Genomic DNA, 144,179 nt, shown 5'->3' with positions numbered 1-144,179 from the left:
AGAATCAGCCACTTTGTCGGACAAAGGGTAATGATCGGGAATGCACTCTCTCTGATGGAAACCAAACTGCCGGCAGTTGATTTCAATCGTTGGAATTTTGTTTTGCAAAATTAATATACTTATATTATATGTACGGTTTCAAAATGTTTGCAAATGGTTTTAATTCCCGGGATCCATGTGAGAGGAGAGTGCGGCGCTGTTCCTTGCAGCCGAGGGAGAGGTCCTCTCTTGTCGGGCAGTGCTTGATCATTAAGGGCTGAGAGGTTAAGTGTAAGACCATTTAGGATAATACCTGATGGGCTAATCATGCACCTGCCCACAGTCCCTGGGTTTTTATAAGATGGCTTGGCCCAGGGACCACTTAATGTAAGTGTTGGGCCCATAGGGTCCATATGATGGACTCAAGGGGTTCATTGAGTTTTTCAGTGAATTCGGCTGGGCCTTGTATTAAAGGCTGGGCCGAACCCATGTGGCTGGTGTGTAGATCAATGCTTGGGTCCCACGCCATACAAAGAAGCCCAACTGGGCAGCAGATTGGAAACTGATTAAACACTGAATACTTAATGGGCCAAAAGCCCATTTTGAACTGGGCTGATATGATCACCCAAAGATGGGGCGAATCTGAGATTAATGTTAGTGAAAAGGATGAGGCTTTTAACCTTATCCACTCTGGGAGACCAAATTCAAATCAGATTTGAATCTGGTAACCTCCTGATAAGATCAGGAGTAAACTAACTTTATCTGCAGATAGGATTAAGATGATCCTCTATCCAGATACTGATTAGGATTGGGATAACTCCTGATTAGGAGGTTTCTTAATCAAGAAGAAAGGAGGAGAAAAACAAGAAAGAGAATTTGAACCAAAAAAAAATCGCAAGAAAGGTTCCTGCGAATTTTGAGATCAGATCTCATACTCTCTAGAAAAGGAGAAAAAGCAGTTCAGCTTTTTCGGTTTTGGTTCTCTCCTCCTGCCGCCGCCATCTGCCATTGCAAGATTGGATCTTTGCAGAAAAGAAAGTCAAGAAATCTGTTCTTGACATCAGTTTTGCAAGAAAGACTGAAAATGTTACAGTGTTTAGTTCTTCCAGAGGATTCTTGTGAAGGATCCAGTGTGTAGGACGCACCCTGCTGGTTCTATTCCATCCACAGTTGTGTCATCTTCAGCAGGAACAGATCATGGAGCATTCATTGGGCGTGAACACCAACTTTGGGAGATACTGCTTCTCCGGATCAGGTATATTCCTCCCATTTACCTTTTGGTACAGATTTGGTTTGATTATGGTTCAAGTAGGATCCTTGAATGTTGTATTCTAAATTTAGGGAATATGATTCCCAATTGGGAGAAGGTAGGAAATTTTTGAAATTCGCCCACCCATTCCGCAACCTTTATGGCGTCCATTAGATGGATCCTACCATTCTTTCAGTGGTATCAGAGCCACAGGTTTGAATCTTGAACCAAAAGAAAATCAGATCTGACCCTGCGCAGATGGATAGAAGGTGTTCTTTCAAGATTTGCGCAGATTGTTTTCTTTATTTCAAGAAACTGTTTCTTGTTAAGGGCGATTGATCTGAAATTAATTTTTATTAAATCCAAAATTTATTTAGAATTGTTCTTTATCTATTTTGATTTAATGGACTATTCAAACCTGGAGATCGCAGTGCAGATTTGGCGCAGATGGTCTGCGCACCCTTTTTTTCTTTTCTATTTATTTCATTTAATTCGGTCTGTAAATAATTTTTTTTTATTATTTTTAGACTGAATGTATAGGATTTGATCAAGAATGTAATTAATAGAAATAGGATTTCTGTTTTTTTTATTTTTCTTGATTAAAGAAGAAGGAAAAAGATGGCGGCGCTGGAGATTTGCAGTTGGAGAAATCGCTTTCTGCGATTTGCAGTTTGTGAAACTGCAACCCTTGTGATTAACCTCTGTTTTGCAGGTGGTGCGAACAGTCCATAGATTGATTTGTGAATGTTTGAAATCTAAATTAATAATTTCAGATCTTTCATGAATTAATTCTTGAATTGAAAATCAGTTTTGGATCCACTCGGACTAGATTGGACCAAAACTGTTTGGACCGAATCTGGGGTTCGACAGGGATTGTTTTTCAGTCCATATTTCTCACATTTATTGTTCCAAATCGGATGTTCAATAACAGGGATTAATTCGGCCCACCTGTAAAGCCCAGTTTTAAAGGGTTAAAACTGCAAAAGCCCATTATTGTGAGATGAGCTGTATGGGCCGAACTGCTATCTGCGATTCAGCCCATACACCTAGTAGACATTAATTGTTGATGACTTGGATTTTAAATGGGCTGTTCAATGGGCTTTACAGCAGTTAATTGATTGGATCAATTCCTCCTTTACATGTGATGTTTGGATGTTTGATGTGCTGCGACCATGGGCCATAAGTGCTTGGCCCATGAAGACTCGTTAGTGGCTCTTGCGCACACCATGGCTGAATGCACATCATTGCCATGGTGTCCCTAAAGGTCATTGGATGACCCCTCCTTGCTTGGTGGGCCCCACAACCCTGAAAAGGGATGCGTACGGAACCCCTAGCCGATTAAGGCCCACCAGAAATCTGACTTTATGAAAGTCAGTGGGAGCCACTCTGGTTTGACCTAAATTAAAAATAGGGTGTAATTTTGTTCCCTCCGGCAAATATGAATGCATGTGATAGGGAGATCCATATGATGGACTCTCTAAAGGCCTTCCGTCATTAGCACAATGATAGGTCCTTCAGTAATGAGGAAACGCACCATAAAATTGGGCTATCCATTTGCTGTTGGATCTATTAGAGTGTTTCATAAGATGATAGGGGCGTCATAGACCGATGTGGGAGAGGCTTCACCAGAAAATGGGAACTCTCTCACGGTACCTTGGCGTAACCTGAATATGATGGGTGTGCACTCACTGGACAGAAAGGTTTACCTGAAAATGGCTCTGAACCTTGTCTGACAGAGGCCAAAGGGAAACTCATTTGATGAGTGGATATGATCCGTCACAGAAAGGTGGTGGGGTTATGTAGCTGAAACAGTTGGCTTCACGCACCCCATGTGATTTCCCACATTTCCAGAGACATTTCGTCGTCTCCATCGCTGAGAAAGGAGGGAAATCTCAGAGATGAACAAATGGAAATGGAACATAGATTAAAAGCCATATCTATGTAGGTAGCATGAATCAAACTAAGGTTGTGGACAAATGATTTTGCTGTTTTATCAGAAAATGGCAAACGGTCAATTTGCAAAGCTTCTAGACGATAACAAGCTTAAGGGCCCAAACTATGCCGACTGGTACAGAAATCTTTTGCTAGTCCTAACTTCCAAAAAGTTAGACAAGGTGGTGAAAAATCCTGCCCCGGAACGTCCGGGTGATAGGGCTTCTAAGGCCCGTAGGAGGGACTACCAAGATTGGGAGGATAAGAACTCCCTAGCCCGCTGCTTTGTCATTGCCTCATTAGACAACTCAATACAGAGGCAGTTCGATCAGATCGAACTAGCCAAGGACATATTGGACAGTCTAAGGACAATGTATGAAGAGCAGAACCGTTCTACTCGACAGAAGGTCCTGAAATTGTTCATGACCGCGCAGATGACCAAAGGGCAGAAAGTTCATGACCATTATCTTCGGATGATGGGATACATTAACGAACTTGAAGCTCTTGGATCCAGGCTAGATCTTGGCACGCAAGTGGATGCCATCCTAAATTCTTTGCCCTCTTCCTTCAATGCGTTCACTATGAACTACAATATGAATAAGCTGAATGTCAGCGTCCAGGAACTCAGCAATATGTTGCAGAGGGCCGAGGATTTACTCAAGAAGGATGAGCCTGTGGTTATGCTTGCTGAAGCTAACAAATTGGGCAAGAGAAAGAGATAGGCAAAGAAGACCCAGAAGAAGACTACCAAACCTAAGAAGCAGAAGAAGAACAAGGCATCTGATGTCTGTCACTTCTGCAAGCAGACCGGCCACTGGAAGAGGAATTGCCCTGCCTACCTAGAATCTAAGAAATGTAACATCGAAACTTGTGTCATAGAAACTAATATGATAGTTACTTCTCTGTCCTGGTGTGTTGACTCCGGGGCTTTGACTCATGCATGTAACTCACTGCAGGGGTTCAAAGTTAGCAAAAGATTTAGTGAAGGTGAAGTGACACTGTTCTTGGGAACGACTGCAAGTGTTGCAGCTGCGGCAATAGGAACCGTAGAATTAGTTTTTAAAGAAGGAATACTTGTACTTAAAGATTGTCTTTACATACAGAACTTGAGAAGAAATTTAATTTCTATTTCAAAATTGTGTGTTGATGGATATGCTGTTTATTTTAGTAATATGATTACTGTTAAACGGAATAATAAATTCATCGCATGCGGGGAACTTGAGAACGGTCTCTATGTTCTACATCCTTCTCTGGAAACTAACTTAACCGAAACTACGTCGGTCGAAAATCCCAAGAAAAGGAATCGTGATACAATAAGTCCCACGTGCCTCTGGCATTACCGACTTGGCTATATCGGTATTGACCGAATCACAAGGCTGGTAAAGGATGGTCCTTTGGATTTTCTAACCGTAGAAAATCTTCCCACTTGTGAACCTTGCCTTCAAGGTAAAATGTCTAAGCGGCCATTTGACGGTAAGCCTGAAAGATCTGAAGGCACACTTGACCTGATACATACTGATGTATGTGGTCCCCTGAGTGTTAGGACACGGAATCAACACGTGTACTTCATCACCTTCGCAGATGATTTTTCACGATATGGTTACGTGTACCTAATGAGACATAAGTCTGAATCATTTGAAAAGTTCAAAGAGTTCAGGCAGGAAGTCGAGAAACAGTTAAGGAGAGAAATTAAGGCCCTTCGATCAGATCGAGGTGGCGAGTATCTCTCTGACGAATTCAGGGACTACTTAAAGGCCAATGGGATAGTGTCACAACTAGCTCCTCCTGCTACACCTCAACTCAACGGTGTTTCAAAGAGGAGGAATAGGACCTTGTTGGACATGGTCCGGTCGCTTCTCGTGCACTCACAATTACCCAAATCCTTTTTGGGGATATGCATTAGAGACTGCTATCTACGTGCTGAATCGGGTTCCAACCAAATCAGTTCCGAAAACTCCATATGAACTTTGGACCAGAAGGAAGCCAAGTGTAAGACACTTGAAGATTTGGGGTTGTCCTGCACACGTTAAAAGAACAAGTGCGGACAAGTTGGAAACTAAAACCAGCCGTTGCCTGTTTATAGGCTACCCAAAGGATTCGGTGGGTTATCTATTCTATGACCCAAGTGAGCAGAAAGTGTTCTGCACTCGAAACGCCCGATTCTTAGAATCCGATTACATCCTGGACACTCATCGTTAGGAAATAGTTCTTGATGAGGAGAGCTCAGGAGCAGTGGGAGATGTCCCACAAAATCCAAGTAATCACCAACCTAGAAGAACCACCCGGGTATCCAGACCACCAGTCCGATATGGCTATGACCAGGACAGTTACCTGGTGGAAGCCTTGACTAGTGAAGAGGATCCCGTGACTTACGCGGAAGCTATGTTAGACATGGACTCCCAGAAGTGGGTGGAGGCCATGAGAGCTGAGATGGACTCAATGGAGACCAATGGAGTCTGGATTCTAGTGGATCCACCCTCCGGGGTAAAAGCAATTGGTTGCAAATGGATCTACAAGAGGAAGAAGGGCCCCGATGGCAGGATTGAGACCTTTAAAGCTCGTTTGGTGGCGAAAGGGTATACTCAGAAAGAAGGCATCAACTATGAGGAAACCTTTTCGCCCATGGCCATGCTTAAATCCATTAGGATCCTGCTAGCTGCAGCAGCGTACCATGACTACGAGATTTGGCAAATGGATGTCAAAACAACGTTCCTGAATGGAGATCTTAGTGAAGATATCTACATGCAGCAGCCGCAAGGCTTCATTGCTGCTGGTCAGGAACACATGGTATGTAAACTTAATAGATCCATATATGGACTTAAGCAGGCTTCTAGGAGTTGGAACATCCGTTTTGATTCTGCAGTCAAAACGTTTGACTTTGAGCAGAACCCGGATGAACCCTATGTTTACAGGAAATCTAGTGGGGATAAGATCACCTTTTTGGTCTTGTACGTGGACGATATCCTACTCATTGGGAATGATGTAGGAATGTTGACTTTGGTCAAGGTATGGCTATCATAGCAGTTCTCCATGAAAGATCTTAGAGAAGCTTCATAGATACTGGGTCTTCGACTCTATAGAGATAGATCGAAGCAGATAATTGGATTATCCCAGGCTGCTTATATTGACAAAATTGTCAAAAGATACAGCATGGAAAACTCCAAGAAAGGAAACTTTCCTTTCAGGCACGGAGTCACTCTCTCCAAGAAGATGTCTCCCAAGACTTCTGAGGAGATTGAGAGCATGAGAGACGTTCCCTATGCCTCAGCCGTGGGGAGCATCATGTATGCCATGCTGTGCACTCGCCCGGACATAGCTCAGGCGGTGAGTGTCGTAAGCAGATTCCAGGCAAACCCAGGGCAGGAGCATTGGACTGCTGTGAAGAACATACTCAAATACCTTCGAAGGACAAAAGAATTTTGTCTAGTATTAAGATGATCCTCTATCCAGATACTGATTAGGACTGGGATAACTCCTGATTAGGAGGTTTCTTAATCAAGAAGAAAGGAGGAGAAAAACAAGAAAGAGAATTTGAACCAAAAAAAAATCGCAAGGTTCCTGTGAATTTTGAGATCAGATCTCATACTCTCCAGAAAAGGAGAAAAAGCAGTTCAGCTTTTTCGGTTTTGGTTCTCTCCTCCTGCCGCCGCCATCTGCCATTGCAAGATTGGACCTTTGCAGAAAAGAAAGTCAAGAAATCTGTTCTTGACATCAGTCTTGCAAAAAAGACTGAAAAGGTTACAGTGTTTAGTTCTTTCAGAGGATTCTTGTGAAGGATCCAGTGTGTAGGACGCACCCTGCTGGTTCTGTTCCATCCACAGATGTGTCATCTTCAGCAGGAACAAATCTTGGAGCATTCTTTGGGCATGAACACCAACTTTGGGAGATACTGCTTCTTCAGATCAGGTATATTCCTCCCATTTACCTTTTGGTACAGATCTGGTTTGATTATGGTTCAAGTAGGATCCTTGAATGTTGTATTCTAAATTTAGGGAATATGATTCCCAATTCGGAGAAGGTAGGAAATTTTTTAAATTCGCCCACCCATCCCGCAACCTTTATGGCGTCCATTAGATGGATCCTACCATTCTTTCAGATGTGGCCAAGTCGGTAATGCCACAGGCACGTGGGATTAACTATATTACGAGCTCTCTTCTTGGGGATTTCAGCCGATGTAGTTTCAGTTATGTTAGTTTCTTGAGAAGGATGTAGAACATAGAGACCGTTCTCCATTTCCACGTATTCGATGAATTTGTTATTTCTTTTAATAGTAATCGTATTACCAAAGAAGACAGAATAACCATCTGCACACAGTTTTGAGACAGAAATCAAATTTCTTCTTAAATTTTGTACAAAAAGGCAATCTTTCAGTACAATAGTTCCTTCTCTAAAAAGTAACTCCACGGTTTCTTTGGCCGCGGCTGCAACAGTTGCAGTAGTCCCCAAGTAAAGCGTGACTTCTCCTTCACTCAGCCTTCTGCTTACCTTGAACCCCTGCAGTTAGTTAAACGCATGAGTTGAAGCCCCGGAATCAATGCACTAGGACGCAGAAACTACCAATAAGTTGATTTTTATAACACAAGTCTCGAGATTACCTTTCTTGGATTCCTGGTTGGCAGGACAGTTCCTTTTCCAGTGGCCGGTCTTCTTGCAAAAATGACATGCATCTGATGCCTTGTCCTTTCTCTGTTTCTTGGGTTTGGCAGCCTTCTTCTGGGACTTTCTCTTTGCCTTCCTTTTCTTGCCTGATTTGCCAGTTTCAACAAGCATGGTAATGGGTTCATCCTTTTTAATCAATTCTTCGGCCCCTGCAACATATTGCTGAGTTCCTGCAAGCTGACGTTCAGCTTGTTCATGTTGTAATTCATGATGAATGGATTAAAGGATAGAGGCAGAGAGTTGAGAATAGCATTGATTTGTGTTACCAGATCCAGCCCGGATCCAAGAGCCTCCAGTTCATTGATTAAGCCTATCATCCAGAGACAATGGTCGTGAACCTGTTGGCCCTTGGACATCTGCGCGGTCATGAACTGTTTCAAGACCTTCTGCCGAGTAGAACGATTCTGCTCTTCGTACATTGTCTTGAGACTGTCCAATACGTCCTTAGCAATTTTGATCTGATCGAACTGCCTCTGAATTGGGTTGTCCAAGGAGGCAATGATATAGCAGCGGACAAGGGAGTTTTTCTCCTCCCATTCTTGGTATTCTCCTCTCCGGGCCTCAGAAACCCTATCTCCCGGACGATCCGGAACAGGATTCTTGGCTACCTTATCCAATTTCTCAGAGGTTAAGACCAACATAAGGTTCCTATACCAGTCGGCATAGTTTGGGCCCTTCAACTTGTTGTCATCAAGCAACTTTGCAAATTGTCCGTTTGCCATTTTCTGATAAAAAAGCAAATATCAGTCCACAACCTAATTTGATTCATGTTCATTACATAGATATGGATTTTAATCTACGTTCCATTTCCATTTATTCATCTCTGAGATTTCCCTCCTTTCTCAGTGACGGAGACTACGGGTTGTCTTTGGAAATGTGGGAAATCACATAGGGTGCATGGAGCCAATTGTTTCAGCTGCATAACCCCACCACCTTTCTATGAAAGATCATATCCACTCATCATATGAATTTTCCCTTTGGCCTCTGTCAGACAAGGTTCAGAGCCATTTTCAGGTAAACCTTTTTGTCCAGTGAATGCTTACCCATCATGTTCGTGAACGCCAAGGTACCGTGAGAGAATTCCCATTTTCTGGTGAAGCCCCTCCCACATCGGTCTGTGACGCCTCTATCATCTCATGAAACATTCAGACAAGCCCAACAGCAAATGGATAGCCCATTTTCTGGTGTGTTTCCTCATTACTGAAGGACCCATCCTCATGCTAATGATGGAAGGCCTTTAGAGAGTTCATCATATGAATCTCCCTATCACATGCACTCATATTTGCTGGAGGGAACAATCAATTACGCCCTAGTTTGATCTAGGTCAAACCCAAGTGGCTCCCACTGACTTTCATAAAGTCAGATTTTGGTGGGCCCAAATTGGCTAGGGTCCTGCACGTAACCTCTCCATGAGGTGTGGGGCCCACCACTGAGGGAGGTCATCCAATGACCAAAAGGGACACCATGGCAATGATGTGCATTCAGCCATGGTGTGCACAAGAGCAACTGTCGATTGAGCATGGGCCAAGCACTTATCGCCCATGTACGTAACACATCACACATCCATACTTCACATTCAAGGATAAAATGAACCAATCAATTAATTATCTGTAAAGCCCATTTGAAGCCCATTTTAAATCCATAATATTAACCATTAATATTATCTAGGTATTTGGGCCGAATTAGGGTAGATGGTTTCGGCCCATATAGCTTTATCATCAAAGTGGGCTTTTAGCAGTTTTAACCATTTAAAACTAGGCCTTTACAGGTTGGGCCGAATTAACCATTTAATTAAATATCAATCATCAGGCCCATTAGTGGGAAAATAGGGGCTGACTTTCAGCCTTGATCGAACCCTAGATTTCGTCCAAACGATTTGAACCAATCTTGGTTCGAATGGGTCTAGGGTTTGATCTTTAATTAAATCTTTAATTCAAGAAAATAATCTGAAATTAAATTCTGATAAAAGAATAATCAAGAATCAGTCTCATAGGGCTGTTCGCACACTCCATCCTGCAAAACAGAGGTTAGATCACTGGTTGCTGTTTCATAAACTACAAATCGCAGATTGCAATTCTCTCATCTACGAAATCTCCTTCTCTGCGAAATCTCCTTCTCTGCGCCGCCTTCTTCGATCCAAAATATAATAAATAGAAATCCTAATTTCTATTAATAATTACATCAGATCGAATACCTATACATTCAGTCTAAAAAATTAAAAAAAATTATTTTACAGACCAAAAGTAACAAAATAATCCATAATCTGCAAAATCGCAGGTTCCCTATGCAAATCACGATTTCGATCTCCTTTTGTACGAACAGCCCATAAATCAGGAAAATCATAAAAAACAATTCTAAACAATAATCAGATTTATATAAAATTAATTTCAGATTATTCGCCCATAAATTTTGGGAACAAATTTCCCAAAACCCATATCTGCGCAAATTGGGTAGAACGCCTTCTGCCCATTTGCGCAGGTTCAGATCTGAAATAGATTGGTTCAAGATTTGAACCTGGGCTCTGATACCACTGAAGGGATGAGAGATCCATCGTATGGACACCCAAATCTTGCGGAATAAAGGGGCGAATTTCAAAAATTTTTCTCTCCCTTTCAACTGGGAATCGCATTCCCTATTTAGAAAATCATATTTTCAATGATCAATCTTGAACCATAAACTGAAACAGATCTGAACCAAAAGGAGTAGGAGAGGATTATACCTAATACGGAGAAAAAGTATCTCCCAACGAAGGTGTACATGCCCAAGGAAGGATCCAAAGACTACTCCCACTGAAGATGGCACAGTGCAGGATGGAGCAGAATCAGTAATATTCTTCTCCAAGAATTCTGTCCTTCACAAGAAACAGCAGAATGGCACATGAGCACAGCTTCCTATCAATTCTTTCTCAACAAACTGATGTCAAGATCGAATCTTGACTTCTCCCACAACTGGAGATCGAACAATATGTCTGGCGGCTGCAGGAATGAGGCGCCAAGAAAGATCTTTTGCAGGGACTGCAGAAATCTTCCTTCTCTGATTTCAGCTGTGAAGAGGATCTGATTATGTGATTCTTCAAATGGCTGCCGCCCCCTTCTGTTTTGTAACCCTAAAAGATCAGCTCCTAATCCAATTAGGAGCTGCTGATCCAAATCATATTTGGATCAGACCTCTCTTAAGGTGATAAGGATAAACCCTTATCAAATCTATAGATTAGATCAGCTTACTCCTAATCTCATTACGAGGTTTCTAGATCTGAATCATATTCAGATCTGGAATCTCTGAGTTGATAGGGTTAAGACCCTATCCTATCTGCTGATCCATCTCAGAATTCGCCCATATTTAACTTATTAAATAAGTCCAGTTCGAAATGGGCTTTAGGCCCATTAAGCTTATGATCTCACTTAACCATCCTAACTGCTGCCCAGTTGGGCTTCCTTGTATGGCGTGGGACCCAAGCATTGATCTACACATCAATCACATGGGTTCGGCCCAGCCTTTGTTACAAGGCCTGGCCGAATATACTGTTATGGACAGTGCACCCCCTGAAACCCATCAAATGGTCTATGGGCCCAACACTTACCCTAAGTGGTCCTTGGGCCAAGCCACCTTGTAACACCCAGGGACTGTGGGCTGATGCAAGATTAGCCCATCGGGTATTATCCTCAATGGTCTTACACTTAACCTCTCAGCCCATAATGATCAAACACTACCCAACAAGAGAGGACCTCTCCCTCGGCTGCAAGGAACAGTGTTGCACTCTCTACTTATATGGATCCTGGGAATCAAAACCCTTTTGCAAACATTTTAGAAACCATAATATATACTTTTATATCTCATATAAATTATATTTTGCAAAACAAATCTCAACGATTGAAATCGGCTGCTATCAGTCTTGGTTTCCATCAGAGAGAGTGCATCCCCGATCATTACCTTTGTCCGACAAAGGGGCTGATCATGTCACTATCATCACCCACTCAGATGAATTCTCAAACTGTCCCAACATACCCAGGTTTTGACCCCCGCTAAGGATCTCACTGATTGGTACATCAAAGACAGCCCAATCCGACACCCAGTGCAGTATCATAATCGAGTCTAGGGGTCGGGTGTAACTTTCCAGTTTTGCCCATTAATCTCCAAGGTCCAGGGCAATACTGGAAATCTGGTCCGACTCAAAGATTCAATTAATCCTACACTGCATGTGCCTTGGGTCTCACCCTAGCGGCTGAGACAGGCCACCCCAACCGACTTGGTGGCACATCAGTGTCAGCCTTATCAGGATAGGTCTCCCCAGACCGACCCACTGGCTGTGAACATTCTAAACTAACACGAGTCTCATTAAGTGTCCAATTTAAGGGTATTACACAGAAACACACCACAGGAACATGAATCAAATGTGTACTTTATTCATTTACAATAAACTCATAATGTACATCATTTTGATTGAAGCTAAGAGCATACAAAAACTGTCTAACAACTCCCACTTGCACTCAGGTCCAATCTGGTACAAGTCAGAGTCCCATGTGTTAGACAGTTTTGTATGCCCTTAGCTTCTATCCGATTTGATGTACTTTTGAAATTTAGTGTAAATAAATAAAGTGCATGTTTGATTCATGTTGTTTGGTATAGTTCTGTGTAAGACCCTAAAACTGGACACTTATAGATACTCGTGTTAGTTTTAAATGTTCACAGCCATTGGATAAGTTTGGGGAGATTTATCCTGCCAAGGCTGATACTGGTGTGCCACCTAGTGATGGGATGGCCAGTCTCGGCCACCAGGGTAAGACCCAAGGCACATGCAGTATGGGATTACTTGAATCCTTGAACCGGACCAGATTTCCAGTATTGCCTTGGACCTTGGAGACAGATGGGCAAAACCGGAAGGTTACACCTGACCCCTAGACTCGATTATGACACTCCACTAGGTGTCGGATCGGGCTGTCTTTGATATGCCAATCAGTGAGATCCTTAGCGGGGATCAAAACCTGGGTATGTTGGGACAGTCTGAGAATTCATCTGAGTGAGTGATCATAGTGACAAGATCAGCCCCATTGTCGGACAAAGGTAATGATCGCTAATGCATTCTCTTTGATGGAAACCAAACTGTCGGCAGTTGATTTCAATTGTTGGAATTTTGTTTTGCAAAATTAATATATATATATATATATAGATATTTGTACGGTTTCAAAATGTTTGCAAATGGCTTTAATTCCCGGGATCCATGTGAGTGGAGAGTGCGGCACTGTTCCTTGTAGCCGAGGGAGAGGTGCTCTCTTGTCGGGCAGTGCTTGATCATTAAGGGCTGAGAGGTTAAGTGTAAGACCATTTAGGATAGTACCTGATGGGCTAATCTTGCACCTGCCCACAGTCCCTGGGTTTTTATAAGATGGCTTGGACCAGGGACCACTTAATGTAAGTGTTGGGCCCATCGGGTCCATTTGATGGGCTCGGGAGTTTACTGAGCTTTTCAGTGAATTCGGCTGGGCCTTGTAATAAAGGTTGGGCCGAACCCATGTGGCTAGCGTGTAGATCAATGCTTGGGTCCCACACCATACAAAGAAGCCCAACTGGGCAGCAGATTGGAAACTAGTCAAGCACTAAACACTTAATGGGTCAAAAGCCCATTTCGAGCTGGGCTGGTATGATCACCAATTTATGGGGCGAATCTGGGATTGAAGTTAGCAAAAGGGTTGGGCCTTTAACCTTATCCACTTTGGGAGACCAAATTCAAATTAGATTTGAATCTGGTAACCTCCTGATAAGATCTGGAGTAAGCTATCCTAATCTACAGAGAGGATTAAGATCATCCCCTATCCAAATACTGATTTGGATTGGGACAACTCCTAATAAAGGGGTTTCTTAATCAAGAAGAAAAGAGGAGAAACTCTAAGAGAGATCAACATCAGATTTCGAACCTAAGGGTTTTGAAAAAGCAAGAAAGCATCCTGCGAATTGAGATTGGATCTCATACAGACTCTAGAGAGAAGAGAAGTTATTCATCCATCTTCGCCCCAGGAGTTCTCCTCCAGCCGCCGCCATTCTTTCTTACAAGATTTGATCTTTGAAGAAGAAAGAAATCATGAAATTGTTTCTTGACATCAGCTTTGCAGAAAAGATTGAAAAGATTTGGTGCTCAGAGTTTCCAGAGGATTCTTGCGAAGGATCCAGTGTGTAGGACGCACTCTGTTGGTTCCGTTCCACATACAGCTGTGTCATCTTCAGCAGGAGCGGATCTTGGTGTCCTCTTTGGGCGTGAACACCAACTTTGGGAGATACTGCTTCTCTGGATCAGGTATAATTCCTCCCATCCCTTTTGGTTCAGATCTGGTTCGATTATGGTTCAAATAGGATCCTTGAATATTGTATTCTTAAATTAGGGAATATGATTCCCAGTTGGAAGAAGGTAGGAAAATTTTTGAAATTCGCCCACCCAATCCGCAACCTTCATGGCATCCATTAGATGGATCCTACCATTCTTTCACCATGCTTTCCACGTGCTTCACAAACACTTTCTGTGATAGTGGCTTTGTCAATGAGTCTGCCACATTCTCCGTTGATGCAACCTCCCGTTGTCACACAATAGTGGAATGGGTGATGTGCTGAATTCCAAATTCAGGAATGAACACTTACGGCAATGTGTTCGGCTTGGGTTGTGGACTGTTAATTTGCTACATAGGACCCCTGTTCGCTGACATTCAGGAAGCAACATACGATCCTATCGTGAAAACATACACAGATGTAGACTTTCTATCATCTGATTTTGATTGGAAATTGGCATCAGTATACCCATGGATCTGTAGTGAGTTATCATCGAATACCAGACAAAACTCTTTTGTCCTTCGAAGGTACTTAAGTATGTTTTTCACAGCAGTCCATTGCTCCTGCCCTGGGTTGGTTTGGAATCTGCTTACCACACTCACTGCCAATTCTGAATGTGATTCAGATCTAGAAACCTCCTAATGAGATTAGGAGAAAGCTAATCTAATATGCAGATAAGATAAGGGTTTATCCTTATCACCTAAAGAGAGGGCTGATCCAAATATGATATGGATAAGCAGCTCCTAATTGGATTAGGAGCTGATCCTTTTGGGTTAACAAAAGAAGGAGGGGGCGGCAGCCACATAATCATCTTCTTGAGATCTGAAATCACAGAAAAAGAATTAAGCAACCCTGCTGAATTCCTTCTTGCCGCCTCCCTGTTCTTGCCGCCCTGTTTGCTAGTTCGATCTCCAGTTGTGGGAGAAGTCAATATTCGATCTTGACATCAGTTCTTGGAGGAAGAATTGATAGGAAGTTGTGCTCACGTGCCATCCTGCTGATTCTTGCGAAGGACAGAGTTCTTGGAGAATAACACTACTAATTCTGCTCCATCCCGCGCCATCTTCAGTGGAAGCAGTCTTTGGATCCTTCCTTGGGCGTGAACACCTTCGTTGGGGGATACTGTTTCTTCGTATCAGGTATAATCCTCTCCTACTCCTTTTGGTTCAGATCTGGTTCATTTTATGGTTCAAGAATGATCCTTGAAAATATGATTTTCTAAATAGGGAATGCGATTTCCAGTTGAAGGGAGAGAAAAATTTTTGAAATTCGCCCCCTTATTCCACAATCTTAGGGCGTCCATACGATGGATCTCACATCCCTTCAGTGGTATCAGAGCCAGGTTCAAATCTTGAACCATTTTGTTTCAGATCTGAACCTGCGCAAATGGGCAGAAGGTGTTCTACCCGATTTGCGCAGATATGGGTTTTGGGAAATTTGTTCCCAAAATTAATGGGCGAATAATCTAAAATTAATTTTATATAAATCTGATTATTATTTAGAACTGTTCTTTATGATTTTCTTGATTTATGGGCTGTTCGTACAAGAGGAGATCGAAATCTTGATTTGCACAGGGAACCTGCGATTTTGCAGTTATGGATTGCTTTATTACTTTTGGTCTGTAAAATATTTTTTTTATTTTAGACTGAATGTATAGGTATTCAATCTGATGTAATTATTAATAGAAATTAGGATTTCTATTTATTTTATTTTGGATCGAAGATGGCAGCGTAGAAAGGGAGATTTCGCAGAGAAGGAGATTTCGCAGATGGGAGAAATACAATCTGCGATTTGCAGTTTATGAAACTGCGAACTGTGATCTAACCTCTATTTTGCAGGATGGATTGTGCGAACAGCCCTGTTTGACTAATTCTTGATTTTTCTTTTATCAGTAATTAATTTCATATTATTTTCTTGAATTAAAGGTTTAATTAAAAATCAAACCCTAGACCCATTCGAACCAAGATTGGTTCAAAATGTTTGGACCGAATCTAGGGTTTAATCAAGGCTGAAAGTCAGCCCTAATTTTCCCACTAATGGGCCTGAGGATTGATGTTTAATTAAATGGTTAATTCGGCCCAACCTGTAAAGACCCAGTTTTAAATAGTTAAAACTGCTAAAAGCCCACTTAACACATAAAGCTATATGGGCTGAACCATTCAGCCCATATACCTAGATAATATTAATGGTTAATATTATGGATTTAAATTGGACTTCAAATGGGCTTTACAGATAATTAATTGATTTGATCAATTTATCCCTGCATGGCTGAATGGCTCTTACGCACACCATGGCTGAATGCACATCATTGCCATGGTGTCCCTTTTGGTCATTGGATGACCTCCCTCTGTAGTGGGCCCCACACATCATCAAGAGGTTACATGCGGAACCCTAGCCGAATTAGGCCCACCGAAATCTGACTTTATGAAAGTCAGTGGGAGCCACATTGGTTTGACCTAAATCAAACTAGAGCATAATTAACTATTCCCTCCAGCTAATATGAGTGCATGTGATAGGGAGATTCATATGATGAACTCTCTAAAGGCCTTCCATCATTAGCATGAGGATGGGTCCTTCAGTAATGAGAAAGCGCACCAGAAAATGGGCTATCCATTTGCTGTTGGGTTTGTTTGAGTGTTTCATAAGATGATAGAGGCGTCATAGACCAATGTGGGAGGGGCTTTACCAGAAAATGGGAACTCTCTCACAATACCTTGGCGTTCACGAATATGATGGGTAAAGCACTTACTGGACAGAAGGTTTACCTAAAAACGGCTCTGAACCTTGTTTGACAGAGGCCAAAGGGAAAACTCATATGATGAGTGGATATGATCCTTCACAGAAAGGTGGTGGGGTTATGCAGCTGAAACAGTTGGCTCCATGCACCCAATGTGATTTCCCACATTTGCAGAGACAACCCGTAGTCTCCGTCACTGAGAAAGGAGGGAAATCTCAGAGATGAATAAATGAAAATGGAACGTAGATTAAAATCCATATCTATGAAATGAACATGAATCAAATTAGGTTGTGGACTAATGTTTGCTCTTTTATCAAAAAATGGCAAACGGATCATTTGCAAAATTGCTTGATGACAACAAGTTGAAGGGCCCAAACTATGCCGACCGGTACAGGAACCTTATGTTGGTCTTAACCTCAGAAAAGTTGGATAACGTAGCCAACAATCCTGCCCTGGATCGTTTGGGAGATAGGGCTTCCGAGGCCCAGAGAAGAGTATACCAAGAATGGGAGGAGAAAAACTCCCTTGCCCGCTGCTATATCATTGCCTCTTTAGACAATCCAATTCAGAGGCAGTTCGATCAGATCGAACTTGCTAAGGACGTATTGGACAGTCTGAAGACAATGTACGAAGAGTAGAATCGTTCTACTCGGCAGAAGGTCTTGAAATAGTTCATGACCGCGCAGATGTCCAAGGGCCAATTGGGGGAAGAATTGATAGGAAACTGTGCTCACGTGCCATCCTGCTGATTCTTGCGAAGGACAGAGTACTTGGAGAAGAACATTGCTGATTCTACTCCATCCTGCACTGCGCCATTTTCAGTGGGAGCAGTCTTTGGATCTTTCCTTGGGCGTGAACACCATCGTTGGGGGATAATGTTTCTCCGTATCAGGTATAATCCTCTCCTCCTCCTTTTGGTTCAGATCTGGTTCAGTTTATGATTCAAGAATGATCCTTGAAAATATGATTTTCTAAATAGGGAATGCGATTCCCAGTTGAAGGGAGAGAAAAATTTTTGAAATTCGCCCCCTTATTCCGCAATCTTTGGGCGTCCATACGATGGATCTCTCATCCCTTCACTGCCCAGTTGAGCTTCCTTGTATGGCGTGGGACCCAAACATTGATCTACACATCAGCCACATGGGTTCGGCCCAGCCTTTGTTACAAGGCCTGGCCGAATACACTGCTATGGACAGTGCACCCCCTAAAACCGATTAGATGGGCTCTATGGGCCCAACACTTACCCTAAGTGGTCCCTGAGCCAAGCCACCTTGTAACACCCAGGGACTGTGGGCAGATGCAAGATTAACCCATCAGGTATTACTCTCAATGGTCTTACACTCAACCTCTCAACCCATAATGATCAAACACTGTCCGACAAGAGAGGACCTCTCCCTCGACTGCATGGAACAGTGCTACACTCTCTACTCATATGGATCCCGGGAAATAAAACCTTTTGCAAACATTTTAGAAACCATAATATATATTCTTTTATATCTCATATAAAATATATTTTGCAAAACAAATCTCAACGATTGAAATCGGTTGCCGGCAGTCTTGGTTTCCATCAGAGAGAGTGCATCCCCGATCATTACCTTTGTCCGACAAAGGGGTTGATCCTGTCACTATGATCACCCACTCAGATGAATTCTCAGATTGTCCCAACATACCCAAGTTTTGACCCCCGCTAAGGATCTCACTGATTGGTACATCAAAGACAACCCAATCCGACACCTTGTGCAGTATCATAACCGAGTCTAGGGGTCGTGTTTAACTTTCCAGTTTTGCCCATTAATCTCCAAGGTTCAGGGCAAAACTGGAAATCTGGTCTGATTCAAAGATTCATTTGGTCCTACACTGCATGTGCCTAAGGTCTCACCCTGGCAGCTGAGACAGGCCACCTCAACCGACTTGGTGGCACATCAGTGTCAGCCTTATCAGGATAGGTCTCCCCAGACCGACCAACTGGCTGTGAACATTCTAAACTAACACGAGTCTCATTATATGTCCAGTTTAAGGGTATTACACAGAAACATACCAAGGGAACATGAATCAAATATGTACTTTTATTCATTTACAATAAACTCATAATGTACATCATTCTAATTGAAGCTAAGGGCATACAAAATTGTCTAACAGTGCTCCTGACCAGCAGCAATGAAACCTTGCGGCTGCTGCATATAGATATATTCAGTAAGATCTCCATTCAGGAATGCAGTTTTGACATCAATTTGCCAAATCTCATAATCATGGTATGCTGCTACAGCTACCAAGATCCTAATGGATTTAAGCATGGACACAGGCGAAAAGGTTTCCTCATAATCGATGCCCTCTTTCTGAGTGTACCCTTTCGCCACCAGACGAGCTTTGAAGGTCTCAACCCTACCATCGGGGCCCTTCTTCCTCTTGTAAATCCATTTGCAACCAATTGCTTTGACCCCGGAGGGCGGATCTACTAGAGTCCAGACTCCATTGGTCTCCATTGAGTCCATCTCAGCTTTCATGGCCTCCACCCACTTCTGGGAATCGATGTCCAACATAGCTTCCACATAAGTCACAGGATCCTCCTCACTAGTCAAGGTTTCCACCAAGTAACTATCCTGGTCATAACTATAACAGACTGGTGGCCTGGATACCCGAGTGGATCTTCTAGGTTGGTCACTTCCTGGAACTTGTGGGACATCTCCCACTGCTCCTGAGCTCTCTTCATCAAGAACTACTTTCTTCTGCTCACTTGGGCCATAGAATAGGTAACCCACAGAGCCTTTTGGGTAGCCTACAAATAGGCAACGGATGGTCTTGGGCCATAGAATAGGTAATCGAAGGGCTTTAATTTCTCTCCCTAATTGTTTCTCGACTTCTTGTCTGAACTCTTTGAACTTTTCAAAGGATTCATTAGGTACACATAACCATATCGTGAGAAATCATCTAAAAAGGTGATGAAATACACGTGTTGATTGTGTGTCCTAACACTCAGGGGACCACATACATCAGTATGTATAAGGTCAAGTGTGCCTGTACATCTTTCAGGCTTATCGTTAAATGGTCGTTTCGTCATCTTACCTTGTAGGCAAGGCTCACAAGTGGGAAGATCTTCTACAGTTAGAAAATCCAAAGGACCATCCTTTACTAACCTTGTGATTCGGTCAACATCGATATGGCCAAGTCGGTAATGCCACAAGCACGTGGGATTAACTACATCACGGACTCTTTTCTTGGGGATTTCAGCCGACGTAGTTTCAGTTATGTTAGTTTCTAGAGAAGGATGTAGAACATAGAGACCGTTCTCTAGTTCCCCGTATGCGATGAATCTGTTGTTTCTTTTAATAGTAATTGTATTACTAAAGAAGACAGAATTACTTCTCTGTCACTCAGTCTTTTGCTTGTCTTGATCCCCTACAATGTATTACATGCATGAGTAGAAGCCCCAGAGTCAATACACCAGGATGCAGAAGTGACCAACACGTTGTTCTCTATGACAAGGAATTCGAAATTACCTTGTTTCTTGGTCTCTAGGTATTGTGGATAATTCCTCTTCTAGTGCCCAATTTGCTTGTAGAAGTGGCAGGCATCTGATGTCTTGTCCTTCTTCTGCTTTTTAGGCTTTCTAACTTTCTTCTGAGGTTTCTTCTTTGCCTTCCTCTTCTTCTTGCCCGATTTTCCACCTTCAACAAGCATGGTCATGGGCTCATTCTTCTTTATTAGTTCTTCAGCCTTTTGCAACATATTGTTGACTTCCGAAAGGCTAACATTTAGCTTGTTCATATTATAATTCATGATGAACTGATTGAAGGAAGGTGGCAAGGAGTTCAGGATGGCATCCACTTTGGTGACATGATCTAGCCCAATTCTAGTTCATTAATGTATCCCATCATCTTAAGACAATGGTCATGAACCAGTTGGTTCTTGGACATTTGAGTGGTCATAAACTGCTTTAGGACCTTTTGGCGAGTATAACAATTCTACTCTTCGTACATGGTCCTTAGACTATCTAAGATGTCCTTCTACACTTCGATCTGATCGAACTGTCTCTGTATCTAATTATCTAAGGAGGCTATGATGTAGCATCGGACAACAAAATTTTCTCTTCCCATTTTTGATATTCCTTCGTGTGGGCCTCAGAAGCCCAATCACCCAGACGATCTAGAGTAGGGTTCTTAGCAACCTTGTCCAATTTCTCAGACGTCAGAACTAACATAAGGTTACAGAACCAATCGGCGTAGTTTGGGCCCTTAAGCTTATTATTGTCCAACAGTTTAGCGAATTGTTCGTTTGCCATTTTTGATAAAAGGCAAAGCAAATATTAGTCCACAACCTAATTTGATTCATGTTTACTACATAGATATGGCTCTTAATCCATGTTCCATTTCCATTTATTCATCTCTGAGATTTCCCTCTGATCTTAGTGACGGAGACGCAATCATGTCTCCGGAAATGTGTGAAATCACATACAGTGCATGGAGCCAACTATTTCAGCTGCATAACCCCACCACCTTCTGTGAAGGATCATATCCACTCATCTTATGAGCTTTCCCTTTGGCCTCTATCAAACAAGGTCCATTGCCATTTTAGGTTAAACCTTTTTGTCCATTAAATGCTTACCCATCATATTTGTTAATGCCAAGGTACCGTGAGAGAGTCTTCCATTTTAGGATAGGCCCCTCCTACATCAGTCTATGACGCCCCTATCATCTTATGAAACAATCCAATAGACCCAACAGCAAATGGATAGCCCAATTTTATGCTGCATCTCCTCATTACTGAAGGGCCCATCTTCATGCTAATGATGGGAGGCTTTTAGAGAGTTCATCATATGAATCTCCCTATCACATGCACTTATATTTTACTAGAGGGAACACAGTATTATACCCTAATTCTGATTTAGGTCAAACCAAAGTGGCTCCCACTGACTTTCTCAAAGTTAGATTTAAATGAGCCCTAAATGGCTAGGGTTCCGCATGGTTCCTCTTGCGGAGGAAGCTGATGTGGGCCCATCAAGAAGGGAGATCATCCAATGATCTTATGGACACCAAGGCAATGATGTGCATTCAGCCATGGTGTGCGAAAGAGCCACTATCAAATTAACATGGGCTAAGTGTTTATGGCCCATGTACGTAACACATCACATGCATGAAACAAATTGGTCCAATCAATCAAAACATCTGTCAAAACCCTAAATTAATTAGATTAAATCAGTATCAGCCCAATAAAGCCCATAATATTATCAAATAACATTATCTAGGTATATGGGCTGAATTGCAAACAACAGTTCGGCCCATATAGCATTTATGCTGATTCAGGCTAACGCAGTTTTAACATATTAAACATGGGTTTTACAGAGGTGGGCCAAATTAAAACTTGAAGTGGGCCATCAACCCTCAGGCCAAAATCAAATTTGGGTCAGAAAACTAACCCCATTGAACCAAGAATTCGATCCAACCAACTTGGACCAAATCTGGTGTAAATCGGCTAAAGTTTTGGTGTCTAGTTCAAGATTTAATTCAAGAATAATGATCTAGAAAATAAATTAAATCAAGATAATCATAATTATCATGAAACCAAAATCAGAGGGCTGCACTATGATTATCTTGGACATCCTGCAAACCTGCAAAGAAAAATTAATCGCAGATCACAGAATCGAAATTTTTCAAATCGCATATCGTAGAACTTCTTTCTGCAAACTCTTCTTCTCCTCCGTCGCGTTCTCCAGCAATTTCTAGATGAAATAAAATAGAAAAAAACCTAATCTTTCTATTATTACATCACATTAAATCCTATACAATTTGTCTAAAAATAAAAAGAAATAATTATTTACAGACCAAATCGAATAGAATAGAAAAAGCAGGGTCTGCAAATCTTGGCACCAGAAAGATTCGATCTCCATCTCACGTGCAGCCCAAGACTTCAAGAAACATCCATAGAAAAATTCCATAAATATAACAGAATAATAAAGATTTATTTTTCAAATCATTCGCCCAAAAACTGGGAACCAATTCCCAGGAAAAACTATTAACTATGCAAATCGGGTAGAACGCCTTCTACCCATTTACTCAGAATCAGATCTGATCTAATTCAGTTCAAGACTTGAACCTGGCTCTGATACCCACGAAGGGATGGGAGGTCCATCATATGGATGGTTGAACCATGAAAGGTGGCTGGGTGAAATTTCAAAAATTTTCTTGCTCCCATCCAGGAATCGTATTCCCAATTTAGAAAACTGCATTTTCAAGGTTTGTTCTTGTAACCAAATCGGACCAAATCTGAAACCAAGATTAGGGAGAGGTATACCTGATATGGAATCCACGCAAAAATCTCCTCTCAACGCAAGTGTTCACGCCCAAAGAGAATACCAAATCCTCCCTCCACTGAAGATGACACAACTTAGGATGAGGTAGAATCAGCAAGTGGTTCTTCACCAACAACCTCTGATTCTTCAGCAAGAATCGAATGGGGTAGTGAGCACAGCTTCAAAATTGTTTCTTCTAGCAAGCAACAATATCAATATCAAATCTTGATCACTTCCAAGAGATGGAGATCGAACAGGGTAGGGCGGCAAGAGCAGAGAGAGAGAGAACTGGAGGCAGAAACAATCAAACTATGTAACCCTTTTCATGTCTACCCTGCTCTTTATGTATAGCCCTTAAAGAGATGATCTCCTAATCTGATTAGGAGTTTCTTGATCCAAATCTTTATTTGGATCTGAACTCTTTAAGTGATAAGGATAATCGTTTATCTTATCTGCAGATCAAGATCAGCTACTCCTAATCAAATTAGAAGTTTCATGATCCAAATCTCTATTTGGATCTGGACTCCTTAAGTGGATATATCCTCATCTGCTAATCCATACCCAGATTTGCCCCTAATTAATTAATCTAATTAACCCAATTCAAAATAGGCTTTAGGCCCACCAAACTTTCAGGCTCACTTCCTTTTAGTGAAGGCTAGCTTGGCTCTCTTAGTATGGCGTGGAACCCTATCATTGATCTACACATCAGCCACATGGGTTCAGCGCAGCCTTAGTTACAAGGCAAGGTAGAATTCACTGTACGACACAGTGAACCCCTGAGCCCATCACCATGGGCTCTTAATAGGCCCAACGTTTACACTAAATGGTCTTTGGGTCCAGCCATCTTATGAAGGCCCAAGGATTGTGGGCAGATGCAAGATTAGCCCATCAGGTATAACCCTCAATGGTCTTACACTTAACCTCTTAGCCCATAATGATCCAACACTGCCCGACAAGAGAGGACCTCTCCCTTGGCTGCAAGGTACAGTGTTGCACTCTCTACTCACATGGATCCTGTGAATTAAAACCTTTTGCAAACAATTTGTGAAAACACAATATATAAGTATATCTATATAAATATATTTTGCAAAACCAAATTTCAAACACATTTGAAATCCACTGCCGGCAGTTTAGGTTTCCATCAGAGAGAGTGCATTCCCCGATCATTCACTTTGTCCGACAAAGGGGCTGATCCTGTCACTATGATCACCCACTCAGGTGAATTCTCGAACTGCCCCAACATACCCAGGTTTTGACCCCCGCTAAGGATCTCACTGATTGGCATATCAAAGACAGCCCAATCCGATACCTAGTGCAGTACCATAATCGAGTCTAGGGGTCAGGTGTAACATTCCAGTTTTGCCTATCTGTCTCCAAGGTCCAGGGCAATCACTGGAATTTGCCCATCTGAGATGCATTGCGTGTACCTCAGGTCTCACCCTAGCAGCTGAGATAATTCTCCCCAACCAACTTGGCAGCACATCAGTGTCAGCCTTGGCAGGATAAATCTCCCTAGATCTATACAATGGTTGTGAAGATTCTAAACTAACACAAGTCTCATTAGTGTCCAGTTTAAGGGTATTACACAGAAACACACCATAATGACGGATAAATTTGTAGTTTCATGCCTTAAGGGAATCATTTTAAGGGTATTTTAGGCCTTGGAATAGTCAAAATCTCCCCTTTTCCCGATTAAATTCAATATTGTGACCTCTGAGGGTCTCTATGCAAATCTTGGGGAAAAGTGGGTAAGTTTCAAGGCTGAAATGTAGTTTTTGGGAAGTTGGTGTAAAGGCCAGTTAAGAGAGGGGGTGTTTTTGTGAAAGACAGAGCACAGGAGGGCGCCTCCTATCTACTAAACCCAGAATGGCGCCCCTCCTACTGTATTATTATACTCCTCTCTCCTTTGCAAACCCTAGGGCTCCTTTTTATCCTTACCAAATCCTAGCTGCTTAATCTCCACCTTCCATCTCTTTTAATCTCCACCATTCATTCTAGGGCACTCTCATTTTAGCTTTCTAACCCTAGGGCACTCATATTTTTGCTTAAACCCAGCTGCCACCCCCCTCTTTCTCTCTAATCCCAGTTTTATCCACCCTTCTCTATAAAAAGGACCCAAGGGCTCATGAGAAGGGGTTGGATTCTTCCCCAGGTAAGATGGAAGGCTAATCTTGAGAAGTTCAAGGGTAGAGGAAGAGGAAAATGCCCAAGCAAGAGGAGGGGTTCCTGCTTGTAGTTCGCCAAAGCCACTACTGCCACCTCTGGAATCGGATCCCAACCTTTTTAATTTAGTTTTAGATTTAACTTCTGTTCTTTAATTTCCAGTCTGATTTTTCCTTCCTACAAATTTACTTTTATTCAGTTTAATTTTTTCTTTGTTTCTTTTTTGCAGATCTGGAATTCAGCTAGGTAAGACGAAAGGCCTAGCTCGAAAAGTTCGAGGGTCAAAGGAAAGATTCAGAGACTACTACCTCTGATCGGATTATAGACTTTTTTTATTTAATTTCTTTTATTTATTTAATTTCTGTTATTTATTTATTTGTATGCACTTTTAACTTTCAGCAGTGTTTGAATTTTATTTTTAATGAATTCCAATTTAATTAATTAAAGTTTTGTGATTCTGCAACTTCCCTTTATGTTCTTTTATCCGGATTAAAGTCTATAACGATTTGTCCCTCGCTTCCATGTGGATACGACCCCTTCCTCACCACATACTACGTTGTTTAAGGTTATGTGAGGATTGAAAAAAATTATAAATTATTAAACTGGTGTTCCGAAGGGGTTAACGACACGCTTCCGCCAACACCAAGTTCTTGGTGTCGTTGTCGGGGAAGCGATAGAGAAAAATTTTTATTTGCTTTGTCCAGATTTGTTTCATTATTTTTTTATTTTTGTTTAATTACTTGATCTGTGATCTCATTTTAATTCTTTTTTCTCTTTGATTTTGTAGGACGTAATAGCAAAAGGTGGGGTACTGGAGAATTGTCGGACAGCGGAAGAAAAGATAAGAGAAGAGAAATTGGATTGCGTTTTAGGTGTAGTCGTCTCATTTTATTTTTGTTTAGTTTTTTTATTTTTTACTTTTGAATTCTTTTTTTTGGTAAAATAGTGATTTTCGAACTTTTAGTTAATTTTTTTATATAGATCCGATTTATTTTATTATTTTTTTAGTATTATTTTTCTATCGTTTTGTTTTTAGATCTAGTTTTTTTTTCTTTATTTTAATTTCTTAAGCAAACTTCTGTTTAATTAGGTTCATTTTTTTATTTTTTTTCAGATAAAAAATATATAATAAATCCACTTTGTTTATTTTATTTTATTTTTTTATTGCCGCGTAATCTTTTTTTATTTTATTTCCGGTTTAATTTTTAGAGTAACAATTTTTCTTGTTAGAATTTATTTTTGTAGTTGTTAATATTTTTTTAGCATAACTAATCATTTTATTTTCTGTTTGTTGCAATTCTTGGCTGCTTTATTTAATTGCCCTTTAATTAGTTATTTAATTGAATAATTAATTGTAATAGGAAATTATTCAAATTTTTGAATTTGAGTTTAAATTTCAAATTTGAATTAAAAATTTAAATTTTAATTCAAATCTGAATTTGAATTTGAATTTAAATTTAAATTTCAAATTTCGAATTTCAAAAAATAAAAAATAAAAAATAATTTAACTAATATTTTAAAATTTTTGCATTTGCGTTCCAACATCTAGGGTTTGATATGTTTTAGAGCATGCATCATATAGGATTATTCAATTGTTGAAATTATCTTGTTAGTTGTGAATGTGTTAGGTTTCCTTTTTATTATTATTTTAATTACTTCTTTTGCTTAGTTTATTTTATGTTAAATTGCTTAATTGCATATTAGAAATAATTGTTCATGCATTGTAATTAGTTGCATTTATTTTATTTATTGTGTTTTTTTTTTCGTTAATCCATTTAAGGGAGCCTCACATTTGGTTCAAAAGTGTGTTGAATTTTAGGGAAGCTTGTAATTACTTTCCATAACTGGCGGTTGGTGTCTAATCAAAGAGCTTAAACGGCTAAGCCTAAGCGGATTTTGTGGTTACTTAATTCAGTCCTTGCGAGAGCAAGGGGAGCCTCCCACATCCCCACCTCTTACCTGGCTAACTAAAGAAAGTGGTGTAATTCCAAGTGAACCTAAGAGGATTCACATTGGTTGAACCACTAGTTTAGGAAACCTTAGGTCAACTCGTAGGTCATGTGTTTGAATTTCTTAGATTTTTTGTTAAAATTTAAAAATTCAAATTTGAATTTAAATTTCAAAATCTGAATTTGAATTTAAATTTCAAAAATTTAAATTTCAAATTTCAAACAAAAAAAAAGAGAAAATCAAAAAAAAATTAAAAATTCAAATTTGAATTTAAATTTCAGGAATTTAAGTTTCAAAATCTAAATTCGAATTTAAATTTCAAAAATTTAAATTTCAAATAAAAAAATAAAACATATAAAATAAAAGGAAAAAAACAAAATTTAAAAAATTCAAATTTGAGTTTGAATTGTAGGATTTAAATTTCAAAATCTAAATTTGAAATTAAAATTCAAAATTTAAATTTCAAATTTCAAAAAAAAGAAGAAAAAGGGGGATTAAAACAAAATAAAATAAAATGAATTTAATGGCCGGAGTTTGTGGAATGAGAAACTACTTCCAACTTGAGCCACGGATAAATTGGAACCATGTGTCTCAACAACTACATAAGATTAATGGGATGGCCCAAAGACTTGATCAAGTCCTTGCATTTCGTCAACAAAGTGGCCCATACCCAACCTTGTCATCCTATCCAACATGTTCCATCTGTGCAAGCCCAGTCCATCATGTTAGCCAGTGCCCTGTGGTGGACCCATGTCAACCAGTCATGCCAACCCAATACTAACCCATTCTTTCACTCATATAACCCTAGGTGGGAAAATCAACCCAACTTCACTTATAGGGCCCAAGTCCAAGAAACCACCCTGTCAGATATGCACTCTCAATGGTCTGAAGCCCAGACTCACTGCAAGTACAATGATTACACTAGGACTTAACCAGCTCAACCATGATAAACCTTCACACAGTTCTAGCAGTACCACCCATCTAACTACATGGCCCAGCAATTTTAAAGGCCACAAGTGTAGAGTCAATTCTAGCAGATGTACCCTAGGAACCAACCGGTCCAACCTTATTAGGCTTACCCACAACCTCCTTAGACCCATACAGTTGATGACCAATTCATGCAGCTTCAATAGCTGATTCTAACTCAGCAGCAATCCATCAATAGACTAGAGAGCCAAATAGGACAGTTAGCCGAAGCCAAAGCAAGGAGAGAAGTAGGGCAACTACCGAGTCAACTGGTTGCGAATTCTAGAAATCAGCCACTAGGTTTTCCTCCATAGTAGATTCAACCACCTCCTAAGAACCCTCAGTTTGAAAATACCAAGGCTATTACAACCTTAAGGAGTGGGAGGATTTTAGAGGACCCGTATGAGACAAAGAAAGTTGAAAACATCAGTGAAGAAGAAAGGAGTAAGAAGACCATAAGTTGGGGGGAAAGAAAAAGGAAAAGAAAACTTAGAAAAAGAGCCAACAGTGATCCAACCTGTAGTTCCTTTTCCAACTGCACTTACAGTCGGGCCGTTGCGAAAGATGGAAGAGACTCGCAACGAGGAGATCAGGGAGTTATTCAAGCAAGTCCATACTAACATCCCTCTCCTTAACACGATCCAACATGCCCTGGCCTATTCCAAGTTCTTGAAAGAGCTATGCACTCAAAAGATGGAGCCACGATTGGCCCCACAAAAGGTGATGCTCTCGGCAGATGTTAGTGCAGATCTCCTAAACCAACTTCCCTAGAAAATGAAAGACCCTGGTGCTCCTCTCATAAGCTGCGTCATCTCTGGAATCACTCTCAATTGGGCCCTATTGGATCTTGGGGCCAGGATAAATCTGCTTCCATCCATTATTTACAACAGGTTCAGGATCGGTGAGTTAAAATCTACCCCTGTAATTCTGCAACTTGCTGATCGGTCAGTCAAGACTCCTCGAGGTGTTATTGAGAACGTCATTGTCAGGGTAGAGGGTTGTCACTTCCCAGTGGATTTTATCATCCTAGACATGACCCCAACCGAGGAACTAAACCATAACCTGATAATCTTAGGATGTCTATTTCTAGCAACGGCCAATGCAAACATCAACTGTAAATTGGGAGAATTGGACATTTCATTTGGGGAGCAGAAAGTCCAGTTAAATGTTTTTAGTGCCTCTAAGTATCCAAACCTAGGGAAAGATGAGTGCAAGGTGGATGCAGTAGATGATCTTTTAGATGCCCTATCTACCCCTTGGTTAGCCCAATCTGAGCCCTGTATGTGTGAGGAAGAAAGCGAGTCTGGGAGTGTAGATTAGAGAAGTGCATGAATGTGTCCGGATGAAGACATTAAACTTAGCACTGGTTGGGAGGCAACCTAATATAGTTTTCAATTGGTTTTTCTCTTAGGATTAGAGTTTTTCTTTTCTTGATTCGAGACCAGTTGGCAAACCTTGAACCCCTCAGGAAAACCCTCTTGATTGTTCCCTTTGGCCCAAGTCCCTTTTAGATCATCCTAGTCATACCATTGGGGACAATGGCACTTAAGTTGGGGAGTGAAGAGAGAGAGAGAGAGAGAGAGAGAGAAATTGAAAAGCTAAGCCTTTAGAAATGCAGAGCTAAAAAATTTACTAAGAAATTTTTAAAACTTTTCCATTAAAAGAGATTCCCAAACAGAAAAAGTTGAGGAAACTGATAAAAGAATATTGAATTTTGTAGAAATTGGTAGCAAGTGATAAGAATGCCAAAGACAATCACCTAATACTTAGTAACCGGGTCTCTTCACCTAAGGCAAGTGTCGAGATTTGTGCCAAACGGTAGAAGGTAGCAATAAAAATAAGTGTGCGTCTCAAGTTTAGGGGTAGAAATCCACTGTCAGAAATGATAATATCCGCCTGATTTTAAAAATCAATCTCAACTTATCGAGACAATCTGCAAATGGAAGGGTATATAAGATTTTTTAAGCCAAGTTTCTATAATGTTTAAAACAAGACAGTTTTACCCCTTTAGCTCAATACATCCGATCTATACAAAGTTTGAGAATTCTAAAATCAAGATACTTGGCTAATTTTGTCAAAGATGATCTGTCAATGGGAATGATTTCTTTACTCAGTGTAATTTTAAGGCTGCATTGCTAACGGACTAGCAATGGTTAAGTTGGGGGTGTGATAACTTTGTAGTTTGATGCCTTAAGGGCCTCATTTTAAGGGTATTTTAGGCCTTAGAATAGTCAAAATGTCCCATTTTCCTAGTTAAATTCAATATTGTGACCTTTGAGGGTTTCTATGCAAATCTTGGGGAAAACTGGGGAAGTTTCAAGGCTGAAATGCAGTTTTTGGGAAGCTGGTGTAAAGGCCAGAAGAGAGAGGGGGTGTTTTTGTGAAAGACTGAGCACAGGAGGGCACATCCTATCTACTAAACCCAGAATGGCCCCCCTCCTACTGTATTAGCATACTCCCCTCTCCTTAGCAAACCCTAGGGCGCCTTTCCACTCCTCCTTTTCATCCTTACCAAACCCTAGCCGCCCCTAGCTACTTAATCTCCACCTCCCATCTCTTCCAATCTCCATTTATTCTATGGCACTCTCTTTTTATCTTTCTAACCCTAGGGCACCCATATTTTTGCTAAAACCCAACTGTTGCCCCCCTCTTTCTCTCTAATCCCAGTTTTATCCACCCTTCTCCATAAAAAGGACCCAAGGGCTCCTGAGAATGGGTTAGATTCTGCCCCAGGTAAGACGGAAGGCTGATCATGAGAAGTTCAAGGATAGAAGTGAAGGGATGAGAGATCCATCATATGGATGGCTGAACCCAGCAGGAAGGTTGGGCAAAATTTCAAAAATTTCTCTCTCCCATCTAGAAATCGCATTCCCTATTTTAGAAAACTGCATTTTCAAAGATCAATCTTGAACCAAAACCGGACCAGATCTAAAACAAAAAGAGAGGAGAGGGATATACCTGATACAAAGTAGCAGTAACTCCTAATGAAGGTGTTCATGCCCAAGGAGAAAACCAAAATCTGCTTCCACTGAATATGACACAGTGTACAGTGAAGCAGGATCAGTAGGATGACTCTTCAGCAAGAACCGAATTCTTCAGCAAGAATGGAATAGATGGCTACTGATCACGACTTTAGATTGCTTCTTTTGCCAATGAGAAATATCAAGAACAATTCTTGATCACTCCCACAAGTGGAGATCGAACTGGGTAGGGGTGGCAAGAGCAGGGAGGAACTCTGCAGATTGTTGTGTTGTGTGTAACTGAGGAATTCCAATCTATCTCCAAGGTCCAGGGCAAGACTGGAATTTTGGTCTGGTTTAGGATTTCAAGGAAACCCACACTGCATGTACCTCAGGTCTCACCCTGGTAGCTGAGACAAGCCACCCCAACCAACTTAGCGGCACATCAGTGTCAGCCTTGGTAGGATAAATCTCTCCAGATCTATTCAACAACTATGAAGATTCTAAACAAACACGAGTCTCATAGGTGTCCAGTTTAAGGGTATTACACAGAAACATACCAAAACACATGAATCAATTATGTACATTCATTTACAATAAATGTCATCAAGTACATCAATGTGATTGGAGCTAAGGGCATACAATGTCTTACAGCTCCCACTTGCACCTAGGTCCAATCGGGTATAAGCCGGAGTCCCATACTTTCCACGTGTTTCTCAAACACTTTGTGTCAGTGGCTTAGTTAATCGGTCTGCTACATTTTTGTTGATGCTACCTTCTGAATCAAGACGTCCCTTCTTCCAACTATCTCCTGCAGTATATGGTACTTCCTCTTGATGTGCTTCGACTTCGAGTGGGCTCGTGGCTCCTTAGTCTGAGCAATGGCTCCAGTGTTGTCACACAACAATGGAATAGGTGATGTGCTTGATGGAACTACTCATAATTCCTGAATGAACTTCTTCATCCAAACGGCTTCCTTGGAAGCTTCACTTGTAGCAATGTACTCGGCCTCGGTTGTGGAATCTACCGTGGACCCCTGTTTGCTGCTTTTCCAGCTAACAGCACACGATCCTATCGTGAAGATATAACCAGATGTAGACTTTCTATCATCTGGATCCGACTGGAAATCGGCATCAGTATACGCCTGGATCTGTAGTGAACTACCATTGAATACCAGACAAAACTCTTTTGTCCTTTGAAGGTATTTTAGTATGTTTTTCATAGCAGTCTAATGTTCCTGCCCAAGGTTAGATTGGTACCTACTTACCACACTTACAGCCTGAGAAATGTCAGGACAAGTGCACAGCATGGCATACATGATGCTCCCTACACCAACTACGGTACTGCCTCGGGATGTGAGCCACTTGCTTAATGGGCATAAAACCCATGATTAATTGGATTAATCAAATAGTCACATGACAGCTTAAGCAGTCATATGACTTGGACGAATCATGGGCATAAAACCCATGATTAATTGGATTAATCAAGTAGTCACATGACAGCTTAACTTAAAGAATCCAAATCCAAATAAATATTTGGTTTAGGAACCTCCTAATTCAATTAGGAGTGGTGATCCTTAAGGCTAAGAAAAGAAGAGATCGAATCTACTCCAGATAACTCTGCTCTCATGTCTCTCTCTGTTCTCGTCGCCCCAGAAACCCTAATTCGACCTCCAGTTCTTGAACTGATCTTGATCAGTTCTGACTTCTGATTTTTGCAAGAAAATATCAGAACCAATTCATGCTCACCTCCCTTGTTCGACCCAAGGTGTTGGATCACAGTTTTGCTGAAAACTGTGTTGTTGAACTGACTTCAATGCAAACTGCACCATCTTCAGTGGAAACTGGTCTTGGAACTTTATTGGGCATGAACTACCACTTTGGGAGCTACATTTGTGGATTCCGTATCAGGTATACTTCTCCATTTCTTTTGGTTTCAAAACGGGTCCAGTTTTGATGCAAGAACAACCCTAGAAAAATGCAGTTTTTCTAAAACTAGGAATACGATTCCCAGAAGGGTGAAAGAAAATTTTTGAAATTCCGCCCAGCCACCTAGCATGGTTCAACCATCCATATGATGGATTTCCCCTTCAAAACCGAAATACCGAACCAAAATTTTTTGTTTCAATTTTTTTTGTTCGGTTTTTTTAGTTTTGAAGTAATTTGGTTCAGTTAGTTTGGTTTTTAGGAATTTTGGTTTTTGGTTTCAGTTTTCGATTTTCAAAGTTAGAAATTTGGTTAACCAAAAAATCCGAATTAACCAAAATTCATTATATAATAATGTAATATATAATATACAACATATAACATATAATATATAATATGCTATATATTTATATATTAATATATTATATATAATGTATTATAATTAAATTCAATTTCATAATATATATTATAGGTTATAATACATAATATTTTATATATATTAATTAAATTCAATTTTTAACAAAAATAACCGATAACCGAACTGATTTTTTCGATTCGATTTTCATCTTTTTACTTCGATTTTTAAAATTTTGGTTTATTTGGTTCAGTTTTTAACCAAATAAACTAAATGCTCACCCCCAAGAACATCATTGGCAAGTAGCAAGTGCGAAATGTAAGGAGCTTCTCTACTCACTATAATCCCCAAGGTTTTTAAAACAGAACCGGACAACAACCCATTCAGGGGTCCAGTTCCTGGGTCAAATGGTCCGACCGTTCAAACCGAATAGATGGTCTGTTCTGACAAAAAAATTAAGAAAAATAGAAAAACGACCAAAAATCACTGGACATTTCAAACGGTTTGACCGCCCAGGTCAACGATTTGCTGACCAAATCAACGGTTTTTAGCTAAAATGATGGTTCTAAGGTAAAAAGGAACCAATCAGGTGACCCATTCCCGGTTTTTCCAATCCGACCGTCAGGTCCGGTTTTGAAAACCATGATAATCCCCATTAATTTATTTTCCTCATTTGCTTTCAAAAAATACTGATGCATTCATACAATCTCGGTATAGATGAATGATATGGCAACTAATTAAGAAGCAATCTATCCACTCTTGCCCATACCATCTTGGCACGTGATACCGAACTCTTTATTTCACTAGGATACCATTGATGTATTTACCAATTATATCAACTGCTCAAGGGTCATTCATAATGGATGAAATACCAGTCATCCATGATCCATCCACGATATTGTATTATTCTTAACAAACTGACTTGTATAGAATCTATAGATGACAAAAGATATTTAGTCGCTTATTTTCATCGGCTCAAATATGGTATTTGCCCCGCATGCAACACCATAAGCCTGATATCAATTTAAACAGTTCTCCCCATCCAGAGAACACAAGTAGAAAACGATAACTTCACGGGGGAGGGCGGCCAGAAGAAATTAGAAGTTTAGAACAATGGAAAACAGAAACACAAAAAGGAACTGAAATATGGGGGAAAAAAACCCTACTAACCGGTACAAACTCCTTGAAGTCAAAAAAAAAAAAATCAAAATAACACAAATACATGTGCCAAGCCACAGCACTCAAAGACAATTCAGGTAAATCCATTCCTTGGCTGCTATACAAAACCATCTTCAGCTTCCAATGGCAACTACAAAGCTTCTATCCATAAACCACATCTTTAAAACACCAACTTTACTTGTACCATCAACAATCCGTCCCAGAATGCACGTCAAATTCACCATCTTCATCACCGAGCTTGTATCCACTGAAGTGATTGACCCTGAACTTCCATTCCCCTTTGACAGGGTCATAGGACACAAACTCTGCACCTTGGTCTCGGGCCTTCTTCACTAGCATCTCCTTGTACTTTTCTACTCTTGGCCCTTCTGTATACTGCTTTCCTGTCTTTTTGTCGAAGCATTTTATGTTGAGAAGAGTTACTTCAGCAGGTTTGTTAAGGCCTTGTCCTACTGGTGGCTTCTTGCTTTCATCGAGATATACAATCACCTCCCGATTATTAAACTGGACAAGGGATTCAAGATCAAGCCGTCTTACATCAGTCTCACCCATGAACTTGATGCTGCCATAGCCATGCCTTCCAATCACAAAATCTTTCACCCGGCGGCAGAACCCTGGCTCGGCCCTTTCCTTGGCTGCCAGCTCTTGGATTCGGGGTTCTGTGTAGTAATCAAAATGTCGGAGCTTTGGCATCAGTGCCTCGATGTCTGCACCATGCTCATATACAATTGCAGCCTCACCAGCTCTGTGCCCAGTTAGTGTTATGTATGATTCCCCCCTTTCTATGTTATTATCATCATGTGAGCCATTTGGCTTCTGATTTATTTTGACTTTGACTGCACCATTTTCAGCAAAATTCTCTGCATTAAGTTTAAAAGCAGAAGAATAAATAAGACACTAATAAACCAAGCCATTTAACGATAAAAAAACAAGTGGAAAGAACAAAAAACATGAAACATTAAAATGTATAACCATTCATGAGGTCAGCATAATATCACTGCACCAATGAATACTACACCTTGACACCCATTACTTTTCCTTCCCATAGTTCAATTATTAGTAGGTAAAAAAAAATTGAGGGGGCAAATTTCCCTATTATAGTGTACTTCTCAAAAAAGCACAAAAACAAACTAGTTGTATTACTTCAAGGAATCACAACTGCGGAAATAATTAGATGTTTTGGGGTTTGCATCTCTTCGAACACCATGCAATGGCTAAAACATTTATATAAAATTCACCTATATATTGCACATAGTATTAGAAATTTGTGTAACATAAATGAATATATATTAGCTATTAACTAATACAATGAATTATTTTCTGAATTGACATATAACTGCCTTTTATCTGTTTTTTTTTGTACAATAAAGAAAAAACAGAAATTATGCTCCATATGAGGTATCCTTTTTTTGTCATTTTTCAGTTGTCCTTGTTAACTTCATAAAATTTTCAGTTCCATTTTCTTTCTCTAAACTACTTCCCATGCGAATGAAGTGAAGTTCTGCCAATTAATGTTACTCCTACATACAGTTTTAGCCAACATTTTTTGACTTGTGGAGTGGCAGCTCTTTACTTGTATATTAAACTTTATTCCTTATTAATAATTTTTTTCCATCAAAAAGAATCACCCTACACCCACAAGAAAGTCGGATGTCTGGTCAATCCTTGGGACTAGGGAAGCTTGCACAGGAACACCGTAAAAATAACAAAAGTTAACATCTTGCAGACTAAATTTTCATTCATTTTATAATACCTTCTGCACTCTTTTTTCTTTTGGCTTGTAAAATGAAATTTTATTGATTGAGATAAAAGAAGTATTGTGTTACAAAAGCTTGCACAGGAACACTGTAAAAATAAACAAAAGTTCACTTCTTGCAGACTAAATTTTCATTCATTTTATAATGCCTTCTGCACTCTTTTTTTCTTTTGGATTATTGTAAAATGAAATTTTATTGATTGAGATAAAGAAGTATGTGTGTTACAATCCCAGATGTTAGGCTCCATTGATTTTATAATCAAAATATAACTACATTGTAACACCACAAAACAATTTTTCCCTGTTAACCCCCTGCTGCTAGCCAGTGAATATGCTACAAAATTCGCTGATTTATGCTTCCAACTCCACACCACTCCCATTTCTCTAGCCAGCTGTTTAGCTTGACTTAAAGTGTGCCAAAATTGCCATGTACCCTGAGAATCATTTTGAAACCACCCTATCACAGTTTTGGAGCCTCCTAACCTCTTACAGATCTTTAGTCATTGCAGAAGCACTTATATTTCTGCTCTTGTGGAATCTCCTATTCCAATTGGCCCTGAAAAAACCGCAATTTATGAACCTGAATTGTCCCTAAGAACTCCAATAATACCAAAGGGTCCTGGATTTCCAATGTTGCATCCATCAAAGTTGAGCTTAAATTGTTTCATGGCTGGCGGACAACTGTATGTATAATTGTATTCTTTATACATTTTACCTTACAATTGCATTAAAATAATCTGGGGCAAAAATGTTCAGATGTCTACCTAATGCCTCTCAAGCATCAATGACAAACTCTCATTCTCAGCCAATGCACAAGTAGAATCTAAAAAAAAGAAGTTTATGTCCTCTCACTTTGCACCTTTTTTTTTATCAGCATCTCGCTTTGCACCTTTCAACTCAATGCTTTTATTTAGAACCAAATTAAGAACTAAAGAAGCAAACAAACAACTTACTAACAGGAACAATAACACAAAATAGAGGATAAAAAACAGCACACAAACACACAAAGGGTGAGAACTGAACATCTTAGGAGCATAACGAAGTCAAAAGCACTTACTATCTTTATCCTGGGATATAAAGCCATTTGTGGAAGGAGCAGACACCTCTCCAGATGCTTTTCCTGAATGATAGAGTATTGTGTCAAAACAAAAAGGACAAAAGAAAGGCAGTCAGGTATGGATCTTAAGAGTATCCCATATTCTTAAGAAAATTGTAGTTAAAAGTGAGAACATAGGCCATTTCTGGTTGATCAGAATACACAACAATTAAGTTAAGAAAACAGAAACAATTTTCTGACATATTATTAGAATGCCTCTATTCAGCCCTATAAGTTAAGAATATGGAAACAATTTTCTGACATTTTATAATTAGAATGCCTCTGTTTGGCCCTCAGAAAATATAGGTCACACAAACTTTCTTAATTCCATTGAATTATCGAACACTAAGTAATTAGTTCTTATTTGTCAAAAAAAAAGTAGTCATTTCTTTTGTATAAAATCTATTGAAAAAGGCAAAAAGGAAAAAGAAAAAACCTACAAATACAGCTGGTGGAAACCATCATTAAAATTTTCATATTACAAAATGGTGACTGAAAATCAGTGAGGTTCACAAAATAATTTTTTAAATCTCAGTTAGAAACTGCTGTTTTAACATTAAAATGGTTCAAGTAATTCAGAGAAAATTAAAATATTTTCTCAGATTTCTGACAATTGACAGTCAAACAATTGTCAGAAATCTCAAGATAATAAACTGGGATATGCCACCCTCAACATAATCTCCATTCTTGGAATTCCAGACCAAAGCATGCTAGTACCACATGAATAAAATCTGAGGAAGTCAAACCCCAGACCTGGGATTCATCCCCATCTCTAAACACTCCCCCAATTCCTGCTAGGCCCAGATTGCACAAAGAGCTTCCTTTAAAAAATAGTTTAAACCTGTGACTTGCCACCGGTTGCCACTCCATTATAGCCTTCCCCTTTACTTTAGAAGAGTTTGAAACTTCACCCTATGCTCTTAAAATATCATCCATCAAGAAAATCTCTAAAAGCCTCCAGAGTTTTCACCCAATGCACAACCTTTATCTTTATGTTCTCCACTATTTCTTCTATGGAGCTGGTTTTTTATCTCTGAAGATTCTTTCATTTCTCTCCTCCCATACCACACATAATGTTTCTGCCCTTAGCCCATTACTACCCTTCACATTATCCTACCTTTTTTCTTAGGCTGCCTTATGAAGTTCAAACTGAACAAGCTTGCCACATTTTGAAGAGCTTCCCACCCTGACATCCCAACCATTGAATGACAAGATATGTTTTGGTTGGCCACCCTTTTGTCTAAGAAAATACATTAATTCTTTTTATATACTTCTCTCCTTTTTATACACTAGCAAATGTGCACATGCATTGCACATGGCAATTTCAGATAACAATAATAATTTCAATATCTTTATTAGAACCCATTAAAAAAGATAAGTAACTAAAACATGGTGTGCTGGTGGATTTAAATTTTGTAGTTTATTTCCATTGTTAATAAAAATACTTCTTATTTATCATATTTGTTTTTGTTTAGGGAAATTGTCTAAAACTCACAACTTTTCAAAATGTCTAAAACTCACCATGTTACTATTTTGACGTTAAAGAGACTAACTGGTGTTAAATATTACCATTTTAACCTTCATAGAAAAATATAAAATGTATACAAAATAAATTAACGGGTGTTAATATATTACCACTTTAATATTTAGACAGGAAAAAAAAAGGAAAAAGTTCAAAAATATTTTCAAATATAAAATACATAAAAACATAGAAATTATAAAGAAATATAAAAAATTACAGAAAATGTAAACAAAATAAAAAACCAATTTTCAAATTATAGAAACTATAGAAATTGAAAAACAAAACCAACAAATAAAAATTGTAGAAAAAACACCAAAAATTATAGAAAAACACAGAAATTACAAATAAATAACAAAAAATACAGGAAAATTTATAGATTGTACAAAATAGAAAATGTAAAAAAACAGAAATTATAAAAAACATTGGAAATTATAACAACACTAAAAATGCAAAAAAAAAACAAGAAAATTGAAAACTGAAAAAGACCATTTTTCCTCTAACTCGCCATTCAAGGGTAATTTGGTCATGAAAATTGTTATTTATGCTGACATGGACACCTCTGTTAAGAAGCATTAACGGTGCACTAACGGAAGGTGAGTTTTGGAAAATAAAAACTTAGTGGCAAGGTGAGTTTTAGACATTTTGAAAAGTTGTGGTGAGTTTTAGGCAATTTCCCTTTTGTTTAATATGATATTATGATAAACATATAATATTAGAGGTTTGCACAATTTTTTTGACAAATTTCCTTATTTTCTATAATTTGTTATTTCCATCTACTTTTTGAGTTTTTATAATGTAATAATAATTATGACATCATGTTTTAACCTATTTGACTTGAAAGAGAAAACAATCTCATTTTTGGAAAATTTTAAATTTTCTATTCTATTTCCATAATTAATTTTAAACTATTCTTGTTTATCACACATTCACACTTATCTTTGTTTAATATGACAAATTTATAGTATTTTAGATATGTTAAAATTTTCTATAAATTTTCTACACTTATATTTCTGTAATTCTCTCTACTTTTATTTTTTATTTTTTATTTAATTATGACATTATTGGTTGACCCATTTTACACAAATAATTGGACTGTTAGGGTCAATGTTATGCAGGTTAGGCTGAGTTTGTGCTCAACCTAGGCCCAACCCTATGCTTTGGGACTAAGGCTCAAGCCCAAGTTCAAGCTTGATCTGCCCATGGATTAGGTTTGGGCTTGGATTGGTCAATCATCCCTATGGTAAAATTTGACACAAAATTATGTGTATATGTATACATATATAAAAATATTTGTCCACATATACATGTATGCAAGTATGTATATAATCAGGCCAGGCTCAAGATAGTGAGATACCTAAGGCTAGGCCTGGTCGCAACTCAAAAAATAAAAGAGCCCAAACTCAGCCCAGATCCAAAAAGCCAAGCTAGTTTATCTAAAACTGCATGCTGGATTGGTAGCCCAGATTGAGCCTGCGCAGTTTACATCTATATGGGTCACTAACCACCAATTAAATGGAAACTTTCTTCGAGTTAGTTTAAATTTTTATTCTATTTCAATCATTAACGAAAATAACTCTGATTTATCACACTTATTTTTGTTTAATATGATGAAATACATAATATTAGAGATGCACCCAAATGTTTTCTATGAATCTTGTATTTTTAATATTTTTTGCCTCTATCTTTTTTAAAATTTTTGTTATTTTATTATCACAATGTGGGTCAACCAATTTGACATAAAAGTTTGAGCCATTGACCCACCAGTTGAATATGAAAATAGTTTTATTTCAGCATGAGTTTCATCTCATTTTCAAAATAAAAAAGATTTAAGTTTTGTATTTCATTTCCATCATTAATAAAAATACTTGTTGTTTATCATACCTAACTTTGTTTAACATGATAAATATATAATTTTAGAGATATGCCTAAATTTTTTTGTAATTTTTGTATTTTTTATTTTTAAATCTTTATTATTTAACTATGAGACTATCAGTTGACCCATTTGACCTAGATAGTTCAACTATGTACACTGCACATGGACAGGACAGTTTAGTTTTCAAATTGGGTTTGAACACATAGGTTTTGTATTGTTAAAATTATTGCCTATAGATTTAATTAGTAGAATTTGTTGGTAAAAATCAAAAATACTTCAAAAGGGATCTAAGGAGGGAGAATGGGAGATAACAACTTAATGAGAAAGAATTGAATGAGTGAAAAGTAATAGTTTAAATTACAATGTATGCCCTCACAGTTAGAGAAAGACCAAATTCAAAAGTAGGGGTATTTTAGTCAAGAAAAGTCCACAAAACTTATTTATTTAATATACAGTAAATGTAGGATTGAATGAGAGGGGATGGGAGTTAATGCCTTAAATATAAAACTTAATAAGAGGAAATGGAATGAATTTAATATAAATAGTATATCAAATTACATTTTTGTCCTTATAATAAAGAGAGACTGAATTCAACAAAAGGAGTACTTTAGTTGAGAAATTTTCCAAAATTAGACCTCATTCCCACTTTTAATAGTAATATAGGTATAGATTTACCAACCCAAAATTAAAACTTTACCTAATTTCGACCTTACCTCTTATTCTTCTTTTGCCATTTTGCTTATAATAATTATGCTACCACTGCTTCATACATGCTGAGCAGTTGATTTAATTTGACCTCTAGTAAAAAGAAAAATCAGTATTTTTCATGTCCAAACAGTTACTTGGATACCCTTGTTTCACATTGGACTGGTGATGGTTTAGATAGATAACAAAAAGCTAATGGAAGTGACAAGGGAAACCGGAAAGGATGAAGTGGTCATAGTTAAAGATGGCCATGGTAGCTCAGCTTATAAGGGCCAGTTGTCTAGACATTTAATTATGGTTAGCATCTTTTATTCTGCACCTTGGTGATTGGAACAGGTGCTTCCAAGATATTTAGCTTTGTATAGAACCATTTTACATATAATGATTATCTTTCTTAATCAGTTACCTTACTCTTGAAATAGATTTGCTCTTTTGTCAAGACCACTTACTTTGCTGTAATCTATCAGATATTAGTGCCTTTTCAATTGGGCTTACAAATTATTTTATCATTAATTCATAGTTGTTTTTTGTCTTCTCTTTCTTTTCTTTTTTTTTTTTTTGATCAGTAAAACAGAAGAAGCTTTTATTGATATAAAAAAGAATTTACAATAGTGAGCAGCCTCAGCTACCCTTGTAACAACAACAAGAAAACAGTAAATGCCCCAGAGTTCAGGTCTTTAAATTACAACCATGCCCAAAAGGTCTATTGCTTTTTTCTTTTGTTGAATGCATGTTTTCACTTAAGAGAAGATAAATTTTCTTCCTCTTTCCAAAGAAAATTTCAGCAGCTTTCCTGCAGTCTAATTGGTCTTTGCTTATACTTCTTACTTGGATAACCAAAAAAATTGCTATCACTAAGCACAATTTGATGTCATGCGTTATTCTTTTGGTTGTATAAAGCCAAAGTAGCCTATTAAGAATGTAAACTGCAGGCTTGGCTTTCTAATGGTGTTTTCTTTCTTGCTTTTCAAATATTGGGTTCTTCATTGTAGAAAACAATATTCAAGTTTTATGAATTTCTTTATTGGTAAGTTTGATGAATTGTTCCTGGATACAAATGGAGAGTTTACCTATGTTCCTATTACATGTCTTAATGGGATTATGTGAGACCAAGAAGGCCGTGGAAACACTGATATGCTCAAATCATATGTGTGTGCACTTCTCATTCATGATCAATACTGCATCATGTATATCTAGTTGGGTGCAGAGACCAAAAAGAGAAAAGATTACCATTTTCCTCATGGAGAGAGCCATTCGCCTCCTTGAGTAAAGACAATTTCTCTATACTGGTTCTTGAGGGCCACTGGTCTGTGGGCCGAATAACTAGTGCTCTTGGATTTTCTCTTGGGATAAAAAGAGCATCCGCCTTTGGTGTGCCAGGCACCTCTTCATCATCACCAAAAAATGGTACCTGCATAAGGAGAGCAATTAGAGTTTTTATTTTTATTTTTTGCAGTAATATCTTCCATACCTGGAACAGGATCCTAAAAAACAATAAACTCAAGTTGGGGATGAATCCGATGAGCTACATTATCAAAATAATATCACAAAAATCTTCTACCAAGCTTCCTCAACCAAGTTCTTACCTTTGGACCATCACTTTTTGGATGATACTTCCTTGCTGGCAACCGAATCCTTCTTTGGGACAAGTGTCGAGAAGTTAATAATGAGGAAACTCTAACTGGAGTAGGTTTATCAGCAACCTGTTTGGGAATAATGTCAAGTCAAATGAATTAAGCAAGGAAACACTACATGAATATGGCACATGGGCATAGAGCTTATGCACCAGATCTACATTTTACTTTTTCTGTACATCCTTCTAAGTTTGTTAACAAAACTTTTGATAACTCATCAGTGGATCTACTAAATAGAAGCCTTGTGCAGTGGATCTACTAAATAGAAGCTAATAAGAACATTCCTCATTAGTATGTCACCAAGCTGGTGTTTCCTTTGCAAAGCCTTCTATTTAGTAGATTACCAAAAAAAGGGCAGGAGATTAGTAGATGGTTAAAGCCTTGTGCAGTGGATCTACTAAATAGAAGCTAATAAGAACATTCCTCATTAGTATGTCACCAAGCTGGTGTTTCCTTTGCAAAGCTAATGGAAAAGGCTTTAACCATCTACTAATCTCCTGCCCTTTTGTTGTAAGCCTCTAGTAAAAGAATTTTTATCTTTCTGGATGCAGGTGGGCAGTGCCTCTGCAGATTGGTGGACTCTTCGACCCAAGTAACTTCAGGTGGGGGAGAGTGTTGTGGAGATGTGCTAGGGCTGCTTTGGTATGGATATTTTAGGAGGAAAGAAATTCTAGGATCTTTAATGATAAAGAAAGGGATGAGGCTACTGTTTGGGTTTGCATTTTGAACAGGGCTATCAATTGGTCTAAAGCTTTGGGTATTTTCTCACAATTCTCCTTTGTTGACCTTTGGAGAAACTGGGAATTGATTGCTAAATCTTCTTTGGTCAAGGAAGAGCCCATAGTAGCTTGGAAGCCCCCTGAAGAAAGCTTTATCAAGCTAAATTTTGATGGTAGCAGCCTTGGTAACCCTGGGCTCAATTGTAATCTTGATTTTTTTTTGAGGCTGCAAGCTCACGCTTCTTTATGGACTTTTTATGTTGTATCCTTTGATGGTTCTTATTTGATCTTTAACAGAATGCTTCTTATTTTATTTATAAAAAAAGGCAAATATAGCACATCATGCACTAGCGAAACAAAAGTACATTCCCCAATATAATATTCTATAGGATCAATCAAGACCTTATTACATAAAGACCAAATTATATTGTAGGCAAGCTATACCGGAATGCTCGAAATCCCATATTGAATTGAGGGTGCAGAGCCAGAGCAACCAATAGATACTTGAGGCATTGCAGGTAGAGTTCCAAACGGATTGGAAACAGGTGCTGGTTGCACAGCAGCAGTGCTCTGAGTTGCAGACCTGTTAAAGATATAAATATGAGCCAATTTGAATCATTCAATCAAAAAGACATGAGAACCAAACCATGCAACATAATACAGAAAAAAGAAAGAAAAATAGTAGGTCCTATTGTAAGCACACTTGAGTCATCATCATCTAAGCCTTCTCCCAACTATATGGGGTCAACTACATGAATACTGTTTTGCTATTCTGTTCTGTTCAATGCCATATCCATCATTAAATTATTAGCACTTAAATCATTTCTTATTACTTCCACCCAAGTCCTTTTTGGTCTGCCCCTAGCTGGCTAGCTCTTCTAGCCCCTTCAATTTTAACAGATCACTTTTCTAACAGATCATCTATGCACGTGACAAAATTATCTCGGCCTACTTTCTCTCATTTTATCACCTATTGAAGTTACTCCTAGGAACTATGGCTTCATTTCTAACCCCCACCTTTCTAGTTTCTCCATATTGTAAGCACATTTAAGTGTTTTACACTTTTCCCTTCAGATATGATCTCATTGGATTAGTAATACCAAAGGAAACAACTTTCCATGTACCACTAACACCATAGAGATACATAAATACAATTCACCCAACAAAAGGCATGCTGACAATCTATAACACCAGTAAGAAGAACTAACTTATTGCAAGTTGAAGGATCTAGAAGAAAGGTACAAACCAAAAAGGACATGGATTGCTATGGGTTGCAGTAATGAGATTGAAAGAGATGAATTGCAAGGTGTGCTTCAAGAGTTAAAAATTTGTAAAATGCTAAACCTGAAAATATAGAGATGCAGCGATAGGGTGGCTTAAAAACAATGTAGCAGCACAAGGTATACTTTGAGACACACTATACATAGGAGTGGCATGCTTGTGGACACACAGAGCAAGCAAACAGCGTAGCAGTTCACTAGCAAGGCAAGGGATGAATAGGGAAAGTTTATGCTGGGGTAAACTTTTTTTTTTGGGTAAAAGTGCTGGGGGTAATCATGGACTTGTTTTTTGCCTTTCTCCAAACAGTGTAGCCAAACCCCATATGGAAATTAAAAATATATACAAATATCCTTCAGTTAGGAACTAAGGATTCCACACATCCCACAATCAACAATCCTACTATACAAGTTGCATTGTAGGCCACCCATAATTCAACTATATCAAACTAAAAGATCATATCTTATGGTGAAACTGATCAATTTGGTGATTCTAACCACCTGAACTAATGTAACTTTTTGGATGGCTAAAAATTAGATACTGGTCAAGAGAGAGTAGAAAAAACAAAGAACATACGATTGCCCAAAGGTACCCTGACCAAAAATGCTTGATGCACCACCAAAGCCACTTGAAGCTGCTGAAATAGAAAGAATTGGAACTGTAAGCTAAAAATAAATTAATATGGAAGATGGAGAAGCTATATTATCTTAAAATACCTGTTTGTGTCTGCCCAAAGCTTCCAAAGGAAAATGCCCCTGTTGTCTGGGCAGGTTGTGCTGACTGAAAAGGAGTAGAAAGAAGAGGCTGCAAATAAAGAGAATATAAAACAAAACCAAATTTACTGAATGCATAACAAGCAAAAAGATAACCTTTAATCAGATTATAATAATGAAGAAACCTAACTGAGATTAAATAAAGTGTAGACTGTGACAAGAAAATTGTTGGAATATAAGAATAATCATCAAAGAGATTGCAAAATGATTTTGGTCATGTCATTGATAGACAGTCTTGTGGCATTATTAGTTGGGTTATGCTTATCATATGTTTCTTTTTTTGGTGAGAAAGGTATTGTATTAATGTCAAAAAAGAATAGACCATATACATCCATATGATAGCATGACCATACGGCTTGATAGCAATATATTAACAAAGAAACAAAGTGTCCTTATCAAAAAACCTGCGGTAACCCAGCCCTTTGAACTTATGAGATGACATCCAAGAGCAAAGCACTCCTTTGATATTGCATAGCGGGACCTGATTATCTGAGCTTAAGCTCTTTAAGATTTGGGAATTCCTTTCTCTCCAAATACCCCAAAAGAACAGCAATTGGAATTTAAACCCCAAAGGACTTTCCTCTTTTTCTCAAACCTTTCAAATGCCAACTCCTAAGGAGGGAGAGGATAGAGGATGGAAAGCAACCAATCCAACCAAATGATTCAAGAACCACACTCCACACCTTATTTACAAACAGGCAGTATAAGAAGATATGATTGGTTGTTTCCAAGTTCCAACTCAGCAGAACAAAAAAGACAACCAATCTGATCCAGAACCATCTTCCTATTTAGAAGATTATCATTAAGTAGCCTTTCCTCAAGGCAGCTGTCAAAACAAAGAATTTAACCTCTGAGGGAGCACTGTTGTGCCAAATCCTGATTGCAGGAAAGTCATTAGGGAACTCCCCAACTGTTCTCACCATTCCACCTTCTAGAGTCCTGTGAACCCAATTGAGGAGAATGAAGCTGGAGCAGCCAAAGCATTACCATCAATTGATCCATCTCCCAATCATTCAAATTCCTTCTAAAAGTTGGGAACCAATTGACGGCATCATTAGAGAGAATAGCAATCTCTAATCAACACCTCCCTATCCTGAGCAGCCATGAATAATGCCAGGAAAACATCCATGCTTATCATATGTTTGCTCATACTAGAAGAGCCAATCCTTTGAGCTGAAATACCAACTTGTTTGAACCTACATTTTTCCACAAGTTTCTTTTTTTCCTTTTATTGGTAACTAATTTTTTCCCAGGTTTGGGGCTAATATAACCATTTAACATTAAAATCCCTCCTTCAACCAATAGTAAATTTAAAAGGTTTAAAAAAATAATCCTTCAACATGAACTGAATCAGAAACTAGCTCACCCTCAAGTCAGCCAATCCAGCCACACAGCCCACACCCAGTCCAACTGGGACTTTACCACATCCCACAAACAAAAAATGAATAAATAAAGCAAGAAAAAAAAAGAAGGCAAAATAGAATAAAAAACAAATAAATCAGTGATTATTCTGTAGCCAGGAGATAATACCGACCCTCATTAACAAAGTTTCTGATAACTGTACGTGTACCAAATGGAAAATTTGCTAAACAGTAACCAGAATGTACCATGTACCCTGACAGGGGATGGCATTATTACACAGAGGTGCCTGAATTTTGAAATATGCAATTACTGAAACACCTTCAACAACCACACCCTGTGCGTCAACAGTAACCCTCTTCAGGGTGCACAAGCCCCCTGATTGCCTACATAGCAAATTCAATATGGTGAATGATACAGCATACTCGAACTCAATTATCAGGTCAGGTGCAAATAGAGGTTTCCCAACCTCACCATCTCAGCCCCTTTCTCATATGCAGCATCAAGCAGAGTAGGAAATTTAGAAGATGTTATTGATAAACATATTGCATAAAGGACTTACAGTTGTTTGACCAAAACCCAATGGAGTGCTTGTAGAAGGCATTGATGGGGTGCTTGAGAACAAGCTCCCTCCAAAACCAGTTGATGGTGTGCTGAATATGCTTGGCTGACTGAAGGAAGGAGTTGTACTCTGTCCAAAAGTAGTAGTCTGTCCAAATGTAGAACTTGTCTGCCCAATTGGAGGCGTGGTAGACTGGAACAATGAAGATGGCTGGGTATTACCAAAAGTCAAGCCAGAACCAAATGTTGAAGTTGTTCCTGGAACAGAAGCAGACCCAAAAATTGAGGGTGATGACCCAAATGCAGATGTTGTTGATGAACCAAATAGTGATGGGGATGAACTAGTTCCAAATGTAGGGGTTGAGGGTGCTCCAAATAAAGATGGTGTAGATGATGAAGTTGTCCCAAATGGGTTTACTGTTGATGATGAGCCAAAGGGTGAAGAGCTGAATGCTGGAGTAGATGAGGTACCAAAACCTGTTTTTGGAGCAAATGGGTTAGAAGATGTTGAGGTGGAAAAAGGATTTGAAGAAGACTGTCCAAATGTGGGTGAAGCACCAAAAGGACTTGGCTGCGAAGTAGGGGAACCAAAACCAATTGCACTGGTAGGCTGAGTAGCAGGATTTGGACCACCTGAAATATCACATATTTGTGCAGAAGTATACAGAATTAGTAAAATGCACTTAATGAGAGCAAAGATAGAACATCTCAAGGTAATTCTATGACTGTAGATAAAGCATACCTTTATCCCCCAACTGATAATCCTCCCACCTCAATTCTTCATGGCTTTTATCCTTGTAGGAAGGCATAGCAGATATTGACTCCAGCTTTCCAGCAGGCTGAGTACCGGTGCCGCCATCCACCTCAGCTGTCGGGGTGTAAGGTGTAGCTCTACTTCCCCCACGTTGAGCTCCAAAAGCTGATTGTCCAAATGTGGTGCCTCCAAATGTTGGTGTCGTTGTCTGGGCTCCTGCATGTAAGTTTCAATAAATCAAAAGCCAGGTATTTATGGAACAAAGATCAAGACATAATGCATGAACCACTAAAAAGTTTTCCCTGAAGTCCCTAATACTCTGAAATAGTACGTAAATCAACCTTGACATTCCAAAGTGTTAAACAACCAATACAGGAAAAGCACTAACCAAAAGGAGAACTCTGAGCTCCAAAAGGAGATGCAGTCGTCCCAAATGGACTGCTACCAAAAGCAGAAGCTGATTGGCCAAAGGCTGGACTTGAACCAAAACTAAAGGAAGGAGTACTTGATGCACCAAAAGCAGGAGAACTTGAAGCACCAAATGCAGGGGTGCTAGAAGTCCCAAATGCAGGGGTGCTCGAAGTCCCAAATGCTCCACCAGAACCAAATGCTGTGCCTGTACTACCAAATGTTGTAGTTGTTGTACTTCCAAAAGCTGGGGTACTTGTGGCACCAAAGGCAGGGCTACTTGTAGCACCAAAGGCAGGGTTGCTTGTAGCACCAAAGGCAGGTTGACTTGATGCACCAAAAGGTGAAGAGGAACCAAATAAACTGCTCCCAAAAGCTGGTTGTGTTTGTTGAAATGTACTTCCAAATGGACTTGATTGAGTAGGAGTTGACCCAAATCCTCCAAATGCAGGCTTCTGCCCAAATATAGAAGACCCTATAGAAGAAGGAACAAGTAAAAGAATTGCCAGTCAAGAAAAACAAACAAAGTACATAAATGTATAACAAATACACAAAATGGCAACAAATAGTTTCTTCATTTGGTGAATGAAGGTAAAGAGGTTTTAATCTGATAAAAACGAATAGAAATAGATGTCAGAAAAACAAAACCAAACTAATAAATAATTGATAGAAGTTCAAATGACAAATGAAATGAATGAATATAATTAATGACGATATGTGGTTTCTTCCTTTTGGAGAACTCCACATTGTCTCAAGTTTTGCCAGCATGGCCTGCTATTGTCTCAGGATCAAAAAGTGCTATTAATAGGATAGATTTTAAAGTCAAACATGAAGATATAGTTTGTATTGATAATACTGTTTGCTGCCTTCTTGGTGTCCAAATATAAAATGCACACATTCTAATGGAGGATGTCTTGTCCTCAATTTGTACATTTTGTCATACATATTAATGTATAAAATATGTTGATGTTACATGTAATTCTCAAAAAAAAATGAAGAAAATATGCAGAAGACAACGGAGAAATGTACAACTCAGTAGTCAACCATCCAACTACAAGGGCATTGAAAACATAATATTCTACAGGGATGCAGAGTTGACCTTTTCGATAAGTGAAGGTTGACTTTATGAAATAAGATGATAGAGAAATGTACAACCTAGTGATCAACCACCCAAGTAAAAGGGAATTGCAAACAGAATATCCTACAGGGAGGTGGAGTATATCTTTTCAATAGGTAATATTCTACAGGGATGCATAGTTGATCTTTTTTCATAAGTGAAGGTTGATTTATGACTTAAGATGATAAAGAAATGTACAACATAGTGATCAACCATCCAAGTACAAGAGAATTGCAAACAGAATATCCTACAGGGAGGCAAAGTTGACCTTTTAAATAGGTAATATTAGTTGTATTAGATAAGTCGAAAGGTAAAAGTGGCATTGCATCATATCAGGCACTTCTGACCAAGTCTACAGTAAATCAGAGGCCATTCAACTTAACCAAGTAAATTTTGGTTGAAAAATGTAAGTTTTTGGCACTGTTACATGGCCACAGACATGGAAATCAGAATCTAGCATATATTTTCTGCAGTCTTGGCAAGATGAAGAGACAAGGACTCATGAACATGTCTAAACTCTAAAGAAAAGTATAAACTATTAAAGTGGTCTGTATTTTGTTGAATTCTTAACATTGTAAACCTATAGAAAAAGGTCTAAAGATTATCTTTGTTACCTAATTCCAGAAAGGCAGAATTTTTATCTGCTTTCACTGACCTTCATATAGCTAGAGACTTGGGTATTCTGCACCTAACTAATTGATGAGATTCTGCTAACACCATCAAGTGGCTAGAAAAAAAGGACAGGGACCCTTGGAGACTAGCTCTCTACCTGGATGAAACCAGAGATATCCTGAATTCTACGGTTGTAAATCAGTTTTGGATTCCTAGGGAACAAAACACAATTACAGATGGCCTAGCGAAATCTGGTGCTTTGGATTGTCTTTATAGTGCAAGCTCCCTGCTAGTGCAGTTTTTTGGCTGGCCTTTTGCTCTTCTATGTACATCATTTTATGTACTTTTCTCTTCAATGAAATTCATTATCTTTTTTCAAAAGATATAACATTTGTAGGAAAAATGGCAGTCATTTTGTACATAGCTGTTCATTTATATTGAGTAAGGAGAAAAAGAAAAATGTCACAAAGAAGTGTCCTTCAAGAATTCGTGGAGTGTTAGAGTCCATAGCTAGCATGTCTGATACAGACATTTCAACCATTTAGGAGAGTCCATGCAACATAGGACTTGGAGGGCTTCATACAATAAGGATTGGAGGTTAAAATTATGTTTTATGTACTGAGAATAATAAAAATCAATATCACAATGTCCAAATTATCAGGAAATTCATTAGCACAGTGCAGGACAGAGTAGAATCAGAACACCAATACAAATTACAGGTTAAAAAGGGTTACTTATTATCAAAAGAAATAATATAGAATATGAAAGTTCAACCATATGTCACAAATCATACTTTTTCTTTAGGATGCACCTAAGTAGGTTATAGGTAGTATCTTCATATCATACTTACCACCAAATGAAGATGAAGCACCAAATGTAGGCGTTGAACTTCCAAAAGCTGGAGACGACGAAGCACCAAATGTTGGTGTGGAAGTTAGAGGTGAAGAAGATTGAGTAGCTCCAAATACACCAGTTGATGTGCCACCAAATATGGAACTCCCTGTCTGTGAACCAAATGGTGTGGTACTACCAAAGGGTTTGGGAGAAAAAGGATTGGTGCTAGAATTGCTGGTCTGCCCAAAAATTGATTGGGATCCAAACGGGCTACTGGAAGACTGCCCAAAAGCTGTAGCAAGATAACGAATGAACATTTATCAGTTATAGCAACAAAATCCAGAAAACAACTAGAGAAAGAAAATTCTCCAAGAGCAGAAAACCATGAGAAATAACACACCAAAAGAAAGGTAAACAAGTTGCAACCATATCTATGTAGAATCATAGAAACATCCTTTTGACAGTTCTTTTGCTCGAAGATACCCACTCGATAGTTGGTTAAAACTTAAAAGTGAACTAATGCATACAACAAAATTCGGAACGCATCCAAAATCTGAATTGCCAAAAAGGGTGGCGAAAGATTTGTTCAAATAGATAATTTGATACCTTGCAACATCGAAACTCATAATTATAACCCAAATTCCAGAGATTAACCTAAAAACAATATCGGAACCCAAAAAAAGGATTGGTGGAGAGGAAGAAATTCACAATGTGAGACCTTGCATCAAGTAATAAATGCAGCCAATATAAGAACAAGAAATCAGAAGAAACACTAAAAGCTGTTAGATATTACTTACTAAACTATATGCAGAGGGAGAGAGAGAGTGAGAGAGAGAGCGCAAAATCTTAAAAGAATTCAAGCAATTTTTCAAATAGACGCACAGGATGAACCCGACAACAAAATGAATCGAAATGCAATAAATAAAGACTTACGGTTACTCGAACCAAACATTTTGCTTCGCGTTCTTCAATCCAAACCGACTTAGTTTCTGCAATTCGAAGACACAGCGAGAGAGAGAGAGCATGAATCAGAGAAAGTAAAACGATACGATAAGAACTGAATCTTCTGATATTTATAAGCATTCCAAGTTTCCTTGTTTCGATCGGTTAACGCGTGCTTAAATCCAACGCTAATTAAGTCATCCTACATGAAATTATTATATTTCAATCAATATAGACTTGTACCTGCTTACGCAGTCCACACGCAGTGGATCGAACGAAACCGGTTAAGGGGAAGTTGCAATAGTTTCTTATATTAGGGATTTAGGGCAGACGAATCAACCGGAAAAAAAATGGGGATTCGAGAGGGTTTAATGCAGGAAAGAAGAGACCAAGAGGGATGGGGAACGATGGATTGGTAAGAAGCCCTTGATTCTGTTTTTTATTTGTTATAATTTTATTTAATATTATTATATTATCGTATATTAAAATTTTGGAAAAATGCTGAAACCTCCTTTGAGATATCTGAATTACATAGATATACCCTAGATTTTCTAAACCGACTCTGACAACCGATGAGATGGGACCCTCCGTTAGTTTTCGTTACTTACTCGTAATGTTTGAATTCTTTTAAAAGTGCGGATCTCCTATGTCCTACAGACAACTTATTCTACCCACACCTATCCACGTGATATATAGCAGCCACACATGAGGAATATCTCACGTTTTTACATATTATTATGCATGGGAGATGTTTCAAATGCAACGGAGGTAGTGCTGTGGAGTTTACATCTTCGCCCCATAGCACATTCTCGCCGTGTATTGAGAGCATCTCTCGATGACGACATCATCAGTTCTAGTACATCATGGGGAAATGCTCCCATGGAGGGATGTGCTGTGGGGCATTGTGGGGCGACGATGTGGTCTCACTGCTGTGTGGGTAGAGTTCTTGTGTGTAGGAGAGCTGGTGTCGTCCTCACGTTATTACATTATGTGAGTGATTTGTCAATAAAATAGACATGAAATACAGAAAACTACATCTCTTATTGTGCATATATTAAAATGGAATGTGCAAGGTGGCACTTTCCTGTTTTATGGTTATTTTTTATAACCATTTATCTTTTTTTTCTGGTTGTTTTTAGAAGCATTTATCTTATTTCTAATTTATTTGAATTTTTTATTTTAAAATTAAACAAAATAACCCAAAGTGGCTAATAAGTTCTAAAACTTTTAGCTCCTCTCATTAACTCACTATTAACTCATTTAATTATATATTCTCATTATTTATGTCATTAGCTCACTTATTCAATAACTCATGCCATTAATTCTTTCCTCTTTATTACTCTATTAAATTGCCTAAAATTCAATATCAAATGATGATGATGATGGTAGTCAACAACCAAATGACCTTATTGGTTGAACCATTAACCTATTTAACAAGAAAAATAGAATATGATTAAGACATTAATTCATTTTTTCTTTGTATTTTAGCCATTTCTATCTTTACTAACAATAATTCTTATTTTTCAAACATATTTTTGTTTAATATGAAGAATATATAATATTAATGCATGTTCAAATTTTTTATAAAATTTATAAAAAATTCTATATTTTTATTTTTTATTATTTAATGTACGAGATAATAAAAATTACATATTCACCAAGAAGAAATGCAATTCCAATATATTGGTTTTTAATATTGTGGTCAAATCAATTATATATATATATATATATATATATATATCATTTATATATAATATATATGTTATTTATTATATATATGTTATTCATATTGCATTTCTGTAAACTTCTTATATGATTAAAATAGTTGAAAAAATACTTATATTTTTGTTTTTCTTTGTTTCAATTATTATATTTTCTTTTCCTTTTAATAATTTATTATTATTTTTAAATTAAATTGGGTTGTATCAGATTTAGATATCCAACATATTGATCAAATTCAGATTTGTATCAATATTTATGAGATCCAATTAGATCTTTGGATCGAATTGAATTCAAATATACCTTGATTCAAATCCGATCCAATCTATTTGCATCCCTACCAAACCACTTGCCTACAATGACCTATCTAATTAAATCATTAAACCATTTGACACGGTTAGTGGGGTCATGTGTAAGACATTAATGCTCTTTATTTTTGTCCTATTTCTATCATTAATGAAAATAATTTTTATTACACACTTTTTTATACGATGAATATATAGTATTATATATTGTATCCATAATTATCTACAAATTTTTACATTTTCTATAATTTTATGTATTTTATTATTTAATAATAACATCATGTGTTGAACTATTTGACATTGATAGTTGAACCACTAACCCACTACTTGGATGGAAAAACTATTTTTTCTTTTTCGGTTGATTTTAAACCATGTATTACATTTTCATCATCAATAAAATTAATTATTATTTTTGCATGTGGCAGTACCAAATGATGGTGATGATAATAATCAATAATCAAAGGACCTTACTGGTTGAACCATTAACCTATTTAACCAAGAAAATGGGCTATGATTAAGACATTAATTCATTTTTTTCTTTGTATTTTAGTCATTTCTATCTTTACTAACAATAATTCTCATTTTTCAAACATATTTTTTTTAATATGAAGAATATATAATATTAATGTATGTTTAAATTATTTACAAAATTTATAAAAATATTCTATATTTTTATTTTTTATTTATTTAATTTATGAGATAATAAAAATTATTTATTTACCAAGAGGAAATGAAATTCCAATATATTGTTTGAACATTGGTTTTTAATATTGTGGTCAAATCAATTATTTATATATATAGTGTATATATATTATTTATATATAGTATATATGTTATTTATTATTTATTTATAAATATGTTATTTATATTGCATTTTTGCAAACTTTTTATATGATGGAAATAGTTGAAAAAATACATATTTTTTGTTTTTTATTTCAACTGTTTTCTTTTTCTTTTTCTTTTTCTTTTTCTTTTAATAATTTATTACTTTTTTTAAAAATTAAATCGGATCGTATCAAATTCGAATATCTGACATCTTGACCGAACTCGGATTCGAATCAATATTTTTGATATCTGGTTGAATCTTTGGATTAGATGATATTTGAATATACCCTAATTCAAATCTGATCTGATTTGTTTGCATCCCTACCAAACCACTTGACTACGATGACCTAGCAAATTAAATTATTGAATCATTTGACATGGTTAGTCGGGTCATGTGTTAAACATTAATGTTTTTTTTTATTTTTTATCCCATTTCTATAATTAATGGAAATAATTCTCATTAATCACACTTTTTTATTTGATGAACATATAATATTATAGAATATACCCAAAATTATCGACAAATTTCTACATTTTCTATAATTTTATGTATTTTATTATTTAATAATAACATCCATTTGGCATGGATAGTTTAACAACTAACCCATCACTTCGATGGAAAACCACCTTGCTTTTTAGGTTGATTTTAAACCATATATTCCATTTTCATCATAGATAAAAGTAATTCTTGTTTTCACATTTTTTTTTGTTTAATATGGTGAATATATAACAATGTAATTGTAATACAAAGCTTATATTTTTCTTTGAGTTTATATATGTATGGATGTATTTATGTATATATTTAATATCCGTTACTTAGTTATGACATCATAAATTGACCCATTTGACCCGAAATGTTAGATCATTGACCTACCTACCTTCTAGATATGAAAATGGTTTCATTTTCAACCTGGTTTTAAATTTTGCATTTCATTTATATCATTGATAAAATAATTATTATTTATCATACTTATTTTGTTTATATTATTAGTATATAATTGATGAGGGCGGATTTTGCCCTCCAATGACATTGTGACACATGGCACCTCAGAACAACTAGGTGACACCCGGAACCACTTTGGCAACATCTTGCCTTAGCCAAGTTGATGGTGTCCCACCACAGGCGCGGCCTGGCACAGGCGCAACCTGGTGGCCTGGCCCTGGCACGACCTGGCCCTAGCGCGAGTTGGCAACCTAGCACAGGCACGAGCTGACAACCTAGCACAGGCGCGACCTGGTTGCCTAGCACAGGCACCGACCTAGCGGCCTGGCCCAGGCGTGACCTGGCGACCTAGCGACCTGGCGGCCTGGCACAGGCGCCGACTTGGCGACCTGCGAGACGTGCTCACTAACAAATTCGGCATGCATATCCTAACACTCCCACGATCCTTGGAAATTGGCCCACGTGTCGAACGATCTGGAGGATGGTCAACGTGCACGGCGGTTACCTCCAAGAATCTCGAACCACTTAGATGACCTCGCAGAAATCTCGGATATGGTGCGTGTAGCCCACGCCAAACAATGCCTATATAAAGGCACCAACCTCAATGGAAAGCGAGCAAGCAAGCAAATAAGCAAATTCTAGCTCTCATACTGTGTGATTTTTAGCTCGCAGTCTACTATGAGAGTACTGACTTAAGCATCTGAGTGACCTCGCCGGGTTAGCCACCCCGAGTCCTCTGACATTTGGTTCCTTGCAGGTCTCTAAAGAGCAACGAAGCTCATCAATTCAGCTCGCCACCAGGCAGCTCGGCCCTCTAGTCAACTCGGCCCCCTGGTCAGCCCAACACCTCACAGGCAGCTCACCACCTGGTCAGCTCAGCACTATAGTCAGCTCGCCACCTAGCCTGCCCAGCTTAACTCAGCTCGGCAGCCAAAGTTCTCCACTTCGGCCTGAGTCATCAGCCACTTGGAAGCAGACCAAATGATGAGGTACTTAGCCAAAAGATCGATACATCAATAAAAATTGATTCATCAATTGGCGCCGTCTGTGAGAAACGCTACAAAAAGCTAAGTTCTCATCCTCCGAAAGGCTAAGTCCTCTTCTTCCAGAAAGCTAAGTTCTCACCTTTTAGAAACTAAAAGCTTTCACTTTTTAGTTTCCATTTTTTATGAACTCAAAGACTATGCAGGAAGTTGATGGCCAACAGACTAAGCAGCTTTACCAACTTTATTTCAACTCGGATAAAGCCTCATCAGTCCTCTTTGCGAGGTACCCTCTACAAAGATGAGCTCTTCATGGCTTTCGCGGGAGTAGGCGGCCAGCACTGCATGGACGCCCTGAAAGGGATGGTAGAATCCACCGTATGGACGCCAAAAGGTTGCGGAATGGGTGGGCGAATTTCAAAAATTTTCTACCTACCTTCCAATTGGGAATCGCATTCCCTATTTTAGAATCAAGATTCAAGGATCCTACTAGAACCAAAACTAAACCAGATCTGAACCAAAAGAAAAAGGGAGAGAATATACCTGATCCAGAGAAATAATATCTCCCAAAGTTGGTGTTCATGCCCAAAGAAGACACCAAGATTTGATCCTGCTGAAGATGACACAACAACTATGGAATAGAACCAACAAAGCGCGTCCCACACACTGAATCTTTCACAAGAATCCTTTGGGATACAATGAGCATCAAACTGGATCAGCCTTTCAGTAAAGACTGATATCAAGAACTCTTTCTTGATCTTTCCCTGGCAGAGAAGTCGAACTACTGTAGATGGTGGCGGCTGCAAAGGGAGGAAGCTAGAGAAGAAGATGGCGAACTGCTTTTCTTCTCTAGGGTTTCTGAGATCCTATCTCAAAACTGCAGGGTGTGTTGTGTGTTCCCTAGGGTTCGAATTCTGGTAGTTCGAATAGGGTTTCCTCCAGCTGCCTAATGATTAAGAAAAAAATTTCCTGATCATATCAGGAGTTGCCCTTATCAAAATCTGTATTTGGATTAAGACTCTTCTTAATCCTATCTGTAGATTAGATAAGCTTTTGGCCTCATCCTAATATCAAATCCGCCCCTTGTTAATGACTGATCAAATCAGCCCAGTTCGAAATGGGCTTTAGGCCCAATAAGAATCAAGTGCTCAAAAGTCTTCCAAACTGCTGCCCAGTTGGGCTTCTTTGTATGGCGTGGGACCCAAGCATTGATCTACACACCAACCACATGGGTTCGGCCCAGCCTCTGTTACAAGGCCTAGCCGAATTCACTGGAGAGCCCAGTGAACCCCTCGAGCCCATCATATGGTATGGGCCCAACACTTACACTAAGTGGTCCCTGGGTCAAGCCATCTTATAAAAACCCAGGGACTGTGGGTAGGTGCAAGATTAGCCCATCAGGCATCATCCCAAATGGCCTTACACTTAACCTCTCAGCACATAATGATCAAGCACTGCCCGACAAGAGATGACCTCTCTCTCGGCTGCAAGGTACAGTGCTGCACTCTCTACTTACATGGATCCCGGGAATTAAAACCATTTGCAAATATTTTTGAAACCATACTTAGGTATATATCATATATATAAATTTTGCAAAACCAAAATTCCAACGATTGAAATCAACTACTGGTAGTTTGGTTTTCATCAGAGAGAGTGCATCCCCGATCATTACCTTTGTCCGACAAAGGGGCTGATCCCGTCACTATGATCACCCACTCAGATGAATTCTTAGACTGTCCCAACATACCCAGGTTTTGACCCCTACTAAGGATCTCACTAATTGACATATCAAAGACAGCCCAATCCGACACCTAGTGCAGTACCATAATCGGGTCTTGGGGTCAGGTGTAACTTTCCAGTTTTGTCCATCAATCTCCAAGGTCCAGGGCAATACTGGAAATCTGGTCCGATTCAAGGGTTCAAGTAATCCTACACTTCATGTGCCTTGGGTCTCACCCTGGCAGCTGAGACAAGCCACCCCAACAGTTGGCAGCACATCAGTGTCAGCCTTGGCAGGATAAATCTCCCCAGACTTATCCAACGGCTATGAACATTTAAAACCAACACAAGTCTCATTAAGTGTCCAGTTTTAGGGTCTTACACAGAAGTATACCACACAACAAGAATCAAACATGTACTTCATTTATTATCAAAAGTACATTATAATCGATTGAAGCTCTATACAAAAACTGTCCAACACGCCCCTACCGGTCAAGCCTTCCAAGGCTCCTGTGCGAGCTGGTGACCTAAAGTCAGTAGTGTTGTCCCCGTAGGTCGAGTTCCTAGTAGCTTCTTGTAGGAGTGGGTAACCAACGTCACTAACGAAGCTGATGCAGCGCAGCTGTAGCCCAAGTGCTGCCCTGGCGCAGCCTGGCCCAGGCGCGACCTGGCGGCCTAGCACAGACGCCGACCGAGTGGCCTGGCCCAGGCGCAAGCTGGCGAGCTGATAAAAGACTTCGGCACCACATAAGTCCCAATCGCCTCCCTGGCATGGGCATACAAGTCTCAGTCGCCTCCTCGGCATGGGCACATAATACATAGTCACCTCTTCGGCATGGGAAAAATCAAGGGTAAGGAGAGTGGGCTACGAGTCACTTCCAGAGCCTAAGAGCCAAAATACCGAACTAGCGAAGACCTCCTCACCACATAAGACCTAGTTGCCTCTTCGGCATGGGCAAAATCAAGGAGCGAACTGCGAGTTGCTCCTAGAGCCTAAGGAATTGAATCGACGCTTACGAGCTCATCGAATTATTCATCCCGGGCCAAAAGGAGAAATTTACTCCCTTCACCGAGTTACTTTCACCTCGGGAGTGGGGGGGACAAATGATGAGGGTGGATTTTGCCCTCCAATGACATTGTGAGGGAATGCCTATATAAAGGCACCAACCTCAATGGCAAGCGAGCAAGCAAGCAAGTAAGCAAATTCTAGCTCTCATACTGTGTGATTTTTAGCTTGTAGTCTACTATGAGAGTACTGACTTAAGCATTGGAGCGACCTCGCTGGATTACCCACCCCGGGTACTCTGGAATGTGGTTCCTTGTAGGTATCTAAAGAGCAACGAAGCTCATCAATTCAGCTCGCCACCAGGCAGCTCAACCCTCTGGTCAGCTCTTCACCTCACAGGCAGCTCGGTCCCCTGGTCAGCCCAGCACCTCACAGGCAGCTCACCACCTGGTCAACTCGGCACCTCATAGGCAGCTTGGCACTATAGTCAGCTCGCCACCTAGCCTGCCCAGCTTGACTCAGCTCGGCAGCCAAAGTTCTCCACTTCGGCCTGAGTCATCGACCACTTGGAAGCAGACTAAATGATGGGGTACTTAGCCAAAAGATCGATACATCAATAAAATTTGATTCATCAATAATATTATAGATGTGCCCTAAATTGTTTCATATTTTTTGTACTATTCTATTTTAAAAAAATTATTTTTAACTATACATCATGGGTTAACCTATTTGACTTGTTCCTTCAAATTACCAAAATACCCCTTCTTCCATTTTTTTAAAGCTCACCCTAACCAAATGACCAAAATACCCTTCATTCTCTAAATTACCAAAGTACCCTTTAAGCAAATTACCCAAATACCCCTTCAAACCCTAGGTTACCAAATTATCTTTTATTCCCCAATTTACTAGGTTGCCCTTTTATCCTAAATTACCAATTTACCCCCAAACCTTAATTTACAAAATTACCCATTTCTAACCCAAATTTTCAAACCAGCCTATCTCTCCAAATCTCAACTTGCTAAAACCCCCCTTCCATCTTAAAAGTTGGCAGAACCTCCCCTACCTCTTATTATAAATAGGAAGTTCCATTCCCAAGAAAAAGTGGTTGGTGGAGAAAGGGAGGAAGGACCTGAATTGAGCAGGTGAGAGGAATTTGGAAGTCGAGAAAGGTCAGATTGGTGGAATTTGAAGAGGAGGTCGGATGAGAGAAAATTTGAGAGGGGGGACAAATGAGAGAATAGAGGCTAAAGGAAACCAAGCGAGAGTGGAAAGGAGAGAAGGCTTCGAGAGTAGAGAAGATACGAGAGAGGGAGGGAACGGTTCATAGTCTTTAACCTTGCGACAAATATGGAGAAGCGACGGTGGGCGACCAGACTCCTCTCTCTCACCATTGCCATAGACTGGATTTCTCTCTCTTGCTGCTACTACTTGTTTTAGCGATGGGCTTGAACCTAGCCAAAAACAACTTGGGCATTCCAAAATAGCACTGATCAGAACGATTTCCCTTCTTGCATAACCAAATCAACCAAGAATGTGTAGTCCAATGTAGTTACTCTCATGTGACCAATTTCCCATAAATCTCACTTCATCAATGTCAGCAACGTTCAACCCTTGTTTGGAAGGCCACATCGAGGTAATACCCTTGACTTACATTCTGTCATTTTGATTCAAAATTTTACTTCTTGTTAGATAGCTTTGGGTTTAGTTCATTCAACTTTTCTTTTATTGGATTTTTTCTTTTTCATTATTTCTCTTACTTTCAGTTTCTTTGTTTCATTCACATCTTATCTCTATGAGTATGAGAATAGTTGTGTTTTTTAGCGTCTAGAGGGGTAGATATGCTCTCGTAACACGTCCGACCAGCTAACCGAGTTTGAAAGTGGGGATTTTGATAGAAAAGGGGTGGGGTTTCCTACCCTTTTTCTCAGGCCCTTGCATCCAAAAGGTGTTGTTCTGGAAGTGAAGGAGAGTGTTTTTCATATCCTTTTCAGTTGATGGAGAGCATAGATTCACAACTTGAATTTGAATCCAAAATAACAAAGGGGAATTTCGCATTCATACTCACCAGAGAGAGGGGTGCCTAACCCCTTCCCTCTCTCCCTCTCAACTTATCCAAATCGGCCTTGGCCTTGGTTGATTGATATGGAGTCACTAGCATCCGATTACTTTTGAGAAATGCAACTTCGAGAGGCCCATCACTCCCAACTATCTATTTTGGTGGGTGGCAACTCCATCTAATCGGCCATGATGTGAACTGCTGGGATTCTTCCAACGTTCATAGTAGGACAACAAGCAAGCAATGACTAAGGAGATAAATAAACAATGAAAAAGAAAAGGAAAAGGAAAAAAAAATGAAATAAACTGCCTATCTAATAAGAACTTCAAACAATAGGAAGAGGATATGAGGCAAGGGATTTTACCTCTTGTGGCCTGAAATGAATAACAATGTTGCAGAATAGTTTGGAAAGTTCAGTCTCTTGGCAAGCTCTTTTTCAGTAATGGAACTTCAACTTGGGTTCGAACAGAATGGCTGTGTGGATGGAACCATCAACGACAAGATGCAACAAGAGAAAAGAAAATGAAGAAGAGAAGAATCGCTTCTTTCACTGAAGCATTCGATTAGAGGGATCTTTTTCTAGGGTTTGATGAAAACCTAGAGGAAGAACCGACAAGCAGAGCTCCCTTAACCTCAATTTGCCATTTTTTCTTCCTTGAAGAACCTTTCTTTCGTCTCTCTCTATTTCTTTCTCTCACGAAAAGTGTCTATCTTCAATAGGAAAAAGAAAAAGAATGGCCAAATCCCTCTCTCACTTACTTCGCCTCTTTCAAGAGAACGAAAGACCTCTGAAGTTCCTCTCACTGGCTCAATTTGGGTCCTTCCTCCCTTTGTCCTCCAACCTCTTCCTCTTCAAACTCCAACCCTCCGACTCCTTGTCTTGGGAATGAAGTCTTCTATTTATAATAGAAGGGATGGGGTTGCCAACTCTCAAGATGGAAGAGTGGTTTTATCAAGTTAGGGTTTAAAGGGATAGGATGGTTCAAAAACATGGGGTCCAAAAGGTAATTTCATAATTTATGGTTTTTGGGGTAATTTGGTAATTTGGGATAAAAGGATAATTTAGTGATTTGGGTTTAGAGGGCAAATTGGTAATTTGTGGTCTGAAGGGGTAGGCTTAAAGGGGTATTTAGGTAATTCAAGGAATGAAGGGTATTTTGGTAATTTTAGGTTTGAATGTATTTTGGTGATTTTGTACATGAATATTTTGGGAATGAAAGGTATTTTTGTTATTTGACATGATGTATATTTTTGGAAGTTTGGATGGAGGGATAATTTAGTAATTTAGTCAAGGTATTTTGGTAACTTGGTCAAGGGTATTTTGGTAATTTGGGCAAAGTGGATTTTGGGGATTTAGGGAATGAAGGGTATTTGGGAAAATTGGAATAAGTGGTATTTTGCGGACTTGGCCAAGGGAAAATTAGGTAATTTGGTATAAAGGTATTGTGGAAAGAGGGGTATTTTGGTAATTTGGGCAAGGGGTATTTTGGGAATTTGGAAGGAGGGTTATTTTGGTCAAAGGGTATTAGGTGAGATCAATAGTGGATCTTGAGGATTTGGGTTCTTCAGATTCTCTGGGTTTTGGCAGGATCGGAATGGTTTGATCAGTGTTCGAGGGTGAGTTGAGAGTTCAGAAAGAAGACCAAGCACAAATCAGGTGTTGATAGCTTCCCCTCTTTGTTGTGAGGTAGCAAGCTATGAAACAACAAAGATCCAAAAGAAGCACATAGAGATTTTTGCAAAGGGTAGGTTTTGAAGAGGGGCAAAACAAGGAAGGGGGATTAAGGTGAGGGGAAAGGCGAAGAAGAAGAGTTCGCGTGCAAGATTGTTTCATCATATACAAGACATTTTATTCTTGGCGAAGTGACCCCTCCAAGATATTAGAAACCTTACGGAATCAGGGTATATTTGTTGTAGAGGAAAGCATTGAAAACAAGCAAAACACAACATTGAAAGCAGCTCAAGAACAAGATATTAAGCTTATTGCAAAAAGAAAAAAAAAACAAATGCAAGTATTCTTCAAAAAGCATTTTAAAAGTTTTAGTAAAACATTTTGAAAATTTAACGTAGGTCCTGTAGTCAATATAACATAATTGCTCTTTTGTAAGGCAAGAGGCATCCTTCCATGCTATAGTAGTCCACACTCAAAAACTTTGACAAAACACTCGATAAATCTAATGATGGTGCAAAGTGTTATGCTTTCAAGTGTGCTACAGTATTCATTAAGATAGTAATGTATGATTAAAATGATTCCTCAAGTTAGTAGTCTTGCTTACGCTCTTTGGGGGGATGATGGGGAATTTGCAAATTCTAGACATGCTGCCACATTCTTAGAGAAAGGTGGTGAACTGTTATCAAGCTTCCATTATCATCACTTCCTATCTTAAAGTGACTCCTCCTAGGTATTAGAAGCCTTACGGAATCATGGTATATTTTCCGCAAAGAAAACCATATCAAAAGCAATTTAAGGCGTGTAAGCTATTTATTATTTTTTTTTGGAAAAGTGATCCATCCTAGGTAAAAACCTTATGGAATCGGGATATATTCGTAAAAATTGTATATTTTTTTTTGGAAAAATGACCCCTCCTAGGTAAAAATCTTACAAAATCTGGGTATTTGTGAAAATGGTCTATTTTTTGGAAAAACAACCCCTTTAGGTAAAAACCTTACGAAATCAGGGTATATTTGTGAAAACCATTTATTTTTTGGAAAAATGACCCCTCTTAGGTAAAAACTTTATGGAATCAGGGTATATTCATGAAAATTATCTATTTTTTGGAAAAGCAATCCCTCATAAGTAAAAATCTTACATAATCAGGGTATATTTGTGAAAATAATATATTTTTTGGAACAACGACCCCTCCTAAGTAAAAACCTTACAGAATTAGGGTATATTTGTGAAAATAGTATGTTTTTGGAAAAAACGACACCTCCTAGGTAAAACCTTACGGAATCAGAGTATGTTTGTGAAAATAGTTTATTTTTTGGAAAAACGACCCCTCCTAGGTAAAAACCTTAAAGAATTAGGGTATATTTGTGAGTCCAGTCTATTTTCTAGAAAAACAATGACTCCTTCTAGGTAAAAACCTTACAGAATTAGGGTATATTTGGGAAAACAATCTATTTTGTGAAACAATGACCCCCTTTTAGGTAAAAACCTTATGGAATCAGGGTATATTTGTAAAAATAGTCTATTTTGTTTGGAAAAACGACCCCTCCTACATAAAAACCTTACAAAATCAGGGTATATTTGTGAAAACAATCTACTTTTTGAAAAAATGACCCCTCATAGGTAAAAACCTTATGGAATCAAGGTATATTTATGAAAATAGTCTATTTTTTGGACAAATGACCCATCCTACATAAAAACCTTATAGAATTAGGGTATATTTGTGAAAACAATCTACTTTTTGGAAAAACGACCCCTCATAGGGCAAAACCTTATGAAATCAGGGTATATTTGTGAAAACACTACATTTTTTGGAACAACGATACCTTGCAGGTGAAAACCTTACAGAATCAGGGTATATTTGTGAAAATAGACTATTTTTTAGAACAACGACCCCCTCTTAGGTAAAAACCTTACGGAATCAAGGTATATTTGTGAAAACCATTTATTTTTTGGAAAAATGATCCCTACTAGGTAAAAACCTTACAGAATTAGGGTATATTTGTGAAAACAATATACTTTTTAGAAAAATGACCTCTCATAGTTAAAAACCTTACGAAATCAGGGTATATTTGTGAGAATAGTATATTTTTTGGAACAATGATACCTCATAGGTGAAAACCTTACGAAATTAGGGTATATTTGTAAACATAGTCTATTTTTTGGAACAATGACCCCCTCCTAGGTAAAAACCTTATGAAATTAGGGTATATTTGTGAAAACAAATTATTTTTCTGGAAAAATAGTTCCTCCTAGGTAAAATCCTTACAAAATCAAGGTATATTTGTGAATACAATCTATTTTTAGCAATGACCCCTTATAGGTAAAAACCATATGGAATCAAGGTATATTTGTTGTAAAGAAAAGTTATAAAGGACTTTAATGGTGCAATGGACTTTGATGTCACAAGGATCTTTAATGCCATAGCAGACTTTGTTGCCACATGGGACTTTGATGCCATGAGGGTCATTAATGCCGTAACAGACTTTGATGTCATGAGGGTCTTTAATGTTGTAACGGACTTTAATGCCACAAGAGACTTTGCTTCCACAAGGGCCTTTAAAATAGATTTAATTCAAATGAATGATTTTTAACTAAAACTTGATGAGAAAATTATGATCTTTAGTGGAAATAGTAATGATTTCTATATCATGATGCAATATGCCATGAAACAAATGCTATGCCATGATGCAATGACAAAAAAAGACATTGGTACTTTGCTGCGAGAGACTTTGGTGCCATGAAGGACTTTAATGTTGTAATGGACTTTAAAGCAGATATGGTTATCATGATTAAGCAATGATTTCTATGCCATAAGGCGGGGAATGATATGATTATCTGGAAGCTGAATGATTTCACAAAACATGATGTAATTAATTGAAAAACATAATTCCTCATATGATGAATGACTTTCAAATGGAAATTTTAACTGATCAATTAATTAAAAAAACACAATGCATATTTTTTCCTTGCAAACAAAATGATGTATGATTAAGAACCCAAACACAATAGAGATAATATGAAAAATGTCACATTTAGATGATTTAAAGTAATGGATACTCAAAGATAGAGTTCCATTAGGTTTTTTGCTAAACTTGAATAAGAGATAAAAGTAGCCACCTCCTCTTTGGAAAATAATGATCAATATATTTCAAATCTCGAAGACATAAACAATGGATATGCAATGATTGGCGATCAAAGATTCACATCGAGAAATGCCTATCTGAAGGGGGGTTGCCCCAGTTTGGATCAATTAAGAAGGACCACAGACAAAGGGGATAACTGTTCAATTTTGCACAAAGAAGATTATGATTCATCAAAATGGTTGCTTAACACAGGTTTCAAATGAGGGATCAAGCTAAATTTGCTCAAACTGGGTTGATTGGTAATCCTATCACACTTCAGGTGATTGATCACTTCACTTGCTTGATTACTCAACTTTCCAATGCACGGTACTTTAAAGAGGAGATTCTTCTTTTGGACCATTTGTCCCTAATTTTAGAGGATCATCAAGCTTGACTTCTTTTCTTTTTCTCTTCTTTTTTTTTTAATTCCTTCATCGCTAGCCCACTTAGGTATGTCCAGTGCTATTTGCCAATGCATTAAGGATTGATGAGGACTTCAAACTAGGATGAAACATGGCCGAGGACAAGGGTTCTGAAACAAAGGATAAAAGGCTCAAGAAACTTAAACTATAATGGGTATCAGATGCTTGTATCAATTTAGGTCTTTATTAAAGATTATGCTCTTGCACTCTTTTTTTTCCTTAATTAAACAGTCTCACAGTCATAAATGAAGCGAAGAGCTCTTCATGTCTTTCAATACCATGGGTAATACATTCAGTTGATCAAGGAGGATTTTGTTTTGGGACGAAATGTAAATAGGTAAGGTTAGAATGGAGATGGATGTCACTTCTAAAGATCAGTTTATCAATTTAATTACTGTACTTGCTCCAATTTCTCTTGCTTGCTCTTCTCTTCCTTTTTCGTAGCAATTGGCTGCCCCAGTTTATTTTTACAACCTCCTTTCCTTTTTGCTTCTTTATTTTTTAATTTTATTTTGCGCATTTGCCCTAATTTTCATATTCATTTCTTCCTTTATGTTTCTTCTCAATTGATTGAGATTCACATGCAGAATTGAACATTTGGCATCCACCTCTTAGGAGAGTTTATTTGAAGGAATAGTTATTACAAAGGCTCAAAGAGATAATGTGGAATGAGCAATAAAGGGAGTTTGACGAAAAAGGATAAAGCAAGTGACCAAAAGGGAGCTTCCTATAATTTCTTTATTAAATGCATAACACATAGGGAAAAATGCATGTCAAGCACAACTAGCATTTAACTAACTCAAGGGTATTTATGTCATTTGACACTTCAATAGTTGGGAATTTTGAGGTTTCCCAAATGAGAGTGATTATTTTTCCTTTCTTTTCTTCTTTTCTTTTTTTTTTTCTCTTTTTTCTTTCTTCTTCCCCTTTTTTCTCTCTTTTTTAGAAACCTTTTTCTATCCCCTTGGGAAGAAGCATCCTAAGAATTTGATTGGTTTAGCAAATAAGAAAGGTCAAATTAATCAACTTAATAGGCTAACTAGAATTGTTGATAGTGACAAGGGATTCAGGGGAATAAAAAAATGGCCGATAATGGCCTCCAATCTTTTCCCTAATTAATCGACAAAGCACTAGGTTAATATGATGCATCCATTCCATGCTGAATTAGGAAACCTATCCGAAGGAGTATATCTCATCATTTGTGGACATGATTGGGAATGGATATTACTTCTTTTGGTATGATGGGATTGCCCCCTCTAATGGGCATTTCTACTGATGGATCTTCAATTAACATTTTTTTTTCATATAGTTATGCCCTTGGGGTTTATTTTAATTTCATAATTAGAGAGAAACGTTCTCATGCAATCATTTCAAGGGAAGTGGTGACTTTATCTCTTTACAAGGTTGGGAAGCCCCTTTCTTATTACAACTTATTACTTTATTACGAAAAAAATGTTTCCAATGAAGCAAAAATAAAAAACAACAAAATGGAACATCTAAGTAAGACTTAAAGCACCAAACCAGAGAAACCGAATTTATTATGCAAATTGCAAAATAAGATGATAAAAAGATGAATTTAGACCTTTATTAGGTAAAACTAATTGATTCAAGAATTAGGGCATCATTATTGTTATAGGGCCATGACAATATGTCCGGAACCTTTAGGTTAACTGGTGGGTGTCGAATCCAACCAAAGATAAATGTCCTGCTCAAATTAAATATTTTTGTAGATAGTGATGATCAAGGTCATCTCAACAGGGATTGGGTGGATTTATTTCCAATAGAAAAGAAAATAGAGGGGTTGTTATAAAAGCAAGGAAAATAAAATAAAATAAAATAAAGCAAGGATTAAATCGATGGGAGATAGCTTTTGGTTGAAGGGACAAGTTCAGCCTTGATCTAATCATTGATCATCGATGCAAGGATAAATTCATATGTTTATGAAAAATTAATTATAACCATTAACAAGCTCTAACAGCCAGCCTCTACTCGTATTTCTCGACAACCAAAACAAGCTCTTTGATTGCTTCTCTTATTAATAGATAGTCCTAAACAAGCTCTTAGGATTTAATCTATTAATAGCATTAAGAGGGGAGAGACCCAATTCTGGTCAGCGATCTCACAAGCTCGGACCGTTTAAATCAGATCATATATCCTCCTAACATAAATCAAAAACTTGTCCATAATCAATTTATGTTAGTTGCCACCATGAATAAACCTACCAATCATATACGAAATTGATGGTTCAATCGGCCATAGATTATTCTCATTGAATGAGCAATGGATCCTTCTTGCTTAATCAATAAAAATAATCCTCACAAGAAATCGCAGAAAACATATGAATACCCATAAACAATGAACTGAATTAAAAATCAATTAGATCTCACAATGTTTATAGTATCAAACTTCCCTAACCTTCAACCAGAAAATAAAAACTTACACACACTTCATGGGGAAATCGCAGCTTCTAGATGAGGAGGGCGTATTTTGCTTTCTTCCTCCCTTGCTTGTTGAACTCTTGTCTCAAAGATTTTATGATCCTTGGGTGCTAGTCCGCCCCCCTTTATATAGCCTTAGGAGGGAGCAGTTTTCAGCTCCTCTTAGAAGTTCTCTTTCTCAAAAAATAGAAAGTCCAATTTCCTAATTCAGATCTAATCTTAACTAAGTTGGACTCTAACTCTTTTCTTTCTTTAAGATTACAATAAAAATCATATCTGATTAAGACTCTTAGCCGAATTCTATTAGGAATGATGAGTGGGTCCTACTATTGCATGCTGAATTGGGCTGGTCTTCTCTAGCGAACTGGGGCTTCTCTACGAATTGGGCTTTGCTGCAATCTAGGGCTCTCTACGAATTTATAGAGACTTCGGGCCCCATTTTGACATCGATGCAGACGAATCTATCAAAACTCAAATATTAAAGTTGTAGATCTTTTCCTTATCTTTCCAATGCATCCTAAATCATCTCAATCGGAGTCCGGATGGGAGAGTTATGCCCAAATTACCACGCGGCGCCGAAACTATGCAAAATTACCCGATTATCCTTGTTTTTCACCTTACGCCTCATTTCGTGCCCTAAATCGAAATATAAGAATAGTGAGTCCAATTAGGCACTATATAAGTATAAAAGACTGAATATTAAGGGATAAAGATATGATAATTTTCATTTTCATCATTAACCTTATCTTGTTCTTGTTTCTCTTACATTTTCCTCTCTCCCCCTTTTATCTTAAGGTGCATTGAACTTCAAATAGTGGAGAATCATATGCATGGAGAAAAAACAAAAATGTGCACATGTGTTTCATTGATGGAGTGAATGAAATGCAAGAAAACATTGCAATGAATGCTATGCCATGGTAGGACAAGACCTATTAGGGTGGTAACCTAAAGTTGCATTTTAGTAGATTTAAATGATCTTGAAGTGAAGGATTAAATTATTTGAATGGAAAAATGATTAATCACAAAATTTCACTTGATTAAGAGACTTCATTTTTACTTTATTATCCCGGTCGAACCTAAGTGCCACTACCCAGGCTGGCTACGTACCCTTTGTGTGGGATCAGACCAAGCGTAGTTAAGATTATTTATGACTTTAATTATAGAACAACAAGAAAAAGATGAGAAAACTAAGAGACTAGAAATAACGATATGATGCTGAAGGGATGAGAGATCTATCATATGGATAGCCGAACCTTGCAGGTAGGTTGGGCAAAATTTCAAAAATTTCTCTCTCTCCCATGTGGGAATCACATTCCCTATTTTAGAAAACTACATTTTCAAGGATCAATCTTGAACCCTAAACCAGACCAGATCTGAAACCAAAAGGTAGGAGACGTAAATACCTGATACAGAGTAATAGTAACTCCGAATGAAGGTGTTTACGCCCAAGGAAAACGCCAAAGGCTGCTCCCACTGAAGATGACACAGCGTAGGGTGAAGCAAAATCAGTAGGTGTTTTTTCAGTAAGAACCGAACTCATCAGCAAGAATTCAATGGAGGGTGTGTGAGCACGACTTCAGATAAGCTTTTCACCAAAAACTGATATCAAGAACCTTTCTTGATCGCTCCTACAGGTGGAGATCGAACTGGCTATGGCGGCAGCAATAGGAGAAGGCAAGAGCAGAAAATGGCGTCAGTCCAACTGGAGTTGTCTTCTCTCTTGAATCTGTAATCTAATTGTTGTGAACTGAGATTCGCCCTTCTCCTCTATTTATAGCCTTAAAAAGAGCTTCTCCTAATCCTATTAGGAGTTTCCTAATCCAAATCTTGTATTTGGATCTAGAATCTCTTTAAGAGATAAGGATAATCCCTTATTTTATCTGCAGATAAAGATCAGTCCTCCTAATCTGATTAGGAGTTTCCTAATCCAAATCATTATTTGGATCTGGATTCTCTAAGTGAATAGGGATAACTCCCTATCCTATCTGCTGATCTAAATCTTAGAACCGCCCATCTTTAATTAATCATATTAAACCCGTTCGAATTGGGCTTTCGACCCATTAAGTCCATGAGCTCTCTTATCCTACAAACTACTGCCCAGTTGGGTATCCTTGTATGGCGTGGAACCCAAACATTGATCTACACATCAACCACATGGGTTCAGCACAACCTCTGTTACAAGGCCTGGCCGAATTCACTTTAGGAAACAGTGAACCCCTGAGTCCATCACCATGGGCTCTTAATGAGCCCAACATTTACACTAAATGGTCCCTAGGTCAAGCCACCTTATAAAAACCCAAAGACTGTGGGCAGATGCAAGATTAGCCCATCAGGTATTATCCTCAATGGTCTTACACTTAACCTCTCAGCCCATAATGATCGAACATTGCTCGACAAAAGATGACCTTTCCCTCGGTTGCAAAGAACAGTGTTGCACTCTCTACTCACATGGATTCTGGGAATTAAAACATTTTGCAAACATTTTGACGGTTGAAATCAACTGCCGGCAGTTTTGGTTTCCATCAGAGAGAGTGCTCCCCGATCATTCACTTTTTCCAACAAAGGGGTTGATCCTGTCACTATGATCATCCACTCAGATGAAATCTCGAACTGTGCCAACATACCCAGGTTTTGACCCCCTCTAAGGATCTCACTGATTGGCATATCAAAGATAGCCCAATACGACACCTTGTGTAGTATCATAATCGAGTTTAGGGGTCAGGTGTAACATTCCGGTTTTGCCCATCAATCTCCAAGGTCCAGGGCAATACTGAAATTTTGGTCCGGTTCAGGGTTTCAAGAAAACTCACACTGCATGTACCTCAGGTCTCACCCTGACAGCTGAAACAAGCCACCCAACCAATTTGGCGGCACATCAATGTTAGCCTTGACAGGTTAAATCTCCCCAGGTCTATCCAATGGCTATGAAGATTCTAAACTAACACGAGTATCACATGTGTCCAGTTTAAGAGTATTACACAGAAACACACCATGATAACATGAATCAAATATGTACTTTATTCATTTACATTAAATGTCATAATGTACATCATTCTGATTGGAGCTAAGGGCATACTCTGTCTAATAGCTCCCACTTACACTTAGGTCCAATCTGGTATAAGCCAGAGTCCCAAAATTTTCACGTGTTTCTCAAACACTTTCTATGTCAGTGGCTTAGTCAATGGGTCTGCCACATTTTCCGCTAATGTTACCTTTTAACATCAATATCCCGTAGATCAGTGTTGTCACACAATAGTGGAATGAGCGATGTGCTGAATTCTAAATACCAGAATGAACACCTTCATTCATTAGGCAACCTCACTTACGTCAATGTGTTCGGCTTGGGTTGTGGACTGTTATTTTCGCTACTTAGGACCCCTATTTGCTGCTTTTGCAACAAACAACACACGATCCTATCGTGAAAACATACCCAGATGTAGACTTTCTATCATCTGGATCTGACTGGAATTCGGCATCAGTATACCCTTGGATCTGTAGTGAGCTACCATCAAAACCAGACAAAACTCTTTTGTTCTTTGAAGGTACTTAAGTATGTTTTTCACTGCAGTCCAATGCTCCTGTCCTGGGTTGGCCTTGAATCTACTTACCACACTCACTGCCTGAGTGATGTCAGGACGAGTGCACAACATGACATACATGGTGCTCCCTACGACTGAGGCATAGGGAACGTCCTTCATGCCCTCAATCTCCTTGGGAGTCTTGGGAGACATACCCTTGGAGAGAGTGACTCCATGCCTGAAAGGAACATTTCCTTTCTTGGAGTTCTCCATTACCTGGAACTTGTGGGACACCTCCCACTACCCCTAAGCTCTCCTCATCAAGAACAACTTCCTAACGATGATTGTTCAGGATGTAATCATCCTCCAAGAAATGGGCATTTTGACTACAGAAACCTTCTGTTCTCTTGGGACATAGAATAGGTAACCCACAGAGCCTTTAGGTAGCCTACGAATAGGCAACGACTAGTCTTGGATTTCAATTTGTCCGCACTTGTTCTTTTAACATGTGTCGGACAACCCCAAATCTTCAAGTGTCTTACACTTGGTTTCTTTTCGGTCCAAAGCTCATAGGGAGTTTTCGGAACTGATTTGATTGGAACCCGGTTCAACACGTATATCGCAGTCTCTAATGCGTAACCCCAAAATGATGTGGACAACTCTGAGTGTACGAGAAGTGATTGGATCATATCCAATAAATTCCGATTCCTCCTCTCTGAAACACCATTTAGTTGTGGTGTAGCTGAAGGAGCTAGCTGTGATACTATCCCGTTGACCTTTAAGTAGTCCCTGAATTCTCTCCCTAACTGTTTCTTGACCTCTTGTCTGAACTCTTTGAACTTTTCAAATGATTCAGACTTATGTCTCATTAGGTACATGTAACCATACTGAGAGTAATCATCGGTGAATCTTATAAAACAAACGTGCTGGTTACATGTCCTAACACTCATGGGACCACATACATCAGTATGTATAAAGTTAAGCGTGTCTGTACATCTTTCAGGCTTATCGTTAAATGGTCGTTTCATCATCTTACCCTGAATGCAAGGTTCACAAGTTGGAAGATCTTCTACAGTTAGATATCCAAAGGACCATCTTTTACCAACCTTGTGATATGATCTATGTTAATATGGCAAAGTCGGTAATACCACAGACACATGGGATTAACTGTATCACGGGTTCTTTTCTTGGGATGCCGCCCGACGTAGTTTCCTTATGTTAGTTTCCATAGAAGGACGAAGAGCATAGAGACCAATCTCAAGTTCTCTGTATGCGAGGAATTTGTTATTTCTTTTGATATGAATCGTATTACTAAAAAGAACAGAATATCCATCCGCACAGAATTTTGAAACAAAAATCAAATTTCTTCTCAAATTCTGTACATAAAGAAAATATTTCAGTACAATAGTTCATTATCTAAAAATTAACTCTACAGTTTCTATAGTTGTAGCTGCAACACTTGCAGAAGTCCCCAAGTAAAGAGTTACTTCTCCGTCACTCAGTCTGCTGCTTATCCTGAACCCCTGCAGTGAGTTACACGCAAGAGTCGAAACCCCATAGTCAATACACTAGGAAGCAAAAGTTACCAACAAATTGGTTTCTATGACATAGGATTCGAAATTACCTTGTTTCTTGGATTCCAGGTACTGAGGACAGTTCCTCTTCTAGTGGTCGGTTGCTTGCAGAAGTGACAAGCATCTGATGCCCTGCCTTTCTTCTACTTCTTAGACTTAGTAGTTTTTTTCTGAGGCTTTCTCTTTGTCTTCCTCTTCTTCTTGCCCGATTTTCCGGTTTCAACAAGCATAGCAATGGGCTCATCATTCTTTATTAGTTCTTCGGCCCTTTGCAACATAATGATAAGTTCCTTAATGCTAACATTTAGCTTGTTCATGTTATAATTCATGATGAACTGATTGAAAGAAGGAGGCAAAGAGTTTAGGATGGCATCCACCTTCATGACATGGTCAAGCCCCGGATCCAAGAGTGACAGGTTGTCGAAGCCCTCAAAATTAATGCTAGTCCCACAATAAAATGTTTGCAGTAAAAGTGGTACTAGGTCGAATCCCACTGAGAGCTAAACAATAATCTCTCACCCGAATGAATATTATCACTAAGTGGGAAAATTAAATAACTGAAATTAACAGAGAGTAATAGCAAACTAAACAAACAAGAGAAATCAGTCTTATCGCATTCTGGTTCAAGGGTTCAGGTTAGTCACTTGACCATCGATCATAGGTAGACTCTGGTAGTCTTGCAATTCAAGCATTTAACCTTAGATTTATTAGGATAGCCATAATAAACCTCGTGTTTTCCTAATTCATCTGACCAAACCCAGCATTCGATCAACACTTATCACTACTTAACTGGGTACGCTAGCATTCCATATTAACTAGTGATAACATTAAGCTTTGTGAAAACAGTTAAACCAAGATAACAACAATTGAGATAGCTGCAATTATCAAATATTGTTCCATCGATTCCTTTTAGGTTAAAACATGTCAATACATTGGTCAAAGGCTGTCATGAACAATTGACCCAGAAAGATATTAACCTAATTGCTACTTGTACCACTATTCGTGACAATTACGGATCACTGAACCATGGATAGCAGTAGGAAAATCAACATTAATTAATTTCTCAGACTAATTAACATTAACATCCAATGAAAATATGCACAAGAACCAATGAATATTTGAATTAAAAAGCAAGATCTTAAATGAAATACAAAACCTCACAATGGCACAATCGAACCTCCCCCCTTGAACCAGAAAAGAAAAGCTTAGCTGCTCATGATCTTCGAACTCTCCATGCTCTGCTTCTCAGTGGCCGAACTGCTCTCTTGGTAGCTTGAGTTGCTTGATGATCTTTTGGATCCTTGGATTGAGTGATGCCTAGAGCTGGTCCGCCCCCCTCTTTATATAGCTGAGGGAGAGGGCTCTCTCCAACTCCTTCTAGGAGATTAACTTCAAGTCCTGATCTGTTTTGAACTAATCGTATCCTATCTCTTATCTAGTGATCTAATTCAATCTTCTTATCTTTATAGGATTACATTCAAAGTTTAAATCTAATAAGACTCTCTTTCTAGATGTTACATTCGAAATTGGGACTCTAGGCTCTGGAATTTGAGTTGGGCTGCCTTAATATCTTGGACTGCTACAAGGCTCTTCTACGAATTGGGCTTCAGCTGTAAAATGGGCTTTGCTGCGAACTTGCTCTAACTTAGAGCCCAGTTTTGTCTTTGATGCAGACCGTATCTATCAAAACCCAAAACATAAAAGTTTTGGGCCTTTCTTTCATCTTTCTGATGCCTCTTGAAATATCCAAATCGGAGTCCATAATTGAGAGTTATGCCCCAATTACTGATTGGTGCTGAAATTGTGCAAAATCATCCGATTTGCCTTGTTTTTTTCCAATTGCCTTCTTGTTTGCCCTGAATCGAAATACAAGAGTAATGAATCCAATTAAGTGCTAAATTAATGTAAAAGTATGAATATTTGAGGATAAAAATAGGGTATTATTTAGTCTCATCAAAGAGCCTCAAGTTCATTAATATAACCCATCATCCGAAGACAATGGTCATGAACCTGTTGGTTCTTGGACATCTGTGCGGTCATGAACTGCTTCAAGACCTTATGCCGAGTAGAACGATTCTGCTCTTCATACATCGTTCTCAGACTATCCAATATATCCTTAGACAATTTGATTGATTGAATTGTCGCTGTATCAGATTATCCAAGGAGGCAATGATGTAGCAACGGGCTAGGGAATTTTTCTCTTCCCATTCCTAGTAGTCCCTCCTACGGGCCTTAGAAGCCCTATCACTTGGATGCTCTGGGGTAGGATTCTTAGCTACTTTGTCTAACTTCTCTGAAATAAGAACCAACATAAGGTTGCAGTATCAGTCAGCATAGTTTGGGCCTTTTAGTTTGTTGTCGTCCAACAGCTTAGCAAATTGTCCGTTTCGCATTTCTGATAAAAAACAAACAGTAGTCCACAACCTAATTTGATTCACGTTATCCACATAGTTATGGTTTTTAATCTATGTTCCATTCCCATTTGTTCATCTTTGAGATTTCCCTCCTATCTTAGTGATGGAGACTACGAATTATGTATCTGGAAATGTGGGAAATCACATAGGGTGCATGGAGCCAACTGTTTCAACTGCATAACCCCACCACCTTTCTGTGAAGGATCATATCCACTCATCGTATGAGCTTTCCCTTTGACCTCTGCCAGACAAGGTTTATTGCCATTTTAGGTTAAACCTTTCTGTCCAGTGAGTGCTCACCCATCATATTTGTGAACGCCAAGCTATCGTGAGAGAGTCTTCCATTTTAGGATAGGCCCCTTCCACATCAGTCTGTGATGCCCCTATCATCTTATGAAACATTCCAACAGATCCAACAACAAATGAATAGCCCATTTTTATGGTACGTTTCCTCATTACTGAAGGACCAATCTTCATGCTAGTGATGGAAGGCATTTAGAGAGTTCATCATATGAATCTCCTTATCACATGCACTCATATTTCAGGGGGGAACAAAAGTTACGCCCTAGTTTAATTTAGGTCAAACCAAAGTGGCTCCCACTGACTTTCATAAAGCCAGATTTTGGTGGGCCCTAAACGGCTAGGGTTCTGCACGATTCCTCTTAGGGGAGGTGTAGGGCCCACCATGAAAGGAGTCCAATGATCTTAAGGACACCATGGCAATGATGTGCATTCAGCCATGGTGTGCGTAAGAGATGCTATCGTATCAGCATGGGCCAAGTACTTATGGCCCATAAACGTTGCAGATCACACATCCATACATCACATGTAGGGATAAAATTGATCCAATCAATTGATATCTGTAAAACCCATTATTAAAGCCCATGATAATTCATAATATTATTGATTAATAATATCTAGGTATATGGGCTGAATTGCAAAGAGCAGTTCGACCCATATAATTTTTATGTGGTTAATGGGCTTAAGCAGTTTTAACACATTAAAACTAGGCTTTACAGGTGTCGGACGAATTAGATCTTGCAATTAACTATCAATCCCTTGACCCAAGAGGGAAAAATTAGGGATGAGAATAGCCCTCATCGAACCAAAGATTTGGTCCAACCAGTTTGGTCCAATCTGGTTCAAATGGGTATAGGGTTTGATTTTTAATTCAAGATTTGATATGAAATTAAATTATTGATTAAAGACATTCAAAAATCAATACTAGGGCTATTCGCAGATCTGCTACCTGCAAAATAGATGTTAGATTACAGTTTGCAGTTTCACAAACTGCAAATCGCAGATAGCGAAACCCTAATCTCTGAAATCTCCTCCTCCTACGCGATTAACTTCAAACTTGATTGAAATAAAATAGAAAAACCCTAATTTTCTATTAATACCACATTAAATCGAATTCCTATGCATTCAGTCTAGAAATTAAAAAAAAAAATAATTACAGACCAGAATGTAAAGAACTGCAAATCGCAGTTTTCCTGCGCCAATCAAGATTGCGATTTTCACCATACAAACAACCCATAAATCAAGAAAAATATAAAGAACTATTCTAAATATAATTCAGATTTATAAAATTTAATTTCAGATCAATAGCCCTTAATCTGGGAACCAATTTCTCAGAAAAACTCTTATCTGCGCAAATCGGGTAGAACGCCTTCTGCCCATTTGTGCAATTTCAGATCTGATCAATTTTTGGTTCAAGATTTGAACCTGACTCTGATACCACTGAAGGGATGAGAGATCCATCATATGGATAACCGAACCCTACAGGTAGGTTGGGTGAAATTTAAAAAAATTCTCTCTCTCCCATGTGGGAATCACATTCCCTATTTTAGAAAACTGCATTTTCAAGGATTAATCTTGAACCCTAAAGTAGACCAGATCTAAAACCAAAAGGTAGGAGAGGGAAATACCTGATACAGAGTAATAGTAACTCCCAATGAAGGTGTTCACGCCCAAGGAAAACGCCAAAGACTGCTCCCACTGAAGATGACACGGCGTAGGGTGGAGTAGAATCAACAGGTGATTCTTCAGCAAGAACCGAACTCTTCAGCAAGAATTCAATGGAGGGTGTGTGAGCACGACTACAGATCAACTTTTCAACAAAAACTGATATCAAGAACCTTTCTTGATCGCTCCTACAGGTGGAGATCGAACTGGTTATGGCACCAGCAATAGGAGAAGGCAAGAGCAGAAGATGGCGTCAGTCCAACTGGAGTTGTCTTCTCTCTTGAATATGTAATCTGATTGTTGTGAACTGGGGTTTGCAAATTGCTGCCTAGTTGGGTATCCTTGAATGGCATGGGACCCAAACATTGATCTACACATCAGCCACATGGGTTCAGCCCAGCCTCTGTTACAAGGCCTGGCCGAATTCACTGTAGGAAACAGTGAACCCCCGAGTCCATCGCCATGGGCTCTTAATGGGCCCAACATTTACACTAAATGGTCCATAGGTCAAGCCACCTTATAAAAATCCAAGGATTGTGGCAGATGCAAGATTAGCCCATCAGGTATTATCCTCAATGGTCTTACACTTAACCTCTCAGCCCATAATGATCAAACACTGCCCGACAATAGAGGACCTCTCCCTCGGCTGCAAGGAACAGTGCTGCACTCTCTTCTCACATGGATCCTGGGAATTAAAACCTTTTGCAAACATTTTGAAACCATAACATATATATGTATATCTCTATATAAATATATTTTTCAAAACGAATTTCAACGGTTGAAATCAACTGCCGGCAGTTTTCCATTAGAGAGAGTGCATCCCCAATCATTCACTTTGTCCGACAAAGGGGTTGATCCTGTCACTATGATCACCCACTCAGATGAATTCTCGGACTGTCCCAAGATACCTAGGTTTTGACCCCTTCTAAGGATCTCATTTTTTGACATATCAAAAACAACCCAATACGACACCTAGTGCAATATCATAATCGAGTCTAGGGGTCAGGTGTAACATTCCAGTTTTGCCCATCAATCTCCAAGGTCCAGGGCAATACTGGAATTCTGGTCTGGTTTAGGGTTTCAAGAAAACCCACATTGCATGTACCTCAAGTTTCACCTTAGCAGCTGAGATAAGCCACTCCAACCAACTTGGCGGCACATCAGTGTCAGCCTTGGTAGGATAAATCTCCCCAGGTCTATCCAACGGTTGTGAAGATTCTAAACTAACACGAGTCTCATATGTATCCAGTTTAAGGGTATTACACAAAAACACACCATGATAACATGAATCAAATATGTACTTTATTCATTTACATTAAATGTCATAATGTACATCATTCTGATTGGAGTTAACAACATACACTGTCTAACAGATGCTAATGTAGAGAAGCTCCACTGTCAACAAGATTCTGTATTACGAATCGAAGAGGAAGACATTGATCAATATGAGGTCCTAACATCTTGTGATAATCACGAAATATACTTGATTTGAACCCTCGAGAAAGCGGTTTTGGAATGGTCTTGGCCGTAGCGGATCTATCTCTTTGGGGCTGTTTGACCTTGATGGTATGATACTCTTTGAGTCTAGTGTCTTAACCTTTTTTTAGAACTGGATGCCTTGGTCGTGAAGAAACCCCTATTGTTTTATTATTGCAACGTTGACTTGATTTTCCCTTTTTAAATTAAATGATTTAGTAAAGGGAGTGAGGAAATAGGTAGGAGCTATGTGGTGGGAGCCTTGCTTTAAGGAAACTAAGATGGAATGATGTAGAATGCAAAAAATTATGTAAAAACCATGCAATGCCGACAAAACATCGAAAAAACAATGAAAAACTGATTTGCACCTAGTTTGAAACTGGTTGGGGTGAAAACTTGGGCAGATCAAGAAACATGCATGAAGCTGGGTGTGGACCGGCCCACCTACGAAGAGGGTAGGCTGTTATGAGCTGGCTATCTAATTAAAGATTCCTAGGGTAATGCTGGAAAGTTGGGGAGTTAAGGAGCTGAGTGTGATGAATTGACTTACTAGACCTTGGTTGTGTTAGAATGGGAATGGACTAACTAGGGGTGGTAGGTAGGGTGATTAATGGATGGGTCAAAACCACTATTGAAAGCAAATCCATGGGAATACCATTGGTAAATTAGTCAATTTAGGAAGATGATTCAAGATCGCCCTATGGCTGGAAAAGATGCTAATGCTGCTATAGCCGATTAGGTTGAACGAATGCAAAATGCAGTGCGATGAAAACAAGGTGAACCTTTATTGTGCAAACAGAAATTAGGGTAATATTCCTAAAACACCAAAACTGAGGAAGGGAGGGGGGGGTGAATCTGGTTCAAATTAACGTAATTTAAAAAAAAAAACCAAGAATATTCTTCTTGTTTCTCATCCTATGGAATTTAAGAGGAAAAATAAACATGGTAATAACTAGCACATCGGTTTCAATCAAGAACTCAGAGAAGTTTAATCTTACAATTATAACCAAAGCATGCAAAAGAGATTTGATTCTTTATTATTGTTTTCTTATTATTTTTTTATTGTTTTCTCTTTATTTGCTTTTCTTATTAAATTATTATTATTTGAGTTTTTTATTTTTTTTTCTTTGTTTGACTTTTGTTTTCTTTTATATTTATTTTTTATTTTTGTTTGTGATTTTTAATATGATGTTATCATTTTTTCTTTTTTCATTTTTCTTGACTCTTCCTTCTTTTTGACTTATTGATCTTTTATCATATATATTTTCCTTTGACTTTTTATGGTGCTTTCTCATGGTTTTTATCCACCATTATTTTATTTTTCCTATTTGCTTTTATTTTTTATTATTATTTTTGTTTTTATTTTATTTTATTTATCTATTTTTTATTATTATTATTATTATTATTATTATTATTATTATTATTATTATTATTATTATTATTTCACTTGTTCAAAGGACGTTAGGTTTCTTAGAGAATTTCTTCTATTTTCCTACTCCCCTTCTTTTACTCTCACTTTAAATTTTGTATTCTTCTTTTTCATTATTTATTTATATATTTTTTTTCTTTTGATTTTGATTCCTTTTCTCATTCTATAAATAATTGTGAACCCTTTCTACCTTCTTTTTTTTTAATTTCAATTTTCCCATTATATATATACTTTCCATTTTTTGGTTTCTTCTTCAACTCCACTTTTTTCATATATTTTTTTTATTTTTAGATTTCCCCTTTTTTATGTTTTTTATTTTTTTGTAGTTCCTCATTTTCCTTTTTTATATTTTTTTCACTTTTTTATTTTGGATTTTCCCATTTTTATATTTTATATTTTTCCTTTTTTGTATTTTTCCGTTTTTTATTTTGACTTTCCCTTTTTTGTATTTTGCATTTTTTTTGTTTTTGTTTTGGATTTTCCCCTTTATTTTTAATCTTTTTACCATTTTTTTTATCATTTTTGCAATTTATTCTTTTTTTGTTGCTTTTCCATTCTTAATCTCAAACACTCTAAAATGGACGTGCTAATTCATTCAAAAGAGGGGGCTGACCCTAGAATCTAGGCTAGCATGCAAGATGTGTGCATGAGCTTGGGGTGTGACACCTATATCCACATTCAAAAGCCTACCGCAGCACAAGAAAATGAGGCTACATCTACTGTACTTTAACTACAGTTATAAAAACCGTAGCTAAAACATGATACATAACCACAGATAACTTCATGTCCGTGGCAAAAAGATGGACCCCAGCTACATGCAAAGATATTTATAGCCACAGTTTAAGGTATTCGTAGTAAAACGTTACGATAGCAGAAGTTAACATGTAGCTACGGTCATTTGGTTCATGGCTATAGAACTTTTTCTCTGTGGGTAAAAGCTATTTACAACTATAGCCATGGATTTCAGTTATCCGTAGCTAAAACTATGAAGTTCATCTTTAGCTACGGTCATTTGTAGCTATACATTTGTTGCTATAGCCACGGATTTTAGTTATTTGTAGTTATACATTTATTTGAAAATATTATACAATTATTATAAAATAATAAATATATTAAAAACTAATTAATTTAAAAATATTTAGTAAATAGATAAAAATTAATAAGCATATAAAAAATTACTAAAACGATTAAAATTTAATGTAATGCATGGGAAATAATAAATGATAAACATATAATATTAATTAAAAACATTCATTATTCATTATTTGCTAATAATAATAAAAAATATTAAAATAAATAAGTATGGTTAATAATTAACAAATTATTAGTTCATTGCTAATGAATAACAATAATAATTAATGATTGGTATTTAATAATACTTAAACTAGAAAATAAATTATTAATAATTTCATAAGAACATTAATAAAAGATAATAATTTTCTAAAATATAAATAAATAAATATTAACTATTACTTAATTAATTAAAACTAGTAACAAAAAATTAATTCAATTATTTATATAAATTAATAATTAATATAAAATAATAAATAAATATGACTAACCCTTCATAATTAATGAATCAATTAATAATAGTTAATTTTTAATGAAAAATAATATTTACAATTAAACTAAATTACCTAATTTCTTAAATAAAGTATTAATAAAGTAATAGTTATAGAATATAGATAAATGAATATTAATTAATAATTAAGTACTTATTAATAAATTCATACTTATTTAATTAATAATTCTATGCACTCCACGGGCCAAAGGCACCTTTACTCACCCATTTTACCAAAAAATGCTTTTTGCCTCAAGATGTAATTTTTCGTCTTTTTATTTATAACAGGTGAAAAACTAAAACAAAATATAAATTGGACCTATATATAGAAAGTTGCACCAAACTGGCCAATCAAACTATTATTAAACCATGACCGGACCCTTACCCCATTTGATCATACCCCTAACCCTATTTTCTCCAAAAAAAAAAGGCCAAAATAATCCACCTAACTGGTCCAACCTAGGAACCAATGAACATTTGTATAACCATTTGATTTTTTTTGTAATATTATTATGAATATATTATATATTATTCTGTATATAATTAATGCTTACCTATGTATATATATTATGCCATCGTTGATCAGCCTTGCTGGTTGAACCATTAACCCATGATCTTCTCCTTTTTCTAGTTTAATGCATGATCCTGATTCTTTGAACATTATATATTACTGATAAGAGGGGTTAATGACTTGTTTGACTTGGAAGGGTTAAATCGTTCATAGTACTGGAAAATTGAGAGCTACTAGCCTACTAGCAAGCAAAAATTGTGCTTAAAAGAAAGAGGGGTATTTAGTGCCATATACCATGCTTGAAATAAGGGTGATCATTTAGCCATTTGGAAAATTTCTTGCTTAGACCTAGGTTTTGTGTTCAGGCCTCAGTTAGGGCTCCAACCCTCATTAAAGCCACAAATTTTATACCTAGGTCTAAGCCTAGTACTTTAAGCTTGCCTTGGACCCGATCCAACCTGCATATATTTCAATATGTATATTATAGATAATGTACACACACATCATTGATTCGGCCGGATGAACTATTTGAAATGTTACCCGGTCATAATTCTGGGTATAGTTTTAGTAAAACCTAGAATTTTGTCAAAAACCTTGACCAAGATAAAAAACTGTCCAACCCAAATGGTTGGACCATTGACTCATTCGACTCGGTGACCGAGCTACAGGTTGACATTAAACATGTATGCAAACTTCTAGAGGCCATAACTTTGTGCTCTAATGTCTGATTGAGGTGATTTTTTTTACAAATAAAAAATATAATTATATATTATTTATTAATAAAATTTGTGTTTACACACATATATATATATATATATATATATATATATATATAATTAAATATGTAAAATGTGACATGGAACAGTTTAACCCATTAGACAAGGATGGTTGAACCGACCCATAATCCAGAGGCAAAAATAGTTCGGCCTCCAGGTGAGTTTTTAAAACATTGGTTTCAAGCCTAGAACTTGGCCTGGCCTTAAGCCATGGCCCTTATCATAGGTGCAAAACTCGGCCGGGCCCGGTCCATTATCACCCCTAGGCTTATCCCTTTCCATCAAATTTCCTCTTCGCGCGCAGTCCCTCTATGTTTTGCCTCTTTCACTCTATTGTGGAAAACTTACAATGAACCCCACTTTCACTATCTACTCTCTCAACAAATCCCATTTCTTTCTCTTTCTCACAATCTCTCTATCCCACGGTCTCCCTCTATCTTTCTATCTCAACAAACCCTTGTGTAATAACTTTTTACCTTGTACCTGTGGAGAAGAAAATAGCTGTGAACAATTTCACAGTTTCTCTTTCTTGCGAAACAAGTTGCGGTAAGATTATAACAGCAAATCACTTCTTATTTCCTTTATTCCCTCAAACATGACCAATTATTTAGGGTTTTTTTTTCTGGTTTCATATGCCAATCGATATCCAAATTAGATCAATGTTTCATCATACTATTTAAGCCTTGTTTTTTCACAAAACCAAAAATTACTTCTGTCATTTGGTCAAAATGATTGTATTAGTAAGCCACTTTTGGACCGTAAGATTTTTTTTTCCTGATTGTAAATAACTGTTTTAGTTTTATTTGACTGAAGAGCACATTGGTTCTAAAAATCAATATATTTCGAAATCCATTTTTTGATGAGTCATCTTCCCTATGTAATCCAAATAAATATATCTTTATTTTTAGGTATTGGGGCAGTTTGGAACACAACAAAGGTAGAACCAGGTTCCATTATTGTTGTTTTTGACTTGGGGACCGTTGGCCTTGCAGTAAGTTATCTGGAAACACCTCCTGACTACTATCATGATTCTGCACCGATTGCTGAGGAGACTCTAAGAGGTAGTACTTATAGTTTGTCATTCCATCATTCTTTCCTTTGATTTAGAAAAGTTTTTCAATCTTTGTTGAGTCATTAGGATTTCAAATCATTTTGCTTCCCGAAATGCAAAGGGTAGATACTATATAATAAATCTCATGCTTAAGAAAGGTGTATATAAGGTCGACAAATTGTATGGATGGTGCTTTAGAAAAAAGGGGCTGGGCAGGGATCAGTGTCTTTTGGGCTCAATTGTAAGTTAAGTGTAAGGGCAGAGAGGTAGCAAAGACTGTCCTTCTAAAAGGTGTATGTAAACTTTGTATATATTTTTTACTGCTTTTATTAATAAATCTAATGGTTACTTATTAAAAAAGAGCTGTGTATAAAAAATACCAATAAATTTGTAGTTCTTAAGCAACCAATGCTAAAACTAAGGAAGCAAAGAGTTTAGGCAATGTGGGGAATTAATATAAATTTTGAAAATAAAAGAGAGAATAGATAGATGTGTCCCAAGATAGATTGTAAGGTTGAAGCTGATATGGATAAACCATTGGTGCTGCCAATCTTAAGGAATCCCAACTATATGGATGTTTTAACAACTACTGAAGGAACATGGCAGTAAGAGAGATCAAAGCTCTTTATCACTTTAAAAACATGCCTTTGTTATTAATTGGGGAACTTGAATATTATAAGGTTGGTGTAGAACCTTGACTTTGGGTTCGGTGTCAAAAGATGGAAGACCCAGAGGGCCCCCTTGTTTGGTGGTCAGCTTGAAATTTCCATGTGGCAGAAACAAGGGGAAGAAGTTTACACGAGTCAACATTCTTCCATGTGGCAACAAAAAGAAATTCATACTCTTGAATGGCTTTTTGGGGAAAAACAAAACACTGATATAAGTAGGGTAATGACTGTCAAAATGCAGGGAGAAACAGAAGACCAAAGTCAGTGGCACATTATATGATGGACAGTCCAGATGACATTATATATGATTCCTCCAAGGCCTCGTTCGCTTCTCGATAAGTTATTTATTTGGGTAAGTGTATTTACCCGTGTTCTTTCATTTGTCATGTAAATAAGGCAATGACCATTTTAGTCATAAAAATTCATTATTAAAAAGGGCATTTTTGTCCCATTCAAGTGTTGACAACTTTCCCCCTAGGTGGGAAAGTTATTTACCCACCTAGGAGATGAGTATCACTTACCCAGGTAAGTGGTACCCAGAAAAATAAATTTTCCTTGGTCCCCACATAAATCTGAAAAAAGAACATGGGATTAATTCTTGGTCAATGGGAACCAAAATCCTATTGACCAACTTTCCCCCTTTCAAAATCCAAAAAAAAAAAAACGCCCCCAAATGGCAGCATTGGGTGAGATTGTCTAAGCAACATCCCTATTTAACCATGTAGGGGTCCTTTTCCCATGTCCTGTATGGTAGATGGTCTAGATTGATTACATGAGAATTCAGTCCCTTCAATGACAGAGGAAGAGATTGACATCCTTCCTGTTCACAAGGCCACTGGACCACAAAGGAAAGTTTAAATCTCCATTTTGTTATTTGGTCTACTTACTCTTAGATAAAACTTTTGAATAATATTGTGATTTCTCAGAATGATTTGACATAATTTTGATTTTGTTAACACTAATGGTTCATTGACAAAACAAGCATCATGTTCAATTGTAGCTAAGGTATTCATCTACTTCTCTATTTCTGATAGAGTAGTGGCAAGTAAGTATATGTTGTGGATGGGATACTTATGCGTTTACCTCATACTTTTTTCACTTTATAATATGCAAGACGACCTTTAATTTCTCCTCTATTGAACTAGAATTTTTATTTTTGCTTGCTTTTGCATCTTCCATTTGTAAGAGGGTTAATTTGTTTGTATATCATTTTTCTTATGCTATAATAACATTTCAGTTGAATATCTCTTGTTCCATTGAAGGGTGTACCACTCTTTACAAGCAAAACAACTATTCAGTTAAAAACAAAAGTATCGTCTTTTATAAGAGAAGTAGAGAACTATTTTAAGGCAATGACTAGTTCCATAAAAAACTGTTTAATTTTGTATTTTATCTGTAGCTGGAAAACATTTTTATTTTATGCACTATTGTTTGAAGATATATTTCTTTAGGTGCATTTGATACTAATTTTATCAGGAGCATTGGACAGATAATTAGTCAAAAAAAGGGAATACATGATTTATTAATGGAATTGGTCTGACTCATCTGAATTGAATTGTTGCTATGAAATGCTTGAAGGGTCAACTCTTGAATGTGGTGTACCCGACAAGATTGAAGAAATACACAGAATTTATGTATTGATGTATTTCACACACTATTCGTGTTCATTCATTGGATGTGACTTAGATGTGTGTATTGAACTCATTTATTGGATTGGCGGAAACTGGTTTTAACCAATTTTTATGGATTTATATTACCCCAGGGTATTTGCACCAATTCAAGTGCATATTAATCTCAATAGTTATTATTGGGGGAATTATTTATAGAGATAGTGTACAACATGGCCTTAGACCATAGTTTCCCAAAACATGATGGATATTTCAGAACTACAGGCAATTAGACAAGAATTATTTTTTTGCCACTCTCAAAAAAAGTTTAAATTGGAGGAAGTCTTTATATAGCCATGAAACCCAACTCCCTAGCCCTGGATTTATGGAAAATGGGAGCAAGTACCATTAGGAATAGTACCAAAGGAATAGGGTGTGGACTATTAATGGGAGATGCCTTCTTGCAGACCCTAGAATGTCAAAGATCATCTTCAAGATTGGCAATAAGAACTGATTATCATGTGTAGTCTTTAGCCCAAGTTAATCTCTTAATTCCGGGAAAAGATAAGAATGAAGTTGTAGCTAAAGGTCTATTTATCATTGATGACCCGAAAAAAGTTGTGGAAAGAAAAACATGATTATGGATGGTGCAAGGTAGTGATAAAGAAAGTTTTAAAGAAGGATTGCTGGTTGATGAAAAGGCATGCAAACTTGAAGAGCTTGGAAGATGCACAAGGCTGTAGCATTCCTTGGATTACCTCCTTTTCATATACATATGTTTATTTACATACTTCTAGCTAAGATCATAATAGTGTTTTATTATTGATTTGATTCTTTTGATAATTTTTACATATTGTTTGAAGATATATAGAGAACTATATATATTATGGTTTCAAAATGTTTGCAAAAATGTTTTAATTATCGAGATCCATGTGAGTTGAGAGTGCAACGTTGTTCCTTGCAGTCGAGGGAGAGGTCCTCTCTTGTCGGGCAGTGTTTGATCATTATGGGCTGAGAGGTTAAGTGTAAGACCATTGAGGTTAATACTTGATGGACTAATCTTGCATCTGCCCATAGTCCTTGGGTTTTTATAAGGTGGCTTGGCCCAAGGACCACTTAGTGTAAGTGTTGGGCCCATTAAGAGCCCATGGTGATGGGCTCAGGGGTTCACTGCTCATAACAATGAATTCAACCAGACCTTGTAACAGAGGCTAGGCTGAATGCATGTGGCTGATTTGTAGATCAATGTTTGGGTCCCACGCCATACAAAGAAGCCCAACTGGGCAAAAGTTTGGAAAGTTAATGAGCACATAGACTTATTGGGCCTAAAGCCCATTTTGGACTGGTCTAATTTGATTAGTTAAAGAAGGGGCGGATCTGGGATTTGGATCAACAGATAGGATAGGGAGTTATCCCTATCCACTTAGAGAGTCTAGATCGAAATAGAGATTTGGATCTGGAACGTTCCTAGTAAGATTAGGAGGGCTGATCTAATATGCAGATAAGATAAGGGCTTATCCTTATCTCTTAAAGAGAACTCCTGATCCAAATATAGATTTGGATTGGGAAACTCATAATGAGATTATGAGCTCTCTTTAAGGCTATAAAAGGAGGAGGGGGCGAACCATTCTACACATCTCAAAATCCCCAAACATCAGATCTTAGATCACACAAAGAGAAGACAACAACAGTGTGACTGTGCCATCTTCTCCCTGCGTTCTCCTCCAATTGCTGCCAATTGCCGGTTCAATCTCCATTCTTGTAAGAGCGATCAAGAAAGGTTTTTGATATCAGTCTTTGGAGAAAGGTTGATCTGAAGTCGTGCTCACAGCCTCCATCGAATTATTGCTGAAGGATTCGGTTCTTGGGAAGAACACTGCTGATTCTGCTCCACCCTACACTGTGTCATCTTCAGTGGGAGTAGTCTTTGGAGATTTCTTTGGGCGTGAACACCATCATTGGGAGTTACTGCTACTCTGTATCAGGTATATCCCTCTCCTCCCTTTTGGTTTTAGATTTGGATTGGTTCTTGGTTCAAGATTGATCCTTGAAAATGCAGATTTTCTAAAACAGGGAATATGATTCCCAGATAGAGAGAGAGAAATTTTTTGAAAATTTGCCCAACCTACCTGATGTAGTGCGATTTGGTCACTCCTACCTGGCAAGGGGCCTCGCTCATAGCTGGCAACGGACAACACCTGAGAAGGAGAAGATGAAGGATTCCCGAGGAGCTCGCCCGGCGGGAACACTCCGATGCTTAAGTTAGAACTCAGTGAAAAGTTGAGAGAGTAATGACGACCTAAGAGTGGTGATGCGCACTACTCAATTACCAAAAAATCAATTACCTTCTTCCTTGGGGGTCAGTGCCCTTATATATTAATGCACTGCCAAATCAGGTGTAACCGCCTTTGATTCTCTAATACAGCCGTTATTCGTTAGGCTGATTTGATTGGTGTAGGTATCCGTCACAGGGTACGGTCTTGTCACTTGAGAGACGTTATGCAAAGCTGGCATGCACGACACCGCCTGACGTGAGACGTGGGCGCAGTCCTCTGGACTTGCAGGTGCTGCGCCACCGGACAAGAGATGTGGGAGCAGTCTGACAAGCACGGTCCTATCGGATAAGAAGTTTCTCGAAGACTTCGGGTCACTCAATGGCGAGCTCCTTTGTAGCGAGCTCCCTTGTAGCGAACTCCTTCGTAGCGAGCTCCAAAGCGAGATGCCTTGCAGCAAGCTGTTCTACTGGGGTTTCAGCGAGTTCATTATGCCAAGTTGTGGCCAAGTTGTCATGCTGAGCTGTCACTTACGCTGAGTCATGTCCACGTGTCACCTGGTTAGGAGGTCGGGTCAAATCATCCTATATCAATTGCCCCCCACTCCTCGGGCTAAGGGTCTTACCCTAGCGTGGGGAGTTCATGAAGTGACGGGTGGATTTGACCCGTAATTAAACTAGGTTGACCATTCGCATGATGTATACGCGCGGGTGTCAGACAATTTCTGGATTTTTTGGGCGCCAAAAAACGCACCAAACTGCATTCAATTTGGGAAGACGTGCAATCGTCTTTACTTCAGTTTCAAAGGGTGTGCAGCTAGCGTTATTGTAGGCCGTCGGATCTGCTTTGATCGAGACCGTTGGTTTTTCTGGCACAACGGCTATAAATAGGAGGGCCCCAGGTCTCATTTTCTTTATGCCAACTTGCCTTGCTTTCAGTTTGAGGTCGCGCCTTTGCCTTATTTGCTCGAGCTCCCTCTATTTTCGTCACTTTCTCGGTTCACTTTTCTGGTGAGTCCTCTATTCTGTCCAAACAATGTCTGGGTATCTGCACTATGGTGGCTTTTCCTGAGATGGTAATCAGGGTGAGGTCCCCTCGAGCTCGGGGGGAGCTTGGGGGTTCCCTGAAGGGCAGGCTCTGGAATTTCGTGAGGCCTTTGGTAACGTGGCTTCCACTTCCCGGGGTTGGGAGCCTGATAGTTTTGGCCCTTCCTCCATGTCAATGGAGAGGCTTCGGGCCCTAGTCTCTTACTATAACCTCCCCAGGGATCTCATCTACAGCCTCCCATCCTGTAACTATCCCTAGGGACATGGCCACGATGAAATCGTGGTCTTTGAGGAGCAGCTCGTGGCTGGTCTCCGACTCCCTCTACATCCTTTGATAGTGGAGTTCTTACCCATTTCAATGTCACCATAGACCAAATCCATCCGAACTCAATCCGGAATGTGGTTTGGACAATTTCTTTGTTTTTCGAGTATTGTCTTCCTCTTTCCCTTGACATCTTTGCCACTATCCTTTCAATTAAGAATGCCTCCCCCGGAGCCCCTCTAGAGAGGCGTGCATATTACTTTTCCCCTCGTCTTGGCTTCATGCTCCTCCACGATCTGCCAAATTGGATCCCAGCCTGGAAGCGGGGTTACTTTGTAGTTTGCAACCCCAAAGGGTGGGCCCTTTCCGACCCACTGGAGGGCCGCCATTTAGGATCCGGGCGTTGAGTTGAACCCGGAAGTTCGGGAAACGCTGCAGTCTTGGGCGGGGTAGGCTTCCTTTGTTGGGACTACTTGGCTGAGGACAAGCTCGTGCAGGCCGGCTTGAGCCGCGGTAGGTCACCCTTATGTCATTTTTTCTTTTTTTGTTTTTTTTTTTTTTTTTTCGAGTTGGACTAATGCTTTGTGATTCTTGCAGCCGACATGTCTGGTGTGGATGCACGTCGCCTTTTTTCGAGCAACCAGAAGTGCAGGGCGAAGAGGTTGCACCCCAACCAGGCGTCCACTTCTGGAGCCGCCGAGTTCGAGGCTGCGGATCTGGCCTTTGTTCCACCACTGGAGGTCCCACCTGTGCCCTTTGAGGAAGTAGCCATGGGAGGTGGCGAAGAAGAAGAGGTCCCACCCCAGGAGCAGTACCCTTCAGCTGCGTAGTTCGGCCCCATTGTCTTCCCGCAGTTTCCTACCGAGGGAAGGGACGAAAGCGTCACCAACTTCCTCGTGGCCTCGCGAAGGAGCCGGCGGGCGATCACTCATGATGAGGTTGTGAGCTGGGCCGGGATGCACCATAGGGAGCTTGCCAAGCTAGCCTCAACTCACTACATGGTGGTAAGTGCCTGCTTCTTCCCTTTTTCTTCCTCCCTTCTCTTTTCTCTCTTCCCCCTTTCTTACTTTGGCTTTCTATTAGCAGCTGAACTCCGCCATCCACGCCATGGCCTGTCAGATTGTTATTCACTCCCAGGACGTCATCAATCAGAGGTCAAACGTGCAGAGCCTCCAGCGCGAGCTCGACCAGGCCCGGAAAGAATTTATCCAGGCTCAAAAGGGGAGTGAGGCCCAGGAGCTACTCGTTAGGGACAGGAAGCACGGATCTCCCGTCTGTGTGAGGAGAGCGCCCATTACAGGGAGGAGTCTTCGAGGGTGGTGGCGGAGAGGGAGCTTCTTCACCAGCAGGTTCAGAGCTTGGAGTCCACGCTCCACGAGAAGACCCGCAACTTTGATGCAGCGGTGGAGGCAGAGTGGGCTAAGGTGGTGGAGGACTTCAAAGAGTCCCCACAGTTCCACGACCTCCAGGTTGAATATGGCTCGAAGCCCTACCGCTCGGGGTTCAAGCTTTGCCGGTGGCTGGTCCGGAAGAAGTTCTCCGTTCTTAACTTTGAGGGCGTAACAATGAGAGACCTGGCCCCAGAGATGACAGACACTGTAGAGGAGGAGGAGCCCGACTCCCTGGAGGAGAGTGACGAGGACGTAGAGGAGGTGGGGCCTTGAGGCTGGTTGCTCTCTGTTTTTTTCTTCTTCTGAAAAATGATTCTCTTGAAGTGGTTGCTCCCGGGCGGCTGAGCTCGGTTCTCTCTCTTTTCTTTCTACTTTACTGATGTACTCTCTCGGGCAGTTAGGCCCGGTTTCCTTTTTAGTAATGAAAATGTTCCTTTTTTCTGTTAAGTGTTGTGCTATTTACTCTTTTTCCGAAGTGACTATTTCACTCGACCTGCTAGAGCTAAGCACCCGAAGTGGGGTTTCTCAACTATCGTTACCCGAGCTATCTCCCTGTACTTAGTAGGGGTGATTTTATAATGTACATTGGGGTGACCGACACAGTGAGCATATGCCCGTCCTTTGTGCACCTGAGTTATTTAAGTTGAAGTTGGTTGTCTCTAGCGGGTCCAACCTGTATATCGGGGCAAGCTATGCATCATAAGATTTACACTTGAGCTGCCTGCGCCTTTGGTATTAATACTTAGCCTATGCCGATGAAGCGATTAAGCCTTACACGGTGCCGAGGTCTTCGTTAGCTCGGCGTTTTAGCTCTTAGGCTGGGGGAGTGACTTATGGTCCACTCTCCTAGAGTTCGCCCATGCCATAGAGGCGATTGGGTCTTATAGTGCCGAGGTCTTTGTTAGCTCGGCGTTTTGGCCCTTAGGCTCTGGGAGTGACTACAGTCCACTCCTCTTAGAGTTCACCCATGCCATAGAGGCGACAGGGTCTTATAGTGCCGAGGTCTTCGTTAACTCGGCGTTTTGGCCCTTAGGCTCTGGGAGCGACTACAGTTCACTCGGTTCGGCGATTACAGGTAATACTGCCTTAAGTTGACAATATTCCATGCCTGAGGTACTTGTTTCCCTTCTAGGTTTTCGAGCTCATACGTTCCTTCCTCGAACACCCGCTTTACTCGACAGGGTCCTTCCCAATTTGGCCCGAGCTTACCAACACTAGGCTCAGGCACCATAACTTTACGAAGGACCAGGTCACCGATGCGGAGGTTTCACTTCTTGACCCTGATGTTATAGTACCGAGCCACTCTTTGCTAGTAGGCCGCGATCCTAATGCATGCGAGGTCCCGTACTTCATCGAGTAGGTCGAGGTTGGTGCGTCGCTCGTCTTCATTTGCTTTGTCATCATACACTTCCAGGCGTAGCGTGGGAACTTTGATCTCAGCTGGGATGATTGCTTCAGTGCCATAAGTGAGGTTGAAGGGAGTCTCGCCTGTTGCGGTCTTTACCGTGGTCCGATAAGCCCATAGTACACTGGGTAGCTCGTCTACCCAGAGTCCCTTAGCTCGGTCGAGGTGTGCCTTTAGTCTGCGGAGAATGGTTCTGTTCGTGACCTCTGCTTGACTATTTGCTTGAGGGTGTGCTACCGAGGTGAAATTTTGTTGAATCCCCATATCTTTACACCAGTTCTGGAATTTAATATCCTCGAACTGCTTGCCATTATCGAAGATCAGTACTCGGGGTAGTCCAAAACGACACACTATACTCTTCTAGAAGAAGTTCTGCACATTCTGGGTTGTGATCGTTGTGAGAGGTTCAACTTCTACCCACTTAGTAAAATAATCAATTGCCACCACTAAAAACCTTCTCTGCCCTGTCGCTGGTGGGAATGGTCCGAGTATATCGATCCCCCACTATGCGAAAGGCCATGGGCTGGTGAGATACTTCAGGTCGGCGATAGGCTGATGGTGGATGTTGGCGTGCTTCTGGCACTTGTCGCACTTTCTGACGAGCTCGATCGCATCTGCCTTCATCCTTGGCCAGTAGTATCCTTGTCGTAATGCTTTCTGGGCGAGAGCCCTGCCCCCCAAGTGTCCGTCGCATAGGCCCTCATGAGTGTCACGGAGCACGAGCTCGGCTTCGGAAGGTCGCAAGCAGCGCAAATAGGGGAGCATGTAAGATATTCGGTACAACCGTTCGTCTATTATGACATATTTGCCCGCCTGACGCTCTACCCTTCTGGCGGCATTGCGACCTGCAGGGAGGTCCCGTGTAGTAGGAAGCTCGCGAGCGGATCAATTCAGCTCGGCTCTACTTGAATGACAAGGGCGACCTCCTTTACCCCCCCCGAGAATGCTAGGCTGAGGCAAGTTCTCTATGTACACGGTCCTCATGGTATTATCACTAGTGCTGGCTAACCAGGACAGGGCGTTGGCCTCAGCATTCTCTGATCTTGGGATTTGCTTGATGAAGTGTGATTGGAAGTTGAGCGGAGCCTCTCTTACTTTGGCTAAGTAGGCAATCATGGTTGGCTCACGGGCTTCGTATTCACCTGTAACTTGGTTGACCACGAGCTGAGAATCATTGCAAATGACGATGTGTTTGGCTTTCACTTCGTTTGCTAGAGCCAGCCCGGCTAGTAATGCCTCGTATTCTGCTTCATTATTAGACGCCGCGAACTCAAAGCGCAGCCCATACTCCAGTTTCACCTTGCTTGGCCCATACAGAACGATTCCAGCTCCGCTGCCCTGTTGGTTGGACGAGCCATCTACATGAAGGATCCATGGCTCCTCATCCCAGCTCGGATTCGATCTAACTAGGAGAGAAGCAACACTGATTTCTACTTCACGGCGCTCGAGCTCAACTGGCCTGGGAACCTCAGGCTCGACCGGCCTGGGGACTTCGGTGCTGAAAGTACATTCCGTGACAAAGTCGCCTAAGGCTTGGGCCTTGGTAGCAGTTTGCGGCTTGTACTGGAGGTCGTACTCACTAAGTTCGATGACCCACTTCGTCAACCTACCAGAGACCTCGGGCTTGAGTAAGACTTGCCTCAGAGGCTTGTTGGTGAGGACGACGATAGTATGAGCTTGAAAATATGGGTGAAGCTTCCGAGTTACAATAACTAGAGCATACGCCAACTTTTCGATCTCTGGATATCTCGTCTCTGCTCCCTACAACACTTTGCTAACATAATAGATAGGTCATTGGACTCTATCTACCTCTCTTATTGGTACTGAGCTGACCACCTTGTCACTTGCAGAGAGGTACAACTCCAAAACATCACCCTCCTCGGGTCGGGTTAAGACTGGGATACTGGCGATGTACTTTTTCAGCTTGTTGAACGTGAGCTAGCATTCTTCGGTCCATTCAAAGCCTTTGCTTTTAATCGCCTTAAAGAAAGGCAGGCAGCGATCTGCTGACTTGGACATGAAGCGGCTCAGAGCGGCTATGTGGCCATTCAACCTCTGAACCTCCTTCAATTTCCGGGGTGGTCTCATGTCTAGGATGGCCTTAATTTTATCCGGGTTGGTCTCAATGCCGCGCCGGTTAACGATGTACCCTAGGAATTTACCCGAGGTAACACCGAAAACACACTTGTTCGGGTTTAACTTCATATTAAACTTACGCAAAATTTCAAAGACAGAATGCAAGTTTTGTATTAAATCATTTGAAAACTGAGTTTTGACGACCATGTCGTCTACATAGCATTCTATTTTCTTGCTGATCAACGTCTCAAACAATCTATATACAAGTCTTTGGAATGTTGCCCCGACATTTTTCAGTCCGAAGGGCATGACCTTGTAGTAGTACAGGCCAAGCTCAGTTATGAAGGTTGTCTTTTCTTCGTCAGCAGGATCCATCCTGATCTGGTTGTAGCCCGAATAGGCGTCTAAGAAACTCAGCAACTCATGTCTTGAGGTCGCGTCCACCAGACGATCGATCTTGGGGAGTGGGAAGCAGTCCTTTGGGCAAGCTCGGTTCAGGTCGGTATAATCGACGCACATGTGCCATTTACCGTTGGCCTTTTTTACCAGAACGGGGTTGGCCACCCAGCTCGGGTAATGAATTTCCCTGATAAAGTCGGCTACGAGGAGTGATGAATTTACCAGAACGGGGTTGGCCACCCAGCTCTGGGGCTAAGTTGCGTTTCTTCTATCTAATGGGTCTAACTGCAGGATCTGTATTCAGCTTGTGAGTGATGATGCTAGGGTCTATGCCGGGCATCTTTGCCGCGGACCATGCAAAAACATATAATTTTTCAAGTAAAAAACTTACTAGTCAGGGTCGTAGAGGCTCTTCGATTGAAGCGCCGATCTGGAGTGTTCGAGCTGGGTCCTCTATCGAAGTCGGGACGGAGATGGTCTCTTCTGTGGGTGTAACACGCTCCTCGCACTACTCCGCAGGTCGCTCCAGCTTGAGGTCGTCTGCCACCTTGGCTTTTCCTTTGAGGGTGGTGACGTAGCACTTGCGAGACTCAAGCTGATCGCCTCGCACCACCCCAACTCCGAAGTTCGTAGGGAACTTCATCGCCAGATGGTAGGTGGAGACCACCGCACGTAGGGCGTGGGTGATGGGCCGACCTATTATGACTTTATATGGGGAGGGAGTCGCGACCACCAAGAAGTCATGGTTGAGCCTCACTATGCTTGGCTAGGTGCCGACCTCCACAGGTACAGAGATTCTCCCCAGGGGCCTGACTTCCTCTCCGCTGAAGCCCACCAAGGGAGTATTTGCGGGCTTGAGATCGCCTTCTTGGAGCTGAAGCTTGTCGAATGCCGCCTTGAAAAGAATGTCCACCGAACTGCCGGAATCGATGAGGACACGCTTGACTTCAAAGTCGTTGATCCTTATCTTCACGACGAGCGCATCATCGTGAGGGTAGTGGACCCCATGCACGTCGTTCTCCGTGAAGAAGATTAGGTCTTCTGTCCTTGGCCGCTTCGGGGGGTTTTGGTCTTCCCTTTCGACCTCGCGAGCTGATGTCCGAGCTGCAGCCGAGGTGCAGCCCGCAACGATCAATCCTCCGACGATCACGTGGATAGTCCCCCGAACTGGTCTCTCTTCCGGGGGATGCCTTTATGGTTGCTCTGCTTGCTTGCTGGATTCGGGAGCATCTCTACTTTGCTCCCCCTATTGACCAGCTTTATTATTATTATTCTATACAAATTTTCTTAAGTATCCGCGATGGATGAGCTCCTCTATCTCGTCGCAGAGGTTTTTACAACTCTCGGTACTGTGACCGTGATCTTTATGGAAGCTACAATACAAATTTTTGTTTCTTACATTAGGGTCCCCTTTCAGCCGGGGTGGCCACTTAACGTATGGGGCGTCCTTGATTGCCATAAGGATCTCGGCCCACTTCGCATTCAGAGGCGTGTAGTCTGCCCTCTCTGCTGGTGGAGCTCGGAAAGGCTAACCTGGCCTTGCCTCCCGAGCTAGGTCTTTCTTCTTCTTGCTGTCCCCCTGGGTCGAGGACTCGACTTCTCTTTTCCTTTTTTTAGAGATCTGCTCACCCTTCTGGTTGATTTCCTCCTCTGTCCCTATAAACTGGTCTGCGAGGTTGAGGAACTCGGTTACTGTCTTGGGCCGATTAACAACCACGTGCCACTTGAAGTCTTTGTGCGTGATGCCTCTCTTGGCCGCGGTAAATCCGAACTGCGGGATCTAGGTCGGGTATCTGTAAACAAGCATTGTTGAACTGCTTGATGTAACTTTGGATAGATTCTCCTTCCCTCTGGACTATGCCAAGGAGGCTCTCTTGGGTCCTCCGGCACCGCTTGCTGGTGACGAAGTGAGAAGTGAAGACTTGCACGAATTGCGCCCAGCTTCTTATTGATCAGGGCACAAGGTTTTTGTACCATGTACGAGCCACTCCCTTGAAAGTGGTGGAGAAAGCCACGCACATGCAGGACTCACTGGCCCTTTCCAAGTGCATTTGTGACTGAAAAGCGTCTACGTGATCATTTGGGTCAAACAATCCGTCATATTTATCTAGGGAAGGTAGTTTGAAGTCCTTGGGCATTGGGATGGCCAAGAGTTATGGAGACAGAGGGGATGGTACGGAGAGGAGCGGAGTGGCTTTTATTTCACCCGAGCTTACCTCTTCCTTATCCTTGAGCTCGAGCAAGTTGTGCGTTGCAGTTCGGCGAGCTCGGCAACGTCTCCGTTGCTTTTTTGTGGGCTCCGCATTGGTGCTGCTGGCCTCGATATTATCGGGCACAGTTTTCATGGGGAGGGGGACTGACTGCTGGTGATGGCTGCGGATAGAGGGATCTTGCCTGGAGTCTGCAGCCAAGACCTTGAACCGGTTCTCCACAAGCGGGGCCACGAACTCAGAAAGCTGAGGCGATGCGGGCCTGGTAGGCTGTGACCCTCCCAACCTGACTGCGCACGGCGAGGCAGGGGTGACTGGTCTTTCCTTCCTCCCGTGGGATGAGACTTGACTCTTGAGAGGATTCTGGGTTTGAGAGGTCTCTCCCTGGCGAGAAGGACGCTCGTTCTGACGGCGATGCCAGACTTGTTGCACGGCCGGATGCCGAGGAGGAAGCGACTGTTGGGTCTGAGGCAGCGAAGGAAACTGCTGCTGATAGTGATGCTGAGAAACTTGGTGCAACACTTGCTGCAACACTTGCTGCTAATATAGTTGGGACTGCTGGACCTGTTGCAACTGAGCTTCATGGCTCGCATGCATTGCACTTGGTCCTCAAGCTAGTTTTGAGAAATCATGGGAGGAACAAGAGAGGGTTCGGTGAAGGTCGTTCCAACCATGGAAGGGAGTGGAGCATTCACGGGTGCCATTGTCTGAGGCACGTTCAAAATGGGAACTCCATCCGCAGAGAGGGGGATGGTGAACTGTTCAATACACACTGCTGGGACCTCGAGTTGCTCCCCAGTGGTGTTCATTTCTGCACTGCGTGCTGCGTCGCTAGAGGAAGCCATGAGAACTGAAGTTTGCAAAGTTTTGCTGGAAGGCTTTTTTGAAGCGTTTCCCATAGACGGTGCCAAATGATGTAGCGCGATCTGGTCACTCCTAACTAGCAAGGGGCCTGGCTCCTAGCTGGCAATGGACAACACCTGAGAAGGAGAAGATGAAGGATTCCCAGGGAGCTCGACCGACAGGAACACTCCGATGCTTAAGTTAGAACTCAGTGAAAAGCTAAGAGAGTAATGACGAGCTAAGAGTGGAGATGCACACTACTCAATTACCAAAAATTCAATTACCTTCTTCCTTGGGGGTCGGAGCCCTTATATATTAATGCGCTGCCAAATCGGGTGTAACCGCCTCTGATTCTCTGCTACAGCCATTATTTGTCAGACTGATTTGATTGGCGCAGGTATCCATCACAGGGTACGGTCCTGTCACTTGAGAGACGTTATGCAGAGCTGAAGTGCACGACGCCGCCTAACGTGAGACGTGGGCGCAGTCCTCTGGACTTGTAGGTGCTGCGCCGCCGGACAAGAGACGTGGGAGCAGTCTAACAAGCATGGTCTTGTTGGTTAAGAAGTTTTCCGAAGACTCCGGGTCACTCAATGGCGAGCTCCTTTATAGCGAGCTCCCTTGCAGCGAACTCCTTCGTAGCGAGCTCCAATAGCGAGCTGCCTTGCAGCAAGCCTTTTTGCTGGGGTTTCAGTGAGTTCATTATGCCGAGTTGTGGCCAAGCTGTCATGCTGAGCTATCACTTACGCTAAGTCATGTCCACGTTTCACCTGGTTAGGAGGTCGGGTCAAATCACCCTCCATCACTACATGCAGGGTTCGGCCATCCATATGATGGATCTCTCATCCCTTCAGACCATTTTTCCATGTAGATTTCTACATAATTATTGAGATCATTAGTCACATTGTTGAGCTTCTTTTGTGATGAGGACCATAAAATCCAGATACTCCATGCAATCACTAGAAAAACTGGAGACCTTGTTAGAATTTCTTATGACATGGATGGGTCAGCTCATATTTTCCTACCTTGTTATGTTTCTAGTTTGTTTTCCCAATAAAGATTTCTGGTTTATTACTGATTTTATCTATATGTTATAATTCAATAATGATTTTTGATCTCTTGAATGATAGCCTATCCATTTATTTATCCATGGTTTTGTTAGACAGTTTTGTATGCCCTTAACTTCAATTAGAATGATGTACATTATGAGTTTATTGTAAATGAATAAAATTACATATTTGATTCATGTTCCCTTGGTATGTTTCTGTGTAATACCCTTAAACTGGAAACTTAATGAGACTCGTGTTAGTTTAGAATGTTCACAGCCAGTGGGTCGGTCTGGGGAGACCTATCCTGATAAGGCTGACACTGTTATGCCACCAAGTCGGTTGGGGTGGCCTGTCTCAGCTGCTAGGGTGAAACCCTAGGCACATACAGTGTAGGATTAATTGAATCTTTGAACTGGACTAGATTTCCAGTATTGCCCTGAACCTTGGAGACTAATGGGCAAAACTAGAAAGTTAGACCCGACCCCTAGACTCGATTATGATACAGTACTACGTGTCGGATTGGGCTATCTTTGATATACAAATCAGTGAGATCCTGAGCGGGTGGTCAAAACCTGAGTGTGTTGGGACAATCTGAGAATTCATCTGAGTGGGTGATCATAGTGACAGGATCAGCCCCTTTGTCGGACAAAGGTAATGATTGGGGATGCACTCTCACTGATGGAAACCAAGACTGCCGGCAGCCGATTTCAATCATTGAGAGTTGTTTTGCAAAGTATATTTTATATGAGATATAAAAGTATATATATATTATGGTTTCTAAAATGTTTGCAAAATGTTTTAATTCCCGGGATCTAAATAAGTAGAGAGTGCAACACTGTTCCTTGCAACCGAGGGAGAGGTCCTCTCTTGTCGAGCAGTGTATGATCATTATGGGCTGAGAGATTGAGTGTAAGACTATTGAGGATAATACCTGATGGGCTAATCTTGCATCTGCCCACAGTCCCTGCGTGTTACAAGGTGGCTTGGCCCAGGGACCACTTAGGGTAAGTGTTGGGCCCATAGAGCCCATTTGAATAGTTAAAACTGCTAAAAGCCCACTCAACACATAAAGCTATATGAGCCGAACCAATCAACCCTAATTCGGCCCGTATACCTAGATAATATTATGGATTCAAAATGGGCTTTACAGATAATTAATTGATTGGATCAATTTATCCTTGCATGTGATGTATGGATGTGTGATGTGCTATGTACATGGGTCATAAGTGTTTGGCCCATGCTTATTCGACAGTGGCTCTTGCGCACACCATGGCTGAATGCACATCATTGCCATTGTGTCCCTTTTGGTCATCTGATGACCTCCCTCAGTGGTGGGCCCCACACCTCATGGAGAGGTTACGTGCGGAACCCTAGCTGATTTGGGCCCACCGAAATCGGACTTTATGAAAGTTAGTGGAAGCCACTTGGGTTTGACCTAGATCAAATTAGGGCATAATTTACTGTTCCCTCCAGCTAATATGAGTGCATGTGATAGGGAGATTCATATGATGAACTCTATAAAGGCCTTCCATCATTAGCATGAGGATATGTCCTTCAATAATGAGGAAACACACCAGAAAATGTCCTTCAGTAATGAGTGGATATGATCCTTCATAGAAAGGTGGTGGGGTTATGCAGCTGAAACAGTTGGCTCCATGCACCCTATGTGATTTCCCACATTTCCAGAGACAACTCGCGGTCTCCGTCACTGAGAAAGGAGGGAAATCTCAGAGATGAATAAATGGAAATGGAACGTAGATTAAAATCCATATCTATGTAATGAACATGAATCAAATTAAGTTGTGGACTGATGTTTGCCTTTTATCAGAAAATGGCAAACAAACAATTTGCAAAACTGCTTGATGACAACAAGCTGAAGGGCCCAAACTATGCCGACTGGTACAGGAACCTTATGTTGGTCTTAACTTCTGAGAAATTGGACAAGGTAGCCAAGAATCCTTTAAGGGATGAGAGATCTATCATACGGACGCCCAAATCTTGCGGAATAAAGGGGCATATTTCAAAATTTTTTCTCTCCCTTTCAACTAGGAATCGGATTCCCTATTTAGAAAATCATATTTTCAAGGATCAATCTTGAACCATAAACTGAACCAGATCTGAACCAAAAGGAGTAGGAGAGGATTATACCTGATACGGAGAAAAAGTATCTCCCAACGAAGGTGTTCACGCCCAAGGAAGGATCCAAAGACTACACCCACTGAAGATGGCGCAGTGCAGGATGTAGTAGAATCAATAGTATTCTTCTCCAAGAATTCTGTCCTTCGTAGGAAACAACAGGATGGCACGTGAGCACAGCTTCCTATCAATTCTTGCTTAAAGAACTAATGTCAAGATCGAATCTTGACTTCTCCCACAACTGGAGATCGAACTGGATGTCTGGCGGCTGCAGGAAGGAGGCGGCAAGAAGGATCTTTGCAAGGATTGCGGAAATCTTTCTTCTCTGATTTCAACTCCGAAAAGGATCTGATTATGTCATTCTTCTAAAGGATGCCGCCCCCTCCTACTTTTGTAACCCTAAACGATCAGCTCCTAATCCAATTAGGAGCTGCTGATCCAAATCATATTTGGATCAGACCTCTCTTTAGGTGATAAGGATAAACCCTTATCTTATCTGCAGATTAGATCAGCATTCTCCTAATCTCATTAGGAGGTTTCTAGATCTGAATCATATTCAGATCTAGACTCTCTGAGTGGATAGGGTTAAGACCCTATCCTATCTGCTGATCCATCTTAGAATTCACCCATATTTAACTTATTAAATAAGTCCAGTTCGAAATGGGCTTTAGGCCCATTAAGCTTATGTGCTCACTTAACCTTCCTAACTACTGCCCAGTTGGACTTCCTTGTATGGCGTGGGACCCAAGCATTGATCTACACATCAGCCACATGGGTTCGACCCAACCTTTGTTACAAGGCCTGGCCGAATACACTGTTATGGATAATGCATCCCCTAAAACCCATCAAATGGGCTCTATGGGCCCAACACTTACCCTAAGTGGTCCCTGGGCCAAGCCACCTTGTAACACCCAGGGACTGTGGGTAGATGCAAGATTAGCCCATTAGGTATTATCCTCAATGGTCTTACACTTAACCTCTCAGCCCATAATGATCATACACTGTCCGACAAGAGAGGACCTCTCCCTCGGCTGCAAGGAACAGTGTTGCAATCTCTACTTATATGGATCCCGAGAATTAAAACCTTTTGCAAACATTTTAGAAACCATAATATATATACTTTTATATCTCATATAAAATATACTTTGTAAAACAAATCTCAACGATTGAAATCGACTGTTGGCAGTGTTGGTTTTCCATCAGTGAGAGTGCATCCCCGATGATTACCTTTGTCTGACAAAGGGGCTGATCCTGTCACTATGATCACCCACTCAGATGAATTCTCAGACTGTCCCAACATACCCAGGTTTTGACCCCCGCTAAGGATCTCACTGATTGGTACATCAAAGACAGCCCAATCCAACACCTAGTGCAGTATCATAATCGATTTAGCGGTCGGGTGTAACTTTCCAGTTTTGCCCATCAATCTCCAAGGTCCAGGGCAATACTAGAAATCTGTTCCAGTTCAAAGATTCAATTAATCCTACACTGTATGTGCCTAGGGTCTCACCTTGACAGCTGAGATAGGCCACCCCAACCGACTTGGTGGCACAACAGTGTTAGCCTTATCAGGATAGGTCTCCCCAGACCGACCCACTGGTTGTGAACATTCTAAACTAACACGAGTCTCATTAAGTGTCTAGTTTAAGGGTATTACATAGAAACATACAAGGGAACATGAATCAATATGCACTTTTATTCATTTACCATAAATTACCAAGGGAACATAAATAAAAAATGCACTTTTATTCATTTACAATAAACTCATAAAGTACATCATGAGTTTATTGTAAATGAATAAAAGTACATATTTGATTCATGTTCCCTTGGTATGTTTCTGTGTAATACCCTTAAACTGGACACTTAATGAGACTCGTTTTAGTTTAGAATGTTCATAGCCAATGGGTCGGTCTGGGGAGACCTATCCTGATAAGGCTGACACTGTTGTGCCACCAAGTCGGTTGGGGTGGCCTGTCTCAGCTACTAGGGTGAGACCCTAGGCACATACAGTGTAGGATTAATTGAATTTTTGAACTAGATTAGATTTCTAGTATTGCCCTGGACCTTGAAGACTAATGGGCAAAACTGGAAAGTTACACCCGACCCCTAGACTCGATTATGATACTGCACTTGGTGTCAGATTAGGCTGTCTTTAATATATCAATCAGTGAGATCCTAAGCGGGGGTCAAAACCTGGGTGTGTTGGGACAGTCTGAGAATTCATCTGAGTGGGTGATCATAGTAACAGGATCAGCTCTTTTGTTGGACAAAGGTAATGATCGGGGATGCACTCTCACTGATGGAAACCAAGACTGCTGGCAACCGATTTCAATCGTTAAGATTTGTTTTGCAAAGTATATTTTATATGAGATATAAAAGTATATATATTATGTTTTCTAAAATGTTTGCAAAAGATTTTAATTCCCGGGATCCATATAAGTAGAGAGTGCAACACTATTCCTTATAGCCGAGGGAGAGGTCCTCTGTTGTCGGGCAGTGTATGATCTTTATGGACTGAGAGGTTGGGTGTAAGACCATTGAGGATAATACCTGATGAGCCTTTTGCATCTGCCCACAGTCCTTGGGTGTTACAAGATGGCTTGGCATAGGGACCATTTAGGGTAAGTGTTGGGCCCATAGAGCCCATTTGATGTGTTTTAGGGGGTGTACTGTACATAACAGTGTATTCGGCCAGGCCTTGTAACAAAGGTTGGGCCGAACCCATGTTGCTGATGTGTAGATCAATGCTTGGGTCCCACGCCATACAAGGAAGCCCAACTAGGCAATAGATAGGAAGACTAAGTGAGCACATAAGCTTAATGGGCCTAAAGCCCATTTCGAATTGGACTAATTTAATAAGTTAAATATGGGTGAATTCTGAGATAGATCAGTGGATAGGATAGGGTCTTAACCCTATCCACTCAGAGAGTCCAGATCTGAATGTGATTCAGATATGGAAACTTTCTAATGAGATTAGGAGAAGGCTGATCTAATCTGCAGATAAGATAAGGGTTTATCCTTATCACCTAAAATGATGTCTGGTCCAAATATAATTTGGATCAGCAGCCCCTAATTGGATTAGGAGTTGATTTTTTAGGGTTACAATAGAAGGAGGGGGCGGTAGCCTTTAGGAGAGACATACTCACATCCTCTTCAGAGCTGAAATCATAGAAGGAAGAGTTAAGCAACCCTACAAGGATTCTTTCTTGCCGCCTCCTTGTTCTTGCCGCCCAGTTTGCCAGTTCGATGTCTCGTTGTGGGAGAAGCCAAGATTCGATCTTGACATCAGTTCTTTGCGAAAGGATTGATAGGAAGCTGCGCTCACGTTCCATCCTGCTGTTTCTTGCGAAGGATAGAGTTCTTGGAGAAGAACACTGCTAATTCTGCTCCATCCTACACTACGCCATCTTCAGTGGGAGCAGTTTTTGGATCCTTCCTTGGGCGTGAACACCTTCATTGAGAGATAATATTTCTCTGTATCAGGTATACCTCTCTCCTACTCCTTTTGGTTCAGATCTGATTCAGTTTATGGTTCAAGATTGATCCTTGAAAATATGATTTTCTAAATAGGAAATTCGATTCCCAATTGAAAGGGAGAGAAATTTTTGAAATTCACCCACCTTATTCCGCAAGATTTGGGCGTCCATACGATGGATCTCTCATCCCTTCAGGTTCAAACATCCTGTTCATTGCATGGGCCATTCTACTGGTCTTGAGAATATATAGAATCAATCACTTTCTTCCTCATTTGTAGTGTGAGTATATAAGTAAAGTTGCAATATTTTACCTTTGGATCCACTACAAAATTCTGGTTATGCCTATCCCCCTGCTTTTTTCATTTGATGAAGCAACAAGTTGACATTAATCCTTAGTGATACACCACTACCAACAGGTGATTTTTATTCATTAAGGCTGAGGAATGTAAGTGGTGTTGTTTGAGAATATCATTTCGAGTGAGGCCTGGGAACCGGTTATGTGTCTAGGCCCGATTTTTGATTGGACCTCTTTTCTCAAAGAAAAAATGTTGAATTGGTTAGAAAACTACTAACTTAGGCGGTCAAACCATTAAACCATTCGACTGGGGAAACAATTCATTGTTTAATAAAAAACCAATAAGAGGAGATGGGAGAGATTGGAGAGAAATGAGAGACAGAGAGAGAAGAAAGTCAGATCGAATATCTCAAATCAGAGAGATATAAAAAAGGTTGTCATTGTCGTTTCTGTTGTTGCCACCATTATCCTTGTTGGTGAAGGATGCATCTTCCTCCTTTCTCTTCTTTTTTTTTTTTTGGAATTATACCATGCTTGCACCACACATAGCAGGGGGTAGTGCATCCCCCAGAATCAACAATGAGAGAGGGAGGAGGGATTAGAAATTAAAAGCTAATGAGTCTGAAGAATAATACTATGCCTCTTGAACAAGCTAATTCCCCCTCTTCTTCTTCTTCTTCTCCCTTCCTTCCTTCCTTTATTTTCTTCTTTCTCGTCCAACATCCATTTATTTCTCTCATTTCTCATAAGAGAATAATTATATATTTACCCTAATACTCTAATATAAAGATTAATTCATGAAACTACTTGAACCATTCGTCCTAGATGGTTGAACCGCTGACCCATAAATCGGTGGTGTCAACACCTAACTTTTGCTTGGTTCACCACCTGAACCTCCAATTTACCTTAATCACCCAATCAAACCCTTCCAATCCTTCTGAAATGTCAAAGAATCCAAATTTTACCCCGAGAGCCCTCAAATCAACCATTAAATTTATACGATACCAATCTAATGGCTCTGATCGACCCCCAGTCACACTTTTACCCTTAGATCAGACACCATCACCAAACTCAAAACCTTTCAAAACACCTACCCAGCAAATCTCAACTCAAAACTCCTCATTTTACCCTCTCATTAAGTAAAGATTCCATTTCGACCTCTTTTGTTAACCTAAAACACCCACAACCCATATCCTCTTGATCCAAACAAATTTGAGCCAATCAGACCATATGATTGAGACCTAGACACACCAAAACACCTATCCATAGAGTTTTAACTTAAGATTCTCTCATTTACCCCTCCATCAAACTAAGACTTCATTTTAGATCCCCTCATCGACCCAAATTGCTACGATCTTTATCCCTTGAACCAATCAGACATTACCACAAAATCCCAAACACTGTAAAATAACACCTATAAAATTTTATTCTAAAATACCTTTGTTTGCCCCCTCATCGCACCAAGATTCCATTTCGAAGCCCTATAATTAATCGAACCACTACCCTTCTAGATCCGCCCGATCTGGGCCTTATTGGGCCAATCCAACCCTACCTAGCAAGTTTGAACCAGAAATACCCCAATTTAGCCCCCCCACCCCACCCCATCTAAAAAGATTCAATTTCGATTAATCACATTAACTCATACACTCCTTGTACCCAAACCCATCTCAACACTTTGATCATCGACCAAAACCCCCGATCATTGATCCAAATCCCGGTTTGACCCCCTTGGACTAGTTTTGACCCGAATTCATAAAATTACAAAAACTACACATGCCACCGCCCCCTTAGGGCCCCAAATTGCTAAAGTGGCGAGTCGTGTCTTTGTTAACCCCAGCATAATCCTAATCTACATTCTCAGTGAAATAGAGCCCAGAAACTCGTTCTTCCCCCAACAAATTCTACGTGACCATTCACATTTTCATCTGAAGAAGAGCATCTGGAAGCTGAGACAACTCCCGATCTCTCCTATTATGCCGAATGAATTGAGGTCAAACATCCTCAGTGGCCGGAGCCTCTATTTTTGGAACATTTTGCCATTTCAATGAAGCAAGTTATTGCAGTCACCGGGGATTCATCAGTAGGACCGAAAAGCTCACAAGTGGAAGCTTGTTCTGCCTCTTTTGAATCGCCTGACCACGCTCTAACATAACTCTTTCTATCCGAAGACAAGCAATTCGAAAATCAGAAAAAGAAAAGCGTCTGAATCCTTCCTCTGCTGCATCGATTATGCTCAGGACAAAATCCCAACTCAGGTTCCTATAGTTTACTGCTTAACTGTTTCTTCGTTCAGTTCCACCGCATAGAGAGTGTTTAGAACCAACCAGAAATTTTCCGTATTTGGTATTAGATGTTTGACCTGTCCATGCATGGTGTTTACCTTGATTATCTGTCCATTTAGTGCTTATCATATATACTATTTTATGGAACTGCATATGATTTTATCGTTATTCTGTTGTTAACTGCCTACATGATTTAATGTGTATGTTTTTATTTCTATTTTGACTCGTTCGATTGAAATGGTTGGAATTGTGAGAATCCTCTGTACCTCATTTTAATCAAGGTCTAAGAGGGCTGCAGGTGTGAGATTCCAAGCCACAAGTGTTCATCACAGGAGTACCCTAAAATTAATAAAAAATACATAAAAGAAAATAGAAGAGGGGAAAAGAGTAATTATCGGGAGAATGCAGAAGAACTGAGCTAATCTCTTCAGACTTCAGGTGACAGGGTCGGGAGGTTGGTTTAACGGATAGGATGTTGGCAGAATATAGAGTAGGACATGGGTGATAAGGGCAGCAAAAAATGGAATAATGACAGAATAAGAGAAGAAAAGAAAAGTAGTAAAAATAAATAGTAGTAGAATTTCAGCATAGAATATGATAAATAAATGGTAGAATCCAATGGATAATAAAGGAATAAATATAGAAATAGGGTCCCACAAGAAATAACAAAATATAAAATTGATAAAATAAAAAAAGAGAAGAAATAAAGATATAATAATAAAAACGAATAAATAAAAAAATAAAAAATCATAATTTTTTGATAAATAATAATAATAATAATAATAATAAAATGGGTAGAATTTACTTTTTGTGTGGGCTTGTTCTTGTGGTTTGTTTTCTTTATTATTATGTTATCTGATTAATTGTGTATTTGCGATTATGCTTGTTTGGGATCACCATGTGGGCTCCACCTATTGGACCTGGGAGAGGGGTGCTTAACCCTTTTCCTCTCCCATCCGAGTCTTACCTAGACTAGTGGTGCATCGGGTTATTAGAGTCACTATTAAATAAAAATACTTTCTAATGTAAATCTCGGAAGTCCCATCGCCTCCCTTTGATTTACTTGATGGGTGGCAACTCCAATTCAGCCCAAGTGAGCCATTTTTCAATGCTCATAGACTGGCTACAACGGTTTTATTTCTTGATCAGTTTTTAAAACCTTTCTAAGAACTAAAGACCCTAACCATTGATTACGGAAATGAAAGGAATGAAATTGGGTGAAGATGAAACCACATAAATCATTAACCAAAACAATCAATAATGTATGAAATAATCCAAGACCCATGAAATAATTAAAAAACTCATCAACTAAAGAACCAGAATTGCATGGACCCGGATATAATTGATAACAAAACTAGAAGAACAAATTGAAGAGCTTATATCTAAACAAAATCAAAGGTTTTGATGAACAGAAAATGGTTAGAGTAGGACACTCCATGTGAAAAAAACAAATCAAAAGTATTGCATAGAAATTTGCAGGGTGTTAGAGTAGGACACTCCATGCACTCAAAAAGTGCAGAACAACCATTGGGATGCCAAGTTTCACATAACTCAGGTTAGGAACCTTGCAAGATCCCTATTTAGATATTGTATGATCATCTACGTTGCTAGCAAAAGCAGGGCTATGCAGAAAAGAAAATTATGCCATTCATGTTGAATGATTTTTTACCTTGCTTATAGAGTGGCCTATTAGTTGAATAGAGGTGTAGAGGCACTCGTATGGGATGGCCTAAGAGGAGGAGGAATAGGAGGTTTCCCTGGAATACCTCTTTGGTGACTAAAATAAAAAGAAGGCAGACTTGAAACATGCTTATCAACTGAAACATAAGTTGAATCTAGAGTTACTAAGTTGAAAGAAAGCTCCAAAGTTGCTTTATACTTTGATGGTATTTCCTCGAGTGCTCCAAAGTTCTTTTATACCATAGGGGATTTTTTTTGACATGATCTCTATAAAATTCACAAACTGTAGAAAACAAGCACAATCATAAATTGTTGAAACAACCTCAAGCAAAAAAGTCATGAATGAGTCTTAACCATTTAAACTGATAACCTGAAAATTGTCAAATGTTCGAGAAGGCATATGGTCATCAAACTGTTGCATCTTGTCCTAGGGTCCATCATCAAGACCAACCAAAATAATTGACAATGGATATTCACTATGAACAAAAGTGAAAATGTATCAAAACACCGTACATAATAAACTAATAACGTATGGCTATACTAATTTTGTTTTTAAATTACCTTGCTTTTAGTATTGCATTAACTGTATCCCGCTCTTGTTGACTTAATTAGCCTTGTTCTGTATTGTTGTTTCACATTACCTTGAATCACAATGTTAATGTCAAGAATTTATTAATAATTAGATGCTAGTAAGATTTCCAAGTATTCACTATTTTTTTCTTCAACTACAATGATACAAGAGAATTGCATACCTCTACTTGGTAAGGAGCTAACATGCCATCATTCTTAGAAACATCTTCCTTTAACAGCATGGTCCAAGACATTGGAAAGTGTTAGAATATATCTACCTCAACCTGTTTTCTCACATGGCCAACTCAATGTTTCTTTTGAAAGCATGGTCCAACATTGGAAAATGTTGCTTTACACTTTGTGAGTGCATGGAATGTCCTAATATAACACCCAACAAATTTCTATGCAATACATTGATTTGTTTTTCACATGTTTGTCTTAACATAAATCAACATCTAAGATTTTCTTTGAGAGAAGATAACCAAAAATTGATAAATCAACATCTAAGACACAATCAATAAGATGAATAATAGTTTAAAAGATAAGGGGGAATTTAAGATGCATTAAACTCAAGGTGGTGTTCAATATGCCAATGAGTAAAGTATTTATATCATATAACAAAAAGCTAGAAAACAACTTAATGGTATAAGAGTTATTACCAATTTGCTTTGTTGTTCAAGCAACTATTGAAGATGGGTGAACTTATACACCTTTGTAGGTATAAGCACAATATATTTTATATCCTTAATCTTGCTACTTCTATTGATGGTCATTTGATAATTGGTACTGAACTTACTCAAATGCGTAACATGTGTAGGGATCTTTCTGATGACACAATTTGAAATGGAAAATTAGACTCAAAGAAATTGATGTCATCGTTAAAGATTGTTGCCTACATTTGATTTCCTTGAAAAGTTAAAAAAAAATCATATTAGATAAATATTAACAAAATTAAAGAAAAACCTAGTCTCGACATGGTGTGATTTCTATGAATTTAATCTTTACTCTCCAATTGATTGATTTGCCGGTCAGTTCTAAGAGGAGCACATATTTCTTCCATTCTAGAGGACTTATGATTTAGTAAGAGATTCTGAATTCAAATAAAATAGGTTTCTTCAAAGTTAAATTTTATTTTTTTATATTGGTTTACCTGCTAAGTGGAACTTAAATGCTCTTTCGGTAGATAACTTAGAATGATAAAACAAAATCTGCACAAGGGACCTACAACATAACAAAGAATCTTAAATTAATTCATGATATAATCAATATATATATATAATGATATAATAAAAAGATAAAATTTAATCTGTTTATATTGGTTTACCTACCAAGCCTAAAGAATTATAGCACACTTTCTTTGAATTAGAGCTTGTAATTCCTTTGCATGGGTTTTAAAAACTACCATAGAATCTACTCATATCTTTTGAATTAGAGCTTGTAATTCCTTTGCTCTACTCACTTTCTTCATTTAGAGATAGTGTTACAGTTCCTAAAAATAAGTTAGTTGAAGTCCCAATTTCAATAGTGAAAGCTTCATTAAATTGGGTCATGTCATGGTTTTCAAAACCGGATCGGACTAGATAGTCGGACCGGAAAAACCGAGAATCGGTCCGTTTTTCCCCAAAATTGGATTTTCTCCAAAAACCATTGATTATGGTCAGCAAACCGCTGACCCAGGCGGTTAGCCATTTGAACCGTTCAGACGGTTTTGACCATTTTTATTTTTTTTTAATTTTTTTATTTTTTTTGTCAGAATGGTCGGACCTTCGACCCGATAACTGGACCCCTGACTGGTTCGATCTTCGGGTCGGTTTTAAAAACCATGGGTCATGTTATATATTGTTGGAAAGATCTTTGATTCCGCTTTCTAACGCAATAAATGATTCATCAATCAGAATTTTCTACGGAAAGTTATAAGCGACACGAATTCGGTTGATAGAGCTGACTGCATATTCGAACCTTTCAAAGAAGTGAGGTACCATGCCAAGAGGTCGGCCTAAGGATCAACACAAGGCTCCAATAGAGAATGCATACTTATGGGAAGAAATCAATGAATTAAAGTAATCTTACAATATCATACAAGGCATGATGAAAGAGGTGTTACGTAGACTCCCCGAGCAAGCCTCTACAAGCAATCCTACCGGTACAACTGTATTTATGGAGCAAACATTTGAAGAACCGAACACATCTAACAAAGTGGATCATTCTGACACATCAAGTTCTACGAGAGAAGCATCACCAAGATCAACACCTTTGCGACAAAAGCATTCATGTTGATGTTTCTGACTTTGACGGTAAGCTCGATCCTGAATTTTATTATGATTGGATTGCATCCTTAGAAACTTTCGTTGAGTGGAAAGAATTATCAAAAGAGAGAAATGTCAAATTTGTTGTTACAAAAGTCAAAGGTCATGTCTTAGTTTGGAGGCAACAATACCAACTAAGTCATGAAAGTTAGAGAAAATACAAAGACACAGTAGAGAGAATTCAAGATGAAAGGGTAAAACAGTTTGATGAATAATTTGATCGAACCTTGGACTATTTATAGATGTGTAGATAACGATTGAGTACAATACAACTATTAGAGTTTAAGTTTGTGTACAACACTCAAGGTTAAGAAATTAGTTTAAGTTGCAACAAAACTCCATCAGATATAATCTATTAGGATAAGGACAAGGAAGCGATTAGACCTTAAGTACAAAGTTCATCGCATGTAAGAATCATGCAATGAAATTTATTATGAAGTTCATCACAAGTCTCTAATACGCCCCCTTGTGAGATCCGGGAAATTCATGGCCAGCTCAAAAGAGTTGGAGTCACCACCAATTTTTTAGAGGTAATGGGCCATCACTTTCGAGTTAAAAAAAATGGTTTACCGGCCTTGATAGTGACTCCATTCTCTGCCAAGAAAAGGCACTGAACCAAAAGACTTTGGGTTCAAAGGATTGGGAGAGGGAAGGTGTTAGGCACGTGCTACTATAGCAGCCCACTACGAGAGTAATTTAGGCTCAAATTCCGACAGAAACCCGCACTAACAAGATTATCCAAAGCTCCTGAAATTTGGCGGAAATGTTCCCAAATTCACCTAGAATTGATTTGAGGTGATGTTATCATGTCTTAGGTACTAGTTTCCCTAAGACCCTTGCCTCTCTATCTTTTTTTCTCAATCCGAAGGAAGATGGGAATATAGATTTCCTAAGATTTCAGAGCTTTAAGCAACCCTAAACTAAACTAAAAGCAAAGAGATGATAGAATGAGAGGCATACTTCTCGTGTACGATCTTGAAACATGCTTTCAGTAGCCAAAAGGACTTCAAATGAAACTTGAACAAGGCATGAGCTAGGTTGGGCATTTCTGGTGTTAGGACTGGAAAACAGAGGATGAGGCTTGAACTTGGCTACAAGGATACCGAGATTTAAAACAAGCTAGGTGTGTTATGGGAGTTGGGAAATCTCTCCTCCCCTCTCCAAGCTTGAGCTGAGCCTCTATTTATAAAGAAAATGGAGGGAGATGGGTCTGAAACTCGTCTAGCTACAGTGTCTGTAGCTCAGCAGAGTTTTTTCATAAAAATGGGCAAGGATTTTGAGAGAAAGGGGGTTGCAATTGACCTTTCCTTTTTTGTGCAACAAATCTTCTCGGTTTTGGGTGGTTTCTCATGAGTTTCGTGCGTCCAATGAGGGATTGGGGCATGCCAGATGTTGCAGCCCCGTATTTGGGGCTGACAGTGGCAAAAACATAAATTTGAAGAACTTTTAAATGTTATTTTGTCTTTTCTTGATTTTAAGTAAGGACTTGTTTGGCATTTTGGGTTTTTTAAGCCTATTAGGCTCAAAATCACTGGTCCAGGTGTTTTAAAGGGGTTAAGTAAGGATCTGACGTTAGTCCCCACCCACTTAAGATCCTAAGTTGGATAGCTAATATGGTGGTTCAATCGGGTACGTAAAAAAGGTATCTCTCTTGTTTAAAGGTCAAACAGATGAATCTGGTAATGAAATTTGGGTGTGTTGGGTTTTTTGGGTCTCAGAACACAGTGGTGAGGTCTAATCGAACAAGCGGGGTTGGGAAGATTGAGATCTGTGGCTGAAAAGTTTGGATCAATAAGATTTGTTGAAATAGAATCTTTGTTTGATGAATGGTCAAATGGGGGAATTTTGGAATGAAATTTGGTGGGTAGGCATTTTCAAACATCCCAAATCTTATGGAAGTGGCGGATCTTTGATCAGAGGTGTGGATTGACTGATTTAGTTCAGATCATGGTCCTAGTTTATGGTTTTTCAATCAACGAGAGGACATGAAATGAAATCTTGCTTTTTCAACGGTCAAATGGAGGTGTTTAGAAGTGAAATCTGACATGCTAGGATTTTTTGGGTCACTGAACATGGTAGTGGGGTCTGATTGGTCAGATAGGGCTTGGATAATGGAGGCTTGTGACAAGTGAGCTTTTGATCACTAGTGCACTAGTTATTAAGTAGTATAATAATATCGTTCCCACGGGGATTTAACAAAATAAGTATTAGAATCACAATTTTTCCTAATTATTTGGACAATCAAAATTTAGGATTAAGCAAGAACTACTGAAAATAAAACTAGAACAAAGAAAATAAAAACAAGGGTGATCTCTAATTGAATATGCAAATGATAAAATCAGTAGGACTTTTGGTTCACCTAACCAATGTAATGAATATTGATGGGTCCGATTATCCAAGACTAATTGTCATTCCCATAAGCTGAGATTTTCCCAAATTTATTTAATATTCTCTCTCGAGATATACTAAACCTATGCCCATCAGGTAACCCTTCGATCTCTCGAGTAGAGCTCTCAAGGTGGAAGTGCATTAAGTCCAAGAAAACCATTAAATTCAGATGAATCATGTATATATATCTCTATATACCATTCAATTCACACTATGAAATTTCTGTCAATTATGTGAATTCCTCTCTCAATTCATTCACATAACCCAAATCAATTAAGAGGTGGCCAAGCTCTTAATTGTAATAATCACAATAATTCATAGACTATATGGAAATCACAATATTGGATAAATCAAGAAGATAAAAATATATTCATTAATATGGTTAGGCTTTCCATATCCCTAGCAAGAAAACAAATCAGTTCATGATGGAAGAATTAAAGCAAACAAAGGGGAAGAAAGAACTCTTGAATTCACCCATGGTGCTGAGATCTCCTCTTCTTGCTGCCACCTTCTTGTTGAAGTTTCTTGAATTCTTGAACCTTTCTTGAACCCTTCTTGACTGATTGTTCATTGCTTCTTGATTCAAATCAGAAATTGAGTGATTTAGTGATGCCTAAAACTTGTCCGCCCCCTCCTTTATATAGCTTAAAAGGGAGGGGGTGGTCTCTTACTTCCTCTTGAAGTTGATCTTTACAAGAATAGAAAGTCCTATCCTAATTCTAATCGTATCTTTTTATCTAATGAACTCAATTCTCTTATCTCTCTAAGATTACATCAAGAATTTAGATCTGGAGGGACTCTTCTCAGTTTCTTGTTCTTGGATTCGTATTAGACCTCATCTGTGAATTGGGCTTCAGCCAGGCTTTTCTACAAGTTGGGCTTCAGCTACGGATTGGGCCTTCCTTTGAAATTTCCATGACTTCGGGCCCGGATTTGACTTCGATGTTGGCCGAATCTGCAAAAGCCCAAAACATGAAAGTTGTGGAATTTTCTCTTATCTTTCCAGTGGATCATGAATCAGCCCATTCGGAGTTCGGATGCGCGGGTTAGGCCCAGATTACTGAACAATGTCGAAACTGTGAAAAATCATCCGATTTGTCTTTCTTTGCTCCTGATGCCTTCTTTCATGCCCTGAACAGAAATGTGAGTCCAATTAGGTGCTAATTCAATATAAAAGACAGAATAATTGGGGATAAAAATATGATAAATTCTACTCTCATCAAATCCCCCACACTTAAACTCTTGCCCATCCTCGGGCAAGACAAAACTCACTTAAGAGGTTTAGTGAGCACATAAACTTAATGGGCCTAAAGCCCAATTTGAACTGGAATTAAGTCAGTTCATTAAAAGAAGGCAAGATAGGATTTATAATTTGATTAGGATTAGCTGAAAGAGAAGATAAGTCTTATCCATTCAAGAGTCCAGATCCAAATATCAAATTTGGATTAAGGAACTCTCTCCTATTTGAATTAGGAGGATGATTATGAGAAGGCTATAAATAAAGGGGGCGAATTCCTCAGTTACACAACACAACAATCTGCAGAGTTCTTTACTGTTCTTGCCGCCCCTACCCAGTTCGATCTCCACTTGTGGGAGTGATCAAGAATTGTTCTTGATATTGCTTCTTGGTAGAAGAAGCAATCTGAAATCGTGCTCACCAACCCTCTACTCCCTTCTTACTGAAGAATTCGGTTCTTGCTGAATTGAATGGAAGCAGGTTTTGGTTTTCTCCTTGGGTGTGAACACCTTCATTGGGAGTTACTGCTACTTCATATCAGGTATATCCCTCTCCTCCCTCTTGGTTTCAGATTTGGTCCGGTTTGGTTCAAGATTGATCATTGAAAATGCAGTTTTCTAAAATAGGGAATGTGATTCCCAGATGGGAGAGAGAAATTTTTGAAAATTTGCCTTACCTTCCTGTAAGGTTCGGCCATCCATATGATGGATCTCTCATCCCTTCAGGATTTTGTTTCAAGTGATGGATTATGATCACGGATAAGTTTTGGTGATGTGTCATAATCAAGACCATCAAAAGAGAATCAAGTAGATTTAACGATGGATTTATGGGCATTTGGGCTAAAATTTGGTTTCTTAGGGTTTAGGCATGTTTTAAAGTGATTGGTGTAGTCCGATCGGGCATCCAGAATGTAGGAGATGGGTTAAATAAGGGACTGAGCAAAACTTGGGTGCCAACACCCCTCGAGTGAAATGTCCAGGAAGGACATAAAGCTTAAATCGAAGAGAAGTAAACTGAGTGGTTTAGTGAGTAGATCCACCACTTGATCATCTAAGGAAATAAAGTGAACAAAAAGGGATCTCTTGAGAACAAGATCTCGTAAGAAGTGAAAATCAACTTTAATATGTCTAGTACAAGCATGGTTAACTAGGTTCGCAACAAGATACGTGATGCCAATGTTGTCATACCAAACCATAGGAATGTGTACAGGAAGTTGGTTTAGATCAAGCAATAAGGAACATATCCAAAGAAGCTCGATTGCAGCATTGGCAGACACTCAAAATTCTGACTCCGTGTTGGAATGAACAATAGTGGCTTGCTTCTTAAAGATCCAAGCAACTAGATTGTGCCCAAAAATAAATGAGATAGCCTCTAGTAGAGCATCTATCATCAGGATAGCCAACCCAATCAGCTTTGGAGAAAGCTTGAAGAGTTAGCGGAGCTAATGTAGAATAAAAATGCAAACCATGATCAACAGCATGCTTAAGGTATCAAAGTATCTGCTTGACAGCAGTCCAATGTTTTTTCATTGGAGAGTGGTGGAGAAACTGACACACCTTGTTCATAGAGAAAGAAATGTCGGGCCTCGTGATGGTAACATATTGAAGAGTGCCAACAATGCTTTGATACTCAGAAGGGTTAGGCAAAGGATTGCCACTAAACTTGGAGAGCTTAGTAGTGCCAGCCATAGGAGAAGTGAGAGATTTAGCTTCAACCAAGTTGGAGTGATGTAAGAGATCCAAGATGTATCATCATTGAGTAAGGACGATGCCACTAGACTGTGGTACGACCTAGTGTGGTAATCAGATCATCAAGAGCAGAGGAGGAGGAACCAATGAGAAGAATGTCATCAACATAGACCAGCATATATAGAGTGACTGAACCCTTGTGATAAATAAACAAGGAAGGATCGGCTACTAACATATTAAAACCAAGTTAAACAAGATGAGTGTTGAGGCAAGAGTACCATGCACGTGGGGTCTGTCGAAGGCCATAGAGAGCCTTGTTAAGTTTGCAAACATATGAGGGGAAAGTCGGGTCCTCAAATCCCTTGGGTTGGCGAACATAGATCGCCTCTAATACTTAACCATTAAGGAAGGTGTTGTCAAAGTCCAATTGCCGAAATGGCCAACCAAAAGAAATGGTGACCAGTTTAACCACCGAACTAAAAGTGTTAGTGAAGTCAATGCCTAGAACCTGGCTGAACCCTTGTGCAACGAGATGAGCTTTGTAACGATCAACAAAACCATCCGCATGTCATTTTACTTTATAAACCCATTTGGTGCCGATGACATTCAGGTGTAATTAATATGGGACAAGCATCCAAGTCTAGTTATTTACAAGAGTGTTGAATTCATGGGACAGAGCTTCATGCCAAGTAGGATCTTTATATGCCTTAAAGAAACAGGATGGTTCAGTAGCAGTATCTAACAGTGCGGATAAGAGAACTTTAGGAACAAGATAATGAGATGCACCATTGGACCATGAAGGAAGAGAACCGGTCTATGATCGAGTAAGCATGTGGTGTTGGCGGGTAACTAGTGCAGTGGCATCAAGTAAATCTTGTATTAGATGAGTGTCGCATGGTGGAGGAGGAGAACTCGATGATGTTGAAGTAGCTGATGGAGGGGCCAGTGATGGTGTCGATGACAAAGAAAAAGGAGCTAATGATGGTGCTAGAGATGGTGGATCCGGCGGATCAGCTGATCATGCTACCTGCGAAGATGAGGTTGGAGACACATGAATAGTTACACCAGTATGATTCGGCGAATAAGTTAGAGGGTTATGCCAGGGAAGGAGCTCTCATTGAACACCACATGCGAGCAATATATAACCGACCAGAGGAAGGATGTAAGCACTTATATCCTTTGTTGGAGTCACTGTAGTTGATGAATATGCATCAAAGAGATCTATAAGAAAATTTGTTGCGGTTGTACGGTCGGAGAAGAGGGTAGCAAGAGCAGCCAAAGGTGCGAAGTAAATTATATTCAGGTGTCTTACCAAATAGGGTGGTGAAGGGAGAAGCTCCTTGTAACAATGATGTAGGAAGCCGATTAATCAAGTAGATAGTAGTGGAGGTAGCATCGTCCCAGAAGGAATACGGGAGATTGGAGGAAGCCAGTAGAGATCGGGTAGACTCGATGATATGTCTATGTTTTCGTTCAGTAGCACCATTCTATTCATGAGTGTGAGGGCAAGAAAGTAGGTGGGTGATGCCGTGAGCAGCCAGAAAGGTGGAAACATGTCAATACTCTCCTCCCCAGTCAGATTGTAGACATTTAATTTTTCTTTCAAACAAAACCTCTACATGACTCTTGAATTTAAGAAAAATCTCATAAACATCGGATTTATTTTGTATCAAAAACAACCATGTAAACTTACTATAATCATCTATAAAAATTACATAGTATTTGTAACCATTATGTGACTGAACCGGGGCAGGACCCCAAACATTTGAATAAAGTAATTCTAAGGGACTGCTAGACTCATTATTTGAAGAAGGAATATGTAACCTATGACTTTTTCCTAACTAACAAAGCCTCACAAACAGAAGAAACATTGCCAGGGGAGAATGGTAACCCAAACTTGGATATTACTTGCCTTATGACGCGAAGGGCAGGATGTCCCAATCTTTGATGCCAACCATTTACTATAGTGTGTTCACCGACAAAAGTAGTTGGAGAAGTGTTCTTGATGCTGACACTACCCGAAAATCAGTAAAGCCCGTCTCTACTAGGTCCTCGAAATATTGTTCTCCCCGTATAATCCTTCAAAACAAAATAATCGCAATGGAATTCAAAATAGATATCATTGTCGTGAGTGAACTTGCTAACAAATAACAAATTTTTTGAAATAGTAGGGACATGCATCAAATCATTCAACTGAAACAAATGAGAGTTACGAGAGACAGTAGAAGAACCGATGTGAGCAATTGGTAGACCTATTCCATTGCCTACTTTAACTTGTTTCGAACCACCATGTTCGGACTAATTTTGTAGATTTTCAGCATCGGGCATCATGTTGAAGGAATGGAAAGATCCATCGTATGGACGCCCAGATAAAGCGGAATAGAATGGGCGAATTTCAAAAATTTCTTTCCTTCCTACAATTGGGAATCGCATTCCCTATTTTAGAAAACTAATTTTCAATGGTCAATCTTGAATCAAGAACCAAACCAGATCTGAACAAAACAGTAAGAGAGGGAAATACCTGATACGGAGAATTAGTATACCCCAAAGAAGGTGTTCACGCCCAGAAAAGTCACCAAAGACTGCTCCCACTAAAGATGGCACAATGTAGGACGGAGCAGAATCAACAATGTTCTTCACAAGAACTGGATCCTTCGCAAGAACCCACTGGACGGCAGGTGAGCACAAATTCTTTTCAATTCTTTCACAAAGAACTAAAATCAAGAACGTTTCTTGATGACTCCCACATGAGTGGATATGAACTGCTAAAGGCGGCGGCGACAGGAAGGAGGCAGCAGGGTGAAATTGGCACATCTCACTGTATGCTGATTTCTCTCTTCTATGTTGTATCTGTATCTCAGATGAGTGTCTTTAGAGGCTGCCGCCCCCTCCTCCTTTTATAATCCTAAAGGGATCAGCTCCTAATCCTTTTAGGAGATGTTGATCCCCTTAAGTGATAAGGTAGAGTCCTTATCTAATCTGCAGATCATGATCAACCCTCCTAATTTGATTAGGAGTTTCTAGATTTGAATATGATTCAAATCTGAACTCTTACTGAGTGGATAGGGACTTTCCCTTATCCTTTAAGGCTGGTCCATATCTCAGATTCGCCCCATTCAAGATAATCTAATTAGCCCAGCTCGTATTGGGCTTTTGGCCCATTAGGTGTATGTGCTCACTTAAGCCTTCCAAATTGCTGCCTAGTTGGGCTTTTTCTGTATGGTGTGGACCCAAACGTTGATCTACACATCTGCCACAAGGGTTCGACCCAGCCTTTGTCACAAGGCCTAGCCGAATTCACTAGAAAGCCCAGTGAACCCCTTAAGCCCATCATATGGACTCTAAGGGCCCAACACTTACAATAAGTGGTCTTTGGGCCAAACCACCTTGTAACACCCAATGACTGTGGGCAGATGCAAGATTAGCCCATCAGGTTTAACCCTCAAAGGCCTTACACTTAACCTCTCAGCCCATAATGATCAAACACTGCCCGACAAGGGAGGACCTCTCCCCTGACTATAAGGTACAATGTTGCACTCTTCTCTTACATGGACTCCGAGGATTAAAACCTTTTGCAAACAATTTTGGAAACTTATAATATATATATATATATATATATTATATTGCATAAATATATTTTGCAAAACAAAATTTCAACGATTGAAATCAACTACCGACAGTGTTGGTTTCCATCAGAGAGAGTGCATTTTCCTGATCATTACCTTTGTCCGACAAAGGGGCTAATCCTGTCACTATGATCACCCACTCAGATGGGTTCATGAACCGTCGCAACATACCTAGGTTTTGACCCCCTCTAAGGGTCTCACTGATTGGCATATCAAAGATGGCCCAATCCGCCACCTAGTTCGGTGCCATAATCGAGTCTAGGGGTCAGGTGTAACATTACAGTTTTGCCCACTAGTCGCCAAGGTCCAGGGCAATACTGGAATTCTGGTCCAGTTCAAGGTCTCAAGCTAATCCCACACTGCATGTACCTCGGGTGTCACCCTAGTGACAGAGACAGGCCACACCAACCGACTTGGTGGCACATCAGTGTCAGCCTTATCAGGATAGGTCTCCCCAGACCGACCCACTCATTGTGAACGTTCTAAACCAACACAAGTCTCGTAAGTGTGTGGTTTTAAGGGTATTACACAGAAACACACCACATGGCATGAATCAAATATGCACTTTATCCATTTACAATAAATGTCATAAGTACATCAAACTGATTGGAGCTAAGGGCATATACAAAACTGTCTAATAGCTCCCACTTGCACTTAGGTCCAATCTGGAATAAGCCAGAGTCTCATATTTTCCACGTGTTTCTCAAACACTTTCTGTGTGAGTGGCTTACTCAATGGGTCTGCAACATTCTCCGCTGAAGCTACATTCTGAATCAGGACGTCCCTCTACCAACAATCTCCCATAGTACGCGGTACTTCCTCTCGATGTGGTTGGACTGGGCTCGTGGCTCCTTAGCCTGAGCAATGGCCCCATTGTTGTCGCACAACAACGGGATGGGTGATGTGTTGGATGGAACTACTCCCAACTCTTGGGGAACTTATTCATCCACACTACTTCCTTGGCAGCCTCACTTGCGGCAATGTATTCGGCTTCGGTTGTGGAATCCGCCGTGGACCCCTGTTTGTTGCTTTTCTAGCAAACAACACACAATCCTATCGTGAATACATAACCAGATGTAGACTTTCTATCATCTGGGTCTGACTGGAAGTCAACATCAGTATACCCTTGGATCTGTAGTGATGTACCATCGAATACAAGACAAAACTCTTTTGTCCTTCGAAGGTTCTTAAGTATGCATTTCACAGTGGTCCAATGCTTCTGCCTTGGGTTGGCCTGAAATCTGCTTACTACACTCACCGTGTGAGCAATATCGGGGCGAGTGCACAACATGACATACATGATGCTCCCCACGACTGAGGCATAGGGAACACTCCTCATGTCCTCAATCTCCTCAGATGTTTTGGGAGACATTTTCTTGGAGAGAGTAACTCCGTGCCTGAAAGGAACGATTCCCTTCTTGGAGTTTTCTATGTTGTACCTTTTGACGATTTTGTCAATGTAAGCAGATTGGGATAATCCTATTATCCGCTTCGATCTATTTCTATAGAGTCGAAGACCCAATATATAAGATGATTTTCCAAGATCTTTCATAGAGAATTGCTATGAAAGCCATACTTTGACCAAGGTCAACATTCCCACATCATTCCTAATGAGTAAGATATCATCCACATACAGAACCAAGAACGTAACCTTATCCCCACTGGGCTTCCTGTATACACAGGGCTCATCCGGGTTCTGCTCAAAATCAAAAATTTTGACGGCAGAGTCAAACCGAATGTTCCAACTCCAAGAAGCTTGCTTAAGTCCATATATGGATCTATTAAGTTTACATACCATGTGTTCCTGACCAGCAGCATTGAAGCCTTGCGGCTGCTGCATGTAGATATCTTCAGTAAGATCTCCATTCAGAATATGGTTTTGACATCTATTTGCCAAATCTAATAGTCATGGTATGTTGCTACAGGTAGAAAGATCCTAATGGATTTAAGCATGGCCACGGGCGAAAAGGTTTCCTCATAATCGATGCCCTCTTTCTGAGTATACCCTTTCGCCACCAAGCGAGCCTTGTAGGTCTCAACATTGCCATCGGGGCCCTTCTTCTTCTTATAGATCCATTTGCAACCAATTGCTTTTACCCCGGCGGGCAGATCTACTAGAGTCCAGACTCCATTGGCCTCCATTGAGTCCATCTCAGCTCTCATGGCATCTACCCACTTCTGGGAATCTATGTCCAACATATCTTCGGTGTAAGTCACATGATCCTCCTCACAAGTCAAGGCTTCCACCAGGTAAGTATCCTGGTCATAACTATAACGGACTGGTGTCCTGGATACCCGGGCAGATCTTTTAGGTTGGTCACTACCTGGAACATGTGGGACATCTCCCACTACTCCTAAGATCTCGTCATCAAGAACAACTTCCTGACGATGATTATTCAGGATGTAATCCTCCTTCAAGAAATGGACATTCTGACCATAGAACACCTTCTGTTCTCTTGGGTCATAGAATAGATAGCCCATAGAGTTTTTGGGGTAGCCTACAAATAGGCAACGACTGGTTCGGGATTCCAATTTGTCTGGGCTCGTTCTTTTAACGTGTGCTGGAAAACCCCAAATATTCAAGTGTCTGACACTTGGTTTCTTTCTGCTCCAAAGTTCATAAGGAGTGCTCGGAACCGATTTGATTGGAACTCTATTCAGCACATAAATCGTAGTATCTAATGCGTATCCCCAAAAGGATGTGGGTAACTCCGAGTGTGCGAGAAGTGATCGAACCATATCAAGTAAGGCCCTATTCCTCATCTCTGAAACACCGTTAAGTTGTGGTGTAGCATGGGGAACTAACTATGATACTATCCTGTTGACCTTCTGGTAGTCCTTGAATTCGTCAGAGAGATACTCGCCACCTTGATCGGATCGAAGGGTCTTAATTTCTCTCCCCAACTGTTTCTTGACCTCTTGTCTAAACTCCCTAAATTCGTCAAGTGATGAAGTATACATGTTGGTTACGACTCCTAACATTCAGGGGTCCGCATACATCACTATGTATGAGGTCAAGCATGCTGGTACATCTTTCAGGCTTGCCGCCGAATGGCCGTTTTGTCATCTTACCACGAATGCAAGGCTCACAGGTGGGAAGATCTTCTACAGTTAGAAAATCCAAAGGACCATCCTTTACCAACCTTGTGATTCGGTCAATACCGATATGACCAAGACGGTAATGCCACAGGCACGTGGGACTAACGTTATCACGAGTTCTCTTGGGAACGTTAACTGACGTAGTTTCGGCTATGTTGGTTTCTAGAGAAGGATGCAGAACATAGAGACCATTCTCCAGTTCCCCATATGCGATGAATTTGTTGTTTCTTTTAATAGTAATCGTATTACTAAAGAAAACGGAATATCCATCAGCACACAATTTTGAAACAGAAATCAAAATTCTCCTTAAATTTTATACATAAAGACAATCTTTAAGTACAAGTGATCATTCTCTAAAAAACATATCTACGGTTCCGATGGCCGCAGCTGCAATGCTTGCAGAAGTTCCCAAGAAGAGCGTCACCTCTCCCTCACTCAGTCTTCTACTTATTCTGAAACCCTGCAATGTGTTACATGCATGAGTCGAAGCCCCGGAGGCAATACACCAGAAAGCAGAAGTAACCAACAAATTGGTTTCTATGACACAGGATTTGGGATTACCTTTCTTGGATTCCAGGTAGGCAGGATAGTTCCTTCTCCAGTGGCCGGTTTGGTGACAATGGTGACAGGCATTGGATGCCTTGTCCTTCTGTCTCTTTGATTTGTTGCCCTTTTTCTGGGGCCTCTTCTTAGACCTCCTCTTCTTGCCACGCTTGCCTGCTTCCATAAGCATGGCGACGGGCTCATCCTTACGAATCGGTTCCTCAGCTCGTTGCAACATATTCTTGAGCTCTTGTAAGCTGACATTCAGCTTATTCATGTTATAATTCATGACAAACTGATTGTAGGATGGAGGTAAAGAATTCAGAATGGCATCTACCTTGGTGACGTGGTCTAGCCCGGACCCTAGGGCTTCCAACTCGTTTATGTATCCCATCATCCGAAGACAATGGTCATGCACTTGCTGTCCCTTGGTCATTTGAGCGGTTATGAACTGCTTCAAGACTTTCTGCCGAGTAGAACGATTATGCTCTTCGTACATAGTTTTCCGTCTGTCCAATATGTCCTTGGCCAATTCGATCTGATCGAACTGCCTCTATATTGGATTGTCCAGAGAAGCTATGATATAGCAGCAGGTCAGGGAGTTCTTTCCCTCCCACTCAAGGTAGTCCCTTCTGCGGGCCTCAGAAGCTCGATCACCCGAATGCTCTGGGGCGGGGTTTTTGGCAACTTTATCCAATTTTTCAGAAGTCAGTAACAACATGAGGTTACGGTACCAGTCAGCGTATTTAGAGCCTTTAAGTTTGTTGTCATCAAGAAGCTTGGCGAATTGTTCGTTAGTCATTTTCTGGTAAAATAGAAAGACATTAGTCCACAACCTAATTTGATTCATGTTATCTACATAGATAAGGCTTTTAATCTATGTCCCATTTCCATTTGTTCATCACCGGGATTTCCTTCCTATCTCAGTGACGAAGACCACGACAATTACGTCTATTGGAAATGTGGGAAACCACATAGGGTGCATGGAGCCAACTGTTTCAGCTGCATAACCACACCACCTTTTTGTGAAGGATCATATCCACTCATCACATGAGCTTTCCCTTTGGCCTCTGTCAGACAAGGTTCATAGCCGTTAACAGGTAAACCTTTCTGTCCAGTGAGTGCTCACCCATCATATTCGGCCACGCCAAGGTACCGTGAGAGAGTTCCCATTTTCTGGTGAAGCCCCTCCCACATCGGTATATGACATCTCTATCATCAAATGAAACAATCCAACAGATCCAACAACAAATCGGTTGACCCATTTTCTGGTGCTTACCCTCATCACTTGAAGGACCCGTCTTCATGCTAATGACGGAAGGCCTTTAGAGAGTCCATCATATGGATCTCCCTATCACATGCACTCATATTTCAGGAGGGAACAAGTTACGCCCTAGTTTTAGGTCAAACCTGAGTGGCTCCCACTGGCTTTCATAAAGCTAGATTTCTGGTGGCCCAATTCGGCTAGGGTTTCCGCACGTGTCCTTTTCAGGGGTGTGGGGCCCACCACGAAGGGAAGGTTATCCAATGACCATAAGGGACACCATGGCAATGATGTGCATTCAACCATGGTGTGCACAAGAGCCACTATCATATCTGCATGGGCCAAGTGCTTATGGCCCATGAACACAGCACATCACACATCCATACATCACATGCAGGAAGAATTGATCCAATCAATTAAATATCTGTAAAGCCCATTTTATAGCCCATTTAAAGTCCATAATATTAACATTTAATATTATCTAGGTATATGGGCTGAATAGCAATTAGCAGTTCGGCCCATATAGCTTTCATGCGAATGGTGGGCTTTTGTAGTTTTAACAATTTAAAACTAGGCCTTACAGGTTGGGCTGAATTAATACTTGCAATTAAACATCAATCCCTGACCCAAAAGTGGGAGAAATCAGGACTGAAATCAGCCCCCATCGAACCCTAGATTCGGTCCAAATCTGGTTCGAATTGGTCTGGGTTTGATTTTTTTAATTCAAGAATTAATTCAAGATTAATGATCTGAAATTAAATACTGATAAAGAAAAAACATAAATCAGTCAAGTAGGGCTGTTCGCACACTCCATCCTGCAAAACAGAGGTTAGAACACAGTTTGCAGTTTCTCAAACTGCAAATCGCAGATGGCAATTTTCATGTCTGCGAATTCTCCTTCCAGCGCTGCCAACTTCGATCCAAAAAAGGTACAGAAATAGAAAAACCTAATTTTCTATTAATTATTACATCAGATCGAATCCTATACATTCAGTCTAATATATATACATATATATATATATTTATATATATATTTACAGACCAAATGTAAAGAATAAACAAGAATCTGCAAATTGTAGATATCCACGAGCCAATAATAAAAGATTTCGATCTCCATTGTACAAACAACCCATAAATAAAGAAAATTATAAAGAACCATTCCATATAAAATTCAGATTTTTGTAAAATTTAATTCCAGATCATTCGCCCATATTTATGGGAACACTTTCCCAAAAAAAAAAACAAAATCTGCGCAAATAGGGTAGAACGCCTTCTGCCCATTTGCGCAAGTTCAGATCTGAACAATTTTGATTCAAGATTTGAACCAGGGCTCTGATACCACTGAAGGAATAGAAAGATCCATCATATGGACGCCCGAATAAAGCAGAATAGAATGGGCGAATTTCAAAAATTTCTTTCCTTTCTACAACTGGGAATCACATTCCCTATTTTAGAAAACTAATTTTCAATGATCAATCTTGAATCAAGAACCGAACCAGATCTGAACAAAATAATAGGAGAAGGAAATACCTGATACGGAGAATTAGTATGCCCCAACAAAGGTGTTCACGCCCAGAAAAGTCACCAAAGACTGCTCCCACTGAAGATGGCGCAGTGTAGGACGGAGCAGAATCAACAACGTTCTTCACAAGAACTGGATCTTTTGCAAGAACCCACTAGATGACAGGTGAGCACACTTCTTTTCAATTCTTTCACAAAGAACTAAAATCAAGAACGCTTCTTGATGACTCCCACGTGAGTGGAGATGAACTACAAAAGTCGGCGGCGGCAGGGAGAAATTGGCATAGTCTCACTGTTTGCTGATTTCTCTCTTCTGTGTTGTATCTGTATCTCAGAAGAGTGTCTTTAGAGGCTGCCTTCCCCTCATCTTTTTATAATCCTAAAGGGATCAGCTCCTAATCCTATTAGGAGATGTTGATCCCCTTAAGAGATAAGGTAGAGTCCTTATCTAATCTGCAAATCATGATCAACCCTCCTAATTTGATTAGGAGTTTCTAGATTTGAATCATATTCAAATCTGGACTCTTACTGAGTGGATAGGGACTTTCTCTTATCCTTTAAGGCCGATCCATATCTCAGATTCGCCCCATTCAAGCTAATCTAATTAGCCCAGCTCGTATTGGGCTTTTGGCCCATTAGGTGTATGTGCTCACTTAAGCCTTCCAAATTGCTGCCTAGTGGGGCTTTCTCTGTATGGCGTGGGACCCAAACGTTGATCTACACATCTTCCACAAGGGTTCGGCCCAGCCTTTGTCACAAGGCCTAGTCGAAATCATTGGAAAGCCCAGTGAACCCCTTGAGCCCATCATATGGACTCTAAGGGCCCAACACTTACACTAAGTGGTCTTTGGGCCAAGCTACCTTGTAACACCCAATGACTGTGGGTAGATGCAAGATTAGCCCATCAGGTTTAACCCTCAAAGGCCTTACACTTAACCTCTCATCCCATAATGATCAAACACTGCCTGACAAGGGAGGATCAACTGCCGACAGTTTTGGTTTCCATTTCCCCGATCATTGCCTTTGTTCGACAAAGGGGCTGATCTTGTCACTATGATCACCCACTCAGATGGGTTCATGAACCGTCTCAACATACCCAGGTTTTGACCCCTTCTAAGGGTCTCACTGATTGGCATATCAAAGATGGCCCAATCCGCCACCTAGTGCGGTACCATAATCGAGTCTAGGGGTCAGGTGTAACATTCCAGTTTTGCCCACTAATCACCAAGGTCCAAGGCAATACTAGAATTCTGGTCCGGTTCAAGGTCTCAAGCTGATCCCACACTACATGTACCTCGGGTCTCACCCTGGTGGCAGAGACAGGCCACCCCAACCGACTTGGCGGCACATCAGTGAGCCTTATCAAGATAGGTCTCCCCAGACCGACCCACTGGCTGTGAACGTTCTAAACCAACAGAAGTCTCATAAGTGTCCGATTTTAAGGGTATTATACAAAAACACACCACATGGCATGAATCAAATATGCACTTTATCCATTTACAATAAATGTCATAAGTACATCAAACTGATTGGAGCTAAGGGCATACAAAACTATCACATGTGATGTGTTGCGCCAAAGTTCGGATACCATGTGGGATCAAAATTTGAAGAGAACCCTCCATGATAAGCAGTAAGTGTAAATTCTTCAGTTTGTATATTATTAAAGTTGAGATCGTACCGTTTGCGACATTTCATTGCTTCGTGTCTAGGGGTGTTGCAAACTTGACAAATAATAGTAGAATGTGAAGGAATGAGAGATCCATCATATGGATGGCCAAACCCTGCAGGTAGGTTGGGTGAAATTTCAAAAATTTCCTCTCCCCTCATTTAGGAATCACATCCCCTGTTTTAGAAAATCTACATTTTCAATGATCAATCTTGAACCATAAACCGAACCAGATCTGAAACCAGAAGCAGGAAAAGGATATACTGGATACGGAGAAACAATATCTCTCAATGGAGGTGTTCATGCCCAAGGAAGGAACCAAAGACTGCTCCCACTGAAGATGACGCTGTGTTGGGTGGAGCAGAATCAGCAGTGTTCTTCAAAAGAACCATATCCTTCGCAAGAATCAGCTGGACGGCACGTGGGCACGACTTCCAATCAGCCATTTCACAAAGGACTGATATCAAGAACCGTTCTTGATCACTCCTACTGTTGCGGAGATGCACTGACAATGGTGGCGGCAGCATGAAGAAGGCAATAGGGAGAAATCGGCACAGTCTTACTGGAAGTTGTTTTCTCTTTTCTATAGGTGAGAATGTTGTGATGCCAAGAGGATGCCGCCCCCTCCTAATTTTATAAACTTAAAGGGATCAACTCATAATCTCATTAGGAGTTGCTGATCCAAAATATTTGGATCTGAATTCCATTCAAGTGATAAGGATTGACCCTTATCTTATCTGCAGATTAGATCAACCCTCTTTCAATCTTATTAGGAGGTTTCCAGATCTAAATAATCTTATTTAGATCTAGACTCTCTGAGTGGATAGGGTTAAGAACCTATCTTATCTGCTAATCTAATATAAGATAAGCCCATTTATTTAACAGATCAAATCAACCCAGTTCGAAATGGGCTTTAGGCTCAATAAGTGTATGTGCTCACTTATCTTTCCAAACTGCTGTCCAATTGGGCTTCCTTGTATGGCATGGGACCCAAGCATTGATCTACACATCAGCCACAAGGGTTTGGCCCAGCCTTTGTTACAAAGCCTAGTTGAATTCACTAGAAAGCCCAGTGAACCCCTTAAGCCTATCACATGAACTCTATGGGCCCAATGCTTACACTAAGTGGTCCCTGGGCCAAGCCACCTTGTAACACTCAGGGACTGTGAGCAGATGCAAGATTAGCCCATCAGGTATTACCCTCAATGGTCTTACACTTAACCTCTCAGCCCATAATGATCAAACATTGCCCGACAAGAGATGACCTCTCCCTCGGCTGCAAGGAACAATGCTGCACTCTCCGCTCACATGGATCTCGGAAATTAAAACCTTTTGCAAACAATTTCAAACCATAATATATATTTATATCCATATATAAAATATATTTTGCAAAACAAATTTCAACGATTGAAATCGGCTGTCGGTAGTCTTGGATTCCATCAGAGAGAGTGCATCCCCGATCATTACCTTTGTCTGACAAAGGAATTGATCCTGTCACTATGATCACCCACTCAGATGAATTCTCAGACTGTCCCAACATATCCAGGTTTTGACCCCCTCTAAGGATCTCACTGATTGGTATATCAAAGACAGCCCAATCCGACACCTAGTGCAGTATCATAATCGAGTCTAGGGGTCAGGTGTAACTTTCCAGTTTTGCCCACTAATCTCAAAGGTCCAGGGCAATACTGGAAATCTAGTCCAGTTTAGGGTTTTAAGCAAACCTACACTGCATGTGACTCGGGTCTCACCCTAGCAGCTGAGACAGGCCACCCCAACACTTGGTGGCACACCAGTGTTAGCCTTAGCAGGATAAATCTCCCCAGACTTATCCAACGGCTATGAACATTCTAAACTAACATGAGTCTCATTAAGTGTCAAGTTTAAGGGTATTACACAGAAACACACCACAAGAACATGAATCAAATATGTACTTTATTCATTTACAATAAATGCCATAATGTACATCATTCTGATTGGAGCTAAGGGCATACAACTGTCTAACAGAATGACCACAACCTCTACCTCCATTATCATTGAAATGGTCACCGCCCCGACCGTAGCCTCTGCATCGGGTATTTGAGAAATTCCGGTTCTGCTCTTGGGAGGACTGGCTTTTTCCTTTGTAGGAAGTGTGATTGGTTCGGGTCAGAGATTGGGTATGATGCTGTTCCATCCAAGATTCATGACTAAGTAGAATTCCTAAGACATCATTGATGCCTAGTTGGTCTATATCAAGCCGATTGGTTTTAGTGGTAACAACCGTTTCAAATTCTGGACCTAGTCTAGCTAATACATCAAGTATAAGATCTATAGAGCTAACAGGATTGCCTACAACAAACAAATTATCAGAAAGACATTTGGCTTGACTAATGTACTTAGTAATAAAGAGAGTATCATTCTTAAGACTTTGCAGTTGTCTGCGCATCTGAAGTATGCGAGAGCGGGAATATGCAAAAAAAGATTTTGCAAGAGCAGTCCATACCTCATGAGAAGAATGAAGGCCCACTACTTGAGAGAAAATTCCCTCCCTGAGTGTGGAGATAATCCAACTAAGAACAAATTGGTATTGCTGAAACCACTCAGCAAAGGAAAGATTTGGTACCCGATATTGTTAGGTTGACTCGAATCAGCAATTCTCTTGGAGGAGCCTTGATCGATCCATCAATAATACCGATGACCTTGTGAGTATAGAAGACCGGAAGTAGTTGTGCTTTCCATAACAGATAGTTTTCTTCTGTTAGTTTGATCAAGAGATAATGTGACGAAGTCGAAATTGAAGAAGAACTCATACCACTAGAATGATAAGTATTGGACTGAGAGCTTTGAATTGAATTCTGAATTGAGCCTATGTCGCTGTTGGAAGCCATGGAGTCATGGCTCTGATACCATGTTAGAGAAATATGAAGACACAGTAGAGAGAATTCAAGATGAACGGGTATAACGGTTCGATGACTAATTTGATCAAATCTTGGACTATTTATGGATGTCCAGATAAAAATTGAGTACAATATAGCTATTAGAGTTTGAGTTTGTGTACAACACTCAAGGTTAAGAGATTAATTTAAGTTACAACAAAACTCCATCAGATAGAGTCTATAAGCATAAGGATGAGGAAGCGATTAGACCTTAAGTACAAAGCTCATCACATGGAAAGATCATGTGATGAACTTTATTACGAAGTCCATCGTAAGTCTCTAATAGTGAAGGAAGAGGAATTCAATGAGTTAATACTTAGGCCGAAATGAAAATAAAATTAGACGAGAAGTTCCTCCCTTTTGATTATTCTCAAACTCTCTATCAAAAGTTTCATCATCTCCGCCAAAATAGTGATCAAGGTGTATTTTATTATACTGAAGAATTTTATAAATATTTAAGTTGGGTGAATCTACGAGAAACTGATGATGAATTAGTTTCAAGGTATTTAAGTAGTTTAAAATTATCCATTCAAGATAAAATAATTTTACACCACTTAGGTAGTCTTGAAGAAGCTTACCAAATGGCTCCGAAGGCGGAAGAGAAATTAAAAAGGGCTTCCCTTAAGCAAGTTGAGAAAACAACTTTTGGAGAAAGGAAAATAATGATCCAAACACTTGATCAACCCAACCAACAGAATGGGAAGGGCTTGAAGGAACATGAAAAGAGTCGTAATGAAGCCTGAACAAGTGAGTGTTTCTGGTGTGGAAAGAAATGGCATTTGCCTTATGAATGTCCTTCTTGGAAGTTTAGCAATCGACTGAACTTAATTGATGAAAATGATGAAGAAATTATCCCTACTGAAGAAGATGAAAATGAAGCTAATGAGGAATTATGCGACCCAGATAGTGGCGCCGAGAGTCTTGTAATTAGACGAATTTTGGCTGCCCCTAAAAGTAAGGAAGATGACCAATGGTTGCGTAGTAATATCTTCCATACTTTTTGCATTGCTTATGGTAAGAAGTGTTTAATTCTAATTGATTCGGGGAGTTGTGAAAATATGGTGGCTAGGGAAATGGTTGAAAGACTAAAATTAAAATGTGTGAAACACCCTAAACTATATAAAATTTCATGGTTTATGAAAGGGGGTGAAGTTCCAATCAATGAATGGTGCTTAATAAAATTCTCAATAGGAAAATACAATGATGAGATTTGGTGCGATGTATTTCTCATGGATGCATGCCATCTTTTTCTTGGGCGTCCTTGGCAATATGATAGAAAGGTCCAACATGATGGTAGGAAAAATATTTATTCCCTTTTTTTCAATGGAGTAAAGTATATTTTGACTCCTTTGAAGGAAATACCTTCAAGAGTGACTAGAAGAAAATTGTAGTCTTTTATCCCTTAAACAATTTGAGGACACTTGCAAAGGAGGTTCTATTGTTTATGCCATTGTAGTTCATGAGTCCATTAGATTGGAAAAGAAGAAAGAAATACCTACATGTTTAACAAAACTCCTTAGCGAATTTAGTGATATCACACCTGAGTGAACTACCACCTATGCGTGATATTCGATATCGTATTGACCTAGTTCCTGGTAGCCCTTTACCAAACTTACCCCATTATCTTATGAGTCCGACAGGACATGCTGAACTTCAAAGACAAGTACATGAATTGTTAAATAAGGGATTTATTCAAGAAAGTCTCAGCCCTTGTGTTGCACCTGCCCTTCTTACACCCAAGAAAGATGGGACTTGGAGGATGTGTATGGATAGCCAAGCGATTAATAAAATAATAGTTAAATACTATTTTCCTATTCCTTGACTTGATGACATGTTATATATGTTTCATGGAGAAAAGTATTTTCAAAAATTGACCTTAGAAGTGGGTATCATCAAATCAGTATCCAATCCGGGGATGAATGGAAAACTACTTTTAAGACACGAGATGGTTTTTATGAGTGGTTGGTTAGATATGCCTTTTGGATTGTTTAATGCCCCTAGTACTTTCATGAGGTTAATGAATCAAATTTTAAGACATTTTATTGGAAAATTTGTGGTTGTTTATTTTGATGACATTCTTATATTTAGATCTTCACCTTGTGAGCATATTAACCATGTGAAACAAGTGTTGCAGGCTTTGCGCAAGGAGAAACTATACATTAATCTCTAAAAGTGTTCTTTCATGACTGATAACGTAGTGTTTTTAGGCTATGTTGTCTCATCTCAAGGTATGAAGGTTGATGGCTAAAAGGTCAAAGCTATTGTAGAATGGCCAAGCCCAAAATCAATAATAGAAGTGAGAAGCTTCCATGGTTTAGTTACTTTTTATAGGTAGTTATTAAGAATTTTAGTACAATCATTGCCCTCGTAACTGATTGCATGAAGTCCAAAATTTTTGTTTGGACAAATGAAGCTGAAGATAGCTTTAATCTAGTCAAGAAAAAGCCCACTGAAGCATCCATTCTAGCCTTACCTAATTTTAAGTATTTGAGGTAGAATGTGATGCATCTCATGTAGGGATTGGGGTTGTCTTAAGTCAAAAGGGACACCTAATACCTTTCTTCAGTGAAAAGCTAAATGAATCCAAGAGACGTTATTCCACTTATGACCTTGAATTTTATGCTATAGTGCAGGCTTTAAGCTTTTAGCGCCGTTACCTCATTCACAAGAAGTTTGTACTATACTATGATCATGAAGCTCTTCGTTTTCTAAGTGCTCAAAAAAAGCTCAATGCTAGACATGCCAAGTGTTTCTTACCTCCAAGAGTATACATTTGCAATTCATCACAAGTTGGGCACTAAGAATAAAGTAGCTGATGCACTCAGTCGAAATGTTTGTCTTTTGAAAACTTTATCCTTTGAAATAACTGGGTTTGATCTTTTACCAGAAAATTGTAAGACTAACCCTTACTTTGGTAAGATATGGGATGAATGCAAAGCTAAGAAAAATGATAAATTCAACATTTTGGATGGTCACCTTTTTAAAATAAACCAACTTTGCATTCCAAAAGGATCCCTATGATTGCAAGTTATAAAAGAACTACATGGTGGAGGCTTAGGTGGCCATTTTGGAAGATATAAAACCATTGCTATGGTTTGTGAACATCACTTTTGGCCTAAATTAAACTGAGATGTAGAGCAGTTTGTTCAACAATGTGTGATATATCAAAGGGCCAAAGGAAAAACTCAAAATCATGGACTTTACCAGCCTCTACCCATTCCAACTCAACCATGGGAAGACATAAGTCTGGATTTTGTGCTTGGGTTGCCAAGAACAAAACAAGGATTTGATTCTATCTTTGTAGTGGTTGATAGATTTTCAAAGATGGCTCATTTTATTGCATGTAAAAACACTACAAATGGTTCTCATATTGCTCATATTTTTTTTGAGAAATTGTTCAATTGCATGGTGTACCTAAGAGCATCACCTTTGATAGAGACATGTTATTTGTAAGTCATTTTTGGCACACTTTGTGGAAACTCATGGGCACTCGACTTCAATAAGTGCATACCATCAACAAACTGATGGACAAACTGAAGTAGTGAATTGTTCTCTTGGTGATTTACTTCGATGTCTAGTAAGTGATCATCCCTGCCAATGGGACTTTGTTTTGCCTCAAGCTGAATTTGCATATGACAGTTCTAAGTGTCGATCTACTAAAAAGACCCCATTTGAAGTAGTCTATGGAAGGAGTCCAAGTCATGTACTAGATAGAGTACCATTTCCTAATTCAGGTAGGAGTAGTATAGAAGTTGAGGAACTTGCCAATCACATCTATGAAATTCAATAGCAAGTTAGAGTGAATCTCGAAAAGGCAAATAAGCAATACAAAGAAGCTGCAAATGTTCATTGTCAATACTTCGAATTCCAAGAAAGTGATTTGGTCATAGCATATTTGAGGAAGGAAAGGTCCCCAACAGGTAGGGGTGGCAATGAGCCGAGCTTTTCACGAGCTACTCGAGTTCGGCTCATGAAAAGCTCGACTCGACTCGCTTTCAATCAAGCTTCGAGCCGAGCTCGAGCCTAATAGAGCTCAGCTTGTGAGGCTCGCGAGTTGAGCTCAAATATATATATATATATATATATATATAATAAAATTATAGAAAATAATATATATATAATAAAAATATTATAATTCTTAATTTTTTAAATATCAAATAAAAAATACTTTTTATATATAATTTTTTATTTTTATAAAATATTTTTCCTCAAATCGAGCTCGAGCTCGAGCCTTATACAACCTTGGCAAACCGAGCTCAAGCCTCATAATAAATTCTTAATTTGTACAAAAATTCAGTGGGATCTGAACCAAGCTCTCTGCAATCTCTTGTACTGCAAGGTTCCTCTCTACATGCCCTACTTGTTCCCCATAGGAGGAAGGCCTCTGTTGTCGCTGGTAAAAATCGAAGGTACCAAATCCTGCAGGCTGGGATAGATGTGGATTAGTGCCACTGCGGACCAACTGACCAGACTCCACCAATATACATAATAGAGTGCTGCACATGACGCACTTATGAATTTTGATACCCTTCCCCCTCCAACCTTGAACAAAACTTTTGCATTAATACCTCACACGTGAAAATCCAAAGTCAGAGACGTATACAATACATCATACATGTACCAAATACAGATCAGATTAATTTCTGCACATCGACTCATCATCAATAATCCATCACTGTCCCACCAATCACAGGGTTCTTTTTCGGCTAATTAAGTTGTATATTCACCTCCATCCATCACTATTTATTTATTTATTAATTCCCATCATATATAAGAAGGGGATGCTGCTCTACATTGTATCCATCCATCACCAGTTCACCACAACTCTGATTCTCTGAAACCCAGAGAGATGGAAGCTGAATCGGCTAGAGGCCCATCTTCTTGTTGCATTCTTTTAGCCTTTCTCTTTCTGATGGTCTTTAGCTCATCAAACATGAAGACCTGCACCTGCTTAGCGACAAACACTAGCAACCCCAACACCACCGACTTCATTCGAACTTCCTGTGGTGTGGCTACGTACCCACAGCTTTGTTACACTTCTCCCTCTTCCTTTGCAAGTTCCGTTCAAGACAGCCCTAGGAGGCTGGCTCAAACAGCACTAAACATAAGCATAACAAGCGAATCCACATCAGCCTTGGTCTCCAAGTTATCACAACGCCGTGACCGGAAAACTAGGGAGGCGGCCACCGTGAAGGACTGCGTCGACCAAATTGGGAACTCCTACATTGATGAGCTCAAGCAATCTCTAGAGCAGTTGCAGAAGCTGCAGGGACCTGGCATTGATTTCAAGATGAGCAACATAAAGACATGGTTGAGTGCAGCTCTGTCGAATGACGAGACATGTATGCAGTCTATTCCAGCTGTTGTTCCCAATATATCGTGTCCATCTTTTTTAAGAAAAATGTCTCTCCCTGCATGTACAAAGTACAAACATTTCTTTCAGATATTATGAATAGGACAACAAAGCTAGACTTACTCTCAACTATACAAACCATCACCATCCAAGTACACATTGTTCTTCTCAATGTATGAATATATCCATTAAATTGCTTGTTGGATTTTAACCTCATAAGAGATTAAATCCAATGGGTTTGATTGGTCAATTACATGAGAAATTGTACCTACACACTTGATTGAAAAATCAGTTTTCTCTTACAAAACCCAGTTTTGAACTTTTCTCATATTGGAAAATTATAAGTTTTGTTTTCAGTATTTCAATAGAATCTGATTTACACTCCATAGAATTAGTAGAGGAGAGTATGGGGATTCGATACCGCGCAACGCGCGCACACACGTGTGTGTAGCGCAATGAGGCGCTTTAGAGGCGCATCGTTGATGAGATCAACGGTCACGATTCGATCGGGTGTGATCAAGAGGCACAATTCAAAATTAACAGTCACTAACTATTAACTACTTTTTAAACAGTCACAATGTTTGAAATTGTGACTGTTCAAGGTGCCTTGTCTAAACCAGCACCTACCTTTCCTTTATACTTCTTCACAAATTATTTAAGGAGCATGAATTAGACTCCAAAACACACAATTTCAAAATTCACTCTCTCTCTCTCTCTCTCTCAGTCCGGTCTACTACAGTCTCACAGAAGGTTTCTTTGGAGACTCTTCAACTTTGTTGGTTGCAGATTCTTGCCCAAGGCTCTATTGTATCCTGGGAACGAATTTGCATGTAACCCAACAGCAAACTCAATAAAACTGAGTGGGGGCAAATAACGTTCTAAAGATAGTGTCTTCAGACGCGCCATAAAGCTTTTCCTCCAAAGTTACAGTGACTTCATTTTCTCCAACAATTTTAGAACGTTATTCTACAATGGAGGCGGAAGCAAGCATGACTTCGATCAAGATGATGAACCAAGATCTTGTTCGACTAGACCAGTTCGATGGAGCAAATTTCAGCCGATGGAAAGACAAGATGATCTTTTTTCTGACTACACTGAAGCTATACTATTTGCTGAACCCGAAACTGCAATCACTTCCTGAACCCACTGACAAAGGCTCAGAGAAACTAAAGAAGGAAAGACCAAAACGAGAAGAGGACTCACTTCTGTGCCGAGGACACATACTGAATGCCTTATTAGACTGGCTCTACAACTTCTACAAGGAACTTACATCTCCAAAAGAAATCTGGAAGGCCCTGGAATTCAAATACAAGGTGCAAAAAGCAGGTACGAATAAGTATCTTATTGCAGAATACTTTAACTTCACCATAAACGACCATAAACCCATACTAGAGCAAGTTTATGAACTACAGGTCAATAAAATTCGATCCCTTAACATCATCCTTCCTGAATCTTTCCAAGTGGGAGCAATCATTGCCAAACTTCCACCCTCTTGGAAGGATTACAAGAAGAAGCTTCTACACAAGGCTGAAGAGCTTACCTTGGAGCAAATTCAGCAACACCTTCGTATTGAAGAAGAGTCTCGGTTTAGAGACAGTAGGGATAAGTCCCTGGCCGGTATGCTGAACTCTAAGGTTAATTTTGTGGAAAACGGATCGAAGAAGACTAACCCTGCATTACAAGTAAAGAAGAAGGATGGGAACTTCAAGAAGAGCAACAATAAGAAAGGATCCTGCTATGTTTGTGGAAAGAAGGGGCACTATGCTCGAGTCTGCCAACATCGGAAAGGCGGAACCAAGTCTGCAAACATGGTAGAAGACAATCTCATGGCCATGATTACTGAAGTCAACATGGCAGAATCGTCTTCTGGATGGTGGTTTGATTTAGGCACCACAGTCCATGTTTGCAAGGACAAGTCCTTGTTCAAGACATATGAAGAAGTGACTGATGGCCAGGAGGTACAGATGAGAAACCAAACATGTGCCAAAGTTGCTGGAAGAGGCAACGTAGAGTTGAACTTCACCTCCGAAAAGACATTGACTCTCCTGAATGTTCTCCATGTTCTTGACATTAGAAAGAACTTGGTCTCAGTAAATCTTGTTTGTAAGAGGGGATTCAAAGTTGTCTTTGAATCCATCCGACAAACTAATCCTATCGAAGAATGGGATGTTTGTTGGAAAGGGATATGGTTGTAATGGTATGTTCAAATTAAGTATTAATGAAGGAAAAGTTTCTGCTTATATTGTTGATTCTTTCTCTTTATGACATGATAGATTAGCACACTTGAATTTTAAATCCATAAAAAACATGAGCAAACTTGGTATAATTGCTTACAGTAATGAATTAACTGAAAAATGTGAAATATGTGTAAAATCAAAAATGGCTAAGAAACCTTTCCCTAGTGTTGAGAGAAATTCTCAACTTCTAGAACTAATTCATTCTGACATCTGTGAACTCAATGGTGTATTAACTAGAGGAGGTAAGAGATACTTCATAACTTTTATAGATGAATTTTCTAAGTATACCTATGTCTACCTTATGAGAACTAAGGATGAAGCCTTCGACATGTTTAAACTATATAAGACTGAAGTTGAAAATCAACTAGAAAAGAAAATTAAAATCCTTAGAAGTGATAGGGGTGCTGAATACTTTAAAAATGAGTTTAATTCTTTCTGTGAAGAATTTGGAATAATACATCAGTGTTCTGCTCCCCATACCCCTCAATAGAATGGTCTGGCTAAAAGGAAAAATAGAACACTAACAGAAATAATAAACTGCATATTGTTAAAAGCTAATGCACCCTTAAACCTGTGGGGGGAAACACTCCTGACAACCTGTCATTTACATAACAGAATTGTTTCTAGAGTTAATAACAAATGCCCATATGAATTAAGGACAGGAAGAAAACCTAATTTAGCATATCTAAAAGTGTGGGGGTGCTTAGCATATTATAGAGTTCCAGATCCTAAAAGAACCAAATTAGGATTCAGAGCTAAGAAAAGTATATTTGTTGGATATGCAGAGCATAGCAAGGCCTATAGGCTTCTAGACTTAGAGTCCAACATAATAATTGAAACTAGAGATGTTGAATTCTTTGAAAATAAACTGTATTCTGAATATACAGAAAATGAATCCATAGAAAATGATAGAGAAACTCAGATCTCAATACCTGTTGATAATAATGAGACTAAAAGAATAAATGACACAACTGTAACACCTACAATAGGACTTAGAAGAAGTCAAAGACAAAAAACAGAGAAACACTTAAGTTCAGATTTTATCTCTACTCAGTCAATTGTATTTTTGGTTGAGGCTGATAGAGAAAAGATTTTAAATAAGATACATATTGTCCTAAACATTGAAAATGATCCAAAAACCTATAGTGAGGCCATGACCTCTAGGGATGTTGCCTTTTGGAAGGAAGCTTTAAATGATGAAATTGATTCAATAATGTCAAATAACACATGGGTACTAGTAGATCTGCCTCCAGGATCAAAACCAATAAAATGTAAATGGGTGTTTAGAAGAAAATACAACACTAATGGAACTGTACAAACTTTTAAGGCTAGATTGGTAGCCAAATGATTTAGTCAAAAAGAAGGGATTGATTACTTTGACACCTATGCACCAGTGGCTAGAACAACTTCTATTAGAACACTCATAGCATTAGCATTCATTTATCACTTATCTGTTCACCAAATGGATGTTAAAACCGCTTTCTTAAATGGTGATTTAAATGAAGATGTTTATATGGAACAACCAGAAGGATTTATTCTTCTTGGAAACGAGAAGAAAGTCTGTAAACTGGTTAAATCACTATATAGAATAAAACAAGCACCTAAACAGTGGCATGAGAAATTTGATTCTTGCATCCTAGCTTTTGGTTTTAAACATAATAGTGTTGATAGATGCATCTACTCACATCTTGGGAATAAAAGTTAAAAAACATAGTAGGGGCTATGCATTAAGCTAATCACATTATATTGAGAAAGTACTTGAGAAATTTAAGCATTTAGGGTTTAAAGAATATAGCACGCCATATGATTCTAGTATAAAGCTAGTAGAAAATACTGGTAGAGCAATTGCACAACTTGAGTATGCTAGTGCAGTAGGAAATTTGATGTATGCTATGCTTTGTACCAGACCTGATATTGCATTTGTAGTAAGTAAACTCAGTCGGTTTACAAGTAACCCCGGTACAGAGCACTGGAAGGCAATTGAGAGAGTTCTTGGGTATCTCAAGAGAACCTTGGAACTTGGCTTGTTTTACTGTGATTATCCAGCTATACTAGAAGGATACACTGATGCAAGTTGAATTATCGGTAATGAAGATAAAAAGTGCACATCTGGATGGATTTTCGTCCAATCTAATTATTTTGGATTTGAATAGTAAATTCTGCATCTTTTAACAATCAAATAAGTTGTGCATTTGACGCCAAAATTAATTCCAATTATTTTGGATTTGAATATTAAAATCTGCATCTGTTTAATAATCAAATAAGTTGAGGATTTGACACCTGATTTGATAAATATCTGAGTGTGATTAAAATTCATTATGTTTGTGCATGTGTATTGAAGAAGGTTAAGTATTTTATTCATTAAACAAAACAATACCATACAAACATTTCATGTAGACCAAGGGACTATAAAAGAGAATATACACCTTACATTACATGATTTATGAAATAGTTCCTTTTATCCAAAAATACATCAAATGATGTCCTATTTACTATGCTATGCACACCCACCAAAGAAAATTGTCTCATATTTGTTATCAAAAAGCCTTAAATTCTTTCTACTCCAAATAATCTAAAAAGCT

At 39.4% G+C, this 144,179-nt stretch overlaps 2 protein-coding genes and 1 long non-coding RNA gene across 6 annotated transcripts; 2 read left to right on the top strand and 1 right to left on the bottom strand.

Annotated features, from left to right (window-relative positions):
- Window positions 1-34,590: 34,590 nt before the first annotated feature.
- LOC104585600 (nuclear pore complex protein NUP98A-like) lies at window positions 34,591-53,026 on the bottom strand. Of its 3 annotated transcripts, none has more exons than XM_010242535.3 (13): window positions 52,842-53,026; window positions 52,590-52,645; window positions 51,673-51,948; window positions 49,074-49,568; window positions 48,674-48,901; window positions 47,933-48,564; window positions 45,955-46,042; window positions 45,815-45,875; window positions 44,405-44,543; window positions 43,194-43,310; window positions 42,838-43,018; window positions 37,469-37,531; window positions 34,591-35,515 (listed from the first exon to the last, which is right to left on the bottom strand). In XM_010242535.3, the coding sequence occupies exons 2-13, from the start codon at window positions 52,606-52,608 to the stop codon at window positions 34,842-34,844; spliced, it is 2,973 nt and encodes a 990-aa protein (XP_010240837.1). In that variant the 5' UTR covers window positions 52,609-52,645; window positions 52,842-53,026; the 3' UTR covers window positions 34,591-34,841. The 3 variants fall into 3 exon arrangements, with proteins under 3 accessions (XP_010240837.1, XP_088759687.1, XP_010240839.1); XM_088903561.1 differs by having other exon boundaries at window positions 34,591-35,491; XM_010242537.3 differs by having other exon boundaries at window positions 45,815-45,872.
- A 32,236-nt stretch (window positions 53,027-85,262) lies between these two features.
- LOC104585599 (uncharacterized) lies at window positions 85,263-136,969 on the top strand. Of its 2 annotated transcripts, XR_002023572.2 has the most exons (5): window positions 85,263-85,578; window positions 85,941-86,093; window positions 86,993-87,103; window positions 113,647-114,045; window positions 136,641-136,969. It is a non-coding gene; the product is annotated as an uncharacterized LOC104585599 (long non-coding RNA). The 2 variants fall into 2 exon arrangements; XR_733326.3 differs by having other exon boundaries at window positions 85,269-85,578; window positions 113,647-136,969.
- Window positions 136,970-138,856: 1,887 nt separating this feature from the next.
- Window positions 138,857-143,675, top strand: LOC104585608 (21 kDa protein-like). The gene is made up of 2 exons (XM_010242543.1): window positions 138,857-139,349; window positions 143,524-143,675. Exons 1-2 carry the CDS (start codon window positions 138,857-138,859, stop codon window positions 143,673-143,675), a joined length of 645 nt encoding a protein of 214 aa, XP_010240845.1.
- Window positions 143,676-144,179: the final 504 nt, after the last annotated feature.

The sequence above is a fragment of the Nelumbo nucifera genome, chromosome 4 (assembly GCF_055504915.1).
Source record: "Nelumbo nucifera cultivar China Antique chromosome 4, China Antique-T2T, whole genome shotgun sequence".
Classification (NCBI taxonomy): domain Eukaryota; kingdom Viridiplantae; phylum Streptophyta; class Magnoliopsida; order Proteales; family Nelumbonaceae; genus Nelumbo; species Nelumbo nucifera.
This window is presented reverse-complemented; position numbering and strand designations above follow the sequence as displayed.

What these genes read in the sequence shown, in the direction of transcription:
- LOC104585608 (XM_010242543.1), top strand. Translation starts at nt 138,857, where the DNA reads ATGGAAGCTGAATCGGCTAGAGGCCCATCTTCTTGTTGCATTCTTTTA. An exon ending in TCTGTCGAATGACGAGACAT is followed by an intron (nt 139,350 to 143,523) that starts GTATGCAGTCTA and finishes TTGCATTTGTAG; the next exon opens with TAAGTAAACTCAGTCGGTTT.
- LOC104585600 (XM_010242535.3), bottom strand. An exon ending in ATGGGATTTCGAGCATTCCG is followed by an intron (nt 43,311 to 44,404) that starts GTATAGCTTGCC and finishes ATTCCCAAACAG; the next exon opens with GTTGCTGATAAACCTACTCC. An exon ending in TATATCCCAGGATAAAGATA is followed by an intron (nt 35,516 to 37,468) that starts GTAAGTGCTTTT and finishes AACTTAATGCAG; the next exon opens with AGAATTTTGCTGAAAATGGT.